At 45.0% G+C, this 144179-nt stretch overlaps 3 protein-coding genes across 9 annotated transcripts; 1 reads left to right on the top strand and 2 right to left on the bottom strand.

The window, feature by feature from the left end:
* The first annotated feature begins 1948 nt into the window (after positions 1-1948).
* On the top strand, positions 1949-5060 carry B3GNT9 (UDP-GlcNAc:betaGal beta-1,3-N-acetylglucosaminyltransferase 9). 4 transcript variants are annotated; one of them, XM_030924679.1, is made up of 2 exons: positions 1949-2029; positions 2507-5060. In XM_030924679.1, the coding sequence occupies exon 2, from the start codon at positions 2692-2694 to the stop codon at positions 3895-3897; it is 1206 nt and encodes a 401-aa protein (XP_030780539.1). In that variant the 5' UTR covers positions 1949-2029; positions 2507-2691; the 3' UTR covers positions 3898-5060. The 4 variants fall into 4 exon arrangements, with proteins under 4 accessions (XP_030780539.1, XP_030780537.1, XP_010353449.2 ...); XM_030924677.1 differs by lacking the exon at positions 1949-2029 and adding an exon at positions 2044-2312; XM_010355147.2 differs by lacking the exon at positions 1949-2029 and adding an exon at positions 2044-2332.
* On the bottom strand, positions 4628-41620 carry C20H16orf70 (chromosome 20 C16orf70 homolog). 2 transcript variants are annotated; one of them, XM_030924681.1, is made up of 17 exons: positions 41525-41620; positions 41275-41395; positions 32245-32327; positions 27154-27237; positions 22076-22119; positions 20846-20925; positions 20464-20558; positions 19087-19184; positions 18885-18997; positions 13489-13622; positions 13002-13085; positions 9089-9171; positions 8586-8629; positions 8047-8090; positions 7838-7896; positions 6816-6888; positions 4628-6123 (listed from the first exon to the last, which is right to left on the bottom strand). In XM_030924681.1, the coding sequence occupies exons 2-17, from the start codon at positions 41336-41338 to the stop codon at positions 6037-6039; spliced, it is 1269 nt and encodes a 422-aa protein (XP_030780541.1). In that variant the 5' UTR covers positions 41339-41395; positions 41525-41620; the 3' UTR covers positions 4628-6036. The 2 variants fall into 2 exon arrangements, with proteins under 2 accessions (XP_030780541.1, XP_030780540.1); XM_030924680.1 differs by having other exon boundaries at positions 41510-41591.
* A 10499-nt stretch (positions 41621-52119) lies between these two features.
* Positions 52120-129671, bottom strand: CBFB (core-binding factor subunit beta). Of its 3 annotated transcripts, none has more exons than XM_010355149.2 (6): positions 129295-129667; positions 128971-129057; positions 121724-121840; positions 88851-88967; positions 71961-72087; positions 52120-54538 (listed from the first exon to the last, which is right to left on the bottom strand). In XM_010355149.2, the coding sequence occupies exons 1-6, from the start codon at positions 129370-129372 to the stop codon at positions 54516-54518; spliced, it is 549 nt and encodes a 182-aa protein (XP_010353451.1). In that variant the 5' UTR covers positions 129373-129667; the 3' UTR covers positions 52120-54515. The 3 variants fall into 3 exon arrangements, with proteins under 3 accessions (XP_010353451.1, XP_010353450.1, XP_030781074.1); XM_010355148.2 differs by having other exon boundaries at positions 71992-72087; XM_030925214.1 differs by lacking the exon at positions 121724-121840 and having other exon boundaries at positions 71992-72087; positions 129295-129671.
* Positions 129672-144179: the final 14508 nt, after the last annotated feature.

The raw sequence follows: 144179 nt of genomic DNA, 5'->3' as shown, positions 1-144179 counted from the left end.
GAAGTGAAGTGCTTGCTCTGTTTGGGACAAGTTGAGCATGATGTTCCTGCAGGGCATCCAGGGAGAGAGTATGAGGGCAGCTGGGTCTGTAGTTCTGAGTTCAGGACAAGGGTCCAATCTAAAGATTGATGAATAGACAAGTGAGAGTGGGTGGGGTGGCCCCAGGGGATGTCCTGAAGGACACCAACCAGAATGGGAACAGCCAAAGGAGGAAAACCAGGAGATTTGGAAACCAGGGGATTATCCACCCGCTATAATGGAGTGAAGACTGAGGAGCGTCTGTTGGACTCTGTTAAAAGGAGCTTACCAGGCAGGGGTCTTTCTGAGTCATGGTGGAGGCAGCCCGAAGCTTTATCACAGGAGGGAATGGGAGGTGAGGCCGCGGGGAAAGCTGGAGCAGAGGACTCCTGATTACTTCGTGACCAGAAAGAGTGAGGCTCAGGGTGGAGAGTTGGCTTTTTTTTTTTTTTTTTTTGGACAGAGTCTTACTCTGTCACCAGGCTGGAGTGCAGTGGCACGATCTTGACTCACTGCAGCCTTCCTCTCCCAGGTTCAGGTGATTTTCCTGCCTCAGCCTCCCAAGTACCTGGGATTACAAGCATGTGCCACCACACCTGGCTAATGTTTGTATTTTTAGCAGAGACAGCGTTTCTCCATGTTGGCCACGAGGCTGGTTTCAAACTCCTGGACTTAAGTGATCCACCTGCCTTGGCCTCCCAAAGTGTTGGGAATACAGGTGTAAGCCACCGTGACTGGCCTTTTGTTTTGTTTTGTTTTGAGACAGTCTCACTCTTTTCCCCAGGGTGGAGTGCAGTGGTGTGTTCTTGGCTCACTGCAACCTCCACTTTCCAGGTTCAAGCAATTCTCCTGCCTCAGCCCTCTGAGTAGCTGGGATTACAGGTGCCCACCACCACGCCTGGCTAATTTTTGTATTTTTAGTAGAGAAGGGGGTTTCACCACGTTGGCCAGGCTGGTCTCGACATCCTGACCTCAAGTGATCCACCCACCTCAGCCTCCCAAAGTGTTGAGGTCACAGGCATAAGCCATCACACCCAGCCAGAGTTGGCTTTTTAAGGTTGAACGTTGGTGGGAAGAAGCCATCAGGAGCAGATATAGCCCTTGGACAGAGGATGGGGCTGGGTTCTTAAGAGACTGGTGGAGGCTGTCTATTCCAGGCTCCACCACATGGGCTGGGACCAAGAAAGAGAGAACTGGCAGCTGAGCTGGGCAAGGACTTAGCTCTCCATTGCAGAGCACCTCTGCCCACCTGGATCCCGGAGCAATCCCTAAGCCAAGGCCTCTGCCAGGAGTCTTCCCAAGCTGTCCCCATCCCTGCCAGCCCAGTCTGACCTGCAGCAGCACAGGCTGATCATTTCTACCTGCAGAAGGCTATGCTGGAGACCAGGGGACTCAGAACTGCACCTGGCTTGGGCTCAGGTCCATTAGTCCTCGGGGAGACAGGCTGAAGTGCTTGCCTGTGAAATTAAAGCAGACTGGGTTGGCCCCCTGTTCTGTATCCCAGTGGATGGATGAGCGGGGCAAGGACAGATAAAATAATCCTGGGCGGAATTTCAGAAGACCTGGGGGCAGAGCTTTCTGGCCCTTTGATCCTGGGCAAGTCACTAAACTCCCCGAGGAGCCCCCAGTGTCCCCCATTTGGGCATGAATGAGAGCTGCTGGCAGGGTTGTCCTAAGGATTGGGTGGGCTGCCTTGTTTGTCCCATGCGTGTGTTTACTGGGGGTGGGAAGCATGACAGTACCAGGAGTAAGAAGGCAGCCGTATGTCGTATGTCTCGGGGCAGCGTATGCACCCTGCCTCATGGAATCAGGGCCGCTGAGGAGAGGCTTGCAGGACGGGCCCGGGATGGTGGCCAGGTTCATGCGCATTTGGAACCGGCCCGCTCAGGGTCTCCTAGCAGCCCAGGCTCCGCCCCACTCCGGAGAGGCGGGAGTGGGGAGTGGAGAGTTGGGGGAGCTAACTACAGGAGTTGATGCTTCTTCCCAATCCCCGGAAAGGCGAATTTGGCATGTGAGCACCCAGACCAGCCCTTCCCAGAGGGACTGACCGTAAGGAGGCTCCCTCTCAGGGATTAGTCCCCACTCGGAGGCCGAAGTGCTCCTGGCGCCGGGGCGGAGCTGAGCTCTAGATGTCCGGGCGCGCACAGCTGGAGGGTCACGTGGCACGGCACCGGTCCCCCTTCCTGCCAACGCTGCATTTGGCTCGGGCCCGGTCCATGGCGGCCCCTGGGACCCTGCGCTGAGCCCCGGAGGCCAGGGCGTCCGGGGCTGCGCCACTTCCGAGGGCCGAGCGTGTGAGTGTCGTGGACCCCAGGTCCGGACGTTGAGGGGATGGCAGGGGTGGAAAGGATTCGGCCTCAGCACAAGGGAGGCGGGCGGGGGAGGGGCCGCGGCTCCCGTCTCCCTGGCCCGGTCCTGGGTCGCAGTCCTGGGCCGGAGCGAGGCCGCCAAGGAGTTGGCTACATGGGTGAACTTCTCGTCCCTTCAGGCTGCCTGTCCTGGCGGTGCGACACGGCCGGAAGGAGGAGAACGACACGAGGGGCTCAACTGCCGGTCGCTGGAGCCCCCCCGGGGCGTGGCCTCCTGCCCCCTCATCTGGGGAGGGCGGGGCTCCCTGCCCCCTGCCGCCGACTGCGACCCTTACAGGGGAGGGAGGGCGCAGGCCGCGTGGAGATGAGGAGGCTGCGCCTACGCAGGGACGCGTCGCTCACGCTGCTCCTCTGCGCCTCCCTGGGTCTCCTACTCTACGCGCAGCGCGACGGCGCGACCCCGACGACGAGCGCGCCAAGAGCGCGAGGGAGGGCGGCACCAAGGCCCACCCCCCAGGCCCGCGCGTTCCAATTACCCGACGCGGGTGCAGCCCCACCGGCCTATGAAGGAGACACACCGGTGCCGCCCACGCCCCCAGGACCCTTTGACTTCGCCCGCTATTTGCGCGCCAAGGACCAGCGGCGGTTTCCGCTGCTCATTAACCAACGGCACAAGTGCCGCAGCGACGGAGCACCCGGTGGCCGCCCAGACCTGCTTATTGCTGTCAAGTCGGTGGCAGAGGACTTCCAGCGGCGCCAAGCCGTGCGCCAGACGTGGGGCGCCGAGGGTCGGGTGCAGGGGGCGCTGGTGCGCCGCGTGTTCTTGCTGGGCGTGCCCAGGGGCGCAGGCTCGGGCGGGGCCTACGAAGGTGGGGAGGGGGCACGAACCCACTGGCGCGCCCTGCTGCAGGCCGAGAGCCTTGCCTATGCGGACATCCTGCTCTGGGCCTTCGACGACACCTTTTTTAACCTAACGCTCAAGGAGATCCACTTTCTAGCCTGGGCCTCAGCTTTCTGCCCCGACGTGCGCTTCGTTTTTAAGGGCGACGCCGATGTGTTCGTGAACGTGGGGAATCTCCTGGAGTTCCTGGAGTCGCGGGATCCGGCGCAAGACCTGCTTGCTGGTGACGTAATTGTGCAGGCTCGGCCCATCCGCACGCGGGCTAGCAAGTACTACATCCCCGAGGGCGTGTACGGCCTGCCCGCCTATCCGCCCTACGCGGGCGGCGGTGGCTTTGTGCTTTCCGGGGCCACGCTGCACCGCCTGGCTGGCGCCTGTGCGCAGGTCGAGCTCTTCCCGATCGACGACGTCTTTCTGGGCATGTGTCTGCAGCGCCTGCGGCTCACGCCCGAGCCTCACCCTGCTTTCCGCACCTTTGGCATCCCCCAGCCTTCAGCCGCGCCGCATCTGGGCACCTTCGACCCCTGCTTTTACCGCGAGCTGGTTGTAGTGCACGGGCTCTCGGCCGCTGACATCTGGCTTATGTGGCGCCTGCTGCATGGGCCGCATGGGCCAGCCTGTGCTCATCCACAGCCTGTCGCTGCAGGCCCCTTCCAATGGGACTCCTAGCTCCCCATTACAGCCCCAAGGTCCTAACTCAGACCCAAGATGGAGCCGGTTTCCCAGGCAGATTATTGCCGTGTATGTGGTTCTTCCCCGATCACCGGGTGCCTGTCTCCACAGGATCCCAGGGGATGGGGGTTAAGCCTGGCTCCTGGTGGTCCACCCTGCTGGAACCAGTTGAAACCTGTGTAATGGTGACCTTTTGAGCGAGCCACGGCTGGGTGGTAGATGACCATCTCTTGTCCAACAAGTCCCAGAGCAATGGACATGTCTGGTCCTCCTAGTAGCACAGAGGTGTGTTCAGGTGGGGTGGCAGGGACTCATGGAATCCTACCACACTGCTGGATTTGGAACCTCTAGGCTGACGCGGACGAATGCAGAGGCTCTCAAGGCCAGGCCCCACAGAGAGGTGGAGGAGCTCCGGCTGCCACAGCCTTCATGAACCTGGCAGGCACTCTGCCACAGCTCATCTGAAAACAGACATTGTGCTTCTCACAACCTCTCCTGGGCCCAGGCGTGGCCGAGCACCAGGGATGGAGCCACACATAAGGGACAAATGAGTGCACGGTCCTACCTAGGCTTCCCCCACCTCCTGAACCCACACAAGAATGCCAGTCTCCCACTGGAGGCTGTATCCCCTCAGAGGAGCCAAGGAATGTCTTCCCCTGAGACACCACCACTATTAATTTCCCATATTCTTCACCCCCTTGCTCAAAAAACCAATACCCACACTTAGTACAAACATTCCAGCAACAGCACATGGCAGGCCGTTGCTGAGAACACAGGTGCTTTATTGGAGAGGGGATATGGGCACGGGATAAGGAAGGTTCCCACATTCCAGGAGGATGGGAACAGTCCTGGCTACCCCTGACAGTGGGGATATGCAAGGGGCTCTGGCCAGGCCACAGTCCAAATGGGAAGACACCAGTCAGTCACAAAGTCATGGGAGCGCCACACAAACCTGGCTATAAGGCCCAGGAACCATATAGGAGCCTGAGGCAGGTCCCCTGCACATTCATCATTAAGCTATACAGGATGAGGCTGTACATGAGTTAATTACAAAAGAGTCATATTTACAAAAATCTGTACACACATTTGAAAAACTCACAAAATTGTCATCTATGTATCACAAGTTGCTAGACCAAAATATTAAAAATGGGATAAAATTATACATTTCTCTTCTCAATTCTTTTCAAAAGGATTAATATTTTTAAAGCACATATATACTACTTTCCATTAGCAAGACCCATGAAGGGACTGAGCAGCCCAGCCTTCCTTGAGCCCCCAGAGGCTTTGAGCCATGAAATGGCTCAGCCAGGGGCCAGTGCCCAGGGTTGGGGCAGGGAGCCAGCCCACAGTGCAGAACAGAATGCTGAAACACAACAGAAGTAGGAAGATGTCTTTGGCTAAAACTTTGGCATTAAATAAAAGAGGCAAACAGCATGGAAACATGCAGCCCTGCCAGCCAGGTTGGGGCAGAGCAGGGGCACAGGCAATCTTGAAAGCTGACTCCAACAGGGGTGAGAACCAGGCCTGGGCACGTACCTGGATGGTAGAAAGCTGTGTTTCAACCAGTTTGGTGTGCCCAGCTAGGGAGCACGTGCAAGAAAGGAACAGGGAAGGGCGGATGGGTCACCCTGGCCACAGCCAGCTCATCAAGTAACTAAAGTGGATGTAGTGCAAATGTTGCAACCAAGTACTACGGACACGCTACCTGCTTGCCTTAAGGGTCGTGTGACAATGTGGGACCAAAGGCAGGACCTTGTCCTTATCCTGGGTGCCTATGTCCTCAGTCACAGAAAGAGCCCCAAGTCTTCCCAACGTGCATGGGACAAGGGTTGACGTGTCCTGCCTCCTTGCTTGTTTGTTGAGAGCTCCTGGGTCCAGGAATCAAGGCTCAAACTTTGTGCTTCTCTTTGCAGTCTGTGTCCCCTGCTGGCACCAGCAGGCCAAGGATGGACAGAGGAATATCTGGGCCACTCAGCCTATGGCAGAGCACGCAGCCTGAGCCCAACCTCAGAACATCACAACAGCCCTTCAACACTGGCCAGGTGTCCAAGAAAACCCACAGGGTGGTACAGAGGCCCACTGAGCAGGATGTGATGCACAGTTCCACGGGACAGAGGGGCATGGGTGGTGATGTCCCTAGGGGAGCTCCGCTGTTCTCAGGTGGCTACCAGGCCTAGGGGGACCATACAGGGTCACCGAGGCAATGTGGTTGTTCTGCATGACCTGGTGTGAGAAAAGGACAGTGGGTCAAGGGGGAGGGGTAGAGGGATGTAGGCAGATCCTGTGCATGAGGGCTGGAGGTTGTGTGACACACCTGTACCTAAGGGCTGGGCTTCCCAACTCCTCAACCTCCCCTGGTTCATGCTAAGGGCCCCCCTCTACCTGAGATCTGCCTGTTTCTCAATGGTTTACGCAGCCTTTACCAGGGCCATGTGTCCAGTCCTTCTGGAACTGTTGGTGTCTGCTGGAGATACCGCATCCACAGGGAAAACAAGGGCAGCTCACTGTTCTCCCAAGTCAGTGGGGCCTCCAGAGCCACTCACTCCCCTACAGTGCATTCGTTCACATGCCACTGGAGGGCCCCCAACACCCTCAGGTGGGCCCCACTTGCCATGTGGCTCCCTCCCCTGCTATACTCACGTTTTCAGATAGAAACTTGGGATTCATTACCTCCCATCTTGTTGGATACAGACCACTGCTTTGGCCTCTGTGACCCCAGATTTCTCAACATCATTTTTGAACCTTCACTGGTAAGTGTGGGGAGGCCAGGTATGCAGCAGACAGGGTTGCTGGAGAAGGATGAATCTGCCCACTATGGCAGTTAGGCCCTCCCCAGTTTCACTCCATCATTCACCTGGCTCTGCCATGACCAGCAACCCCCCAGGCAGTTTATTTCTAGGGCTTCCACAGCTTACCTCAAAGATCATTCGCTGAAGACCAAAACAGAATGTGGAACCAAATGGGTTGGTGTTGTTTGGGGAGGAAGACCTGAGGCCAGAGAATTCAGAATTAGAGGGGCAGACAGAGGCCACAGCCTTGAAACAAGGGATCCAGTGTTTTCTGGGGTGTGGGATACTGGCCAGTAGTCTCATGGCTGTGAGTGTATGTCTGTTTCCCACACAGGCCTGCAAGGTCCTAGGGGTAGGGATGGCCTCACTCAACTCAGAATCGTACATACAGAACCCTACAGGGCACAAAAAGTTACTGTGGAACTAGACTAGGGTGGTGAGGAGTCAAGAGGGCTCTCTCGAGTGAGAGAAATCTCAGGCAGCATGGCAACCAGGAATGGGGCTGTGTCAGCAGGCAGCAGCTTTGATGGGAAAAAGACAGCCCAGGCCAGCCAGCCAAGCCCTCCTTCCTTATGAATTCATAACTAAAGGTGAGAAGGCCCCCATACCTGGAGGTAGGGTTGGGAGATGGGAGCTACCCCTGGGGACAGCCTCTCTATCACAGGTGAACACAGAGAACAGTTGACTTACTCCTAATGTGGAGTGGGGCAGGAATTAAGCTTGTGGCAACACCAGAAACTTCTGTACTTTTTTTTTTTTTTTGAGATGGAGTCTCGCTCTTTTGCCTAGGCTGGACTGCAGTGGTGCTATTTTGGCTCACTGCAAGCTCCGCCTCCCAGGTTCATGCCATTCTCCTGCCTCAGCTTCCTGAGTAGCTGGGACTACAGGTGCCCACCACCACGCCCGGCTAATTTTTTGTATTTTGAGTAGAGACGGGGTTTCACCGTGTTAGCCAGGATGGTCTCGATCTCCTGACCTCGTGATCCGCCCGCCTCGGCCTCCCAAAGTACTGGGATTACAGGCGTGAGCCACCGCACCTGGGCAACTTCTGTAATTTTTAAGCAACATCCACTATGCCAGGCTTCCCTGGGCTTTCTGGGCTCTGAGGAGTCAGGTGGGGTGGCCGGGGACATCAAACTCCCGCTCACCTGTGCAGGACAACAGGCTTCTCCACAGGGTGGCCCAGGAGCTCCTGGATGTTGTCCCACTGCAAGAGGGACAGGGGGGAGCAGGGGTTAGTAGGGACATAAACATGCCTGTGACCAATGGCTGGCCTAGAGGACACAGCCCCATGCTGCCTGCAGGTTCATGTCCACCTCATGCTCAGGCTGTGCCAGGTAGGAAGATAGGTGCTCACCTTGCTGTAGGTCGTGCATGTTTCTGTCTGACCATCTGCATTTTCTGAAAGAAGACAGCAGGGCAGATTGGTAGCTGGCCCAGCCTACCTGTGGCCCCAGCCCTAGGCAGGATCCAGACCTGGTGTCCCTTTGCACTGGGGTTGGAGTACATGGGGAGGCCTAACAGGCTGTTTTGGAGTTCCAGGGTGGAAGAGGATGGAGGGGTGAAGGGAGATCAGTCAGGTGTGAGCTACACCAACTGGCAGTGGGTGGCAGGCAACAAGGATAGGCTGGGGGCCCCTGGATGATCATCTGTAGATAAGAAACTCCCCCCTCCACAGGCCAGCAATCCCACAGTCAAAGGAAAAGGCCTCAAGGGCCTCTAGGAGACTCAGACCAAGAACACTGCAGCCCCCAGAACAATGAGTGCACCCCAGAGGAACTGAGGCCATGGGCAGAGGCTCTACACATCCAACCACTGCTTCGATCTTTCTCCCTTCTCATAGTGGAAAACAGACTCTAAAACCCCTCCTTTACCCTGAGAGCTTTCACTACTCACCTTTCTTTATGGCTAGTGGGATCTTGAACTCACAGCGATGATAACTGGAGAGAAGGCAGATGGGTAAAGGCTAGGCCTCCTAGAAGGCCTGGCCACTCCCATATTCCAACCCCATACCCCAGGAGAAACAGAACCAAACACACCTGTCCAAAGCCCTGGCTCTGAGCCCCTGATAGTATTCATTGAGAGAGGCCAGATTTAGGCACGGAAGTCAAACAGAAAAGATCTTGGCTCTGGGGTCTGGAGAGCCTATGACCTTGGATAAGACATCAAGCTTTCTGAACCGATTTCCCTATTTATAAAATGGGTTCAAACAGAGAGATGTAAGGCACTGGACCCTGTGCCAGGGAACACAGCAAGCACTCAGGAAATTCGCTTCCCATGAAACAGCAAGAATTCAGATGTAGATAAATTAGTGAACACCCAAAGCCACAAGCTCTTTCCTGGGGTTTTCAGTCCAAAACTCACTTTACAGAGGGGAAGGTACAGACAGGTGTACTCACATGTTGAAATTATAATGCCCAGGGTAATTGGTGTGTAGAACAAACTTCTTCACTTTGTGTGTATTCGCATCAAAGAGGATGTCCTGGAATAGAAAACAAGGGTACTCAAGGAGGGAATGTTACTGAGGCAGGGCAGAGGCCTTTCCAAGGGCATGCCCAACTTGGGACATCCACTCTACTCCACAGCGAGAATGCCTGCAGGCATCACCTTTCTTCCAGACAACAGTCCAGGGGACAGGCCAACCAGCTTTTAGACATTTTCTTTTCTTTTTTTTTTTTTTTAGACAGAGTCTCACTGTATCACCGAGGCTGGAGTGCAGTGGCACCATGTCAACTCACTGCAACCTCTGTCTCCTGGGTTCAAGCAATTCTCCTGCCTCAGCCTCCCGAGTAGCTGGGATTACAGGTGCCCACCACCACACCTAGCTAGTTTTTTATTTTTTATTTTTAGTAGAGACGGGGTTTCACCATGTTGACCAAGCTAATGAAGCGGGGACCCAACCATCTACAGACCTGACAGGCACAGGGTCTGCAGCTACCAGTTCTTAGGAACAAAAACATAAGGGAGATCCTTCCTGCCAATGGCACCTGATAAAAAAAATCTAACTGAGAGCAGATTTTGGCTCTAAGGCTACCAAGAAGATTGAGAGTCACTTTTTTTTTTTTTTTAGAGACAGAGTCTCACTTCTGTCGCCCAGGCTGGAGTGCAGTGGCATGATGTCGGCTCACTGAAACCTCTGCCTCCTGGGTTCAAGCGATTCTCCTGCCTCAGCCTCCCCAGTAGCTGAGAATACAGGCGCACACTACCACGCCCGGCTAGTTTTTGTAATTTTAGTGGAGATGGGGGTTTCACCATATTGGTCAGGCTGGTCTCGAACTCCTGACCTCAGGTGATCCACCCACCTCGGCCTCACAAAGTGCTGGGATTACAGGCGTGAGCCACCATGCCGGCCAAGTCACCTGGTTCTTGGCTCAAGGCCACCTGACTATTCTGAATTCCACGATCCATCAGACCCTCCTGGCTTCCACTACACACTCTGTAGGAGTCAGCAACTCCAGGAACTGAAGTTAGAGCCCGACCTCTCTCCAGGACTTGGACCTGGATTTGATGCCACCCAATGAATACTTCCCTCCTATCCCCTACCCTTCCCAGCTTCATATTCATCTAACTGCTTGGGTCTGTGACCTCAGGGTCACCTCTGACTCTACCCCCGTACCCACAGCCAACTAAGTCCTACTGTGGCCAGTCCATTCTCTCCATCTTCCCTGTCACCTATTGATGGCAGCAATGGCCCACCTGGAGCGGCCGCTGCGAGGATGCCGACTGCAGCAGGGGAAGCGTGGCCAGGACCTCTGTTTTCCCATAGAACTGTGCAGAGCCGGCTGGGCGCGGTGACTCAAGCCTGTAATCCCAGCACTTTGGGAGGCTGAGACGGGCGGATCACGAGGTCAGGAGATTGAGACCATCCTGGCTAACATGGTGAAACCCCGTCTCTACTAAAAAATACAAAAAAAAAAACTAGCCGGGCGAGGTGGTGGGCGCCTGTAGTCCCAGCTACTCAGGAGGCTGAGGCAGGAGAATGGCGTAAACCCGGGAGGCGGAGCTTGCAGTGAGCTGAGATCTGGCCACTGCACTCCAGCCCAGGCGACAGAGCGAGACTCCGTCTCAAAAAAAAAAAAACAAAAGAACTGTGCAGAGCCTGTGGGAACTGGGAACAGGTGAGAGTCCTGCCCTCTACTGAGTTGGCAGGGCAGGAGCCCATGCTCCTCGGTGTAGCTGCAGCCTCCCAGCTGCAGCTCCAGACCCTGGCATCCCTACACTCTCAGGGCCCCAGAAGGCGCCTTGCCCTGGCAGGCTTGAAAGTGCCTGCTTCCACTCCCTAGCCTCTCCCCACTCCCGGTGCCTGCTCTGGGGAGGAGCAAAGTGGTGGCTGAGCCCAGGCGCTGTCGCAACCTGGCTGGGAGTACACACGCTCAGGGGGGCACTGACACACTAGCCCCCTGCTGCCTCGGCATGCACAGCATGGGCACCATGGATGGCATGTTGATGGTGGTAGGAAGCAGAAGGGCTCCTGGGCGGAAAGGGGTGGGTCCCAGGTGAAACCCCACCTTCAAGCCAGGGATGGCCTAAGGCCTGGGGGCCAGGCTGCCAGCTCTGGGTAGACTCTGGGTGGAGTGAGAATTTATGGTGCTTTTTGCGGGCCTGCTCATGGACTAATCAGTATGCACTTCCTCCCTTCTGAGCCCATAAAAACCCCGGATTCAGCCAGACTTGGACAGACGTCAAGACTACCAGCTGTGGGAAGGAGCTACCCACTTCAGGTCTCCTTGACTCCTCAGGACAACCTGCCTACAGAAAGAAGCTACCCACCATGGGTATTTTCTCTGCTGAGAGCTGGACACTCGTCAGGACGACCTGCCTGTGGAAAGGAGCTGCCCACTATAGGTCTCCTCAGAACTGTTCTGTTGCTCAATAAAGCTCCTCTCCTTTTTGCTTACCCTCCAGCTGTTTGCATACCTCAGTCTTCCTGGACGCAGGACAAGAACTTGGGACCCATTGAATGGTGGGACCGAAAGAGGTGTAACATAAATAGGGCTGAAATGCTCTGCCCCGCTTTCCCCGTTACGAGCAACAAGAAGAGCTGCAGCCCTTCAGGAAGCCCAGACCTAGGAGCTCCCCAAGCCAGAGCTGTGACACCCTGTTTGGGGCTCTGTGGTTCCTGATGTCTCCAAGCTTCTGGGCGTCACTGCGTTCTCCCTGTCCAGACACGGGTGCCAGCAATGGAAGCTGCTTGCAGTACATGTGATCTAGCTTTACCCTTACATGGAGCCGGCGCCTATGCTGGTGCCTGGAGCCGCCCGCCCCACCACAGCAGTCAGCGTGCCTGGCTGGGCGCAGTGGCCGGACGCCACATTCACTTGCTCACACACCCCTTGCCATTCCATGCCTGGCTTGCCCTTGGCAGGCATGGGATCCAGGCTGGTAGCGTGAGCCAAGCGCAGCCTGCCAGGCTGAGTGAGCAGAATGAGACCAGTGGGACCAAGCAAAAACTGGGGCAAAGGCACCACCAGCCACAGAGGTTTCCAGCTAGAAAAGCAACACCCTAAAGTTCTTGAGATACTATCATCACTGGCCTTTGAACCAGAGGTCCAGCTGCAACAGCACTGTTCCCTCCTGCCGCCATCCTACTCTCAGGAGTTCATGACCCAACAGGAGCTACACTACTACTCTTGGCTCCTGTGTTTGGTCTTTCCCACTTGGACAGACTCAGTCTCTCCTCACTCCCTCTCTGGAATCTACTCTTTGCTGCCTCAGGACCTCAGACCCTAGAAAACTCAAAGGTTACAAGACCCATGGTCCAGGCCAGCCCTGCCCTCTGAGATGTTTCCTGCTGAAACACTGTTTACACAATCATTTCTCATGTCTGCATCTTACCCACCAGCTGCACTATCCACACTGACCAGCTACCAAATACATCCAGCTCCCTGGGTCCAGAGTACAGGGATACAGCAATGCCTCTGGGGTGGTCCTCTAAAAATATACAAGCACACCTCACTGTCTCCAAGCCTTTTCAGTCTCCATTTTGTGACTCAAGAAGAGGGTCCTATGCTTTATAAAAGGGCAGTTCCCCAAACAGCTTAATCTGAATGATTTCCAAGGCCTCCATCTGTGGAACATATTTCCCTCAGAAAAGAAGTCAATCAGGGAAGCTAGTGTTCCTGAGCAATCCTGGTCGCAGGAAAGGTCTACTTTGGAGTACCAGAGCCTGTGCAGAACCACCCTGGGCAGAGCCAGCTGGCACTAGGTTCTCCAATGCCCATGGTTCCAGCTGCATGTGGACACACAAATCTGCAAAAGTGCACTGTCCACCCCAATAGAAATGAAGGGCTTCTCTGAGGAATCACAACTTACCACTCCAAGAGTGAAGTAGTTAAAAAAGTAGTCATTGCACTTCGATGGAACTTGTTTATGAGGGGAAGGAGAATGAATTTTCATCTGTAGGGAAAAAATAACCATAAATTAAAATCCATCCCTCTAATATAGTTCTGGATTAACTTAAAGTCTACAAATTGTGTTCCGTGAGTAACATTAAGCTGCAGTACAAGCACGAGTGTCGGGAGTCTCAGCTCCTGGTGCTGACCAATCTAGGAGGAGAGGGGGCCAGTTGTCATTGATTATGGACTGCCTTGGTCTCCAAGGAAAGGTAGGCACTATGGAGAGGGACAGAGTCAGGGTAATTGGACTACAGGGGTTAGAAAACAGTTTTCAATTTACTTTACCATTAGCTTTAATTAGAACAACTTCTATGGGAAAATAGCAAACAGTTTACATTTACTCAATATTAAATTGGTGTTGATTTAAAAAAAGAGGGAGAGAGACTGCAACATAATTCCCTTACCTTGTCTTCTGATTTATAGAAGACTTTGTGTGGAGAGCCAAGCATGCTAAGAACATCTTGGCAGGAATCACCAAAATACACTGAACGTTCAAATACCCGCATCTTGGCATCTGCTAATAGGCCAGGTCCACAACCTGCAAAAAACAAGAGAGAGAGGTTGTCAGGTTATGGTTAGAACCAGAGACCCTCTCTGGAGGCCCCAGAGAAGCTACTGGCTCCATGCTACATTATTAGGTCTGGCAAGGGGCAAGACTGCATGCAAGCAGAAACATCAGGTCACCAGGGCTTAAGACTGTACAAGAGACCACTATCTATTCAAAATAATGCCAGGGACTTATTCAATCCCCCACATGTGACATGAAGCTCTGAAGACTTCATTCACTTATTCATTCACTAACTATTTTATTGCCTACCATGTGCTAGGACATTGTGCTAGATGCTGAAGAAACAAAAGCGAACAAAAGCAGTGCAGTTTCTGACCAGACATGGTGGCTCACTCCTGTAATCCCAACACTTTGGGAGGCCAAGGTGGATGGATTGTTTGAGCTCAGAGTTCGACACCAGCCTGGGCAACATGGTGATACCCTGTCTCTACAAAAACATACAAAAATTAGCTGGGCATGGTGTTGGGTGTCTGTAAGTCCCAGCTACTTGGGAGGCTGAGGTGGGAGGACCACTTGAGCCTGGGATGCAGAGGTTGCAGTGAGCCAAGATCACACCACTGCACTCTAGCCTGGGTGATAGAGACAGTCTCAAAAAAAAAAAAAAAAAAAAAAAAAAAAAAAAGGGCAGTGCTGTTTCTTTCCCATAAGCTCCATCACTGAAGCTTATGTGTGCTGGAGAAGCTCCATCACTGGAGCTTATGTGTGCTGGAGAAGACCTTAATCAGATCATCACACAACGATGGTAAGATGCAAAGATTTATGTTCAGAGGTACTTCTTGGCCGGGTGCGGTGGCTCCTGCCTATAATCCCAGCACTTTGGGAGGTCAAGCGGGGTGGATTGCTTGAGCTCAGGCATTCAAGACCAGCCTGGGCAACATGGTGAAACCCCGGCTCTGCAAAATATAATACAAAAATTAGCTAGGCGTGATGGCACATTCCTGCAGTCCTAGCTACTTGGGAGGCTAAGGTGGGAGGATCACTTGAGCACCGGAGGCAGAGACTGCAGTGAGCTAAGATCACACCACTGCATTCCAGCCTGGGTGACAGAGTGAGACACTGTCTTTAAAAAAAAAAAAAAACACAAAAGAAAAGAAAAGAAAAAGAAAAAAAAGATATAAAAGTACTCTCAATGGTAACCCCTAACAGAGACACTGAACCTGTAAGACCGCTCTATCAACAAGTAGAGTGAAGCATACATTACTTGACTCCCTAATTCTACAAAAACACCTGACAGAGCCCTCCAACCCAGACAAGAGCCATTATCACTCAAAAGGGACAAACCAGCTAAGTGGAGGAATAAAAGACCTTCTGATTTGCCAAAAGTTTATTCTTTGGGAAGAATCTTTAAGCTCTGACTTTTTCTAATACAACATTTCAGAAATGATTACAGTTAATGACACACACACAAACACACAGATGTGGAAGTGGTTGTAGCACACTAATAGACACACCAACAGTAACCATTTCCCCATTTTGTGGAGGGGGAGACAAGGTGTTTTGCTCCCACCCCCCAGCAAAAAAAAAAAGGAAGCAAAAAATCTGAGAAGGATTGTAATTCCTGGTGCCATGATAATCACTGACACCATCTTACTCAACACAAGGCTTTACAGTTGTCAAAGTTCTCTCATGTGTAACAATCCATTTGCTATATACAGAAGCTTTAGAGAACCCAAATCTTAAATAACTAGGTACTGAGTTCAACTAACCCAAGAATCTCTATTCTCAGCAAGTATACACTGAGGGGCAAATAAAGGCTTAGGCAAGCCTGGGTGACCTATAGAACCCACCAAAAGTGCTGTCAAGCTGGATTGTGGGCCCAAAGTATCCAGTGGCCTAACACATTTCTTCAGGTGCCAGATACGTGTGGATGACAGATGGGGGCTGCAGGGAAGAAACCCTTTATAGGTGAGTCTTCTTTTTTGTCTCCCTCTGCTTGAAGTATATCCAGGTAGAATTACCCCCAGTTTCAGGCTACTTTTTAGATTGTGATTCTCCAGAGTGTATCTTTCTACAAATTATTTGGAGACCCAGATGGCTGAACTGACTCCCTGCATTAAAACCATCACTGCAGCCATATTCCATAAGGAAGGATATGAGAAATGAGTGGGTCAAGAAACTTGTGCTTGCCACAGGAAACTCTCAGTGAAGACGATAACCCTCTGAGGCCCTGACTTAACAAATCGTTTGCCCTGCTGACAGTGTAAGCAGTGAGCAGTGTGACTGCTGGGAATGTGCTGTACAAGGTGGCAGACATAATCGGCTGGGAGTCCACCCTTAACAGGCTCCTCCTGCTGTCATCTGGGATGATTAATGACCCTGGTCCTTGACCACCCTGCTGTTTCAAGCAGTGATCCTCTTGGGAAAAAACATACTAAATCACTTGACCTTGCTGTCACATCTCAATTCTCTCAAAAACCATGGCTCACGCTGGGCACGGTGGCTCACACCTGTAATCCCAGCACTTTGGGAGGCTGAGGCGGACAGATCACTTGACGTCAGGAGTTTGAAACCAGCCTGGTCAATATGGTGAAACCCCATCTCTACTAAAAATACAGAAATTAGCCTGGCGTGGTGGTACACGTCTGTAATCCCAGATACTTGGGAGCCTGAGGCATGAGAATTGCTTGAACCCAGAAGGCAGAGGTTGCAGTGAGCTGAGATCGTGCCACTGCACTCTAGCCTCAAAAAATAACAACGACAATAACAACAAAAAACCCCAAAACCACAGCTCAAGTGTGATACTCCTTTAAGTGGCTGTTCTGTCTTGGCTAGAAAATCACATTTTAAGAAATTCTTAACCTGGAGGTTGTGAACTGTCTAATCATTCACAGAAGTGGGCTCAGAGTTTATAGAGCAGATTCTTAATAACTAAGAACCATTTGCGAGGCTGAGGTGGGAGCACCGCTTAAGGCTCGGAGTTTGAGACCAGCCTGGGCAACACAGGGAGATCACATATCTACAGAAAAATAGAATTAACTGAGTGTGGTGGTGGTGTGCACCTGTAGTCCCAGTTTCTTTGGAGGCTGAGGCAGGAGGATTCCTTGTGCCCAGGAGTTAAAGGCTGCACTTAGCTATGATGGTGCCACCACATTCCAGCTTGGGTGACAGCGGGAGACCATGTCTCAAATAAAGAAAAAAGCAGCAAAAACCGCCCCCCAAAAAAACAAAAAAAACAATGCCTCAGAGACTGATGCAGGAAAACAAATGCTGGTTGGTTAGGCTATGAGCTCCACGAAGGTTCTCAGCTATCTTTATGGGAACAAACTCCACGCTGAAGCTCCCAGTCCCGTTAAGCACAATTCACAACCCAAAGCAGCTGACATTGGCCAGGTATGGGAAAGTCACAAAATGAGGCATGGATCCTGGAGGGACCAGCTACTGAAGGTGGCAACTCTTTTTTTTTTTTTTTTGTGAGACGGGATTTCGCTCTTGTTGCCCAGGCTGGAGTGCAATGGCGCTATCTCGGCTCACTGCAACCTCCGCCTCCCAGGTTCAAGCGATTCTCCCATCTCAGCCTTCTGAGTAGCTGGGATTACAGGCACGCATTACTACACCTGGTTAATTTTTGTATTTTTAGTAGGGATGGGGTTTCATCATATTGGTCAGGCTGGTCTTGAACTCCTGACCTCAGGTAATCCGCCTGCTTTGGCCACCCAAAGTGCTGGGATTACAGGCATGAGTCACCGCGCCTGGACAACTCTGTCTTTTCGTTGTTGTTGTTGTTGCTCCTGGTTGGCAAAACTCTTGCGAAGGTGTGGCCAAACCACAATTCAACAAGTCCCGTCTGCTTGCCTACGTTGAGAACTTGGCATTAAGGGTAGAAAAAGGGAGCCAGGCATGGTGGTGCGTGCCTGTAGCCTACTCAGGAGGTTAAGGCAGGATTGCTTGAGCCCAGGAGTTCAAGGCCACAGTATTCCACTGCAGCACACAGGCCTGGGCAATACAGGGAGAAAAGCTGGGTGTAGCGGCTTGCACCTGTAATCCCAGCACTTTGGAAAGCCGAGGGAGGATCGATTGAGCCCGGGAGTTCAAGACCATTCTGGGTAACACAGCAAGACCCATCTCTACATACACAAAAATTAACTGGGCATGGTAGCACATGCCTATGGTCCTAGCTACTTGGGAGGCTTAGGTGAGATCACTTGAGCCCAGGAGTTTTGAGGCTGCAGTGAGCTATGATCACACCACTGCACTACAGCCTGGATGACAGAATGAGACCATCTCTTTTAAAACAAAACAAAACAAAACAAAAAAAGGTAGAAAAAATGGGAGAGCTGGCCAGGTGCGGTGGCTCATGCCTGTAATCCAGCACTTTGGGAAGCCGAGGCGGGCAGATCATGAGGTCAGGAGTTCGAGACCAGACCAACATGGTGAAACCCTGTCTCTACTAAAAATACAAAAATTAGCTGGGTGTGGTAATGCACGCCTGTAATCCCAGCTACTTGGAAGGCTGAGGCAGGAGAATCGCTTGAAACTGGGAGGCAGAGGTTGCAGCGAGCTGAGATCGCACCACTGCACTCCAGCCTCAGTGACAGAGCAAGACATTGTTTCAAAAAAAAGAAAAAAAGGAAAAAGGGGAGAGTAGTAGCACTGCAACCCACAGGATGCATCTTCAGGAAACACTTGGGAACTGTCACAAAGCTATATAAGCACACAGCAGGCCTATGTGCATGCTGAGAGAAGCAGTGCTGTTGCTTATTAAGATTTGCTAATTAAAGACTATGTCCAGTCCCTTGATAAAACTAAACAAAAGCTTTAACCATAAACATCTGCATAATTTGTCTTCTACCAACTATGTGGCAATGGACTGAATGCTTTTGTTCCCCTAAAATTCATATGTTGAAATTCTAACCCCCAAAGTGATGGTATTAGGAGGTGAGGGCTTTGGGAGGTGATTACATTATGGAAGCAGAGACCTCAGGATTGAGATCAGTGCCATTACAAAACAGACTCCACGGAGTTAGCTAGCCCCTTGCACCATATGAGGAAGTCTCTTCTATGAACTAGACTGCAGGCGCATCCAGATACTGAATCTGCCAGTGCTTTGATCTTGGACTTCCCAGCCTCCAGAACTGTAAGAAATACATTTCTGTTGTTTACCAGCCACTCAGTTTATGGCATTTTGTTACAGCAGCCTGAATGGACTAAGACACATCCTAAGCACATGGGATTTTAGACTGTCTCAACATAGGTATAATGGGGAATGTACCAACCTCAAAGCCAGTCACTGACCTGCAGCAAGCAGCCGAAGTCGTAAACCTGCAGGTCCAGTTCCATCTCGAAGAACATCTACACTCTCAGCATACACATTGCCCAGGAAACAGCTCAGAGGCATTATGGGAGCCCTGGGGACAGGCACAGAATGAGCAGAGGCTTGGTTCTTTCTCCTAGGCAGCCCAGGCCTTAGCATGAAACTCATGCTCCTTACACTTACTTGGTATCCTGTAGGCTGTTGCCACTGTAGATATACATTCGTTTTACAGTTGCTCCATGGGGTATCTGGAGAGAAGCCAGGCCATGGGCAAAATTGGGCTGCAAACAAAGGTCAAGAGTTTTACTTAGGGCACTACAGGTCATGGGACTCAGGCTCTGGTCTTCCCTGTCACTCACGGTCTTCAAGAGCTGCTCAGGTCAAAGGGTCAAAGCACATCCTCAAACCTGGCTCTCTGGCTCTGGGTCAGTAAACTCCCCAAAACCATGCAAGTCCACCTTTAATTCTGCTTGGTTTTCCTTTCCTTTTCTTTTTTTTTTTTTTGAGACAGAGTCTCACTCTGTTGCCCAGGCTGGAGTACAGTGGCATGATCTCAGCTCACTGCAACCTCCACCTCCCGAGTTCAAGTGATTGTCCTGCCTCAGCTTCCCGAATAGCTAGGACTATAAGCATGCACCACCACAACCGGCTAATTTTTTGAGACAGAGTCTTGCTCTGTCGCCTAGGCTAGAGTGCAGTGGCACAATCTCAGCTCACTGCAAGCTCCGCCTCCCAGGTTCGTGCCATTCTCCTGCCTCAGCCTCCTGAGTAGCTGGGACTACAGGCGCCCGCTACCATGCCCAGCTAATTTTTTTGTATTTTTAGTAGAGACAGAGTTTCACCATGTTAGCCAGGATGGTCTCGATCTCCTGACCTCATGATCCGCCCACCTTGGCCTCCCAAAGTGCTGGGATTATAGGCGTGAGCCACTGCGCCCGGCTTTTTTTTTTTTTTTTTTTTAATATTTTTGGTAGAGACAGGGTTTCACCATGTTGGCCAAGCTGGTCTCCAACTCCTGACCTCAAATGATCCGCCCGCCTTGGCCTCCCAAAGTGCTGGGAATTACAAGCGTGAGCCACCACACCCGGTCAGTTTTCCTTTTCTTCATAGGGGAAAATGCAGAAATGCTTCCTTAATTAAAATAAGCATTACGAAAGCTTATCATTTTCACAGCCCTAAGAATGAATGAAATGTTTGCAAAAATAAAGGTAATTGAAAATCCAGAGGATGAAACCTCCAAATTCTAGGTAACCAGGAAAACTGCTGATTAGGAGTTTGAAAATAAGGAATGAATGAACTTATCTCTGAAAAGTGAGCCTGACCTCACTCCATGGTGGCAAATATCCTCTTCCTGGGAATGCCAGCCTGAGCATTGTTCTTCCTCTGTCAGTCCCACCCACTCTGCCCCTTCCTTGTCCCGTAAAGAGCTCAAATACATGGAAACCAAAGAAAGTCTGCCTATCTAATACCCACTCCTCTATCCCCATCCCATGACACCGTCTGCTGAGCCATACCACACAGACACTGGGCAACAAACACCAGGGGACAGGAAGGGCTAACCTCATACTTTGGAGCCTCGGTCCATGAGTCTAACTGAAAAGAGAAAGACAGTCCTCTGAAGTTGAGATGGAAGAGCTGCTCAGCAGAGTTGTACACTGTTGGGGGTGGGGGAGAAGAAAATAACATGGTTGACTGGCATCTGAAATGGCTAACATAAACCAGCCTGGCAGGGAGTAATGACTGACAACACCTTCCTTGTGGCTTGTTTCTGAACTGGCCTACTAAGTTGAAAACAAGGGGGAGGATCCTTCCTTCACACCCAAGTACCAATCCCACAATCCTAAGGGAGCCTGACTCCAGTGGGGTGGGATGGCACTACCAGGCAGGTTTATTGCTGTGAACTGCCACTGATGACCAGAGGAATCAGATGGACTTGGCTTACCTCCAGGGTGGGTTGCGCCAAAAGACTGGTCAATCTGTTCAATGGTAGGAGCTATGGCCTGAGAATTAAAATGCACGCCACTGAAAAACAAAAATATTTTTTAATACTAGGCTTCACAAGATGGGCTCACAGATCGTGTGAGATGATAGTAGCTGCGAGAGTTATTTTTAAGATGCAGGCAGGTGAGTCTCTAATTATATCAAAATACAAAGTTTAATTAGAGAACTTTTAAATAAGAGAATGAGGTCAGGAGAAGGTCAATTCTCATGAGGCTGATATACAGAGTTGATCCTCTGGGGCTTTAAGACACCAGTGACTCTTAAGAAGAGGGTAGAGAAGAGAAGCCACCAGACCCTGAGGTATGAAGGCCCCAGTAAAACTAAAAGACAACTAGAACCTGCAGGGGCCAGTGGTACCACACATTTGCTTGTCTACTCCTCTATCAGCAAAACTGCCTGAGCCTCCCCCAGGAATCAGGTCCTCTTCACATCCTCAAAAAGGGAAAGGGAAGCCAGTTAAGGAAAGTTACTGAAAGGAGTATTCTATCGCTTGAACCCAGGAGGCAGAGGTTGCAGTGAGCCGAGATGGCGCCACTGCACTCCAGCCTGGGCGACAGAGAGAGACTCCGTTTCAAAAAAAAAAAAAAAGAAAGAAAGAAAGAAAGAAAGGAGTATTCTAGATTTTTAGATGGGGCATGCTGCCTTGCCATAATGGGGGATCAACAACTTTGGATTGTGCATGTCATTCCTGCTGTAATTCTAAAAAGTACATTAGAATTGGTCTCTTTGGCATTAGAAGTGGTCTCTTTGGCATTAGAAGTGGTCTCTTTGGCATTCTCTTCAGCATAGGATTTGGAGTCAGACCTATCTGGTTTGTACCACCTCTGTTACGCATGAAAACATGAAAAGAGGTGACAAGAGAGGCTGTCAGGGGGAGGGCAGCTATGACCCAGGAGACTGTCACATTACCTCTGAGCTGAGGTCTGGCTTTGTTGAGAGGATTAAGTTAGACGACATATACGTGAAGTGTTAAACACATCATGTATTCTTAATGAGGTTTACTTCTCTTCTCCAGGAAACTGAGCAGGCTTGAAGGTTGCCTCAGGAAATCATGGCACCAGGCTATAATTCACATCTGTGACAGATGTGAATCTTTACTAACTTAACGAAGGTAGTATATATGGACTGTCTATACCAAGTGTGACATATACCAGCAGGGGAGAAAACTTACCAATATTTTAACTTTACTTTAGTCAAATCATACACTTCGATCACCTAAAAAAAAGTTTAAGAGTTGTCAATGCTCTGAAGGTGATGACAGACTAAAAACAATTAAAAATACATTTATAGAATAAATAGTAAAAAAAAAAAATCTATTACTAATAGAAATTTTATGGAAGCACTGCATGTTGTCTTTTGTTCTCATTTAAAATTTTTTTTTTTTTTTTTTGAGACGGAGTCTTGCTCTGTCGCCCAGGCTGGAGTGCAGTGGCCGGATCTCAGCTCACGGCAAGCTCCGCCTCCCGGGTTTATGCCATTCTCCTGCCTCAGCCTCCCGAGTAGCTGGGACTACAGGCACCCGCCACCTCGCCCGGCTAGTTTTTTGTATTTTTTTAGTAGAGACAGGGTTTCACCGTGTTAGCCAGGATGGTCTTGATCCGCCCGCCTCGGCCTCCCAAAGTGCTGGGATTACAGGCTTGAGCCACCGCGCCCGGCCTCATTTAAAATTTTTTTAAGAACTTTTTGTAGAGATAGAATCCTAGCAAAACTAAAAGACTATGTTGCCCAGGCTGGTCTCAAACTCCTGGGCTCATATGATTCTCCTGTCTTAGCCTTCCAAAGTGCTGGGATTACAAGCATGAGCCACCAGGACAGTCCTTTGTTCTCATTTTGAAACTGAGGAGAAAACACACAGCATAACCTCCTCGCCCTCTCCTAGTGGACTGCTCAACAGATGTCCATGGATGCTCTGGATCAAGGCTCTTACATGCAATCCACTTCTGGGTCAGGCTGGAGCACACACCACCCTATAGGACAACGATCTCTTCCACAGACATGAAGCTTGTTAAGGCTCTGCTTTGGACACTAAGCTCCCTTCCTCCCATCTCATACTTTGCTGCATTTTAAAACCCAGGTCGGGTTGCTTTTGAAAATAGCTTATTTTAACTGGGCACGGTGGCTCACGCCTGTAATCCCAGCATTTTGGGAGGCCCAGGTGGGTGGATCACATGAGGTCAGGAGTTCCAGATCAGCCTGACTAACATGGTGAAACCCTGTCTCTACTAAAAATACAAAAATGAGCTGGGTGTGGTGGCACATGCCTGTAATCCCAGCTACTCAGGAGGCTGAGGCAGGAGAACTGCTTGAACCTGAGAGTTGGAGCTTGCAGTGAGCCAAGATCACGCCACTTGCCCTCCAGTCTGTGCGACAGAGCAAGATGGATGGATGGAAGGATGGGTGGGAGGGAGGGAGGAAGGGAGGAAGGGAGGAAGGGAGGAAGGAAGGAAGGAAGGAAGGAAGGAAGGAAGGAAGGAAGGAAGGAAGGAAGGAAGGAAGGAAGGAAGGAAGGAAGGAGGCAAGCAAGCTAGCTTATTTTGAAGTTGATTTTGTTTACAAAACAAAAAGATGGAGGGGGAGGCCTATCCCATTAGAAAGCAAGCCATAATATTTGTCACACAAGTGTGACAGTATTCAGTTATGTCCCTGATGAAGAGGATCTGGTTGAAACAAGAAAGCCTCAGGACCTTTGTGAAGCTTGCTCTTTAATGGCTTCAGCCTCAGATGAAATTCAAAGAACTCACGGCAGGGCAGAGATAAAGGAAAAGGCATCACCTAACACTCTGCCATCAGTGGTGCCAAGTAATAAGCACTATGAAGTCCTCCATGCAATGGTGTCAAGGGTTTGGCAGCCAGCAGCACAAGTAGGGGCTCAGAGCACCATCTACCATCCTCCAGCTGGGAGGTTTGGCTCTCATTGTGGAGACACAAGCAGAGCTGGCTCAATATCTGTTTGTCCTGCCAATCTGACCCTGATTGTGGAAGAGGCTGTGGGGCATTGTATGCAGGAATATCTGGCACTGCCACAGAAACTGAGACATAATAGATAGTAGGTTCACTTTTGGCCAGAGACCCTATCCCTAACTTTATTTAGAGACCACAACACTGAACCAAATTGGAAACTTCTTGACTACAATGTAGCTCTTTTGATCCTATCTGCTAGAAAGAACTGCTCCCTCTGCTAGGCCATCACAGCACTGGAATGAACCCTTTCCTCCCTACTTGTGTATTCTGTTAACTGGTCCACTAAGTTAAGCCCCTTGAGGGACTCATTAATTTGCATAGGGAAGGTGTTCAATTCATGTTAGGCAATTCTGCCTGGTGTGAAGCTTGAAAGCATGAAAAGAAGTGCCAGGAGAGGATGTGAAAGGAAGGGCAGGGGAACAGCTAAGATTCAGAAGATAGCCAGTGTCCCCTTCAGAATATCTGGGCATGGGAGTATACCATGCCAAACTGGCATGCCATTTCACTGAGGCTTGTCTAGCAGAGGGCCTCTACCTTCAGCCAGAAGCCCTCCTTCTCATAGCAGGTGCAGGCACTCACCTCCCTCACTTCTATCCCTACAGCTGGCCAATCATCCCCCAAAGCTTCCCACCACCCGCCCTGTGCAAGTGAGCCTGTGCAATGTTCCTCCTGTATCACTGGCACCCCACCTGCCAACAGCCATATGGATCCAACACATATAGGTGCTTCGACCCTGCCTGATCAACAGGAAAACAGTGGACCAGAGCTAATCACAGGGCATGAAGCAGTACTTGTGACAATGGACCCAGAATGCTGGCCATCTTGGAGTCCTTCATGTCACCAGGAGCATCAATAAGCAGATTTCATCTCTTGGAGCTTGCTGCACTACAGGGACAAGCCCCTGGGAAGGTTAAAGCCCATAATTTTCCACCTCTGGGCTACAGAAGCTCCTGATTTCCCCAGAGGGGATGAGATGTGGCAGCAGCCAAGATAAAAATGGAAAAGACAGGTGGCTGTAAAGGTTGTGACATATAAAGCCTCATTCCACAGGGCTGTCTCTCTTAGGCTTGAGGCAGGGGGTGGGGAGCAACTGTAGGAGGCAGCATCAGAAGAGGCGGATTCTGAAGGTGTTGGATGGAAGGGCAGGAAGACAGGTCAGGTCACGCTGGTGCCAACCAAAAACATCTGGATGATTACTTGCTCAGTTTCCAGAAGACTCAGGCAGGACCCCAGTCTCTCCTTCATGGGGATCCCACAGAAAGCAGAAGAGGATTGCCGGTTCGATTTTATCTCCTTTCCTATCCAAAGGTATTTCCCATTCCTCACACTTCTGTACATTTCTTCAGCTTTTCTCATTTATTTCCCAGACCCATCAACAGAGCCTAAGTGGTCAGCTACCACATATTGTCAATATCGAGTTAAAAGCCTGGCATCAGGTAGCCTACTTATCCTCTCTGTCCCTCAGTTGTCTTGCTAGTAAACAGTTCCTACTCACAGGCATGTTAGGATTAAATTAGAAAATGCGTGTGAAACACCCAGCCATGTGCCTAGTATATACTAAGCACTCACTAAACATATGACATTGTCTTCACCATGCTGTGATTCTATGGGCTGCTGGCCATCCCTTTTGTTGCCCATTTAGGTTACTTCCAGCTTCTCATTACCATGAAATGCCATTACCTTCCCCCAGTGTTTCTGGGTTACATTTTCTAAAGTGGACTTTTACCAAGTCAAAGGGAAATGACTGCTTGTAAAGGCATTTCCATGTTACTAGATTAATTTCCCCCTAATTTGTGATTATGCCATATTGATGATCATCCTCTGCCCTTTCCTAGTGTGGAACTTCTGGCCATGAAGACAGGATAGAATGAGGAATTCTAATTCCACATACTGATTTTCTTTCCACGTTCTGTTTTCTCTCCTTAGCAGTTCACTTGTGACATGGATGATGAGAACTGAGAAGTACCCAAGTCTTTTGGAAAGGCTACTCCATAACCCAAGGACAACAACTCTGGCATGCCACTGCCCAGGGCCCATTCAACCTCATGACTTTGAGGCATGACTCTGGTGTCACATGACTAACCTGTGAGGCCCAGGCATTTATAAACAGAGTATATTATAAACAGACTGGGCTGGGCACGGTGGCTCACGCCTGTAATCCCAGCACTTTGGGAGGCCATGGCGGGCAGATCATGAGGTCAAGAGATCGAGACCAGCCTGGCCAACATGGTGAAACCCTGTCTCTACGAAAAACACAAAAAATTAGCCGAGCGTGGTGGCATGCGCCTGTAGTCCCAGCTACTCAGGAGGCTGAGGCAGGAGAATTGCTTAAACCTGGGAGGCAGAGGTTGTAGTAAGCCAAGATTGCCCCACTGCATGCCAGCCTGGGCAACAGAGTGAGACTCTGTCTCAAAAAAAAAAAAAAAAAAAAAAAAAAGGACTGGGCTGGGCGCGGGGGCTCATGCCTGTAATCCCAGCACTTTGGGAGGCTGAGGCGGGCAGATCACAAGGTCAAGAGTTCGAGACCAGCCTGGTCAACATGGTGAAACTCCGTCTCTACTAAAAATACAAAAAATTAGCCGGGTGTGGTGGTGTGCACCTGTAGTCCCAGTTACTCAGGAGGCTGAGACAGAAGACTGCTTGAACCCAGGAGGTGGAGGTTGCAGTGAGCCAAGATCGAGCCACTGCACTCCAGCCTGGGCGACAGAGCTAGACCTCATCTCAAACAAAACAAAACAAAACAAAACAAAACAAAAAAATAGACTGGACTGAAACAGGTGTTAGCAAATTGCACTCAAATGCCAATTAAGATAGCCCCACATATTAGTAAGTTGTTTTTTTTTACATTTCCTCCTCAGGGTTAAAGAATCAACTCATTGCTGGTGTTGTTAACCCAAGCCCCAGCATTCTAGGAAGAACAGTTTCCATTTTCTAACCAAGTTACAGTGTTTGACAAAAGAATAAAGTAAAACAATCTTGTTTTCCTGGACATGAAAGCCCCTTCCCCACAGCATGTTTCCCAAATCTTCAACACTCTTTCACCTTCCCCTCTGGAGCCTGGGAAAGCAGCTCTTCCCAGCCTCTTTCTGACCATCCCAACCACTTCCATCTTCCCTCTTTTTAGGGGAATGGGCACAGCTTCAGTTCCCTACATTGTAGTGATCTCTGAACTAAAGAAGTCCACACTTACTTATAAGTTTTTGAAACATCTCACAATAGCACATACTAATTAGCTCCAGAAAGACTGGCCCAGCTGGACATGAAACATTAGTTGTCATTTATAGTTACCTTAAGTCTCTGATTGAAAGCATCAAACAGTAGTTTGATCCCGTCCTGAGTCAGGTTAAGAATGAGGTCATGGCTTAGAGGAGACTACAAAACAAAAATAAAACACATTCTGAGTAACTGATTTATTCACTGAACACCTACTGAAAGCCTTACAATATAAATGCAACACACAGGGAATATCTAAGTGCAGGCAGTCCCTCTCTCCTCCAGCTAATGATGCTTGGAAACCAGAAAAAAACTGCTGCATGAATACATGGTGTTTTTTACTTCTAGCCTGCAGCTGCTGTTTCTTAATATCGGATGAAAAGAGCCTCTCCCTTCTGGGCTTGAGTAAAAATACCTGGGAAAAGGGACAAAGTTATATGAGCATACAGGTCATTTTCCTTTCAGGATCCAGGGTCCACATATGCAGTATGAAGTTCATTGCCATTGAACCTACAGAGCAGTTGGTGAGGAATACAGGTCATGTGAAAAGGCCTAGTTCAGGATCTAAACTCAGTAGATACTGCTTATGCCTATCAGCTGAACCTACATCCATTCACACTCGGGCTGTTCGTACCATCCACAGGCAACACATTTTTATTCTTTGATGGTTTAGATCAAATTCTAGGACAAAGAAATATACTGTGATCTGATTATGAATGACCCTCTTATCCCTCTTCTCTCTCCCACCAACCTCCCATCCCATTTCATATGTGCTTCTTCCTGAAAAGCCTAAATCTAAGATCTAAAGAGTCACATTTCTGCATTTGCCCCCTCTGAATCCTGGGGGAGGGGAGTAGCAGAACAAAGCAGTGAACAGAACCCTGGTGACCTTAGGTAACTCTCAAAACTTCTCTAAGCTCTGGTTTCTTCATAGGAATACCTTCATCCCTTCCCTCCAGGGTTGCTAGGAGGACAGAGACAGTAGGTCAGAAAGCACCTAGCCCAATACCCAGCACACAGCACTCTCCTCTTGTGTCTGCCCCATCTGCGTGCTTCTGGTCCAATTCAATTAATTCAAGGATTCAATGTCTGAAGATTCCCCACAGCCCTGATCGAGGCTGCCCAATAGTAGAAAGAAAAACACCATCTAAAACCCCACCCTTCTTTAACACATAGCTGCTCAAAATGTTTAGTTTCTTTCTTTTTTTTTTTTTTAGATGGAGTATTGCTCTGTTGCCCAGGCTGGAGTGCAGTGGAGCAATCTCACTCACTGCAAGTTCCGCCTCCTGGGTTCACGCCATTCTCTTGCCTCAGCCGCCTGAGTAGCTGAGACTACAGGCGCCCGCCACCACGCCCGGCTAATATTTTGTACTTTTAGTAGAGGCAGGGTTTCACTGTGTTAGCCAGGATGGTCTCGATCTCATGACCTCGTGATCCACCCGCCTTGGCCTCCCAAAGTGCTGGGATTACAGGCGTGAGTCACTGCGCCCGGCCAAAAGTTTAGTTTCTTTATAGAGCTTCTCAAGTTAGACAAAGTGAATGATGGAGATATGGCTATCAGAGACAAAGACACAGGCTGGAAGGCCACAAGTCACTGCTAGTGTTGGCCTTACTGGAGAAATTCTCTCCTAAGAGTCTTTTGGGATTAGTGCAGGTTGCTTCCTTCCATCCCAATGATCCCCACAAGGCAGCAGGCCCAGGTAGTACCATCATGCTTGACAAAAACTAAAGGAAGAATGTTATAATTTTCTAGTAGGTCTATATGAATGTCTAAACCATTAGGTCTCAAGCAAGATAATGGAACAATGAACTCTGACCTTGGATTACCAGTATCAACCCAGAACACAAAGTTCCATTTTGGAGAGAGCCATTCCATGGAAGTAAGCAGAGTGAAGCAACATTTTAGTCTCTCAGGAATCTTGCTTGGAGGAGGAATGTGCCAGGATCTGGATTTTCCTATACTTTCCCAAGATCTGATTTTTTTTTCCCCTGGCATTGTTATAATTCAGGATATAACTTAACAATTTTCAAAAGCAATCAAATTACTCTCAATGTTTTATTAAACTTTATATCTCTAAAACCAAAATACACATGTACTATGTGGTATTTAAGCAGGTTCTTCCAGTAACCTAGCTGTCCTCCATATGAAGCAGTTTAAAAAATCATCTGCTACCAGTTAATACCTTATCCTTCTAAGAAAGATGGGATGTACTTGACATTTCATTTCCAAGGTGTGATTTGCATAGAGCCAAGAAGATATTTCTGAAACGTTTAATGCAGACAAAATGTTTTCTGCATTTGGGAAACAAAGAGACAAATGGGTAACGAAGGGAAGAAAGTAGGCAGAAGAAGAGAACAGGACCCAAATTTAAGAAGCATCACATTGGTTGGGTGCGGTGGCTCATGCCAGCACTTTGGGAGGCCGCGGCAGGTAGAATGCTTAAGGCCAGGAGTTTGAGACCAGCCTGGCCAACATGGTGAAACCGCATCTCTGCTAAAAATACAAAAATTAGCTAGGCGTGGTGGCATGTGCCTATAATCGCAGGTACTCAGGAGGCTGAGGCAGGAGAATTGCTTGAGCCTGGGAGGTGGAAGTTGCAGTGAGCTGAGATCGTGACACTGCATTCCAGCCTGGGTGACAGAGCGAGACTGTCTCAAAAACAAACAAACCCAAAGATTATTCTATTATCAAGAAACTATACTGTTTTACAGAAAGATAACTAGATTACTTATTAATATGCCACAACTCTCATGAGTTACAAATGAGAAAAGCAGAGATCTAAATCAGGATTCAGACTCAAAACCCCCCCCTTTTTTTTTGGAGACAAGGTCTTGCTGTGTCACCTAGGCTGAAGTGCAGTGACACAATCATACCTCACTGCTCATAATCCTCCCACCTCAGCCTCCCGAATAGCCAGGATTATAGGCATGTGCCATCACTCCAGGTTAATTTTTAATTTTTTTTTTTTTTTTTTTTTTTTGAGACAGAGTCTCGCTGTGCCACCCAGGCTGGAGTGCAGTGGCCGGATCTCAGCTCACTGCAAGCTCCGCCTCCCGGGTTTACACCATTCTCCTGCCTCAGCCTCCCGAGTAGCTGGGATTACAGGCACCCACCACCTTGCCCGGCTAGTTTTTTTTGTATTTTTTTTAGTAGAGACGGGGTTTCACTGTGTTAGCCAGGATGGTCTCGATCTCCTGACTTCGTGATCCGCCCGCCTCGGCCTCCCAAAGTGCTGGGATTACAGGCTTGAGCCACCGCGCCCGGCCTAATGTTTAATTTTTAATTTTTTGTAGAGATGGGGAATTACTATGTTGCCCTGGCTGGTCTCGAACTCTTGGACTCAAGCAATCTTCCTGCCTCAGCCCTCCCAAAGTGTTGGGGTTAGTGGTGTGAGCCACAGTGCCTGGTCAAACCCATATTTGCTAACGTGTTAAAGTTGTTTAGAAGATATTGGGGAAAATCAGCTTAATGCTAGCACTGTTTATACCCAAATATTGGAATAACAAACAATGATGGTGGTGATATAAGAAATGATGGTGGCTCACGCCTGTAATCCCAGCACTTTGGGAGGCCGAGGTGGGAGGATCACTTGAGTTCAGGAGTTTGAGACCAGCCTGGAAAACATAGTGAGACCCCATCTCTACAAAACATAAAAACAAATTAGCCAGATATGGTGGCATGAACCTGTGGTCCCAGCTACTCAGGAGGCTGAGGTGGGAGGATCACTTGAGCCTAGGGGATTGAGGGTGCAGTGAGTTGTGATCGTGTCACTATACTCTAGTCTGGGTGACAAAGCAAGATACTATCTCAAAAAAAGTAAAATACATTTTCTTAAAAGTTAAATAGGCCAGGCGTGGTGGCTCATGCCTGTAATCCCAGTACTTTGGGAGGCCAAGGTGGGCAGATCAACTGAGGTTGGGAGTTCAAGACCAGCCTGACCAACACGGAGAAACCCTGTCTCTACTAAAAATACAAAATTAGCGGGGGCATGGTGGCACATGCCTGTAATCCCAGCTACTCGGGAGGCTGAGGCAGGAGAATCGCTTGAACTCAGGAGGTGAAGGTTGAGGTGAACTGAGATCGCGCCATTGCATTCCAGCCTGGGCAACAAGAGCAAAACTCTGTCTCAAAAAAAAAAAAAGGTAAATAAATAAAATTAAAGAGAATCCACTTTGGCACTGAGAATTCACAGTGGTTCAAGAAACCTTGCACACTCCTACAAGTCCCCTGTTCTGTCACAGGCACCACATGAATACTCAAGCACTTGCTTGGAGACTAAGCATGTCTTCTCTCAGATCCCTCACATGAGGGTCTCACTAGGCTGGTAGAGGGGTACAACATGGCAGAATGTAATCTCTGGGTATAGGTAACAGGCCCAATTCTGAATCTGCTCCAAGCCAAACTGAGAAGCCTCTCAGAAATTTTGCCCACCTATAATTTACAACATTCTTCATGTCAGAAATAAGCTGTCATTTGCTTTAGGATCTGAAACTAATTGGAACAAATAGAACTGAAATAATCAAACTAGTACTCAAAGGGTCTCAGAAAAGTCATTGAGGACATCCTTTAGCCTCTGTAGGCTCAAAACTATTCCCTGAGGCTTGTGACACATAGGACACCACAAAGGCTGTTCAACATGGCGGCACATGGTCTGTGTCACAGAACTGCAGATTTCGGAGAGTCCAGTGGTGGGAAGACTACACTTTGAGAGAGATAAAGGGGTGAATTATATCTGTTTCCTTTCAAATCTGGTATGCTGTGCTCGCTAGAGATCCGTACTACAACCATCCTGAACACAAACTAACCAACAAAGCAGAAAAGACAATTTTAAACACGGAAGTGGACGGTAAGCACCCTAAAAGACCAGCGACACCCTCTGAAGCGACCTACCACTGAAAAGTCCCTGTTTAAGGGCCTGTAGGCAAGTTGAGCACAGGCAAAACACAGGTTCAATTATTACTGCTCTTCCAAACCTAGCTGCACTAGATGATCAAGAGCAAAAGTTTCAGAATCAAAGAAAAGGTACTTGATAACTGGCTGGTGCTAGAGATTCTCCCATTCAAACACAGCTATCCTTGCCAGTTAGCCTTTCCCAAAGCATCAGCTCTGGAAGTGACTCACTGCTGAGGGATGCTGTTTCAATAAACAAATCAGCCACCACTCACCTGTTCACTGTAGAGAACCTGGACGTTTTTGATGATGCGACAGTGCTTCTGAAGAATGGCTACTGCCTGAGCCAGAGGCATTCCTGAAATAAAGCAAGAAACCTGTGTGGTTATTTTGGCTATACATTTATTGACATCTACCACTTCGCTGGGCACTGGTCCCTGTAGTAAAGCCTGGGGATGTTTGGGGGCTACTAAGGTCTACAGATACATGAGTAAATAAGAGTTCAATAAGCAGTAAGAGCTATAATAAAGTTAAGCAGCAAGCACTAAGAGAATACTTGGACTGTGCACAGGTGTCAAACTCTTTGAATGCAAGGACTCTTTTGCTTATCTGTGGTGGTGGATATCACAAAAATCATGCATGGGCCAGGCGTGGTGGCTCATGCCTGCAATCCCAGCACTTTGGGAGGCCAAGGCGGGAGGATCACTTGAGGTCAGGCGTTCAAGACCAGCCTAGCCAACATGGTGAAACCCCGACCTTTTGGCTTCCCTGGGCCACAGTGGAAGAAGAATTGTCTTGAGTCACACATAAAATAGACTAACACTAATGATAGTTAATAAGCTTTAACAAAATAAAAATGTAAAATGTAAAAAAGGTCCATGCATCTTTTTTTTTTTTTTTTTTTTTTTAAGATGGAGTTTTCCCCTGTTGCCCAGGTTGAGTGCAGTGGCATCATCTTGGCTCACTGCAACCTCCGCCTCCCAGTTTCAAGCATTTCTCCTGCCTCAGCCTCCCGGGTAGCTGGGGCTGGGACTACAAGTGCAGCCACCTCACCCAGCTAACCTTTTTTTTTTTTTTTTTTTACTTGGGGTCAGGAGTTCAAAACCAGCCTGACCAACATGGTGAAACGCTGTCTCTACTAAAAATACAAAAATTAGCTGAGCGTGGTGGTACACGCCTATAGGACCAGCTACTCAGAAGGCTGAGGCAGGAGAATCATTTGAACCTGGAAGGCAGAGGTGGCAGCGAACCAAGATCATGCCATTGCACCCCTAGCCTGGGTGACAGATCGAGACTCTGTCTCAAAAAAAAAAAAAAAAAAAAGTTGTGACAGGAGCTGGGTGCAGTGGCTCACGCGAACCTGTAATCCCAACACTTTGGGAGGCCAAGGTGGGTGGATTGCTTAAGCTCAGTAGTTCAAGAACAGCCTGGGCAACAGGATGAAACGCTGTCTCTACAAAAAATCAAAAAAATCAAAAAAATCAGTCAGGCAGCCGGGCACAGTGGCTCACGCCTGTAATCCCAGCACTTTGGGGGGCCGAGGTGGGCAGATCACGAGGTCACTCCTGGAGATCCAGACCATCCTGGCTAACATGGTGAAACCCTGTCTCTACTGAAAAAAACAAACAAACAAAAAACAAAACAAAAACAAAAAATTAGCCAGGTGTGGTGGTGGGCGCCTGTAGTCCTGTAGCTGTTTGGGAGGCTGAGACAGCAGAATGGCATGAACCTGGGAGGCGGAGCTTGCAGTGAGCCAAGATTGCGCCACTGCACTCCAGCCTGGGTTACAGAGTGAGACTCTACCTCAAAAAAAAAAAAAAAAAAAAAAATTAGCCAGGCATGATGGTGTGCCCCTGTAGTCCCAGCTACTCAAGAGGCTGAGGTGAAAGGATGTCTTAAGCTTGGGAGATGGAGGCTGTACTCTGGCCTGGGTGACAGAGCCAGGTGCTGCCTCAGGAGAAAAAAAAAAAAAAAAAAAAGCGACAGGGTGAGGCATTCCTGAATATCTAACTCTTAACACTTGGTTCTTTAACTCATGGCCCATTATAAGCAGATTTACATATGCCTCCAGTTTAAGTAATCCAAATTCCAATTACATCTCCAACATTCTAAGGACTCACGGAGACCATCAAAAAGTTTGTTTCCAGGCTGGGTGCGGTGGCTCACGCCTGTAATCCCAGCACTTTGGGAGGCTGAGGTGGGCGGATCACGAGGTCAGGAGTTTGAGACCAGCCTGGCCAGCTTGGTGAAACCCCGTTTCTACTAAAAATACAAAAAAAAAAAAAAAAAAATTCAGCTGGGCATGGTGGTGCGTGCCTGTAGTCCCAGCTACTCGGGAAGCTGAGTCAGGAGAATTGCTTAAATCTGGCAGGCAGAGGTTGCAGTGACCTGAGATCCTGCCACTGCACTCCAACCTTGGTGACAGAGTGAGACTCCATCTCAAAAAAAAAAAAAAAAAAAAAAATTGTTTCCAGAGTCCATTATAATTTAAACAAGTAGAAACACACATAGAGACAGGTCCTGGACAATCAAAAAACAAAGACTAATAGTTAAATGAATACGAAAACAGTGTGTCTGCTGTTCACCACTCTCTGGATCCCTTGTACCTTGCTCAGAGCTAACCACCCAGTGACTGGTTTTGTTTTGTTTTGTTTTGAGACAGAATCTCACTCTGTCACCCAGGCTGGAGTGCAGTAGTGCAATCTTGGCTCACTGAAACCTCTGTCTCCCAGGCTCAAGAGATCCTCCTACCTCAGTCTCCCAAGTAGCTGGGACTACAGGCATGTGCGACCACAACTGGCTAATTTTCAAATTTTTGGTAGGGAAGAGGTCTCACTGTGTTGTCCAGACTGGTCTTGAACTCCTGGGCTCATGTAATCCTCCCACCTCCGCTTTCTAAAGTGCTAGAATTACAGATGTGAGCCACCACACCTGGCCAATCCAGTGACTGTTGAATAAATATTTACTGAGTGGGACTGATGGATTGCAGGGTGGGTGACAAGAGAAAGGAAGGAAAAGGGACCATGGCTTCATCCGATGGCAGCCAGTTCACATTTAAATCAGTTGGCCTCCAGGTCAAAGAGATGAGATGTGCAAAAAAGAGCTTACAAATGAAAAATTAATTAGAAGGTAAAAAGCTCATGGCTCATCTACATTTAAACAAACAATCTGATTCTGCCCTCATCTGAGAGGCCATTCTTCATTTGAAGAAAGTTGAAGGCAATCATCGCAAGGCTGACTTACAATCTTTAAAAAAGTACTTTTCAGCCTTTCATAGCATAAAACCTGGCACATAGTAGGGACTCAATAAATGTTTGAGAATATGAACAAGCTGGATGCATCCCTCACCTTTGCCATTCCTAAATGGAGGAACATCTATGCTGTCGATCCCAGGAGGAATGGACAAACATCCATGTGCAGAAGACAGACAAGTTCAGTTAGTTAGATGTCAAGAAAGAGGAAGGCTGCATGGCTTCTCTGATCCACATGGCACATGCCAGTCTCTCTCTTTTTCTTTTTTTCAAAGAGACGGGGTCTTGCTATGCCACTAACGCTGGTCTCAAACTCCTGAGCTCAAGCTATCCTCCCGTCTCGGCTCTCAAAATGCTGGGATTATAGACCTGAGCCACCGCTCCCAGCCCATGCGTTTCTTGAGGGAGGATTCCACTTACCACATCAAAGGATGTCTCAGCATCTTAGGATCTTAGGATCCTGAGTCACCCAAGAAGAAACTCACCCAGAGGAGATGAAGCAGCTGGTCATCACACAGCTACTGGTAAAGGAGGGCTACGAAAGATCTCTAAAGGGAACTAACTGTATGAATGGCAAAGAAACAGGAGCACTATCCCAGCTCTAACAGAATGGTCAGCCTTCTAAACCGCACAAATCTTTGTCTCACAGATCTCATCACTTGCCTGCTTATAACCTCTCAATGGAAGGGCTTCTCATTGCAGGCAGATAAAACCCAAACAACATGTCATCACCAAAGGCCCTGAATATTCTGGATCTTAACCATCTATATCTTCTTTCCACCGTTCACCCTTTGTCACTTGCATACATCAAGCTCTTTCTCACCTCAGGCCTTTGAATTAGCTCTTGTTGCTGCTGGAATCTGGAATGTTCTACCCAAAGCTGGCTCTTGTTCACACTTTAGGTCTTGGTCACACTTCACTTCCCTAACCGCCTTATTCAATGAAGTCTCTCATACCATTTATTTGTTAGTCTCCCTTATATCCTCACAGAGGTAGGACCTTGTCTGTCTTATTCACCTCAATATCTCCCAGCACCCAATCACTGTACCAGGCACAACTGTAGGTGGTCATGCACATCTGTGAAACAAAGCAATTAGGTGAACACTTAGGTTCTATACCATGAATCCTGTTGACCACCCTCCTTCTCTGGAACTCCTATTGTCTCTCCACCAATGCTACTCTCCTCTAACTTTTCCAAGTGTCTCCAATGGGCTATGTTTCTTCTGCTCATCCCTGGTTCAACTAACCACCCAGTTTCTGACTTATATCTCCATCTGTCTCCTGTATACATCTAAAGGCAAATAAAAGTCAACAGATTAAAAGTGATCTTTTCATCTTCTCTGTATTCTAAGTCTCAATATGTATGTCCAACATCTAACAGAGTTTCTCAAGTCAAAAACCTTTAGATTCCTCCTCCTTCCCCACCTTTCCAAATCCAGTTCTTCCTAAACCAATGCCCACAATACACTTCACTAATACATATCCTCTTTTCCACAGATTTGCACAGATTCCAACACAAAGTATCCTTGATAGTATCCCAGGCAACTAAAACCAAACAGAATTGGGACTGTGGGAAATCCATTTTCTTCTTCTACCAGTACATCATGCTCTAATTATAATATCAAATTGCTTATAGTTCCCTGCACACATCATTTATCTTTTCTCCTGTGTTTTTCTTTTCCTCTTTCACTTGACTAGAAGATTTCCAGCTCCTGTTGGTTGGCAGGAAGCCTTCTCTGAACTCCTCCGTCAGGTTAAGTCCCTTCTTCCCCTCCACAGTACCCTATACATCTTCTACTTGATTATAATAAAATGAACTATTTCTATAATCCTTCTCTATCACTAGACTAAGTTCTTCAGGGAATAAGATCATTTTTTAAAAAATTTTATTTATTTTTTATTTAAATAGAGACAGGGTCTCACTATGTTACCCAGGCTGGTCTCAAACTCTTGGCTCAAGTGATTCCCCCACCTCAGCCTCCTAAAGTGCTGGGATTACAAGCATGAGTCACTGTGCACTGTTTATTACTTAATTTTCAATGTTTGTAAGCAATTCACAGAGGTAGATGATGCCTTTAACACACTGAGCCTTCAGTCGCTGTGGAACAAGGTAATCTCGGAGAAGGTATTTTCTCCAATGACCCTTTAAATCTACTTTTTTAGTCCCTTTCAAGACCAATTTCAAAAACAAATTCAGAGGCCGGGCGCAGTGGCTCAAGCCTGTAATCCCAGCACTTTGGGAGGCCGAGACGGGCGGATCATGAGGTCAGGAGATCAAGACCATCCTGGCTAACACGGTGAAACCCCGTCTCTACTAAAAAATACAAAAAAAAAAAAACAAAAACAAAAACAAAAACAAAAACTAGCCGGGCGAGGTGGCCAGCGCCTGTAGTCCCAGCTACTTGGGAGGCTGAGGCAGGAGAATGGCGTAAACCCGAGAGGCAGAGCTTGCAGTGAGCTGAGATCGGGCCACTGCACTCCAGCCTGGGCCACAGAGCGAGGCTCCTTCTCAAAAAAAAAAAAAAAAAAAAACAAATTCAGAGACTTGCCTCTGCATCAATACATTCTGCAACTCTCATCGAAAACATTTCAGGGCCCAGCACAAATGCTCACGCCTATAATCCCAGCACTTTGGGAGGCAGAGGCGGGAGGATCACTTGAGGTCAGGAGTTCGAGACCAGGCTGGTAAACACTGTGAAACTCCATCTCTACTAAAAGTAAACAATTAGCTAATGGCGCACATCTATAATTGCAAGAGGCAGAGGCTGCAGTGAGCCGAGATTGCGCCACTGCACTCCAGCCTGGGCAACAGAGTAAGACTTTGTCTCAAAAAAAAAGAAAAAAAAGAAAACAAAACATTTCAAATCTGCACTGCCTTTACTCCACTGCTGGTCAAACCATCAGTGACATTCACATTGACAGAGATTCTGCTTGGCTTAGGTTTTCCTGTCCCTGTGCTGCTGGCATTTCCCTAATCATCCAACATTATACCACCAGGAAGGCAGCCAAGGAGCTGCCAGGATGCAGCTTCTCATTGTGATGCCAGGCAGATAACTGCATCTGCAGTTGCACAAATTCCAATAAGAAACCTGGTGACAAAGTTGAGTCCACTCTCAGAAGAACAGAGCCGTGGGAAGCAGGAAATGCCTGTTTGGCAACTTTTATTTATCATCTCTCTCTGTGAGCCTGTCCCTCACCTGGCAAAAAGAGATAACAACACCTATCTTACAAGCTTGTGGTGGCAAGAGGTAAGTTCTTCCTGGTTCACTAGCCTAGGCATGTAATTCTAAAACAGATTCCCTTCCGAGACCAATCCCTACCTAACAGCCCCAAATGTAGTCTGGATGTGTCCCGGGGTGGGGAGGAGACTGAAAGGGGTGGAAAATGACTTTCCAGTTTTAAAGTCTGATAAAGTTAAATGACCACCATCTCTCAGGTACACACCATGTAAAAATGAATTTTAAGACCCACGGGAATCATCAAGGCTCTGGGTCAGTCTATGAGCTTTCCCTTAAAATTCAATTCTGGACCTAATATACAGAAATGCCCTTCTCCCTGTTTTTGGTTGCTATTTAGACAGTTTGAAAGAACTATGTAAATCCTTGATTCCTGGGAAACTACCAGAGCTAGGAGTCAGGGTTAAGGTGTCAAAACAACAGCTGAGAGAAGTCTTGCTCTCTCACTCAGTTTTCTGGAAATCCTGATCTCAATTAATATCCTAGTAACTATTTTTTTTTTTTTTTTTTTTTTTTGTCTCTTTGAGACAGGGTCTCCCTCTGTCACCCAGGATCATGCCCAGTGGTTTGATCATGACCCATGGCAGCCTTGACCTCCCAGCCTCAAGTGATCCTTCCATCTCAGCCTCCCGAGTAGTTGAGACTACAGGCCTGACTAACCTAAAAATTTTTTTTTTTTTTTGTAGAAACGAGGTCTCACTATGTTGCCTAGGCTGGTCTTGAACTCCTGGCTTCAAGCTATCCTCCTGTCTCAGCCTCCCAAAGTGTTGGGATTACAGCCATGAGTTACTGCACCCAGTCCCTAGCCACTACTTTTGACCAAGGGACTCTGAATGCTTGTACCACCAAGAGATCCACAACCTAGTCACACTATCAAGCACAGTTTGAAGCTATGGCTGTGGTTTTTACCCAACCCTGGGAGGATCTTGCTTGGGTAGAAGCTGTCAAGGAGAGGGGAGGAAAGGAGTTAACTAGAAGCCAAACAGCATTAGCATGGTATCACTAGCCTCCCAACTAAGCTCTTAGTGCTTCACAAAAGAATGGAGCATTTTGTACCAGCTAATATTCTGGAAAGAACTCTGCAGGAGTGGTGTTAAGTTATGAAAGAATTTGACCAAGACCCCTAAATTAAACCGGCTTTTATGGTTGGGCACGGTGGCTGACACCTGTAATCCCAGCACTTTGGGAGGCCAAAGCGGATCACTTGAGGTCAGGAGTTCGAGACCAGCCTAACCAACATGGCGAAACCTGGTCTCCACTAAAAATACAAAAATTAGCCAGGCGTGGTGGCAGACACCTGTAATCCCAGCTACTAGTCAGGAGGCTGAGGCAGGAGAATTGCTTGAACCTGGGAGGCAGAGGTTGCAGTGAGCTGATATTGTGCCACTGCACTCCAACCTGGGCAACAGTGAGACTGTCTTAAAACAGAACACCAACAAAAACTGGCTCTTACAACACACAGGATGTATGTAGCCACTAAGTATCAGCAGGGCCCTACCAGCAATCTGTACCACCTGGTTTCTCCAATACACTGTCTCCACAGACATGAGTCTTCCAGAGTCAAGGATAATTTATAATCCAATGAAGCAGCTGATTTAGTCCAGTAGCTCACACTAGAGTGATTAAAGTTCAGGCCTGCATAAACAAACAGCACCAACACCTACCCCCACCCCCTTTTCTTAGTGCTGGAACATCAAAGTAAACACACAGGGGTTACTGAATGCAAACATCCTTGTACACATAAAAGTAGTGATGTTGGGAATGGAGAGGGTGAAAGGAGAAAGCTGGGCCAGCAAACCCCAAACGACCAAACTGTATCTTTTAGAAACTAAATGTTACGTCCCCCTAACTCCTATTTCATCCAGCCTTCACCTGTCACAACTGAGGTCTGGGTTTAGGATTACAGCATCCGATACAGACCACATTTCAAAAGAGAGGGAAGCAGGGCCGGGTGCAGTGGTATACGCCTGTAATCCCAGCATTTTGGGAGGCCGAGGTGGCCGGATCACGAGGTCAGGAATTAGAAACCAGCCAGCCTGGTCAATATGGTGAAACCTCGTCTCTACTAAAAATACAAAAATTAGCCGGGTGTGGTGGCGCGTGCCTGTAATCCTAGCTACTGGGGAGGCTGAGGCAGGAGAATCGCTTGAACCCACGAGGCGTTAAGTTGCAGTGAGGCAAGATCGCGCCACTGCACTCCTGGGCGACAGAGCCAGATTTCGTCTCAAAAAAAAAAAAAAAAAGAGAGGGAAGCAAGTCAGCTGTTCCTTTAACACACACAAACTCAACTCCCTTGACCAGAGCCCCAACATCTGATCATGGGTTCCAAACCTAGGTTTCCCCTCCAAAAAAAGGGAAGGAAGCCACAGCCCAGAAAAGCAGTGGGAGACAGACCACAGGCCACAGTCGTGATCAGAGGGATCAGCCACTTCTCAGCCATTATTTAGTCTGTAAAATGGAAATGGGAATAACAATAGTACCTATCCTCAGGCGCCGGCGAAGGGTACTAGAGAAAATTACGTTCAAAAAGAGCAGGGCCGGGCATTAGGCATTTGGGGAGAGCCAGCTATTATTGTCTTTACTACTACTGTCCCACCGTCCCAGAAGAGACCCTGCTGAGACCCGAGATGAGCAACTGACAGGCAAATCGGGCCACTTGGAGCGGGTGTCTAGTGCCTGGAGCTCGGACAGCCGAGAGGACGAAAGAGGTGAGGAGCTGCAGGCGCAGGGGCGTGAGAGACTGAGAACAGAGGTGGGAAGAGCCCAGAAGAAAACAAGGATCAGCGAATGGGGTCCTGACAGAGGACCCCAAACTCACCCAGCGTGAATTCCCATTGCTCGTTCCCCAGAGAGCGTTCGGGCACCACCTCCAAGTCCAGCATTGGTTCGGCTCGCCTGGCCCGGGCGGCCTCCCTGCAGCAGCGCAGACTGGACCCGAGCTGATGAGACAAAGCAGCGGCTGACAGGCCGCCCCCGCCGGCCCGCCGCAGCCCCACTTTCCACCTCCTCCCCGGCGGCAGGGGGGGCGGCACTGGCCCAACACCACACCTCACCTCACTTCACTTCACCTGCAGCAAAAGCGGTGGTGGGGGCTACGGCGGCGGCGGGAGCGACTGCAGTAAAAGTGCCGTGCCGGGCCGTAAAGTGCGGGGAGGGCCGGCGAAGGCGGGAGTGCCGGCGCGGGGGAGGAGCCTGAGGCGGAGCCGCGCACGCGCAAACTCCGGGTTCCACCGCCGTTGCTGCGGAGGCCGAGCCGGGCAGCTGCTGTAACGTCGGCAACCGTCGGGGCTCTAGGAGCAAGGAGCCCGGTACTTCGTGAGCCCCTATATCCGTGCACCACAGCACACACACGTCACATATCTACACAAAGAAGGGTTCACCACACAACACACACGTCACACAGCTGCACAACACCCGTCTGCAGTCTACACACACATCCGACTAACATTGACTGGTCGCAGAAGGCAAGTACCGAGGGCACGCTGAGGCCCAGCTGGAGGGAGGACGCAGAGTCCCTAAGCCTTACGGGCCCCACCGTCTCCGTTGGGGCTGGAGGTGACGCTGGCCGCAGCAGCTTTTAGTTGTTCGGGAATGACGGCCCCACCCGGTCGCCCCTGGGGCAGGAGTCGAACCGAGTGAGGACTGTGGGCGTTAAGGGTTGGAATTGGTTGGGGGAGAGGACTCGGTAGAAGGGGAAGGGGCCGGGCCAGGCCTCCCTGCTGACCACATCCAAATGTGCGCAGTCCCCCGGGACCAGGATCCGAAGCCGCCCGCAGCAGCGTGGACCAAAGCTGTGGGGTCTTGACCAACCCCTATGGCACTTTCTGTGCCACAGTTTTCCTAATCTGCAAGGGAAAGGAAGGTTCCTCCAGGACGTTCAGCCTGAGGTTTTGGCCCGTGCCCCGGGACACCCTGAAACTAAAGGACGACGGAGGCCTCTGCTGATGCCAAGCCTTCACGGAGGCAGTTTCTGGGTTCTCACAACAAACCTGAAACGCGAGATTATGCCGACTTTACGCAGGCGAATACATGAGGCCCAGAGAGGGTTAAAGACCCAAGGCTCCTTAGTTCTAGGCGGCAGAACCCAAGTCCTTTCCATTACATTGCCCCGGAAGGTTTTCAGCAGGGGAGAGTGGCATACTAAATTCTCAAACTGGCTTGATACTAGTTTATCTTGGGAGGCTTTATCAAAATTTGAAATCGCTGTTTGATAAACTACATGGAGAAGGTTGTCCACTGCAGCACTGTATGCCAAAACAACAGAACTGGGTCACTGAGATGTCCAGTAGGGAAGTGGATAAATAAACCCTGAGATATATAATTAGACATGTTTTTAAAGGTGAATGCTGAGAACAGTGCTCACAGCTATAATCCCAGCACTTTGGGAGAATGAGGTGGGAGGATCGGTTGAGCCCAGGAGTTGAGACCAGCCTGGGTAACATAGCAAGACCCAGTCTCTATTTAAAAAAAAAATTAGCTGGTGTGGTGGCAGTAGGTTGGTCTTGTAGTCCTAGCTACTCAGGAGGCTGAGAGGTGGGAGCATAGCTTGAGGATAGCTGCAGTGAGCTGTGATTATTGAGCCCTGGGGCTTCAGCCTGGATGACAGAGCGAGATCCTGTCTGTAAATAAATAAATAATAAAAAGTGAAGTAGGTCTCTATATTGATGTGGAAGGACCTCCAAGAGAAAAAAGTCAGATGCGGAAGTATGCATACTATGACCCCCCCACTTTTTTTCTGTAAAAACAAAAATAAAAGAAACATTTGCTGTACCAAAAAGGAAGAACATTTCTGGAAAAATAAAACATTGTCAATCATACCTAATAGAGTGGCAGAGGACAGGAATCAGGGGGTCATTATTCCTTACCATGACAAGCATTAAAGATATGTTTAGGGCCGGGCGCGGTGGCTCAAGCCTGTAATCCCAGCACTTTGGGAGGCCGAGACGGGCGGATCACGAGGTCAGGAGATCGAGACCATCCTGGCTAACACGGTGAAACCCCGTCTCTACTAAAAAAATACAAAAAACTAGCCGGGCGTGGTGGCAGGCGCCTGTAGTCCCAGCTACTCGGGAGGCTGAGGCGAGAGAATGGCATAAACCCGGGAGGCGGAGCTTGCAGTGAGCTGAGATCCGGCCACTGCACTCCAGCCTGGGCGACAGAGCGAGACTCCGTCTCAAAAAAAAAAAAAAAAAAAATGTTTAGAAAAAGCTTAGTTGAGGCCGGGCGCGGTAGCTCACACCTGTAATCCCAGCATTTTGGGAGGCCGAGGCTGGCGGATCACGAGGTCAGGAGATCAAGACCATCCTGTCTAACACGGTGAAACCCCGTCTCTACTAAAAACACAAAAACAAAATTACCTGGGCGTGGTGGCGGCACCTGTAGTACCAGCTCTCGGGAGGCTGAGGCAGGAGAATGGCGTGAACCCGGGAGGCGGAGCTTGCAATGAGCCAAGATCTCGCCACTGTAGTCCAGCCTGGGCAACAGAGCCAGACTCCATCTCAAAAAAAAAGAAAGAAAAGAAAAGAAAAAAGAAAAAGCCTAGTTGCGCAGCTAGGCTAGATAGCTTGGGAAGGAAATCTGGGGAAAAATCTTAAGATTGGTGAGGAGCAATCTTAGTCAATTAAAAGTGTCTGGCTGGGCGTGGTGGCTCACGCCTGTAATCCCAGCACTTTGGGAGGCCGAGGCAGACAGATCACCTGAGGTCAGGAGTTTGAGACCACCCTAGCCAACATGGTGAAAACTCGTCTCTACTAAAAATAGAAAAAGTAGCTATGTGTGGTGGTGCATGCCTGTAGTCCCAGCTACTTACATACATGTGCCTCCACACCTGGCTTGTGTGTGTGTGTGTGTGAATGGGGTCTTGCTATATTGTACAGGCTGATCTCAAGCTCCTGGCCTCAAGCAATCCTCCCACGTCAGCCTCCCAAAGTCCTGAGATTATAGGCATGAGTTACCATACCCGGCTAGATAAACTTTTGTTGTTGACTGACATTGTTCACAGAAATCTATCTGCCTAGTATCCCAACAGGGAATTTCTTAGGGCTCTCCCTGACAACTTTGTTCTTCCTGTTTTGGGGGTTACCCAAATTAGAAATCATTTTCACTTTGTTATCCAGAATGATGTGGTTTCTTCTTTGTCTTGCCTCTCCCACAACCCCACTGGGCTTATCCCACCCCAATTTAGGCCCCACCCATCTTTCTCCTCCAGAAATAAGTCCCCTCCAAGTTTTGAGAGTCTTGCTTTCTTGCCCAGGCTGGCGTGCAGTGAGGTGATAATTGGCTCACTGCAACCTCTACCTCCTGGGTTCACGTCATTCTCCTGCCTCAGCCTCCCGAGTAGCTGGGACTACAGGTGCCCACCACCACGCCCAGCTAATTTTTTGTATTTTTAGTAGAGACGGGGGTTTCATCGTGTTAGCCAGGATGGTCTCGATCTCCTGACCTTGTGGTCTGCCCGCCTCAGCCTCCCAAAGTGCTGGGATTACAGGCGTGAGCCACTGTGCCCAGCCAAGCCTGGGAGATTGCGCCACTGCACTCCTGCCTGGGCAACAGAATGAGACTCTGTCTCAAAAAAAAATTAAACATAGCTGCAGTGAGCTGTTTGTGCCACTGCACTCCAGTCTGGGCAACACAATGAGATCCTATCTCTAAAAAAATAAAAAGCAAAAGTTTATCTCTGCTCATTTAATGTTGATTCACCCAGGTTTTTATCCAAGGTGGGAGTAACAGCTTTGGGATGGTGATATTAGGAGGCCTTGGCCCAGAGCCCAATACACAGAGTAGAAGCAGAAGGTGCCTCGGAGGAGCAGGCCAACTCAGGAGAATGTCAGCAACAGCCATTCCCCCAAAATGAGGGTGGGGATGTTCAGAAATATGGAATTGGCTAATGAAGAGCATATTCAGGGAGGACAAGTAGTCATGGTAGCAGTCAAAGCCAGACAAGTAAGGACAGCTTCAGGTCAGAGCATGGTGATTAAGCTCAGGGACTAAGAATTTGAATTCCAGTTCTGCTACTTAATAGCTTTGTGCCTTGACAAGTTAATTAGCCTCTCCATGTCTTAGTTTCTTCTGTAAAATCTGTAACAATCTCACAGATTTGTTAGGAGGTCTGTACTTGTGTGTCTGGCTTACAGGTAAATGCTTTATGTACAATTAAAATTTTAAAAAATCTAATAGTAACAGAATTGATGGAATCCACTGGCAGGATTTACAGATTGGATGTGGGAGATGAGAGAGACTGCGAGTCAAGAATAACGACATAGTTTTGCCAGCTTGGGTAGCTGGAAGGATGGTGATTGGTGGAACTGACATTGGTGTTTGGAAGGATGTCAGTCCTTCTGGTAAAACTGTCACATGTGATAACTTGGAAGGGAAGAAATGTAACAAGCTTGAAACCTTACATGAAGAACTTGGAAAACAATCTTAGTACCATGGTTGTTATTAACTGCATTTGCCAAGTTATTTTTTTCTTTTTTTTTCAGAGTCTCACTCTGTCACCCAGGCTGGAGTGCAGTGGCGTGATCTTGGCTCACTGCAACCTCCGCCTCCCAGGTTCAAGCGATTCTCCTGCCTCAGACTCCCCAGTAGCTAGGATTACAGGCACCTGCCACCACACCCATCTAATTTTTGTATTTTTAGTAGAGATGAGGTTTCACCATGTTGGCCAGGCTGGTCTTGAATGCCTGTCCTCAGGTGATCCACCCACCTCAGCCTCCCAAAGTGCTAGGATTACAGGTGTGAGCCACCGCGCCCAGCCAGATTTTTTAAAGCCAGTTTGAAAGCAGGAATGACAGGTAATGTGTACAGCAAATGAGGGATGGAGCTAAAAGTCGTGCAAAATGGTGGAGCAGGGAACCCATCCTAATAGGCCTTACAAATACCACTCCCCTCTGTTAGGACAGAGGGCCCTCAAATGGTCTCCAGTGTCATTTCATAATTGTTACTGACCAGTGACTTCATTTTTCCCCCTTTCTGAAGGCAAATGCTTCCTGCAATTTTTCTGTCTCTGTCCCACCACTGTGTACTGGGTGTGTAGATCCTGGTCTTCACATACAATTTTAGCTCAATGCCTGACTAGTAGGCACTTTTAGGTTTTCTCCCATGATAAGTATATGTTCTTGAAGGAAGGAGAATAAAATTATTGAAAGAGTGGACTGTTGTTATTAGAGCGATTCACAAATACTGGACAAAAAGTAGGGTTGCAGTTCCCTGCGCAACTGAAGTTGGGTGTGGCTATGAATTGCTTGGTCCATTGAAAACAGAAGTCACGTGTATCAATTTCAGGTGAGTTTTCAAAGCCAATGCCTGTTTCATTACCTGTTTTCTTTCTTGGTTCTCTCACAATGGCTGGTGATCTTCCAGTTCTGCTTTATTAGGTCAACCCCTGATGAGTATTTAGCATATAAGACGTAAATCTTTAAGCCAATAATTTTTTGGGGTGTTTTAAAGCAACACACCAGGCTGGGCATGGTGGCTCATGCCTGTAATCCCTACATTTTGGGAGGCCAATGCGGGTGGATCACCTGAGGTTAGGAGTTCGAGACCAGCCTGGTCAACATGATGAAACCCCACCTCTACTAAAAATACAAAAAGTTAGCCGGGTGTGGTGGTGGGCACCTGTCATCCCAGCTACTTGGGAGGCTGAGGCACGACAGTTGCTTGAACCCAGGAGGTGGAGGTTGCAGTGAGCTGAGATTGCGCCACTGCACTCCTGCCTGGGCAACAGAATGAGACTCTGTCTCAAAAAAAAATTAAAACAAAAAAACACAAAGCAACATAACCAGTCTATCCTGACTGATAAGAGAAATTGGGAAAACTGTCAATTATGCCTCCTGTACTGTTTTTAGCTTTGAAATGTCTCCATGCCCACAAAGCTACCCTTAATCTTCCTACTATGTTACCATATCATATGATCAGTGGGACCACATTTCTGATTCCAGTCTTATTATTCTCCCCAAACAAAACTTGAGTTTTCTCAAGCACCGATTCCATCAAGGTCATAAGCCCTCAATGGCTTCCTATTCACCCTTGGGAATGGTCCAAATTTTTTTTTTTTTTTTTTTTTTTTTTTTTTTTTTTTTTTGAGGTAGAGTCTTGCTGTCTCCCAGGCTGGAGTGCAGTGGCACAATCTCAGCTCACTGCAAGCTCCGCCTCCCGGGTTCATGCCATTCTCCTGCCTCAGCCTCCAGAGCAGCTGGGACTACAGGCGGCCGCCACTACACCCGGCTAATTTTTTTTAGTGTTTCTAGTAGAGATGGGGTTTCACCGTGTTAGCCAGGATGGTCTCGATCTGCTGACCTCGTGATCCGCCTGCCTCGGCCTCCCAAAGTGCTGGGATTACAGGCGTGAGCCGCGGCGCCCCACCCCAAATGTTTTAACACAGTTGGAAAGGCCAGTCCAGCACTGCTGGTGACTCTTACCCTGCCCTCTGCTGGGTGGAATCTGTTCTTCGGATTCATCTCACTGCTGCAGCCCCCTTTTTTCTGTTCGTCATACTCAGCTGCTTTTAGCTTCTCAAAACTTGCCAAGCTATTGGCTAGCTACCTGCAATACCTTCTCTAGCTAGTGTTAAGGTCTGCCATCCTTCAGATCTTAGCTCAAACGTCTCTTTTTATTTTTTGAGACGGAGTCTCGCTCTTTCGCCCAGGCTAGAGTGCAGTGGTGCGATCTCGGCTCACTGCAAGCTCTGCCTCCTGGGTTCATGCCATTTTCCTGCCTCAGCCTCCTGAGTAGCTGGGATTACAGGCACCCGCCACCACGCCTGGCTAATTTTTTGTATTTTTTAGTAGAGACGGGGTTTCACCGTGTTAGCCAGGATGGTCTCGATCTCCTGACCTTGTGATCCGCGCGCCTCAGCCTCCCAAAGTGCTGGGATTATAGGTGTGAACCACCGCACCCACCCTCAAACGTCTCTTTAGGGAAGCTTTTATTCCCCACCCAGACTAGATGTACTATAAGAGCCAGTACTTCCGATGTAACTTAAATGGTGTTACTGCCTTTGGTCAGCTGTTGAGCTAGACTGTACATTGTGAGCAGGGAACATGTTTACTTTGGACACTGGATATTTTCCCCCCTAAACGATAACCATACTTTTAGTCTAAAAAAAAAAAGAGCCTAAACATTTTCCATTTTTATAGGTAAGATCTTGCTCTGGTTGCCCAGAATGGAGTGCAGTAGCTCACTGAAACCTCAAAATTCTCGGCACCAAGCGATCCTCCCACTCCATGCCTGGCTAATTAAAAAAATATTTTTGTGCAGATGAAGGTCTCGCTATGTTGCCCAGGCTGGTCTTGAGCTCCTGGTCTCAAGCAATCCTCCTGCCTCAGCCCCCAAAGTGCTGGGATTAAAGATATGAGCTACCGTGCCTGGCCTTTTATTTTTGTCTACTCACATTTTTGAAATCTGAATGAAGCCAATAATGACCTTAATTCTAAGTTGCTTAAATTTTCTAACCAAAAGCTGAGAGTTGACTAAAACAGTGACTTATGTTTTAGAATATTCTATATTTAAACAAACTAAACTGCCATTTCCATCCATGATTGCACCCTGTGACTATCATTTTTTAGCTTTGGAACATTTTTGAAATGCCATATATGAATATATGATGGTGATGCAAGAAAAGGGATTGATGCTATCTAGGGGGAATTATGTGTTCAAATCTGTAAGACTGAAATCTTACCTTTAAAGAATGTTTAGGAGATTAAAACACCAAACATATACTCAGTTACATCTATTTGGTAGTATTGTGTCTGGAATTGGTGGGTTCTTGGTCTCGCTGACTTCAAGAATGAAGCCACGGACCCTGGTAGTGAGTGTTACAGTTCTTAAAGATGGTGTGTCTGGAGTTTGTTCCTTCAGATGTTCAGATGTGTCCGCAGTTTCTTCATTCTGGTAGGTTTGTGGTCTTGCTGACTTCAGGAGTTGAAGCTGCAGACCTTCACGGTGAGTGTAACGGCTCTTAAAGGCAGTGCGTCTGGAGTTGTTCATTTTTCCTGGTGGGTTTGTGGTCTGGCTAACTTCAGGAGTGAAGCTGCACTTTCCCGGCGTTACAGCTCATAAAGGCGGCATAGACCCAAAGAGTGAGCAGCTGCAAAACTTATTGTAAAGAGCAAAAGAACAAATCCTCTACCATGTGGAAGGAGACCTGAGCAGGTTGCCACTGGCTAGCTGGGGAAGCCTGCTTTTATTCTCTTATCTGACACCACCCCCCCACACACACATCCTGCTGATTGGTCCATTTTACAGAGAGCTGATTGGTCCATTTTGACAGAGTGCTGATTAGTGTGTTTACAATCCCTGAGCTAGACACAGAGTGCTGATTAGTGTGTTTACAATCTCTGAGCTAGACACCGAGTGCTGATTGGTGAGTTTACAATCCTTTAGCTAGACCGACAGCTAGACAGAAAAGTTCTCAAGTCCCCACTAGGTTAGCTAGATACAGAGTACTGATTGGTGTATTTACAAACCTTGAGCTAGACACAGAGTCCTGATTTTTGCGTTTATGATCCCTTAGCTAGACATAAAAGTTCTCTAAGCCCCCACTAGACTCAGGAGCTCAGCTGGCTTCACCTAGCGGATCCTGCACCGGGGCTGCAGGTGGAGCTGCCTGCCAGTTCTGAGCCAGGCCTGCACTCCTCAGCCCTTGGGCGGTCGATGGGACCGGGCGCCATGAGCAGGGGGCGGCGCCCATCGGGGACACATGGGCGCGCGGGAGCACGCCGCGGAGGGGAGGGCTCGGACATGGCGGGCTGCAGGTCGTGAGCCCTGCCCTGCGGGGAGGCGGCTGAAGCCCAGCGAGAATTCGACCACGGTGCACGCAGGGGCCGGCAGTGCTGGGGGACCCGGCACAACCTTTGCAGCTGCTGACCCGGGTGCTAAGTCCCTCACTGCCCCGGGCCGGCGGCGCCGGCTGGCAGCTCCGAGTGTGGGGCCCGCCAAGCTCGGGCCGCCAGAACTCGCGCTGACCTGTGAGCGCCACGCGCAGCCCCGGTTCCCGCCCGCGCCTCTCCCTCCACACCTCACCGCAAGCAGAGGGAGCAGGCTCCCGCCTCGGCGAGCCCAGAGAGGCTCCCACAGTGCTGTGGCGGGCTGAAGGGCTCCTCAAGCGCCGCCAGAGTGGACCCTGAGGTCGAGGAGGCGCTGAGAGTGAGAGCTGCTAGCACATTGTCACCCCTCAACATCACTGCGGTGGTTTAGAAAGACGTCCAAAAACGCTTTGACATCCCCGCCTTCAACAGATGAAGCTTAATATTCCTCCCCCTTTGAGTGTGGACGAGATCCAGCAACTAGATTTTAACATACAATATGGCAGCCCAAGATTCAGTTGTAAGACTGTGCTTTTGGCTGGGCATGGTGGCTCACGCCTGTAATCTCAGCACTTTGGGATGCCGAGGCGGGCATATCACTTGAGGTCAGGAGTTTGAGACCAGCCTGGCCAACATGGTGCAACCCCGTCTCTGAAAAATACGAAAATCAGCCGGGCATGTTGATGGGCACCTGTAATCCCAGCTACTCGGGAGGCTGAGGCAGGAGAATCGCTTGAACCCGGGAGGCGGAGGTTGCAGTGAACTGAGATCGTGCCACTGCACTCCAGTCTGGGCAAGAGCGAGACTCCATCTCAAAAATTGCTTTCAACTTGGGTGTGTACTCTCTTGGATCACTTGCCTTGGGGGAAGCCAGCTACCCTGCTGTGCACCGTCCTATGGAAAGACCCAAGTGGGCATGAAATGGAAGAAGGTCTCTGTCCAACACCTAGCAAGGAACATCTGCCTTTCATCTAGCAGGCTGCAAAGAACCGAGGCCAGTCAATGACCACAGTAGTGGGTTTGAAAGGGGATCTTTCATCCAGCCAATCCTTGAGATGACTGTAGCCCAGGATGACTCTAACCTTGTGAGGAACTCTGAACCAGAACCATTGATCTTAGCTACTTCCAGATTTGTGACTCAACTGTGGGATAATACGTATTCACAGTTTTAAGCTGCTAAGTTTTGGGGTAATGTCTTATGGATAATACAATGGTTTATAGCTTGAAAAGCTCCCCATTGCCAAATGAGGCATAAATCAAGATATTTTTCACCAAGCAGCCCCGAGCTAGCATATTCAATTACGTTTTTAGAAGTGATATACTTACTAAAACCACGCTGTTACTGCTCAATTTTTTGAAATTAAGGGCATGAATCCTCTTTGGAATTTCCCTTAATGGTGTCAATTCAGAATTTAAAGGCATTTTTGTCATTTGCAGTAAGTCTGGTGGTTAATGAGTAAATCTGTTATTACAGGTCAATCTTAAGGTATACTTCCAAAGAAAAGGGCTTTTCTGTTGTAGGAAAATGCCATGAGTCTTAAGAATGTTTGATATAACACTAGCACAATCAAAATGGCTGTATATTTCCAAAACAACTAGCTTGAAAGATGGAACTAATTTGGATGTGTAATTCAAAATTCTTCCTCCCAACTATCACTACTTTATGGTCATATCTCACAGGATGGGTAAATCATGCCAGATTTCTTGAAAACCGTAATATACACTGGGGGATTTGTATACCTTGTGATACCTATATTTAAAGTAGTCTTCTTTGGAATCAACAGAAATTACCACTAGATGCCACTGTTGTTGCTTTCTTAGAAATCACTGGGTTAGGTCAGTAAAGAGGCAAGACCCTGTTTTTACTACACAGAAGTTTATTGTGAAAGTAAATTAAACAAACACACAGTATGGCTAACGGAGGCAAAAGCAATCTGGTAGCTTAAGGCAAGTTTTAATGGAGATGAATTTAGAAAAGATGATGCAATGATGTAATTTTGTTTAAATACAGATTATGAAAAAATATCAAATTGCACCAATAACTTAATAGAAGTAGTTTTCAAAGCCTGTACTACTGGAGAAAAAGGGCTCATGATCTTAATGCCAGCATTAAGACAGACAGAAGCAGCACGGTGCTAAATGACAGGAAAATCCAGTATTTACAGAAGGATGGTAATAGGAACATTTAATAGCATTTGATCTTATTTACTGGTGGACTGAAAGCCCTTAGCTAGACAATAGAGGAAAATGTACCATCATCAAGTTATTTAAAAAAATTTAACTGCAGAAGTAAAAAACCAAGGAGCTCTGTAATAAAGTAACATAAAACACCACTGTAAGGATCACTTAAAAAGCAATTCCCTCAGGGCAAATTAGGGCACTGAGTGTGTAAACATGTGAGCTGTACACCACCAAAACCAACCAAATTCATAGTACTTATAGTTATGCAAGATCAGCATGGCCTTTAATGATGCATTATTGTTTATAACAATTTAAACACACTTCTTACCATGCATGACTTCAAATATATAACAAATATTTTTATTCTGATCCAGGATATCTGTTTATGAAATAAGACCTATATACAATGAAAGTAACACCTCCCTCATCAATCAAGTAGTTATATGCTTTTTAAATGCAATGACCTTATTCAGACTTCAGTTCATTTTCTGAATTGACTGTGTCAGTTTTTCACCCTTTAAAATAATGCCATTTTATGATAAAATACATTTTTCAAAAATTCAGAAATGTAGTAACATTTAATAAATGTGACCATGAAAAATATTTGTAAGGAGGTGCTAAATGACTTAGCACATTTTTCCAGTCTGTATCTAAAAAAAAAGTTGCACTCAATTTGACAGTAAGCCTATTTAAAAAATATTCTTACATTAATTTCATCTCAAAAGGTTCTATTAATAGTCCTTTTGCAAAATACCATATATATAACTGTGAATGTTTTTTCCAGAATTAATGGAAGAAAATGTATCCTCTGCAGAGATGAACATTTTCTCTCTAAAACTAATCTTTTATCATCACCCAGCATGTTTTTACAAAAGCATGCAATATAAAATACACATAAAAGCAGCTATCTTAAACATGATTTTAATATAGTATTACCTTTGTAGCTGATTCATCACTGTCTCCAGTTTAATATGCTGTTACATACATGAAGAAGCTCCAGTATCCCTTTTCTGATTGACTTTTTAAAACAATCCCTGAATAAAACAGAAGCCAGCCTGTGACTTCTTTAGGCATTTCAGTAGAAGATCATCTATGGAGAATATCTCCAACCAAACTCATGATTACAGAACAGAAGCTAAAACAATCTGGGGCAGAGTTCAGAGTTAATACCAATTTAAAACTTCTATGTGTAAAAATAAAGAGCCTGTAATCCCAGTACTCTGGGAGGCTGATGCAGGAGGATCGCTTGATGCCAGGAGTTCGAGACCTGGGCAACACTGTGAAACCCTGTCTCTTATTTAAAAAGAAAGAAAGAAAGAAAGAAAGAGAGACAGAAAGAGAGACAGAAAGACAGAAAGAAAGACAGAAAGAAAGACAGAAAGAAAGAAAGAAAGAGTGCTGATTACTAGCATTTAAAAGGATACTGCAACTTTAATAACTGTAAACTTTGTCAGAAGGCTGTGGCAGACAGCTCTATGCTACTAGGTTTTTAGCCTGTAAATAATGCAAACATCAGCAGTTTTAAAATGCTATAGACTATAAAAACACAAAAGGAATGGGGCAAACAAAACACAAAACAAGAATGCTTATCTAAAATGAAGCTGTATAACCAAAACATCTAGAAGTACAAAAAAAAAAAAAATTAGAAAAAATGATTAGAGAAAACCCTCTGATACAATTTTAATTTCTTGACCTGTTTTTAAATGACATCAACTTTTAAATTAAAGTGGAAGAAAAGGAGCTTTACAAGTAGATAGTTTTAACTCCCTAAAATAATGCCAACAAGGTAAGCTTGCATAGAAAAAAAACTTCAAATTATTACTGGCTACATGCTTAAAAAATTAGAAATGCAGGTATAATCATAGTGCAAAACCATGGCAGTTTGTGATGTCTATTACTGCCTAAGGTTGAGAAACAGACTGTAGTACCTCCAGTTATCACAGTTTCTGGTCTTTTAATCAATTATTTCTGCCAACTAGAAGCAATGTCTATGTAAAGATGGGCAGCACACATCTGCTGTGCTATCAATTAACGAAGTTTGAGGTCATCACCACCACCTAAATTGGAACCAGGACTAGGGTCTTGTTGTCTTCTTGCCTGCAATGACAAAATCATAATTTGGGGTCAAAAAGTGTTTCGACATCAAAATGCTAGATATATAAAATACAAGACAGTAGCACATAGAAAAACTTCATAACTAAAAAATTTTCAACCAATATATTCACATGTAACAGGCAAAAAATAATAATAAAATAGTCTGACATATTTTACTAAAGTTTCCTTAACAATCAAGAATAAAAACCATTTTTATTCAAAAGACAATCACCATAAATACGTACTGCATATAAAAGAACAACGAATCTAGCACTGGGCTCGGTGGCTCACGCCTGTAATCCCAGGACTTTGGGAGGCTGAGGCGGGCAGATCATTTCAGGTCAGGAGTTTGAGACCAGCCTGGCCAAAATGGTGAAACCCTGTCTCTATGAAAAATACAAAAAAATTAGCCAGACATGGTGGCAGGCATCTGTAATCCCAGCTGCTTGGGAGCTTGAGGCACGAGAATCCCTTGAACCTGGGAGGTGGAGGTTGCCGTGAGCTGAGATCACACCACTGCACTCCAGCCTGGATGACACGAGTGAGGTTCCATCTCAAAAAAACAAAAAACAAAAAAACAAAAAAACCCAACAACAAATCTATATTTGCAGTTTTGGAAAAAAGAGTAACACATTAGCCAAGTGCCTTAGAAGCAAACTCTTCCTTTTAGTAATAGCTGACATTTATTGAGTATCAGCTGTCTGCAGGCACTGTTCTAAGTACTTTCCATGAATTAAATAATTTTTTAGAGAGATGAGGTCTTGCTATGTTGCCCAGGCTGGACTGCAGTGGCTATTCACAGGTAAGAACATAGCACATTACAGCCTCAAACTCCTGGGCTCAACCAATCCTCCTGTCTCACTCAGCCTCCCAAGTAACTAGAACTACAGGCACATGCAATAGGATGTGGCTAGAACTAATTTAATCCCTCTCAATAACCTATGACATAAGTGCTATTATTTATCTCTATTTTACAAATAAAAAAACTAAGTCACAGAGAAATATATGTTCCACTAATTATATGACTGAAAAATGTAGCACTTTATTATGGATAAGGTATTGTCTCATGTTAAAAATAGAAATATAAAATTAGAGTCCTTGGTGCACTTATATTCCCAGATTTTTTTTTTTTGAGACGGAGTTTTACTCTTGTTGCCCAGGCTGGAGTGCAATGGTGCAATCTCCACTCACTGCAACCTCGCCTCCCTGGTTCCAGTGATTCTCCTGCCTCAGCCTCCTCAGTAGCTGCAATTAAAAGCATGCACCACCACACCTGGCTAATTTTGTAGTTTGAGTAGAGACGGGGTTTCTCCATGTTGGTCAGGCTGGTCTCAAACTCCCGACCTCGGGTGATCTGCCTGCCTTGGCCTCCCAAAGTGCTGGGATTACAAGCGTGAGCCACCGCGCCTGGCCCCAGATGTATTTTTTGTTTGTTGTTTTTTTGAGACAAGGTCTCACTCTATTGCCCAGGCTGGAGTGCAATGACACAATCTCTGCTGACTGCAACTTCTGCCTCCCGGGCTCAAGCAATCCTCCCACCTCAGACTCCTGAGTAGCTGGGACCACAGGCACACGCCACCACACCTGGCTAAATTTTGTATTCTTTGTAGAGACAGGGTTTCACCATGTAGACGGGGCTGGTCTTGAACTCCTGGGCTCAAGCCATCTGCCTGTCTTGGCCTCCCAAAGTGCTGGAATTACAGGCATGAGTCACCATGTACCACCCAGGTGTTTTTTTTTTTTTTTTTTTTTTGAGACGGAGTCTCGCTCTGTCTCCCAGGCTGGAGTGCAGTGGTGCAATCTTGGTTCACTGCAAGCTCTGCCTCCCAGGTTCATGCCATTCTTCTGCCTCAGTTGCCCGAGTAGCTGGGACTACAGGCGCCTACCACCACACCCGGCTAATTTTTTGTATTTTTAGTAGAGATGGGGTTTCACCATGTTAGCCAGGATGGTCTCGATCTCCTGACCTCGTGATCCTCCCACCTCGGCCTCCCAAAGTGCTGGGATTACAGGCGTGAGCCACTGCGCCTGGCCCCGATGTATTGTTATAACAATATTTAACAATTAAGAAGCTTCACTAGGTCTATGAAATAAAAATTAGAAAAAAAAAAAAAACTTCCTGTTGATCACACGCTTCTGTTTTTTAAAAAAAGAGGCTTGACAATTATAAACACCGAGATTTCAAGATTCACTTTAAACATTCCTATTTAAACCACTTAGGTAAATTACTTAATAGGGAGACTATATATATATACATAGTCTCCTTCTCAAGTTCTATTATGTGTTTATTCTATAAGTTTTCTTTACTGCCTCCAAATGTTGGCCAAGCACAAACATCTGTTTGTATCCAGAATCTGGTACTAAATACTTTCCATGAATAACAGTAATAATAATAATATTATTATTATTATTATTTTGAGACACAGTCTTCTCTGTTCCCCAGGCTGGAGTGCAGTAGTGCAATCTCAGCTCACTGCAACCTCCGCCTCCCAGGTTCAAGTCATTCTCCTGCCCAGCCTCCAGAGTAGCTGGGATTACAGGCGTGCACCACCACACCTGGCTAATTTTTAAAATATTTTTAGTACAGATGGGGTTTTGCCATGTTGGCCAGGCTGGTCTCAAACTCCTGGGCTCAAGTGATCCACCCACATCAGTCTCCCCAAAGTGCTAGGATTATAGGCATGAGCTACCATGCCCGGCTGAACTAATTTTTTTTTAAGAGATGACGTCGGCTGGGCAGTGGCTCATGCCTGTAATCCCAGCACTTTGGGAGGTCAAGGTGGGCAGATCACCTGAGGTCAGGAGTTCAAGACCAGCCTGGCCAACATGGCAAAACCCCATCTCTACTAAAATACAAAAATTAGACAGGCGTGGTCGTGGGCACCTGTAACCCCAGATACTCGGGAGGCTGAGGCAGGATAATCGCTTGAACCCGGGAGGCGGAGGTTGTGGTGAGCCGAGATTGTGCCATTACACTGCAGCCTGGCCAACAGAATTGAAACTATGTCTCAAAAAAACAAAAACAAAAACAAAAAAAAAACAAAAAAACCCCCAAAAAACAGAAAAACAAACAAACAAAAAGATGAGGTCTTGCAGTGCTGCCCAGGCTGGAGTGCAGGGGCTATTCACAGGCACAAACACAGCACCCTACAGCCTCCAACTCCTGGGCTCAAGTGATCCTCCTGCCTCACCTTCCCAAGCAGCAAGAGTTTTCCTATGTTAGATAACGGCAACTCCATTTTACCAGTTGTTTGAGCAAAAAGCTTTCCTCTGTCGCCAGGCTGGAGTGCAGTGGTGCAATCTTGGCGCACCGCAACCTCCGCCTCCTGGGTTTAAGCAATTCCCCTACCTCAGCCTCCTAAGTAGCTGGAACTACAGGCATGCACCACCACGCCTGGCTAATTTTTTGTATTTTAGTAGGGACAGGGTTTCACTATGTTGGCCACGATGGTGGTCAGCCCGCCTCAGCCTCCCAAAGTGCTGAGATTACAAGCGTGAGTCACCGCGCCCAGCCCTTTTTTTTGAGACACAATTTCGCTCTTGTTGCCCAGGCTGGAGTGCAATGGCCTGATTTCAACTCACTGTAACCTCAGCCTCCCAGGTTCAAGCAATTCTCATGCCTCAACCTCCTGAGTAGCTGGCATGTGCTACCATGCCCAATTAATTTTTTTTTTTTTTAGTAGAGACAGGGTTTCACCATGTTGGCCACGCTGATTTTGAACTCCTGACCTCAGGTGATCCGCCTGCCTTGGCTTCTCAAAGTACTGGAATTTACAGGCGTGAGCCACCAAACCCGGCCTCTTTCTTAAAATTTTGATATATTTCTCTAGCATGTTTTAACTGCTTTTGTAAGCAGAATGGACAATGACTAAATTTTAGCACATTCTTTTCAATTAAATAGGTTATAGTGCATAGTCACAGACCGAAAGAGTTGTGGAATACATATGCGTCAGAAAAGCAATTTATGTTCCATACACAATCAATGCTAAACGTAGTGTAAGGATAGATCAATTCTACAACATCAGAGATGGTGATATAAGCATCTGCTTTCAGTCAATGAAGTTTAGAAAGGGGCTGAGCAATGAAAAAACACTGAGGAAAAAATCAATCCTAATTATATATGTATAAATCACTACTAACCTACCAACAATACTTTGTGAAGAGTATTTCAGCTTTTGTGTCTTGGGGCAAAAGTAATTTTCGAATTATTTTAATAATAGGATTACTCCAAATATATGACAAAGAACAGTCATCAGCAGCTGGAGTTTTCCCTACTCGTCACAGCTGCACAGAAATAGCCAGGATTTGTTTAAAATATTACATTTTTGATAAAAGCACAGAGAACAGGAGTAAAGAAAAGTTGTTTTGCTATTATTTTTGGGTTTCGTTTCTATTTACATTGTGAAGGCACTGAGGAAGATGTAAGGAAAGACACTGTGATGAAGAGTCAAGAGTAGGAACAAAAAGGAGGGGCCTGGGGGCATGGTGCCTCATGCTAGTAAATCCCAGCACTTTGGAGGCTGAGGTGGGAGGACTGCTTGAGCCCTGGAGTTCAAGACCAGCCTGGGCAACATAGTGAGATCCCCATCTCTTAAAAAAAAAAAAAAAAAAAAAGAGGGAGGAAGTCTAACAGTACAAATGAGAGCAGAAGAGGGAAGAATGAGATATCTGGGAGGACACTTAATGCTAGAAGGGAAAATGTATTGACCGTCATATGAAGGAAACAAATACAGACACAGATTTAGGTTCAGTAAAATAGCTTCCATAGGACTAGAACTTAACAGCCGAATAAGCAGCTGCCTTAAGAAGCAGAACTTCTTACTGTGGCAGTTTTCTAATGAAGGCTGGATGTTTTTGAAGGATTTCCTCTATGGGTAAATAAACTATACTACATGATGGCAAGGAAACGCTGAATTCCATCATCCTAAAAGCATAAAGTTTGTAATTTCTAGTTTCCTTCTCCTCAGTCATAGGCCCTTGATTCTAACCTTTTAATAACAGTTATTTCAGAATTGGGGTTTTAATATAAAGCACACATCCATGAGTCTGATTTCAGAACACAAATCTGTTCTTAGTATTTATGAAGAATTAATCTCAACATTTTGTCCTACAGATCTCTTACTACCAGTTGCTCTCCTGTTTTCTCTCAGTATATCATCTCCCAGGAACAAGGCAAATAGAGTTGCTAGGAGGTAGTCATGAGATGACTCCAAATGAGATGAAAGAACAGACACTAGCAGCTTGAGTTTTCCCTACTGGCCAGAGCTATGCAGAAATAGCCACGAGGAGGGGGTATCCAGAATGAAGAAAATTTCTTGGTTGATCTCCATTCTTTTAATATTGAAATCTCAAAAAAAAAAAAAAAAAAAAAAAATTGCTGAAAACTCTTCATGGGAAAATTCCCTAACAAAAACAACTACATTTTATTGAGTGTGTACTATGTCCAGATACTGCAGTATTCACTTTATGTTTGATACTTGGCTAAAAGAACAGCTGGGCATAGTGGCTCATGCCTACAGTTTACAGCACTTTCGGAGGCTGAGGTGGAACAATTACTTGATCCCAGAAGTTCAAGACCAGCCTGAGTGACGTAGTGAGATCCTGCCCCTATAAATAATTTTTAAAAGTTAGCTGAGCATGGTAGCACATGGCTGGAATCCCAGCTACTTGGAAGGCTGAGGCACGAACTGCTTGAGCCCAGGATATTAAGGCTGCAGTGAGCTATAAGACTGCACCACTTGGCTCACGCCTGTAATCCCCACACTTTGGGAGGCCAAGGCGGGCAAATCACCTGAGGTGAGGAGTTCGAGATCAGCCTGGCCAACATGGTGAAACCCCATCTCTACTAAAAATACAACAATTACTCAGGCATGGTGGTGCGCACCTGTAATCCCAGCTACTCGGGAGGCTGAGGCAGGAGAATCACCTGAACCCGGGAGGCAGAGGTTTCAGTGAGCCGAGTTCCGGCCACTGCATTCCAGCCTGGGCAGCAGAGTGAGACTTTATCTCAAAATAAATAAAGAAATAAATGAAATTCAGGGGGAAGGAAGGGAGAAAAATAAATAAAATTCTGAACACAGAATTATAGAATTTTAGAGTGGCAAAGTACTTGAGAGATCTGATTCAACTCTCATTGTGCAGATGACAGCCTAAGATTAAGGTTAAGTGATTTCCCCTAAGTAACATAGTTGGAGGCAGAGTCAGAACACAGAATGAGACCTATGGAAAAGATGAGCCTTTAACTTACAATTGGCATTAATGTCAGCCTCCTTAGTCACTGCTAGTTCTCCCTATTGCTAAGTCTGGAGGAGACACACAGCACAGTTTTTTTTTTTTTTTGAGACGGAGTCTTGCTCTGTCACCCAGGCTGAAGTGCAGTGGCCCGATCTCGGCTCACTGCAAGCTCCGCCTCCTGGGTTCACGCCATTCTCCTGCCTCAGCCTCCCGAGTAGCTAGGACTACAGGCGCCTGCCACCACGCCCAGCTAATTTTTTGTATTTTTAGTAGAGATGGGGTTTCACCATGTTAGCCAAGATGGTCTCGATCTCCTGACCTCATGATCCGCCCACCTCGGCCTCCCAAAGTACTGCGATTACAGGCATGAGCCACCGCGCCCGGCCTCAAAGCACAAATTTTAAGTCCCAACACGAGAGAAAGGAATGCACTTTCCCCAAACTCATTAAAAAGGTTAAAAAGCAGCCATAAAAAAGAATGAGTTCATGTCCTTTGCAGGGACATGGATGAAGCTGGAAGGCATCATTTCAGCAAATTAACACAGGAACAGAAAACCAAACACTGCATGCTCACACTCATAAGTGGGAGTTGAACAATTAGAACACATGGACACAGGGAGGGGAACATCACACACACAGGGGCCTGTCGAGAGGTCGGGGGGAAGGGGAGGGAGAGCATCAGGAAAAATACCTAATGCCTGCAGGGTTTAAAACCTAGATGATCGGGAGGCTGAGGCAGGGGAATTGCTTGAACCTGGGAGGTGGAGGTTGTGGTGAGCCGAGATCGTGCCATTGCACTCTGGCCTGGGTAACAAAAGTGAAACTCTGTCTCAAAACAACAACAACAACAACAAACAACAACAACAAAAACCTAGATGATGGGTTGATAGGTGCAGCAAACCACCATGGCACAGGTATACCTATGTAAAAAACCTGCACATTCTGCACATGTATCCCAGAACTTAAATTAAAAAAAAAATTTTAAAAGGTTAAAAAAAGGTCAGCAGACAATTATAAACATCTGTCAGATAAGCAGTCTGCGAGAGCGGGTCCAACAGGCATGTCAAAAAATATAGTTCTTACAAAGTATGCAACCTAAGGAAAATTTTAAATATAAAGTAACATTTTAAAATGGAATAGTGGGAATCTACATTTCTGGGCTTGGACCACAATGGCTCTACCACTTTAGCTATGTGACCTTAGGCAAGTTTCTTATTCTCTCTTAGCCTCGGTTCCTCAAAATGAAGATGTAACTTACAAGAGCATTTAAAAAGCAAATATAAAGCCAAAATTATAATGTATTTACTGCCTGGCACATAGGATGCACTCATGATGCTGTTATTATAACAAAGTTGCTCATCACTTCGCATTTACATTTATGAACTTTTCAAATAACTACTCAAATGTTGAAAAATCCGTATCCTGCAGATAGAGTAAGTTTTAGAAACTAAAACAAGGCTGAAACAAAATAAATCTTAATAAAGTCTATAGCTCCTCTGATAGAGAACCAAGACTCTCTTCCTCTGGTAGTGGGGGAAGTCAGATTTTGTATCCTTTTCCTCATTCATTAATCCTCTTCCGATTCTCATTCTCAGTCTGAGTTCATACTCCCAGTTCATTCTCATCTATTGCCATTACCCAAAATACATCCCAGGAAGGCCTAGTACAGACATGTTCTCATGTTGATTTGTCCATACACAAGAAAGAATATTGGTAGAGTTAAATGATTTGAAAACTGAAGTCTTTGCAAATTTAAAATAAATAAGAGGCTGAGATTTTTTTCTTGGACCACACAGAATTGAAGCCCCCAAAACTATGCAAAATACAAATACAAAAACCACATAAAACTTTTTGCCTGTTTTTATTTCCAAATAGTTTCCACATAAAATTCTCCTATGATTTGAATTGTATTAAAATTGCTTATAGTAGGATAAACAATAATTTACCCATTCTCTGACATTAAAGACAACCATTTATTTGCTGCCACTTTATAATCTAACCAAATGTAGGCATTTTTAAGATAATAGAGAAAATATCTTTAAGCACCCTGTCACCTTGGAGCTGAGTTAAGAGCCAAGAGTGCTATATTACAGGTTTAGGTCAAGAGGCCAATAAAGCTGAAGGCAGTCTCTAGAAACAGAGAGTAGTGTATAAGTTGCTATCTTTCCAACTTAACTATGATCAGAGCATGAAATCTGTCCTTTATTAACCTCAATCTTCCTTCACAAAAGACATCTGAATTAGTTATAGACATATATACCCCAAAAAGAAAGGCCATGGGAAACAAGTCAACATTTTCAGATCAAGGAAGGATTCTCAGAAAAGGCACTAGGATGCTTCTATATGGCAACAGATGCCAATGGACAGCATTTCACAAAAGTAACGTCTGTGATTATTTTTTCTTTTTAAAAGCCTTCTTTTTATACAAGTACAGAATAGTGCCCAAATTGTTAAGTATGTAATGATGAATTTTCACAAAGCGAACACACCCACCTAACTAGCATCCAGGTCAAGAACTAACATTACCAGAATGTGGAAAGTTCTTTTCATACCCACTTCTAGTCACTACTCAACCCCCAGAGTAACTGGTAGCCTCCAACAAAGCCAAGAAAAGTCCAAAATCCTTTACTGGTTGTTTCAAAAACCAAACCAACCAATCCACCAAACAAAAAACACCAGAATCTAAAATAGCTTGGCAAAATAGTATCTTTGACTTTCGAAATCTAAAGTTAGGATATGACTACTTTTACTGCTTTCCTGCCACTCCAGATATGTTGTGAGCCAAGTGCACAGAAAGGAGGGGTAAAGAAACTGGCTTCCACTGAGTCCCCATTCTAAGCCTCAGATACTGAGCTCTGCGACAACCTGGGAGGGAGGTTTTAGTGATGAGGCTCAATGAGAATAGGCAATCTTCTCAAAGCTATGTGGCAACAAGTAGTGGAGCCCTGATGCAAAACCTCGTGCTCATTCCACTACATCCAGAGTCCTCGTTATGTTCTGCCACCCACTGGGTGCCGTAAAAACACCCCCAGGGACACCGGAGGGAGACCAGAACAATCCCTACCCTGGCTTTGCCCAGAGCAGTGCCTTTAAAAAAAACTATTTTATACAGTGGGGCTCTGTATACAATTTCAAATGAAGGAAGGGTTTCACATAAAAAACAGCCTATATGCTAGAGAATAGAGATAGCAAGGTCTAGAATCTTCTGTTTTCATTATTCTGTGTAATACTAAAAGCAAATTCTATTTTTTTCTAAATAGGTAATTAATGATACAAAATTCATAAGGTATAGAAGATAATATAGTGAAAAATAATAATTTGCTTATTTTGCCCCCCAGATATCTGGTTCTCCCCCATAGTTTCTAGTTCCAGTTTCTTACATATCCTACTAGAGAATGACTATGCACATTCAAACAAAAATCACCCACGGAGTAAGAAAAATACCCAGAGAGTAAGATATTATACACAGTATTCTGTACCTTATGTATATCATTTTAATGTATATCAGTGATTTAAGAGTATTTGGTAAAGGTTACTAACATAAACAATGCTTCTGCATTTCACTATAGTTTCTCACTTCAAGTTAATGATAATCTGCCATTACCTCTGAAAGGTAACAAAAATATTGTACTACTGAAATAGGCTTTTCCAGAAAAATGAGAAAAAGAAAACACTAAATCCTATCATGAAGGACTGAAAACTTTCTAAATTTTACACATGGTGAAATGGAAGTAGGCTCAAGGAATTTCAGAATTAGTTTCAGGTTAAAAGACATTGGTGAAAATCAAAACCCCTAGGGCCACCAACCACTTGGAGTTCTGCTTCCCCCTCTTAGTAATCTTAACCTTACACACAGATTAAATACTCAGGAGCACCACTGTTACAAGTTTAGAATGGCAGGGCTGGAGGCCTCAGAGGTTATCCAAACAGTGGAGGACATCCCTAAGCCTCTGTGCTGCCAGGATCTCAAGCTTCCACAGGCCGTTTACTGAGTTGCTGCCACCCACGAGTTACCACTGTTCTCTGGCCCTCCTCTCCAGCCAGGCATCAGGACCACCCACTAGAACCATTATTATTCTTTTCTGCCTCAGCCTTTTCTATTCCAGGCAAAACGGTTCTTAATCCCTCCTGGCAGATTTTATTTTTCGGCTTAAGCGTCTTTATGGGTGGTGTGGAAATTAATTTGCCAGCACTAAGCTGTATTTGTGCAGGCCTCCTGGTTAGGAAACTGGTTTAAATACTCACTTTTTCTGCCATTAACCAAATATTTGAGGGAGAGCAAGTCAATTTTTTGGAGATTCTCAGTTTCATCAACTGTAATAATGTTAGATTAGATAATGTTTGAATCTCTAAAGATATCTGAATTACAGAGGGGAAATAACATTTTTCTCTGATATTCTTTTTAGGAAAAAGAAGGTAAACTGTAAGAAAATAAGCTGACATTAGGAATTTTTTATGGATGGAAAAAAAAGAGAAGCAAAATACATACACACAAAGTGCCAAAAGACACACAAACCCCAAACTCCACTATGTGATTGCCAGTGTATGCGCTGGAGTCAGATTCCAGCCCAATTTTCTAGATGACAGTTCTCTACAAGAACTGATGTTTTAAATTACTGCCATAAGGGACTACAGGATCTTAAATCATTGATGAAAATATAACTGTTTTCTCTATGCTCTAGGTCATAATGCAGGGAAAGTGCTCTGAAACACTTCAGAGAACTAAAAGGATGTTCTTGTTAGCCAAATAATTCAATTAACTGGAACCAGCATTATGGTGGAGCTTTTAGTGCTAAAGAAGTACTTTAGAGCTATTATTTACTGTAGGTATACACATACCAACCATCATATTAAGTGCTTTACAAGCATTTTCCCATTTAATACTCAATTTCTGTGAGAAAATTAGGGCTCTTGAGGCAAGTGATGGAGCAGGAATCTCAACTACGCCTGACTACAAAGACCATGCTTTCAATCACTGACAAAAAAACAAGTAGAAACAATCTATCTGAGCAAGAAATTATGTGACATTTCTATCAACAGACTATATTTCTGTTCATATATACATATAAACTCACATACCAAAATAGACTTCCAACATTTTAAATTAGAAAAATCAAATTAACAATGTATTTATTTAATTTTTTTTTGTGGGGTCGGGGAGACAGGGTCTTGACCTGTTGCCCAGGCTGGAGTGCAGTGTCACAATCATAGTTCACTACAGCCTTGACCTCCTGGGCTCAAGTGATCCTCCCACCTAGCCTCCCAAGTAGCTGGGAAAACAGGCACACGCTACCATGCTCAGCTAGTTTTTAAATTTTTTGTAGAGACAAAGTCTTGCTATGTTGCCCAGGCTGGTCTTGAACTCCTGGGCTCAAGCAATCCTCCCTCAGCCTCCCAAGGTGCTGAGATTAAAGGTGTGAGCCACTGCAATTTAGAACAGACAATTCTTAGTCAATCAATCTAGAGTTTTACGTAAAGCAAAATACATACAAAAGCTTTCAATAGTTGTTCCATTAATTGTCAAATAGTTAATCTCCAAATATAATGCAGCTGAAGAGCACTTTTTAGAAAATGATTCCTATATTCATTTAAGGCCATGTTAGCTTGCTCCAGAAATACTGACCAATCACACTCTCTGACTTGGCAGGCTCTCTTACTCCTCCATGCCTTTGCATACACTGTTTGTCCTGCCCAGAATGCTTTCCCCAACTTGTCCAGCTGGCAAAACACATTATTCCTTCAAATCCCTCGAAATGTACTATTCTGTGAATCTCCCAAGCAGAGGCAGACTTAAGCTTCCTCTACACTGCCACTGTCCCCTTTTTGAACCTCCATTGTGTATGGTGGTTGCAAAAGTACACTGCAATGATCTGTTTATCCATCCTTTTCCCTCAAGACTGAGAGTTGATCAAAGACAGAAACAACGCATTTTAATCTATATATTTTTCAGTCCCTAATGCAGAATACAGCCCAACACACTTGGGGTTTATTACTTTACTTAACTAGTTAATATAAACCAACAGATTATATTTAGAATCTTTCCCGACACCATCAATATGTATTATCTACTTGAACTATCCTAGCAGGCTCTCCTATAATTCTAGTTTTCAGACAGTCAGGATAGGGGCTGTTTTTTGTAGATATCCAATGAACAACTAAGCAGTGTACAAAGCATTGTGGTAGGTAATGTGGAAGACACAAAAATCAGCGGTTCCATCTCATGGGACTGCCATAAAGTGGAGGGCACTAATGTTTATAATTGTTTCAACATGTTGTTCAATAAGAACACTAGTAGAAATAAAAAGTGCTACAGAGTGGAAGGGCTTTATGATTATGATTAAGAAGACTAAGGAAAGGTCTGATATTTAACAACAACATTCAGGTTGGGCCTTGGCGGACAGAAAAGAACATTCTACATCAGGGAACAAATGGCATGAGCAAAAAGGTTCAGAATTATAAAAAATGTATATTACACATTTTAAAGATCCTAAATTTTACAGATATAGAATGAAAGGGCATGGTGTGGAAGTCTTGTATTCACATATGAAAATCACAAGAATTATAACAGCATCAAAGAAAACAAATACATCACATATATCCCTCCATTTTCTTCCCTTAGCTAACAAGTATGCTTGGGGATATCCTCAGCTGCTATCAGCCCATTAGATTAATTAACTCACTGACAAAGAGATCTAGCAATCACTGAAAGACACTAAATTTTAGGCTGTGTGCAGTGGTTCACACATGTATTCCCAGCACTTTGGGAGGTCAAGGAGGGAGAACTGCTTGAGCCCAGGAGGTTGAGGCTACAATGAGTCGTGTTCGCACCACTGCACTCCAGCCTGGGCAACAGAGTGAGACCCTATCTGCCCCCCAAAACAAGATACTAAATTTTATTTCAAGGCTGGGCACGGCAGCTCATTCCTGTAATTCCAGCACTTTGGGAGGCTGAGGCAGGTAGATCACCTGAGGTCAGGAGTTTGAGACCAGCCTGGCCAACATGGTGAAACCGCGTCTCTACTAAAAATACAAAAATTAGCCAGGTGTGGTGGCGGGAACCTGTAATCCCAGCTACTCAGGAGACTGAGGCAGGATAATCACTCGAACCCGGGAGGCAGAGGTTGCGGTGAGCCAACATTGTGCCACTGCACTCCAGCCTGGGTGACAGAGTGAGACTCCATCACACATACACACACACACACACACAAAATTTACTTCATACACTAAACACTAAATAGGCTTGATTTTTAAATGTATTCTAAGTAAATATATTTTAACACACAACCAGAAATTTTATGTAGTACTTTAAATAATATTAATAATAGGCCGGGCGCGGTGGCTCAAGCCTGTAATCCCAGCACTTTGGGAGGCCGAGACGGGTGGATCACGAGGTCAGGAGATCAAGACCACCCTGGCTAACACGGTCAGACCCCGTCTCTACTAAAAATACAAAAAACTAGCCGGGCGAGGTGGCGGGCGCCTGTAGTCCCAGCTACTCGGGAGGCTGAGGCAGGAGAATGGCATAAACCCGGGAGGCGGAGCTTGCAGTGAGCTGAGATCCGGCCACTGCACTCCAGCCTGGGCGACAGAGTGAGACACTGCCTCCAAAAAAAAAAAAAAATTAACAATAATAATAGCATGACACCTAGTCAATGGCACATACTCAAAGTGGTTTCACATGTATCTACTCATGTAAAATCCTCACAATGACCATATGACAGGCAGGATTATTACACCTATTCTGTAGATGAGGAACTTCAGTCATAGAAAAGTGAAGTAAGCTGTCCAAGCTGAAAAGTAAATGACAGAGCCAGATTCAGACTTCTGTCTGGCTGTAGAGTCTGGGCTGTTAGCCACTGTATGTCCACACACACACACCTTAATTTAAATAATAGTGTTCATATAATTTTGTGCTTGGAAAAAACCCAAATTTTCTTCATTATGTAACACTGACTTTAAAACTTAAAAAAAGTGATAAAATATACATATCATAAAACTTACCATCTTAGCCATTTTTAAAGCATACATTCAGTAGTGTTAAGTACATTCACACTGTTGTGCAACCAACTAGAACTCTCATCTTGCAAAACTGAAACTCTATATCCTTTAAATAACTAACCCCCATTTCCCCTGGCAACCACTATTCTACTATCTGTAGATTCCAAAAGTATGTAGGACATGAATTTAACAATCTTAGGTACATAATATTGATTTTTAACACCTGGAAATGGTTCTATTAGTTGACATACTGTAATTATATTTTAATGTGTTTTGATTACCAAAGATGAATGTGTGCTTTTTCTATTTCTTCTTGTATGAAGTGTTCATGTTGATACGAAGTTTATAAACTTGAAGCATAATATACAGTAACATTTGACATTCTTCTTCAAACACATTAGTTCTTATCTTGATTATTTTTGCTAGAATATACTTTTTTTTTTTTTTGAGAGGGAGTCTCGGAGTCTCGGAGTCTCGCTCTGTCACCCAGGCTGGAGTGCAGTGGCCAGATCTCAGCTCACTGCAAGCTCCGCCTCCCGGGTTTACGCCTATTCTCCTGCCTCAGCCTCCCCAGTAGCTGGGACTACAGGCGCCCGCCACCTCAGCCCGGCTAGTTTTTTGTATTTTTTAGTAGAGACGGGGTTTCACCGTGTTAGCCAGGATGGTCTCGATCTCCTGACCTCGTGATCCACCCGTCTCGGCCTCCCAAAGTGCTTGGATTACAGGCTTGAGCCACCGCGCCCAGCCTTTTTTTCTTTTTTTTTGAGGTAGGGTCCTGCTCTGTCATCCAGACTGGAGTACAGTGGCATGATCACAGCTCCTGCAGCCTTAAGCTCCTAGGTTCAAGCTATCCTCCTGCCTCAGCCTCCTGAGTAGCTAGGACGAAAGGCATGTGCCACTATGCTGGCCAATTTTTTATATTTTGCAGAGATGGGAGCTTGCTATTTTGCCCAAGATGGTCTCAAACTCCCAGCCTCAAGCAATCCTCCCGCCTCAGCCTCCCAAAGTGCTGGGATTACAGGTGTGAGCCATCGCACCTGGCCCTAGAATATACTTTTAAAAAAAAATCGGTATTTCTGAACAATTTGTATATACTTTGAATATTAATTTTTGTAATTGAGGTCTGCTTAAAGCAGGGTACAATTTTGTGTAAAAAAGGTTAAAATTCTATTGTCAATTAAAAGACACATCAAAATTCAGAAACCAACATGGTAGATTTGAAAAAGCGGGGGAAAAAAGATCAAATTTTAAAACTGGGCAAGACTAAACTTCAATGGGTACTAAAACCAAAGAAACACAAGAAATTAACTAAAGGCCGGGCGCGGTGGCTCAAGCCTGTAATGCCAGCACTTTGGGAGGTCGAGACGGGCGGATCACGCAGTCAGGAGATCAAGACCATCCTGGCTAACACGGTGAAACCCCGTCTCTACTAAAAAATACAAAAAACTAGCCTGGGCGAGGTGGCGGGCACCTGTAGTCCCAGCTACTGGGGAGGCTGAGGCAGGAGAATAGGCATAAACCCAGGAGGCGGAGCTTGCAGTCAGCTGAGATCCGGACACTGCACTCCAGCCTGGGCGACAGAGCGAGACTCCGTCTCAAAAAAACAAAAAAAAAAATGGAAATAATGGGCCGGACGCAGTGGCTCACGCTTGTAATCTCCACACTTTGGGAGGCCCAGGCAGGTGGATCATGAGGTCAGGGGTCCGAGACCAGCCTGACCAACATGGTGAAACCCTGCCTCTACTAAAAATACACAAATTAGCTGGGCATGGTGGTGTGCACCTGTAATCCCAGCTACTCAGGATGCTGAGGCAGGAGAATCACTTGAACATGGGAGGTAGAGGCTGCAGTGAGCCGAGATCACGCCACTATACTCCAGCCTGGGCAACAAAGGAAGATTCTATCTCAAAAAAAAAAAAAAGGCCGGGCGCGGTGGCTTAAGCCTGTAATCCCAGCACTTTGGGAGGCCGAGACGGGCGGATCACGAGGTCAGGAGATCGAGACCATCCTGGCTAACACGGTGAAACCCCGTCTCTACTAAAAATACAAAAAACTAGCCGGGCGTGGTGGCGGGCGCCTGTAGTCCCAGCTACTCGGGAGGCTGAGGCAGGAGAATGGCGGGAACCCGGGAGATGGAGCTTGCAGTGAGCCGAGATTGCGCCACTGCACTCCAGCCTGGGCAACAGAGCCAGACTCCGTCTCAAAAAAAAAAAAAAAAAAAAAAAAAAAAAAATCGAAATAATGATTACTTTTGAGCAGAAATCATGAGAAAGTCATGATTAGATGTATATACGGAAGCAACTGCTGGGATAGCTGTCAAAGTTTTATTTATGTTTTATTTATTTATTTTCTAGAGGCAGGATCTCACTCTGTCATCCAGGCCGGAATTCAGGGGCACAATTACTGCTCACTGTAACCTCAAACTCCATGGCTCAAGTGATTCTCCTACCTTGGCCTACCAAGTGACTAAAGCTACAGGCATGTGCCACCACACCCAGCTAATTTTCTTACTTTTTGTAGAGACAGAGTTGCTCAGGCTGGAAGTTTTATTTTTTGACCAAACTGCGGTTGTAAGGATGTTAGCCTTACAATAATTCATTCAGCTATAGATTTATTATTATTTTTTTAAAAAATTTATCCTAAGTAAACCAGCAAAGGAAGCTACAGATTTGTTAATGTTGATTTCTGTTTCTGTATTTTCCAATTGAAAGGTTAAAAGAAAGTTTGTTAATTCCGTTCTTTGAATAGTTTGAAAATATTAAATTTTCCTTTAAAAATCACACAAATGACCGACAATTATAGCTACAAAATCAAGATAAATATTCATAGGAAAATGGAAAGTAATATTACTCCAAAGAGTTTTAATAACGTTCTAAAAATATGCAGTCTATGTTAACATAAGCTAGTTTTTACAAATAATTTGAAAAATAAGAAAAAAAATAGGTGAGATTTTGAGTAAATGAATTAAGAGAAAATATACCTTATTATAGTAAATGATTTTTATGAAAATCAATGAATGAGGAATTGATGTACAACCTTAAAATTAGAATAAATTTCTTTACAGCAATTACATTTAATAAATACAAAGTCAGAGAATACAACTTTTTAAAAATGAAAGACAAAATTAAACCATTAAAAAGCATTATGCACAAACATCACAAACACAGCCTGAGAGTTTGGGGGAAAGTACTAACCAGTTACTGCCAGCAGCTGTGAAACTCTCACCTCCATTTCCTCCCGATGAGACCTGTCTCTATCTTCAAATTCGCGTGTCCTTCTCCGAGCCTCTTCAAAGGCCTGTTGTGCTAATGCATCCTCCTGCTGTCAGAATACATGAAATACCTATTTTAATTTTGATTTATAAAAAAATACAAGATCTGGGGGTCTTTTTGTTTTTTTTTCCTGAAACAGCAGCTGGGCACGATGGCTCACGCCTGTAATCCCAGCACTTTGGGAGGCTGAGGTGGGCAGATCACTTGAAGTAAGGAGTTCGCGACCAGCCTGACCAACATGGTGAAACCCCATCTCTACTAAAAATACAGTAATTAACTGGACGTTGTGGCGCATGCTTGTAAACCCAGCTACTTGGGAGGCTGAGGCAGGAGAATAGCTTAAAACCCGGGAGGCGGAGGTTGCAGTGTGCCAATATTGCGCCATTGAACTCCAGCCTAGGCAACAAGAGCGAAACCCCGTCTCAAAAAAAAGGAAAAGAAAATAAAAACAAACAAACAAAAAACAGCGTACCCCTCTGTTACTCAGGCTGGAGAACAAGTGCGGTGGTGGAATCACGGCTCACCACAACCTGAAAATCCAAGGCTTAACCCCATTACAGTAATTCTCCTGCCTCAGCCTCCCAAGCAGCTGGGAATACAGGCACGCACCACTGCACCTGGTTAATTTTTTTTTTTAGTTTTTGTAGAGACTGGGTCTTGCTATGTTGACCAGGCTGGTGTCAAAATCCTGGCCTCAAGAGATCCTCCCGTCTCGGCCTCCCTAAGTGTTGGGATTACAGGTGCAAGCCACCTTGTCCAGCCTTTTTAATTCTGACAGAAACAAACAGCAGAGTATTTCTGAAACATCAACAGCATTAAAACAAAAATGTCAGAGGTACTTTTAAAAGAAAAATTCAGTATTTCATATTTTATACTACACCTTGGAAACGAAGTCATGTTAATCATATTCTAACAACCGAAAATGCTCTTCTGTTTTCTTTACTTACTTAATCCTACTCATCAAAATAAAATCCTGATCAATACAACATTTAAGGCAGAGAAGAACAAGAAAAAAATGTGGTAAATACTTCTATCATTTGTGGAAAAGAAAGGCTCTCTCTATGAACTAAAGCCAGAAATATAAATGAAGATGAACAGCACTGACTACACAAATGTTGGAAACTTCTGGACAACAAAAAGCAAATAAAATCTCAAGGGAAATTATTAAGGAAAATATATTTGTTAACATATAACAAATCTGTCTTTTCCCAGTTAGTGGCTAAAGATTTGCACATGAAAGAAACCCATATACCTCAGGACTCGTTGTGTCTAAAAAGGTAACCAACTTAAACTTTCTCCTCTCCTCTTTTATGGTCTCTGTTGGTGGCACCATTTTTTTTTTCTGCTAGAAACCTGAGCCATCATCTTTGACTCTTCTTCATTCTCTCCTTGTCTCCACAGTCAACCAACCACTGAGTCCTACCCACTTGATGTCCTACATATTTTTGGAATCTTCAGTTTCCTCTTCATTCCTATAAAAAGTTTCCTAGTTCAGGCCCCTAAAAATCTCACTTCCATTGCAAAAGTCTCCTCGACAGTCTCTCCTTGCTTCCATTTGGTCACCCCTCAACCCAATCTACCACACAGCCATCAGAATATGCCTTTAAAGCACAATCTGACCACAATGCCCCCAACTTAAAAGAGCTCCCTTACTGTGTACAACCTAGGATGCTTGGCCTTTGCCGTCACACACTTCTGAAAACTATATTTTTTTTTTCTGAGACACAGTCTCACTCTGTTGCCCAGGCTGGAGTGCAGTAGTGTGTTCTCTGCTCACTGCAACCACCCAAGTTCAAGCAATTCTCTTGCCTCAGCCTCCCGAGTAGCTGGGACTAACTCCTGACCTCAGTGATTTGCCTGTCTTGACCTCCCAAAATCCTGGGCTTACAGGCGTGAGCCACTGCGCCTGGTCAGAATACTAGGATTTTTGATGGTACACTTGAAGAAACTAAAAGATCCAAAACAATACCAGAAAAGTCATCAATACTACTCACTTTCCTAGATTCACCGCAGCAAGGGGTGGCCACGTAACTCAGTTGTAGCCAATGAGACAGAAATACAAGTCACCTAATGGGGCTTCCAAGAAAGTTTGAGACATTTCACCATTCTCCCTTCTTAGGAACTGATGCAGTGCTCAGAGATGCAGCAGCCATCTTGCAAACATACTAATGAGGACATAGTCACGCAGTGAGCATGCTACGGCAGCAAGACTAAAAGATCTTATATCATGTCAGGGTCAAAAAAAAAAAAAAAAAAAAAGGCCCCGGGCCACTGATAACATAATTAAGTGCTATACCAGGCCTGGACTGTGTACTGCTGGATATCTTGTTCTGTATGATAAATCCTTTATTTGTCACTGTCAGTGGGGTTTTCTGATACTCCAATTTTTCAGTGACAATGTCTATAACGTAAACAGAATGGAAAGATGCACTTCAAACATTTGACTGAACATCATGACATGGAACTACTATATTCTCATAACATACCATATAAGCCAGAGGTATCCACAAAATAATGCTGTTTCCAATTCCCAGGGCTTTCTATACACTTAGGGATCAACTGGGACACATTTGCTCATGACAGGAAAAAACTGTGGGCCTGGCGTGGTGGCTCACACCTTGTAAGCTCAAGCACTTTGGAAGGCCAAGGCCGGTGGATCACCTGAGGTTGGGAGTTCAAGAAACCAGCCTGGCCAACATGGTGAACCCCGTCTCTACTAAAAACCAAATACAAAAAATTAGCCAGGCATGGTGGCAGGCCCCTGTAATCCCAACTACTCGGGAGGCTGAGGCAGAAGAATCACTTGAACCCAGGAGGCGGAGGTTGCAGTGAGCTGAGATCACACCATTGCACTGCAGCCTGGGCAACAAGAGCGAAACTCCATTTCAAAAAAAGAATAAAAAGTATTATTATTAATATTTGCAGCAAAATAAGCCAGGAGATATCTGGTAGCCCTCACTTTCTTGTTCCATCTTCTGTTTTGATCTTTTCTTTCCTCTTTTTTTTAGAGAAGAGGTCTCGCTCTCAAGCCCACGCTGGAGTGCAGTGGCATGATCACAGCTCATCGCAGCCTCAACCTCCGAGGCTCAAGTGATCCTCCTGCCTCAGGCTCCCAAGTAGCAGGGACTATAGGTGTGTGCCACCAGAGCTAATTTTTAGAATTTTTTATATAGAGATGGGGTCTCGCTGTGTTGCCCAGGCTGGTCTTGAACTCCTGGTATCAAGTGATTCTCCTGCCTCCATCTCCCAAAGTGCTGGGATCACAGGCATAAGCCACCGTGACCAGCTTGTCTTGGTATTTTCTTTTTTTTTTTTTTTTTTTTTTTGAGACGGAGTCTCGCTCTGTCGCCCAGGCTGGAGTGCAGTGGCCGGATCTCAGCTCACTGCAAGCTCCGCCTCCCGGGTTCACGCCATTCTCCTGCCTCAGCCTCCCGAGTAGCTGGGACTACAGGCGCCCGCCAAGGCGCCCGGCTAGTTTTTTGTATTTTTAGTAGAGACGGGGTTTCACCATGTTAGCCAGGATGGTCTCGATCTCCTGACCTCGTGATCCACCCGTCTCGGCCTCCCAAAGTGCTGGGATTACAGGCTTGAGCCACCGCGCCCGGCCTGTCTTGGTATTTTCTAATAACATGTGAGATGTATGTGCAGTGAACAGAATTCACACTTTAACAAATGGTAAAATGGAAAGACAATTAGCAATTATCAGTATTATCCTGATCCTTTCCTGCTGCAATCTAACACCTCCCTTTCAAGGACAGCATAAAGGGCACCTGCTAATAAAAACCACGTGCTCACCCACAAAGCAGGCTCAAATGGCTAGGAACAACTAACTCCATTCAGGTTCGGGTGGGATAAGGTTTTCAATTCTCCTGTCCCCACCAGCCACTTGTTATACTACTAGTCTGTTACTCCAAAGTCTATACCACAACCTGCATAATGTAGCCAGGTGGGGTCATCATAAAACATGGTTGGGTGTAAATGAAATCCACGTGGAAAATAAAGGCTTAGCAGTTCTGTCATAGAGCATACACAGAATATTCTGACCACTCTTGTACTAATTCTCTCTTCACTGTATTCAAATTGTGTCTTTATTTATTGTCTAAATCTACAACTATATATATTTTACAGTTTGGTAACACTTACCTTTCTGCAGCAGAGGTTAAAAACTAGAAGTTCATGCTTAATTAAAAAATTAAGAATCAAATTTGTTTCCAAGAAAGTTGACGATGAACATCTCATTTGCACAAAATATCGACCTTTACTATTCTCTTTGGGGACCAGAATGGTATCACTGATCACATGAAAACCAAAAGAAATAAATCTGCTGAAGAAGCATCAGTATTTACATAAAAGACAATCAGTATGTGCAGCTGCAAATGGTACATTTCATGTATCAATCTGTAGAGCGTAACTTTTCACTTAAATGACTCTTCCAAATTAATTTCACCCAGATATTTTTGCATATGTAAAAAGTAAAGCTGTTTATATGTTGCATCATGAACAGAAAAACCTTGCAAACAAAAAGACACTAATTTTACAGCAGTGTCATCAGGTACTTCAAATAGAAAATTCACCAATTCCAATAATGGTTCAATTTTTCTAATCCAATCATGGAATCAAATAAAACTTTGCGGCCGGGCGCGGTGGCTCAAGCCTGTAATCCCAGCACTTTGGGAGGCCGAGACGGGCGGATCATGAGGTCAGGAGATCGAGACCATCCTGGCTAACACGGTGAAACCCCGTCTCTACCAAAAAATACAAAAAACTAGCCGGGCGAGGTGGCGGTGCCTGTAGTCCCAGCTACTCGGGAGGCTGAGGCAGGAGAATGGCGTGAACCCGGGAGGCGGAGCTTGCAGTGAGCTGAGATCCGGCCACTGCACTCCAGCCTGGGCGACAGAGCGAGACTCCGTCTCAAAAAAAAAAAAAAAAAAAAAAAAAACTTTGCAGGGTCATTATACTGAAGGTGAACTACTGTTTTGTGATTGCCAAAACAAAGTCATTTAAAAAGTACAACAATGAAGATAAAATTATTGGCTTATATTGATAATACAAATGTTGGTGGAACACACTGTATAAAAAATAACATTCTCATTGAATTAGAAATTTACTAGGAACTAGTCAGTGGTACACATGTAATTTATAACTGTATCCAAAGAAATGAAGCATTCTATCATTTAGAAGTTATAGTTTATATAGGCCAGGCATGGTGGCTCACACCTGTAATCCCAGCACTTTGGGAGGCTGAGGCAGGTGAATCATGAGGTCAGGAGATCGAGACCATCCTGACTAACACAGTGAAACCCCATCTCTACCAAAAATACAAAAAATTAGCTGGGCGTGGTGGCGGCGCTTGTAGTCCCAGCTACTGGGGAGGCTGAGGCAGGAGAATGGCGTGAACCCGGGAGGTGGAGCTTGCAGTGAGCCGAGATCACGCCACTGCACTCCACAGCCTGGGCGACAGAGCAAGACTCCGTCTCAAAAAAAAAAAAAAAAAAAAAAGGTTATAGTTTACATAACTTACAAATATCTTTATATATCCATAAAGTAACTGAACTGTAGAACTGTGACAAAGCTAATGATGAATTAAAAAAATAATCTCATGACAGTACACACTGGATTTTAAAAAAACTTGAGTCTCTGAAGAACTATGCTAAAACCAACCTAGTTCCTACAATAATATTGACCTTCTTTTGGTAAATGAGTCTTTGTAGTAACATTTTATTTAAATTAGTTGGAAATCTGATTATTCAATGGTGAAGTACCAAAATTTTCATGTTTTTCAAGTTTTTAGAGAATTATATTAAAAAACCAAGTGTGTGGCCGGGCGCGGTGGCTCAAGCCTGTAATCCCAGCACTTTGGGAGGCCGAGACGGGCGGATCACAAGGTCAGGAGATCGAGACCATCCTGGCTAACACGGTGAAACCCCGTCTCTACTAAAAAATACAAAAAACTAGCCGGGCGAGGTGGTGGGCACTTGTAGTCCCAGCTATTCGGGAGGCTGAGGCAGGAGAATGGCGTAAACCCGGGAGGCGGAGCTTGCAGTGAGCTGAGATGCGGCCACTGCATTCCAGCCTGGGCGACAGAGCGAGACTCCGTCTCAAAAAAAAAAAAAACAAAAAAACAAAAAACAACCAAGTGTGGCGGATCACCTGAGGTCAGGAGTTCGAGACCAGTGTGGCCAACACGGTGAAACCCTGTCTCTACTAAAAATACAAAAATTAGCTGGGCATGATGAAGGGTGGCTGTAATCTCAGTTATTCGGGAGGCTGAGGCAGGAGAATGGCTTGAACCCAGGAACCGGAGGTTGCAGTGAGCTGAGATTGTGCCACTGCACTCCAGTCTAGGAAATGGAAAAAGACTCCATCTCAAAAACAAACAAAAAACAACCAAGTGTGTAAAGAACACATTCAAACTTAAAGACACTAAAAGATGAAAATACAATTTAAATTTGAATCTTTATAACTGTACTCAGAAATATCTTCATCTATAGAAACACCTTTGAAATATTTTATTTCAGTATTTTATACATATAAAAAAGTACATGTATCTTAAGGCTATGCTGTCCAATATGACAGCCACATACCACAGATAACTACTGCACACTTGAAATATGAATAGTCTATTGGGTACAGTGGCACACACCTGTAGTACCAGGCTGAGGTGGGATGATCAGTTGAGCCCAGGAGTTTGTGGTATAGCGAGACCTTGTCTCAAAAAAGAAAAAAAGATTAATCTGAGTTGAGAAGCGACGTAAGCAGACTATACCCCCTGAATTTCAAATACTCATTACTAAAATAATATATCTCAATAAATTTTTATATTGGTTATATGTTCAAATAATACTTTTGGGTATACTGGGTTAAACAAAATGTAAAAAATCACACTTGTTTCTTTTTCTAACTTTTAAAATGGGCTTCTAGAAAATTTTACTTTATTTTTTCCTAGAAAAATTTAAATTACAGTATATGGTTTGTATATTAATTCTACAGGACCACACTGTCCTAAACCCAGCTTGATGAATTTTCACAAATTGAACTCACCCACATAACTAGAACCATATGAAGAAACAAAACAGTATCAGCATCCTGGAAGTCTCCTGCTCCATTCCAGTAATTAGCCCCCTCCACCCAAGAGGGCACCATAACCCTTACTTCTAAAGCATGTGTTAACGATGAATAGACCTTGGGCATTTCAGTTTCTGTGCTGCTCTACCCTGTTTCCCTCTTGTTCCTAGAGGTGACCACTATCCATAATTTTGTGAATCTACTTATGGCTTTCCTATTATTTATTACCAAGAGGTGTTTTGCTTAATTTTGCCTCGTTTACTTTCTATAGAAATAAACAAATGGGGGGTAAAAAAGCATGTATTGGTTTTACCCAACTTTGTACTTTTACATAAATCTATTCATATAACGTGCTATTTTTAAAATTATTTATTTTTTTGAGACAGTCTGTTGCCCAGGCTGAAGTGCAATGGCGCAATCATGGCTCACTGCAGCCTTGACCACCCGGGCTCAAGTGATCCTACCTACCTTAACCTCCCAAGTAACTAGGACTACAAATGTGTGCCACCATGCCTGGCTAATTTAAAAAAAATTTTTTTTTTTTTTTTTTTGAGATGGAGTCTAGCTCTGTCACCCAGGGTGGAGTACAGTGGCGCGATCTCAGCTCACTGCAACCTCTGCCTGCCGTGTTCAAGCAATTCTCCTGCCTCAGCCTCCCAAGTAGCTTGGACTACAGAAACCCACCACCATACCCAACTAATTTTTGTATTTTTAGTTGAGATGGGGTTTCACCATACTGGCCAAGCTGGTCTCAAACTCCTGACCTTGTGATCTGCCTGCCTCAGCTTCCCAAAGCGCTGAGATTACAGGCATGAGCCACTGTGCCCAGTCAATTTTTTAAAATTTTTGAGATTTTTAAATTTCAGGCTCTTGAACTCCTGAAACAACCCTCCTTCCTGTCTTGGCCTCCCAAAGTGCTGGGATTACAAGAGTAAGGCACAATAACTGGCCTGTTCTGTACCCTCAATATTTTTGAGGAACTCACACATACTGGTGTTAGTTGTAGCTTTTCATTCTCATTGTATTTGTGTGACCAAGCACTTTATAAATTTCACTGTTAATGGCCATTTGCGGTTTACAATTTCTAGCTATTAATAATAATACTGTTATAAATGTCCTAGTACATATTTTGTGATGAATATACATATTCACTCCTGTTGCCATCATGCCTTGGAGTAGAACTGCTAGATCACAGTTTATATTATATACATACATATGCATATATATGTGTGTGTGTGCATGTGCAGCTTGCGTATTTACAGCCAGTTTTCCAAATGTTGTGCCAATCTTTTTTTTTTTTTTTTTTTTTTGAGACGGAGTCTCGCTCTGTCACCCAGGCTGGAGTGCAGTGGCCGGATCTCAGCTCACTGCAAGCTCCGCCTCCCGGGTTCACGCCATTCTCCTGCCTCAGCCTCCCAAGTAGCTGGGACTACAGGCGCCCGCCAACGCGCCCCGCTAGTTTTTTGTATTTTTTAGTAGAGACGAGGTTTCACCATGCTAGCCAAGATGGTCTCGATCTCCTGACCTCGTGATCCACCCACCTCGGCCTCCCAAAGTGCTGGGATTACAGGCTTGAGCCACCGCGCCCGGCCTGTTGTGCCAATCTTACACAACCAACACACCAACTGCTGCTCTACATTCTTGTCAATATTTGGTATTGTCTTTTTCATTTTAACCGTTCTGATGACTGTGTGGTAGTACTGTAGTTTTAATAATTATTTTTCTGATGACCCAATAAAGTTGAATCCTTTTCATTTGCATAGCCTGCTTGTGAACTGCCTGTTAAATGTCTTTTGCCAATTTATTTTAGGTTGTACTGCTGTTTCTTTTCAATGAAAATACTTTCTCACTGAAATGTAAGAGTTCTTTATATATACACACACGCACGCACACACACAAACACATTTTTTTTGAGATGGAGTTTCGCTCTGTTACCCAGGCTGGGGTGCAGTGACGTGATCTCGGCTCACTGAAACCTCTGCCTCCCAGGTTCAAGCGATTCTCCTGCCTCAGCCTCCTGAGTAGCTGGGATTACAGGTATGTGCCACCATACGTGGCTAATTTTTGTGTTTTTTTGTAGAGATGGGGTTTTGCCATATTGGCCAGGCTGGTCTCGAACTCCTGGACTCAAGTGATCTGCCTCCCTTGGCCTCCCAAAGTGTTGGGATTACAGGCGTGAGCCACTGCGCCTGGCCTCTACATATTTTATGTTAAGTCCTTTGCCAGAAAACATTTTCCACCACTGTTCAGGTTGCCTTCATATTCTGTTAATACTGTCTTTTGATAAACAGTTCTCGGTTTTGCCATAATTCATTATTTATCCATTTACTTACAGTTTAGCATCTTTTGTGTCCTGTTCAAGTTTTTGCCTACTCCAAGGTCACAAAATGATCTTCTCATTTTCCTTTAAAAAGTTTTACTGTTTCGGCTGGGCGCAGTGGCTCATGCCTATAATCCTAGCACTTTTGGGAGGCCAAGGTGGGTGGATCATGAGGTCAAGAGATCGAGACCATCCTGGCCAACATGGTGAAACCCCGTCTCTACTAAAAACACACAAATTAGCAGGGCATGATGGTGCGCACCTGTAATCCCAGCTACTAGAGAGGTTGAGGCAGGAGAATCGCTTGAACCCGGGAGGCAGAGGTTACAATGAGCCGAGATCATGCCACTGTACTCCAGCCTGGTGAGAGCTAGACTCCGTCTCAAAATAAAAAAAAAACTTTACTGTTTCACATTTTATAAACTGCTATCCATCTGAAATTGATTTCTGTGAATGGTATAAGGGGCTCTGAAATATTTTCCCATCACAGAAATGTTTTATTGTCCCAGCATCATTTACTGAAGAGACCTACCCCCTGCCACCCCGCCTTTGTCTGCATTGCAGTGTTACCTTTGTCTTTGTTTATTGCTGGTATATAGAAATGTGACTGATGGTGCACTGACCCTGTATTACATCTAATACACATGAAATTCATGTGTTAGTTTTCTCTTTTTTGAGACTGAGTCTCGCTTTGTCGCCCAGGCCGGAGTACACTGGCGCCATCTCGGCTCACTGCAAGCTCCGCCTCTAGGGTTCACGCCATTCTCCTGCCTCAGCCTCCAAGTAGCTGGGACTACAGGCGTGCACCACCACGCCCGGCTAATTTTTTGTATTTTTAGTAGAGACGGGGTTTCACCGTGTTAGCCAGGATGGTCTCCATCTCCTGACCTCGTGATCCGCCCGCCTCGGCCTCCCAAAGTGCTGGGATTACAGGTGTGAGCCACTGCGCCCGGCTAGTTTTCTTAATAGTTTGCAAATTATCTTAGATTTTCTAAGTACATGCATTTTCTGCAAATAACAGTTTGGTGTTTTGTTTTGTTTTGTTTTTACGACGGAGTCTCGCTGTCGCCCAGGCTTGGAGTACAGTGGCAGGATCTCAGCTCACTGCAAGCTCCGCTTCCTGGGTTCACGCCATTCTCCTGCCTCAGCCGCCCAAGTAACTGGGACTACAGGTGTCCTCCATCATGCTCGGCTGATTTTTGTAGTTTTGGTTGAGACAAGTTTCACCATGTTGGCCAGGCTGGTCTCGAACTCCTTACCTCAGGTGATTTGACCGCCTCAGCTTTCCAAAGTGCTGGGATTACAGGCATGAACCACTGCGCCCAGCCTCATGTTGAGATGGAGTCACACTCTGCTACCCAGGCTGGAGTGCAGTGGCACGATCTTGGCTCACTGCAACCTCCACCTCCTGGGTTTAAGTAATTCTCCCGCTTCAGCCTCCTGAGTAGCTGGAACCACAGACACACGCCACTATGGCTAATTTTTGAATTTTCAGTAGAGACAGGGTTTCACCATGTTGGCCATGTTGGTCCCGAACTCCTGACCTCAAGTGATCCACCTGCCTCAGCCTCTCAAGAGTGCAGGGATTACAGGCGTGACCCACCACACCTGGTCACATGTCTTCTGTTTCTTTTTGGGAAAAGAATCTTGGATGGAATTCCTATTTTTAACTGGAAATGATTTGATTCTGAAGTAACTGAACTTGGCAAAAATTTCAGAAGAATCATAAATAGAGACAGAATAATAAAAAGAGACAGCTTCGACAGGTTTTTTTCTTATATCAAACTTGTCAAAGAAAGGTACTCTGGACAAAAGCAGAGACAATACCTGTGAAAATATTTCAGCTGAAATATATATACAATTTAATCTTTCAAAAATGGAATTGACTGTCTTCCATTTAGCTTAGTTTACCAGATACTTCAGCATTTGTAGAGTATTTTGTCAATTTTTTACATGTTTACAGACACTCAATTGAAGATGTCAACAGTTCCAAATTTACTAATTATAACATGCAATTCTGAAGCATATTGCAAGCACTTTTATGAAGAAAATAAAAGAGGCTAGATGCAGTGGCTCATGCCTATAATACCAGTGCTTTGGGAGGCTGAGGCAGGAGGATCATTTGAAGCCAGCAATTCAAGACCAGCCTGGCCAACATGGTAAGACCTTGTCTTTGCAAAAAATAAAAAAAACTTAGCCAAGCATGGCAGGAGCTTGAAGCTGTAGTGAGCTGTCATTGTACCACTGCACTCCGGCCTGAGCAACAGAGCAAGATTCTGTCACTAAAAAAAAAGAAAATAGGGGCTGGGCATGGTGGCTCACATCTGTAATCCCAGCATTTTGGGATGCCGAGATGGGTGGATCACCTGACGTCAGAAGTTGAAGACCAGCCTGACCAACATGGAGAAACCCATCCCTACTAAAAATACAAAATTAGCTGGGCATGGTGGCACATGTCTGTAATCCCAGCTACTCAGGAGGCTGAGGCAGGAGAATCACTTGAACCCAGGAGGCGGAGGTTGCGGTGAGCCCAGATTACGCCATTGCACTCCAGCCTGGGTGACAAAGCAAGACTCCATCTGAAAAAAAGGAAAAAGAAAAAAGAGAAGAAAAACAAGACCATATGGAAAAATCCATATATTCTTCAGAAAAATATTGGATACAGATATGAGACTAATAAAGTGCAAAAGTATGAAGACGAAGTATTCTGCTTATTAATCTTAATGTTCAGAAGATTAACATAAAGATGTAATTTTTATTTTGCTTTAATGTGTACATATTTTATTTAAAAACATTTTTGAAAGTGTTTTTTGAATGAAACAATTTTTCTAGGGCTAGCAATATAATAAAATCAATTTGTGGGTCAAAATGTTACATAATTTCAGTTATTTTAAACAAGACCTTCTTCTTTTAGGAGTAATACGGTGACAATAAGTAATATGGTCACTCTCATCCTATATCAAATTATATTAAATATGAATGATAAAACATTAACCATGAACTTAAGTAACTTCAAAAAACTGTTTTCTGGTTAATTTAGAAGAGTTATTTCTGCCTGTGTGATCAGCAGGGAGAAACAAAGCTGTGTTGGGACACGGAAGTGAGGCTGCCACCGGGCTCACTTGCTAGAGATGGGGCCTATTCCAGCCCAATGAGAGAGGGCTGAAATCCATGCTTTGTGATTTTACACTCTACTACACAAGACAGACATCTGCAGAAGAGTGGAAACCCTAAGTATAAAATGCTGAAGTACAAGCAGTAACAAACAAGAGTCTTTGTTTCGGAACTGTACTGCATGCCAGATATTGTGCTAGGAATGGCCCTTTACATATGCTATCCCATTCAACAGCCCACAATTTTGTGGGCAGCATTATCCCATCTTAGGAAGGAGAAATCTGAGGCCTGGAGAGATTAAATAACTTGCCAGCATCACAAAGCTGGTGTTTTAGTCATCTCAGGATGCCATACTAAAATACCATAAATGGAGTGGCTTAAACAACAGAAATTTATTTTCTCACATTTCTGGAGACCAGCACTCCCAAATCAAGGTGCCAGCCAATTTGGTTCCCCATGAGGAACCTCCTTTTGGCTTGCAGACATCCATCTTCTCACTGTGTCCTCATATGGCAGAGGGAGGGGGGAGGGGGAGAGGGAGAGGGGAGAGGGGAGAGGGGAGAGGGGAGAGGGGAGAGGGGAGAGGGGAGAGGGGAGAGGGGAGAGGGGAGACGGGAGAGGGGAGAGGGGAGAGGGGAGAGGGGAGAGAGAGAGCTCCCTCCTGTCTGTTCTCATAAGGACACTAACCCTACTGGATAAGAGCCCCACTCTTATGCCTTTATCCAACCTTAATTACTTCCATAAATGCCCTATCTTCAAGTACAGTAACGACAGAATAGGGCTTCAACATATCAATTTGGGGATGGGATACATAAACATTCAGTCCGTAAGAGCTAGTAAGTGGTGGGGCCAGGATTCACATTATACGACTATGAACTTCTGTCCCCTAGTGTCTACATTTCATTGCCTCTTATATTATCTTGCAGATGACCTGGGGACAAGGAGAGCTACAGGGAAGTACTGATTGCTACCTAAATAGTTGGAGTCACCTGCTTTCAATTTTTTTATTATATACTGTATAACTCCCATTATCATAAGAGTTACGTAACTCCGTTGTGATAGCAGTAAACTATCATAACAGATGGCACTCAATGTGTAATGATATAGTTCAATTTGGGGACTATGAAAATAAGGCTTGGAAAACTCCAAGTATAAAAAATGTTAAAAATTTTAATCTATCATCTTAATAAAATACTTTAGTTTTTGTTGTTTATTTTTGAGACAAGGTCTTGCTCTGTCACCCAGGCTGGAGTGCAGTGGTGCAATCTCGGTTCATTGCAATCTCTGCCTCCTGGGTTCAAGCAACTATCCCACCTCAGCTTCCTGAGTAGCTGGGACTACAGGTGCACACCACCACAGCGGGCTAATTTTTTTCTTTTTTGGTAGAGACAGGGTTTTGCCACATTGCCCAGGTTGGTCTCAAACTCCTGGGACCAAGCAATGCTCCCGCCTCTGCCTTCTCAAGTGTTGGAATTACAGTGTGATTCACTGCACCTTGTCAAAACAATTCAGTTTTAAAAGTCAATCCAATCTGAATTTTCCTTATATAAATAAAGTCTGTTTATCACTTCTTAATAGAAAATAGTCTTCTAGATTGCTGGTTATTATTTTTCTGAAAGAACTGGGAACTGATTAGCATTGTGGAAATCAGGGTAGAGCATGGATTCTTTATTTTTGTTAGAGATGAAGGTCTCATTATGTTGCCTAGGCTGGGCTGGAACTCCTGGGATCAAGGGATCCTCCTGCCTCAGTCTCCCAAGTAGCTAGGACTACGGACATGTGCCATTGGGATGACCCAGGCCAGACTAAGGATTCTTTCTTAAGAATTTTCACTTTGAATCTTAACTTTTCACTAGGAAGTTTTCATTTTTTGATCCCCTTTAAAGAAAATTCTTACATTTCCATATATAAAGAACTATGTGGGAAGAGACAACAAAGAAACAACAGTTTCTTTATATTCCTGTTACTATTTTAACTTTGTTAAGAAGGTTAATATCAGGGAAACAATTAAAAGACATTAATATCTGCTAACAATCAGGTGCTTTTACATTTTCGTTGTTTTTAAAGAGACAATGACTCACTTTGTCACCCAGGCTTGAGTGCAGTGGTACGATCATAGCTCACTGCAGCCTCAAACTCCTGGGCTCAAGTGATCCTCCCACCTCAGTCTCCCAAAGTGCTGGGATTACAGGTGTGAGCCACAGCACCCGATCTGCTTTTACATTTTCTTTCAGTGTTTGTAATATGTCATCCCACAACTTTCTGGCCTCCATGATTTCAAAAGAAGTCAGCTGTTAATCTTACTGTGGTTCCTTTGCATGTGAAGAAACCTCTTTCTTGCTGCTTTCATGATTCCGTCTTTCAACAGTTTATAATGTGACTAGGTATGGATTTCTGTTTATCCTACTTTGTCCATTGAGCTTCTTGGACAATGTAAATTAACATTTTTCATCAAATGTGAGAGTTTCTGGCTATTATTTCTTTCTTTTTTTTTTTTTTTTTTTTTTTTTTGAGACGGAGTCTGGCTCTGTCTCCCAGGCTGGAGTGCAGTGGCCGGATCTCAGCTCACTGCAAGCTCCGCCTCCCGGGTTTACACCATTCTCCTGCCTCAGCCTCCCCAGTAGCTGGGACTACAGGTGCCCGCCACCTCGCCTGGCTAGTTTTTTGTATTTTTAGTAGAGATGGGGTTTCACCGTGTTAGCCAAGATGGTCTCGATCTCCTGACCTCGCGATCCACCTGTCTCGGCCTCCCAAAGTGCTGGGATTACAGGCTTAAGCCACCGCGCCCTGCCCTGGTTAATTTTTAAAACTGTGGAGATGGGGTCTCACCATGTTGCCCAGGCTGGTCTTTAACTCTCGGGCTCATGTGATCCTGCCATCTTGGCCTCCCCAAATGCTGGGATTATAAGTGTGAGTCACTGCGCACAGTTGTCTTTTTAAGTCTTGCTTTCTGGGGGGTTGTCCCTGGATCAGCATAGTTCAGCTGTCAGCCAATGATTGGCCAGAGGTTTTACGCAAACACCTTGAGCCAGCAGACTTCCACCTTTTGCCACTGGACTTGTGCGTGGCTTGGAGAAATGCTTTCAAAGTTCAGGGAGTTTGTCAGTCTGTCTTGTGTTCACCCAGGGAAAAGTAGCATGCAAGGGCCTTCTGTGTTCTCTTCAGAGCAGATGTAGCCTTGTACATGCATACAGCTTTCTGGATGACATGAGTGTAATCTTAGTAGGGTCTACTTTACCTATCTCTTTCCCTGAATCTCCCTGATAAATTTCTGGCTGGTCTGCCATTTCATTGCTTTCTGCAACATCAGCTTTGCCAGATTGTTTGCAAATGAGACCTCTATCATTTTAAACAACATGCCTGCATATGGATTTCTTTTCCCAAGCCCTACTTTTAATAAAGTCAGCTGTCTTTGACAGGACAACAGATCTACCAGTGTTCATGGCTTACCCTGCCTGCCCAGGAAGAACTTGAGGGACCACACAGCTGGGGAATGGGAGCAGCTCCTGACTAAAATGCCACAGTCACTGATCTTACTGAGATTCAATAGCTTCCATGAGGCCTTAAATGGGTGTGGTTTGTTGTTGTTGTTTTTGAGACAGACTTTTGTTCTGTTGCCCAGCCTGGAGTGCAGTGGCACCATCTTGGCTCACTGCAATCTCTGCCTCCTGGGTTCGAGCGATTCTTATGCCTCAACCTCCCGAGTAGCTGGGATTACAGGTGTGCACCACCACACCTGGCAAATTTTTGTATTTTTAGTAGAGACGGGGTTTCACCATGTTGGCCAGGCTGGTCTTGAAATCCTGACCTCAAGTCTCAGGTGATCCGTCTGCCTTGGCCTCCCAAAGTGCTGGGATTATAGGTGTGAGCACCACGTCCAGCTCTTTTTTTTTTTTTTTAAACAATTTTTGTCAAGTTTTATCATTGCTTTCTGGGGAAAGGACTTGTTGAGCTCCTCACTCGAGCATTCCAAAAGCATGGCTCCTACATTTTATTTTGAACTGTTTTTTCTTTTTTCCCTATTCATAATATTGTAGAGATCAAGAACAAATATTTTAAAGAACTACTTACTGGACTTTGAAGCCCCCACTGAGCAGATACGAATAACCCATGAAATTTAGAACTGCTGAAGAAAAAACTTTCCCAAAATCAGGATCAGAATTTGAGTCTCAACATTTTCAGGATTCCTCAATATTGCTTCAACATAATACTTTCTATACTTAAAGACTGGGTAAAATAGGTCCCCAGACAAAGGCAAGATTAGGGACTACAAATAAAGGGACCATGCTCAATAAAGCCTGACGTTACCCTACCTGGGCTCGCTCCTCATCAAACTCCAGACAGCCCATACCATCCAGTCTCTGGAGATCAATCCAGCCCTTCCAGATAACACAGACTCCATTCAGAATCATGGGAGCCTTCAAATACACCTAAGACACAGAAAAGGACAAAAATCATTGAAAAGCATCAGGCATATGAAAATAAAAAGATTAAACTTACTTATATAAACTCTGTAGAAAAGATGAATAAAATTACGATTCATTGATTGATTGATTGAGATGGAGTTTCGCTGTGCTCCCCAGGCTGGAATGCAGTGGCACGATCTCAATTCACTGCAACCTCTGCCTCCCAGGTCCAAGCAACTCTCCCGCCTCAGACTCCCCAGTAGCTGGGGTTACAGGCGCTCAAGCACCATGCCTGGCTAATTTTTTTTTTTTTTTTGTATTTTTAGTAGAGATGGGGTTTCACCATGTTGCCCAGGCTGGTCTCGAACTCCTGAGCTAGACAATCCGCCCGCCTTGGCCTCCGAAAGTGCTAGGATTACAGGCATGAGCTACCATGCCTGGCCAGCCACTTTGATTTTTGAATGTTGGGTAGAAAGATGGAAAACAATTGGAAGCCACCACCCTCTGAAGAGAGCATGCACTGCTTCCCTCAACGTGGGTTCCTGGAGCCATGCAGGATCAGGCTCTTGATATTCCCTTCAGTTTTATAAGCTATCTCATAGATTCCTGATAATTAATCTTTTTTTCTTTTTATTTTTTTGTCTTGTTAGCCAGAGTTGATTTCTACTGCTTTTAACCAAAGAACTTGAACTGGTATAATATTTGCTATTATATCACATTAAGTAGTATGTGGTTATCTTTAGGTGTCCATAAATAATTCGGAACAAAACACTGCTATCCTTTATATGGGATTATGAAATTTAATTCAAGTTATTTCACAGTCTTTTATTTATTATTTTTTACTTTTCCCAATATGCAACAGTAAGCTGAATCAGTCTTTTAAATACAGTAGAAAAGTTATAAGGTCACAGGGTTTGACTACATGTAGTATGAATCACTGATCTCGAAACTGGTAAGTTAACCCAAAATCTACTTCTTTCAATTCCCTGTTGAAATTCTTTTTTTTTTTTTTTTTTTTTTTTGAGGCGGAGTCTCGCTCTGTCGCCCGGACTGGAATGCAGTGGCCGCATCTCAGCTCACTGCAAGCTCCGCCTCCCATGTTTACGCCATTCTCCTGCCTCAGCCTCCCGAATAGCTGGGACTACAGGCGCCCGCCACCTCGCCCGGTTAGTTTTTGTATTTTTAGTAGAGACGGGGTTTCACCGTGTTAGCCAGGATGGTCTCGATCTCCTGACCTCGTGATCCGCCCGTCTCGGCCTCCCAAAGTGCTGGGATTACAGGCTTGAGCCACCGCGCCTGGCCGTGAAATTCTTAAATACTATAACAAAATCAACGAAGACAATAAGGCTAGGCACCAGTGGCTAATGCCTGTTATCCCAATGCTTTGGGAGGCCAAGGTGTGAGGATCACTTGAGGCCAGGAGTTCAAGACCTGCCTGGGCAACATAGAGAGACCTCACCTCTAAAAAGTTAAAAAATAAAAATAAAAAAATGAATAAACTTAACCAAGCATCTTGAATTATTATTTTTTTTTTTTTTGAGATGGAGTCTTGCTCTGTCGCCCGGGCTGGAGTGCAGTGGCCGGATCTCAGCTCACTGCAAGCTCCGCCTCCTGGGTTTTACGCCATTCTCTTGCCTCAGCCTCCAGAGTAGCTGGGACTACAGGCGCCTGCCACCTCGCCCGGCTAGTTTTTTTTTTTTTTTTTTCATTTTTAGTAGAGATGGGGTTTCACTGTGTTAGCCAGGATGGTCTCGATCTCCTGACCTTGTGATCCGCCCGTCTTGGCCTCCCAAGTTGTGGGATTACAGGCTTGAGCCACCGCGCTCGGCCGCATCTTGAATTCTTAATGGAAATGTGTTTATTCCTTACACATAATACCTTTAGATAAGAAAATTAGTCAGACTTCCTATTGTATCACATCCAACGAGTATATCTGCTTATACATTAGAGAAATATCAAAAATGAGTATCCTAGGATATGGTAACATCTCAAGTCACTGACAAATTAAATATGTTCACTATACTTTATGCACTGAGGTTTAAAAATGTACCAACAAATTTTAAAAAGATCTTTAAGATTGCTAAAACCAAAAATATCTCCCATCTGGTGAACCTTCAGCTTTATGACAAAACTCCTATATCCTGGCTAGGTGCGGTGGCTCACGCCTGTAATCCCAACACTTTGGGAGGCTAAGGCGGGCAAATCACCTGAAGTCAGGAGTTTGAGACCAGCCTGGCCAACATGGCAAAACCCAATCTCCACTGAAAATACAAAAATTAGCCAGGCATGGTTGCAACCACAGCTATAATCCCAGCTACTCAGGAGGCTGAGGCAAGAGAACCACTTGAACTCGGGAGGCGGAGATTGCAGTGAGCTGAGATAGTGCCACTGCACTCCAGTCTGGGTGACAGTGGAGACAAAAAAAAAAAAAAGAGAGGAAAAAAAAAAGAAAGAAAACTTCTGTTTCACATTTTCATTAACTTTTCTTCTGGAAAAACAAAAAACAAACAAAAAAAAACATAGTTTCTTCATCATTCTTTTTCAAGTAAATAAATAACTCTAGAATAAAAATTGCTTTAGGTATACATCATACCCAAATTTAGATCATTTTGATCACCAAATTAATTCTCATATTGGCTCAAAATACAATTGTTCCCAAGAGTATCCACCCAGAAAGGATGGTGCTAACTCTATTATCCTGAGGTGAATATTTTATTGTGATAAACAATATAAGAGAAATTTATTACAGGTTCTACACTCTTTCCACTCCTAATACCACACCATTCTAATAGTTCCTTTTAAAAACATAATTTTAGGGCTGTGTGCAGTGGCTCATGCTTGTAATCGCAACACTTTGGGAGGCCAAGGCAGGTGGATCACAAGGTCAGGAGTTCGAGACCAGCCTGGCCAACAAAGTGAAACCCCATCTATACTAAAAATACAAAAATTAGCTGGGCGTGGTGGCAGGCACCTGTAATCCCAGGTACTTGGGAGGCTGAGGCAGGAGAATCGCTTGAACCCAGGAGGCAGAGGTTGCAGTAAGCTGAGATGGCGCGACTGCACTCCAGCCTGGGTGAAAAGGCTAGACTCTATCTCAAAAACAAACAAACAAATAAACAAAACACATAATTTTAGGTGTTCTCTACCTCGTTTAACATGAGTTTCTGAATAAACCAGCATAGGTTAGGTTAATATTTACTGCACTGGTTAATATTTACTGCATTGAACAAGATATTTTTAATGCAGAGGAAGCAGGAATTCTTCAGTGAGTTTTCAAAACTGCAGATTATCAAATATATCTTTATTAACGAGGCTTTTCATTTACCTGCACCAAATGTATTTCCTTTGGGAAATCCAGTGCTCTGTGAGCTCAAATCTGGCATTATTTATTACCTGTTTAATTATATAAAAATTTGTAAAACAGTTTCTCATTTTGAGGAAAAGCTGGAAGCATCTTTTTTAAAAACTCCTTTCAGTAGTCTCTTCAGTCTCTTGGATTCTTTTTGTTTTAGAGATGTCTAATAAGAATAACTGACTGCCAATAATTATAAACACAATAAAAAATTACCTCTGAGATACCTTTAAAATAGTACTTATAGAATTTATGCCCTCTGGCTGGGCGCAGGGGCTTATGCCAGTAATCCTAGCCCTTTAGGAGGCCGAGGCAGGAGGTCAGGAGTTCAAGATCAGCCTGGCTAACATGGTGAAAGCCTGTCTCTACTAAAAACAAAAAAATCAGCTGGGCGTAGGTGTGCGTGCCTGTAGTCTTAGCTACTAGGGAGGCTGATGCAGAAGAATCGCTTGAACCTGGGAGGCAGAGGTTGCAGTGAACTGAGGTCGCACCACTGCACTCTAGTCTGGGAGACAGAGTAAGACTCTGTCTCAAAATTAAATAAATAAATAAATAAATAAATAAATAAAAATTTATGCTTTCCTGGTATATATTTGTGTCATTCCCCTTCACTACTGAACCCAATCATTTCTGCTAAGGGCTGCAATGAACCACACTGAACCAATTTCTACTTACATTGGAAAATAACCAAAATACAAAAGGTTCCATTTCTCCTCCTATTTGGACCAAGGGAAATAGTCTTCCGTTACAACTGAAACCGTTTAACCACACATTTCCTTCTGTTCTGATAAGTGCTCATTCCCTTCCACACTGTGCATTTAAAACTCCACCAATGTGCACCAAATCAAACAAGTGACTATGCCGACCTCTGCTCAACCCCTCACAAAACCTAAAAACAATATCCCTTATTTCATCTCAGTGAAACGTGATTTACCATCTCTCATGAATATTTCCATCCAGAAATCTTCATTAATCTTAAATCCTGTTAGAAGGCTAACGGTGGACAGGGTAGCATACACTGGGGACTGTTGTTTCACCTATTAGCACACCTCATTATAAATTCTAATCATGAAGACATCTTTTCTAATAGCAAAGTCAACTTTACACCACTTTAATTGGATTTTATATTAGTCATCAATGATTTACATTCTTTAGAATTGAAGATTCCACAATCTCTTAGCTTATTCTTTTTTAAAAAATTATTATTATTTTTGAGACAGAGTCTCACTCTGTCTCCCAGGCCGAAGTGCAATGGCATGATCTTGGCTCACTGCAATCTCCACCTCCCAGGTTCAAGCGACTCTCCCTGCTCAGCCTCCACTAACTTCTCTATTTTTAGTAGAGACAGGGTTTCACCATGTTGGTTGGGCTGGTCTCTAACTCCTGACCCAGCCAGCTTATTCATATTAATGTCCATAGTCAAAAACATTTTCCTGGCTGGGCGTGGTGGCTCACACCTGTAATCCCAGTACTTTGGGAGGCTGAGGCAGGGCAGATCACCTGAGGTCAGGAGTTCGAAACCAGCACGGCCAACATGGCGAGACCCCGTCTCTACTAAAAATAAAAAAAATTAGCCAGGTGTGGCGGTGGGCGCCTGTAATCCCAGCTACTCAGGAGGCTGAGGCAGGAGAATTGCTTGAACCCGGGAGACAGAGGCTGCAGTGAGCCAAGAAAAAAAAATTTCCTTATAAAATTACTAAACTTTTTAAAAGCCAATTTATTATTTATTTATAAATGTTCTTTCACAACAAAGAAAACCAATGATCTATTTTGGGAAAATTCTAAATGGTTTCAGAAAACGTGTAAAATTCTTTGTTTTATGAGATGGAGTTTTGCTTTTAACGCCCAGGCTGGAGTGCAGTGGTGCAATCTTGGCTCACTGCAACCTCCACCTCCCAGGTTCAAGAGATTCTCTTGCCTCAGCCTCCTAAGTATCTGGGATTACACGCGCCCACCACCACGCACCGCTAATTTGTGTATTTTCAGTAGAGATGGGATTTCATCATGTTTGTCAGGCTAGTCTTGAACTCCTCACCTCAGGTGATCCGCCTGCCTCAGCCTCCCAAAGTGTTGGGATTACAAGTGTGAGTCACCGCGCCCAGCCAGAAAATGACAACAATTTTTAATCAAGACTAATGTCTGCAATTATAATTAAAAATAATATTTAGATGATCCTAGTGATTTATTTAGATGTTCTCATTCAAATAAATACAGTTTTATGTGTACATCTTCAAAGTAAATGCTTGGTGCTTTCATGTATTCATGAATACCAAACTTCAAAGTATAAAGAAAATAAAATTCTGTCTCTTAACAGTTTGGCATTTTATAATGTAATTCAATAATGTCATTTAATACACAGTGAAATGCTTCTGTCAAAAAAAAGTCATTTAAGCACAAAGACAGTTTTTCACTGAAAATGATTCCTTATTTAAAGTTATTATTCCTTATTTAAAGTTATTATTCCTTATTATTCCTTATTAAATTAGTTCCTTATTTAAAGTTATTCCTTATTTGAAGTTATTATTCTAATAACTTTAAAAAGAAAAGTTATTAGAATATGAATTAGGGATTAAACCCATTGTCCTAGGACAATGAAATATTTTATACAAAATGAATTTAAAATGGGTAAACAGATGCAGCTAACCATACATGAGAAAAACAAGAAAACAGTTTATCTTTTCAAAAGTAAAATATCACAAATATGTTTGAGACTTCACAGAAGGTTAAAAAGTGACTACAGTTTCATATCTTGTGTTCTTCTGGAAAAGGGGAAAGCTAGTTCAACACAATTTTTAATCATCTCAAGCTCTAAATATAAGTATGTGTGATGTTATATTCAATCTAAATTACACATGATATCACCTAATTTTCACATTCTGTAGCTTTAAATTTCCCACCACTAATCCAGTAGAGCTTCAGCAAAGTATGTTTGTACCATCAACTGTGGTATCACCTATACAATGGAATATTACTTGATCATAAAAAGGAATGAAATGTTTATACACACAAAAACACAGAATGAACCTTGAAAACACAATACTAAGTGAATGAAGCTAGAAAAAGGCTACATATTATTTGAAATGTCCAGAAAGTTGGCCGGCGTGGTGGCTCATGCCTGTAATCCCAGCACTGTGGGAGGCCAAAGTGGGCAGATCATCTGAGGTTGGGAGTTCGAGATCAGCCTGACCAACATGGAGAAACCCCGTATCTACTAAAAATACAAAATTAGCTGGGCGTGGTGGTGCATGCCTGTAACCCCAGCTACTTGGGAGGCTGAGGCAGGAGAATCGTTTGAATCCAGGAGGCGGAGGTTGTGGTGAGCCAAGACCGCGCCATTGCACTCCAGCCTGGGCAACAAGAATGAAACTCCGTCTCAAAAAACAAATAAACAAAAACAAACAAACAAACAAAACCCCAGAAACATCCACAAAGCTGAATCTAGAGCGACAGAGCGACAGAAAGTAGGTAAGTAGTTGCCAGGGGCACAGGGGAGTAGCAAATGAGGAGTAATTGCTACTACGTATGGGATTTCTTTACAGTGTGATGAAAATGTTTTGAAATTAAATAGTAATGATGGTTGCAGAACTCTCAATGTATTAAAAACCAATGAAATGTACACTCTAAAAGAGTGAATTTTATGGTATGTGAATTATATCCCAATGAGCTGTCATTTTTAAGTTTGCTGCCAAGCATGGTGGCTCACACCTGTAATCTTGGCATACTTTGGGAGGCCACGGTGGGGGGACTGCTTGAGTTCAGGAGTTCAAGACCAGTCAGGGCAACATACTGAGACCTCATCTCTACAAAAAATTAGCCAGGTGTGGTGTTACACACCTGCAGTCCCCGAAACTCTCTGCAGGCTGAGCGGGGAGGATCACCTAAGCCCAGGAGGTTGAGGCTGCAGTGAGCCATGATCGTGCCACTGCACTCCAGATTGGGCAACAGAGCAAAACCCTGTCAAAAAAAAAAAAAAAGAAAAGAAAAGAAAAATGAAAAGTTTGCAACAATTTTTATCTGCCACATGTAAGTGACATCTATGAGATACCCAAATCAAGATTTTGAGGAGGCAGTTACATATGGGATTCCAGCATTCTGAGAATAGATCTGGGCTGTTACGAATCTGGCAGCCATCAACAATAGCATGGTATTTAAATACAGAGGAAACAAAGAGACCAACTTTTAGATGGTTGAGTAGAAGAAAAAAATCCCAGCAGAGCAGGCTATGAACAGCCTGTGAAGAAACCTGTAAGGAGCGCAGGTTAAAGGTTGTTACAGGTCCCCATTTAAAATTTCCCCTTTGTTGGCTGCATTAGATGGAGTTCAGAAAACCTGCAGGGGTTTGGGCTTACAGATATGTTTCAAGAAGACCGGAAACTTCTCTGTGCAAAAATGTGTTTGAGACCATGTGCATTCTTCTAATGAAGTCCACTGCTTTCATTACATGCTCCAAAGGGGTGTGCAAGGCAAAAAGGATTCAATTATGATAGAAAAACTCCATTTTTCCCTTTCCCTCATAGACACAAAGATCTTTCTAATACAGAGCCTGAGATGGTAAATGTTCTTTATTTAGTAAATGAACCAAACTTAAGTAGCTCAATATTACTAATCCTGTGTTTTGAAATTTAAGTATCAAAGGAATAACCTAAGTCAACTTCTCATGTATTAACCTGTACAAACAGTTCTTTGAGGGTCTGGAAGGTACTTATTCTATGAATATCTAAATTTGGAATAAGCAGTGACATCCTTACCTGTCTTTTCCTCTACAATACTATGTAACTTACAGAAAAGATCATGGTTTCTAGGTAGCCGAGATGAGAGAGAGAAATTGAAGGTACAAAGGGATGGCAAAGTTCCCTTTTTTGAGTGATTCTAAAGAAAAGAATTTCAAGGCAATTAAAACAGAGTAACTATAGATTTGCAAACAAGACCCCCATGCACATCAGTACTGAGTCATAAAATCAATACACACAGAAACCAGGTGTCAAAGCTACTGAGAAAAGCAAGAAGCTGAAACTTCACTGTCAAAAAATTCCTTTTGACTGGAAAGGATATCTCACTTCTCTGTAATAAGCTGTTAGAGCTTAAACACTTGTGGCTCTAGTCTATAAACTGATGTCTTAAGAAAACGTAAGAAGGTGTGATCATTCATTACTCCTTAGATTCTCAGTAAATATTTAAATACTGATTAATAGAAGAACAGAAAACAGCTAGAATTTGGATTTTTTTTCTTGTGAGTTTCCAATAATAATTTCCATTTGAAAAGATCCACCTGTTCAACAAATGTTTATTACATAGGTTGGGCGTGGTTCACGCCTGTGATCCCAGCACTTTGGGAGGCTGAGGCGGGTGGATCACTTACTAGGAGTTCAAGACCCAACCTGGCCACATGGTGAAATCCCATCAACACTAAAAATACAAAAATTAGTTGGACATGTTGTCATGCACCTGTAATCCCAGCTACTCAGGAGGCTGAGGCAGGAGAATCACTTGAACCCAGGAGACAGAGGTTGCAGTGAGTCAAGATGGTGCCATTGCACTCCAGCCTGGGCAACAGAGCAAGACTCCATCTCAAAAAAAAAAAAAAAAAAGATTTGAGTAACTAGTGTGACATCATATTCATGAATGGAAAGACTACAAATGACAATTTATCCCAAAGTAATCTTAAACGAAATTCCAATGAAATATCTGAAATATCAAAATAATGTTTTTTAGAATTTAGGAAGTCTACAGTTCACATAAAAGAATCAGGCCATCCATGAAAAATTAGAGAAAGAATAATTTTTTGTTCTTTCAGATATTAAAACATAACACAATCAGTAAATATATAGGAGTGCTGTGGCAGTCAGCTATAACTTAATGGAACAGAACCAAAAAATTCAAAAATGAAACCAAGTATATATAAATACTTAATATAGGCCGGGTGCGGTGGCTCATGCCTGTAATCCCAGCACTTTGGGAGGCCAAGGCGGGCGGATCACAAGGTCAGGAGATTGAGACCATCCTGGCCAACACGGTGAAACCCTGTCTCTACTAAAAATACAAAAATTAGCCGGGTGTGGTGGCACGCGCCTGTAGTCCCAGCTACTTAGGAGGCTGAGGCAGGAGAGTTGCTTGAACCTGGGAGGCAAGGTTGGAGTGAGCTGAGATCATGCCACTGCACTCCAACCTGGCGACAGAGCGAGACTCTGTCCAAAAAAAAAAAAAAAGGCCTGCTAGAATCCAGGCAGGTCTGCTGACCGTTGACCACCAAAAACAAGCATCCCTCACCACCAAAAACAAGCATGTTACATGGGATGTTTATACTACGCTGTTAATGGAAAAAGACACAATACAATACTAGGTAAAGAAAATGATTAAGCCTATGCGCGCGTGCGCACACACAGACTTGCCATTGTTATACTCTATCAAGTCTATACAAACACTGAATTAGTGAACACTAAACCACTGTTCCTAAGGAAAATGCAGAGGTAGGTTCCTTCTAGCCTAACATCTTCCTCAACTGATCAATACATAATCTTGTTTTATGTATGCTTCTGTTCAGACACTGTCTTCAATATATATTGCTGATTCACTAACACTGAACTTACGGCTGACAGCACTGTAACTCATGACTGAAGGGAACTTAGCTAACATACACATTTTCTCCATAAGGCACATTATGACCTTCTTGCGTTTAAGGAATGACAGCACTTTAACATTATCCTTGTGGGCCATTTTAAACAGTGAAATCACCAACAAAAATCACAAAATGAAAAATGTGAATAGACCTTGAAAAAGACATGTATTTACAGCATAAAAGCTGAGACAAGAAGGCAGCACACCACTTTTGTTCTACCTCAACTGGGAACATGCTCTGAATGTGACTCATTTTTTTGCCACTCTGTACAAGTTTGCGCTTGGCCACCAACAATCCTCGTTCTTTGTGGATTCTGTATCTGCAAATTCATCCACCACAATTTCTTTGTAAGCTCAAACTCAATACTCACAGCGCTTTCACAGTGATTCACAAATATGCCCACGTGCATTGTGTTGTGTTGTATTGTATTTCACTCTGTCACCCAAGCTGGAATGCCGTGGTGCAATCACGGCTTACTGCAACCTCAACTTGCTGCCTCTCAAGTAGTTGGGACTACAGGTGTGTGCTACCATGCCCAGTTAATTTTTACATTTTTTGTAGAGATGGTGGTCTCACTATGTTGTCCAGGCTGGTCTTCAACTCCTGGACTCAAGCAATCCTCCCACCTTGGCCTCCCAAAGTACAGAGATTATAGGCGTGAGCCACTATGCCTAGCCATATATGCTTTGTTTTGTTTTTTTTTGTTTTTTTTTTTTTTTTGAGACGGAGTCTTGCTCTGTCGTCCAGGCTGGAGTGCAGTGGCGCAATCTTGGCTCGCTGGAACCTCTGCCTCTCCAGTTCAAGTGATTCTCCTGGCTCATCCTCCTGAGCAGCTGGGACTACAGGCACCCACCACCATACCTGGCTAATTTTTGTATTTTTGGTAGAGATAGGATTTCACCATGTTGGCCAGGCTGGTCTCAAACTCCTGACCTCAGGTGATCCACCTGCCTCGGCCTCTCAAAGTGCTGGGATTACAGGCGTGAGTGAGCCACTGTGCCTGGCCATGTATTCATTTTTAAAAGAAAGAAAATATTATCCACTATGCTTACCTCAAAACAGCATGGGAAGAGTGAAAACAAAATGTGCTTTGGAATTTAAAAAAAAAAATGTGAGTTCAAATTCTAGCTCTATTAAATGTGTCTGGGGCAAAGATTTCTTACATATAAAAAAATCGGGTTAAATAATACTCCTTCATAGGTGACAATAAAAATCAGACAGCTCAATGTACATAAAAGTTGTGAAACATAGAGAACATTACAATAACACTGACAGTAAATTCTTTCCAAAGGAGAGACACTGTTTTTTCCCTGACAATGAAGAGTTGTTCCTACCCACAGACCAATGAATGAATCAGCCAACAGTAATACTGGGATGGCCATAGGCACCCAAGAAAACAAGATATTCCACTGAAGAAGTATGTACTCTGTCGTTTGCTGTAATCATTTCTGTAGTCTATTCAACAGATTCCTTTAGAAGATACTTGGTTCTGACTCATCCTCCTTTAGCCACACGCACCTCCCTGTTCATAAATGCACAGTCAGCTGCTCAACTCCCAGATAATCTCTACAGTCACTCAATCTTGTTTGCCTCTGAATCATAACTGGGTTGCATGTATGGGTAAAAATGGCTTCTTCTATAGTGAATTAATGTAATTTACCAATCTTCTTATAGCTCAAAAGAGAAATCATAAAATGAAAAACTAAAGAAAGTGTCTGGAGTGTGGTGGCTCACGCCTGTAATCCCAGCACTTTGGGAGGCCAAGGCAGACGGATCACAAGGTCAGGAGATGGAAACCATCCTGGCTAACACGGTGAAACCCTGTCTCTACTAAAAAAAAATACAAAAAACCAGCCAGGCATGGTGGTGGGTGCCTGTAGTCCCAGCTACTATGGAGGCTGAGGCAGGAGAATGGCGTGAACCTGTGAGGCGGAGCTTGCAGTGAGCCGAGATGTGCCACTGCACATCCAGCCTGGGTGACAGAGCAAGACTCCGACTCAAAAAAAAACAAAAAAAAATTAGATTTAATTTTAATAGATTTAATAAACTGTGTGTATATACAAATATAAATACATATTCAATAAATGGATACTAAGACTTTTGTCAAGAATAAATTAGACCTTCCGAAAAGTCCTAAAAATGTATTAACATGCCACCAATATGCTTCTCCACATAATTATTTTAATTTGGTTTCACTGTATTTTTCTTTCCTTAAATGAAAAGCTGAGCCAAGATAAATTCTGACTTTCACACTTCACTTGCAGTCCCCATTTCCTCTGAAGCGATGTAAAGTGGTAAATATCTACCAGCTAGATTCTCAGATAAAATGCGCCCAATAAACAAGAAGGGGATACTAACAAAAAAGGAACATTTGTAGCACACACGGAAAAAACAGCTCAGTGAAACCCCGTCTCTACTAAAAAAAAATACAAAAAATTAGCCGGGCATGGTGGGGGGTGCCTGCAGTCCCAGCTACAGCAGGAGGCTGAGGCAGGAGAATGGTGTGAACCCAGGAGGCGGAGTTTGCAGTGAGTCGAGATCGCGCCACTGCACTCCAGCCTGGGCAACAGAGTGAGACTCTGTCTCACGAAAAAAAAGAAAGCTCTATTTGAAATATAAATGTGGGCCGGGCGCGGTGGCTCACGCCTGTAATCCCAGCACTTTGGGAGGCCGAGACGGGCGGATCACGAGGTCAGGAGATCGAGACCATCCTGGCTAACACTGGTGAAACCCCGTCTCTACTAAAAATACAAAAACTAGCCGGGCGAAGTGGCGGGCGCCTGTAGTCCCAGCTACTCGGGAGGCTGAGGCAGGAGAATGGCGTAAACCCGGGAGGCGGAGCTTGCAGTGAGCTGAGATGCGGCCACTGCACTCCAGCCTGGGCGACAGAGCGAGACTCCGTCTCATAAAAAAAAAAAATATATATATATATATATATATAAATATGATAGTAGAAATTAAGACCCAATAAAATACTTTGAAGATAAAGTAGAGGAAATCTTCTGGAAGGTAAACCAAAAAGACAAAAGAGAAAATAAGAAAATAAGATTAACAGTATCATTCCTGTGGGTCTAACATCCAAATAGTAGATGTTCCAGAAAAGAATAGAAAAAATATAAGAAAGGAAGTCATCAAATAATATAAGAAAATCTCCTTATGAAGGACACAGCTGCCATGCTGTAAAGGGCTGGCAAGTACCCTGCACAAGGAATGACTGTAGACTGACACTAGGTTACATCATAGATAAATACCAAAACATGGAGACAGGAGATTTTACAAACTTCCAAAGATGAGGGAAATTGGTCACAAACAAATCAGGAAACAGAATGACTTCAGAGATTTTCAACTGCAACATTTAAACCAAGACAATGAAACAAGGCCTTCTTAATGAAAATAATCTCTAACCTCAAACTCTAGAATAAGACAAACTTACAATAAAGTATGGTAGAATAAAGACACTTCAAACATGCAAGGACTCTGTTATCCACAAAGAGACTGTAAACCAAGAAACAGGAAGACAGAAAAATTGAAAAAGAAACAAAAACAAAAAAAGAAGCCCCTCACAGCAGAAGATGAACACAGAAGCCAGTATGAAAGCAGTGCACTGGATATAGAGGATCAACAGTCTAGATTCAAGAGACGGACATTCTTTTCTTTTTTTTATGAGACGGAGTCTTGCTCTGTCGCCCAGGCTGGAATGCAGTGGCCGCATCTCAGCTCACTGCAAGCTCCGCCTCCCAGGTTTACGCCATTCTCCTGCCTCAGCCTCCCGAATAGCTGGGACTACAGGCACCCGCCACCTCGCCCGGCTAGTTTTTGTATTTTTTTTTTTTTTTTTTAGTAGAGACGGGGTTTCACCGTGTGAGCCAGGATGGTCTCGATCTCCTGACCTTGTGATCCGCCCGTCTCGGCCTCCCAAAGTGCTGGGATTACAGGTTTGAGCCACCGCGCCCAGCCGAGACAGACATTCTTAAGGATGGTCATCACCAAGATCCTGAGGGCAAAATGCTCATATATAAGCCTTCCCCACTGCTGGGACCAGCTAAGGACACTTATTTGAGCTGACAGAGGCGATGTGCTTTGACTTACTCCTGTGAAAAGAAGGTCGGTCTGGAATGAGACATCAATTTTGACACAAGAATTTAAAAAAAAAAAAAAAAAAAAAAAGGATAAAAGGTGGTAAAGGTCATGGTAGTTTGTAAGCAATGGTTTTACAGTGTGCCAGATGCCCTAACTCCAGTGTGAGCCCTAGGTTTCCCATAATCCACTCATGACTCTGCTCACGAGCTTCCCCAGGGAGGCTCTAAAAATTCACAGGGAAGCTGAATCCAGACTTGACCCTAAGATTCTGTTCAGCTCATTTTCTAGGAGCTGCATCTGAAAGTGACATTAGAAGGCGAGGCGCGGTGGCTCATGCCTGTAATCCCAACACTTTGGTAGGCTGAGGAGGGTGGATCACAAGGTCAGGAGATTGAGACCATCCTGACTAACATGGTAAAACCCCGTTTCTACTAAAAATACAAAAAATTAGCCGGGTGTGGTGGTGGCGGGTGCCTGTAGTCCCAGCTACTCAGGAGGCTGAGGCAGGAGAACTGTGTGAACCCAGGAGGCGGAACTTCCAATGAGCCAAGATCATGCTACTGCACTCCAGCCTAGGTGACAGAGCAAGAGTCCTCTCACAAAAAAAAAAAGGGACATTAGAGTCCTTTGTTTACACCGCCCTGAAGTGTGTGCTTCCTATTTTCATGTTTTTAAAAACGAAACAATGCATTATTCAGCGATATATGCACAGGAAATAAAATGACAAAGAAAAGTAAGGGAATAAATACATTAATCAGGATAATGATTATTTTGTGGGGGCAGACGAGTTGAGGAAAAGAACTCTAAAGTTTTCTTTTCCTTTTTTTTTTTTTGGAGAATAGCATCGTGCTCTGTGGTATGAACACAGCTCACTGCAGCCTTGATTTCCAGGACGCAAGAGATCCTCCTGCCTCAGCCTCTCAAGTAGCTGGGCCTACAGGCCTGTGTCACCACACCTGGCTAATTATTTTATTTTTTTGTAGAGATGGGGTCTCACTTTGTTCCCCAGGCTGGTCTGTAACTTCTGGGCTCAAGCAATCCTCCCTCCTTGGCCTCCAAAAGTGCTGCAATTATAGGTGTGAGCCACCATACCCAGCCAACTGTGGAGGCAGTGCTATTCAATAGAAATATATAATGTGAATCACAAATGCAAGCCACATTTGTAACTGTAAATTGTCTAGCAGGCATTTTTTTTTTTTTTTTTTTTTTAAAGAGACAGGGTCTCCCTCCTTCACCCAGATTGGACTGCAGTGGCACCATCACAGCTCATTACAGCCTTGAACTCCTGGGCTCAAGCAAACCTCCCACTTCAGCCTCACCAGGAGCTAGGACTACAGGCACATTCCACTATGTCAGTCACTTAAAAAATGTTTTTATTTTCTAAGGACGAGGTCTCACTATGCTGATCAGGCTGGTCTCAGACTCCTGGCTTCATGCAATCTTCACACCTTGGCCTCCCAAACTGCTAGGATTACAGGCATGAGCAACTGCACCCAGCCTAGTAGGCATTTTTTAAAAAGTAAAAAGAGGTGAAATTAATTTTAACGATGTTACTTAACTCAAAACATCTAAAACTTTCAACATGGTATCAAGTAAGCAATATCTTGGGTCAGGCACAGTGGCTCACACTTGCAATCCCAGCACTTTGGGAGGCTGAGGCAGGTGGATCGCTTGAGCTCACAAGTTCGAGACCGGCCTGGGCAACATGGGAGGATGGCTTGAGCCTCGGAGGCAGAGGTTGTGGAGAGCTGAGATCGTGTCACAGAACTCCAGCTTGGGTGATAGAGCCAGAACTCATCTCAAAATACATTATCTATTCCTATTGCTATATGTATATATATATATTTCTATTGCTATATGTATATATATTCCTACTGCTATATATACATATATTCCTATTGCTATATATATTTCTATTGCTATAGATATATAAACACACACACACACACACATATATGCCTGTAGCTATTGCTACAGGAATATATATACACACACACACATACACATATATACATGCCTGTAATCCCAGCTACTCAGGAGGCTGAGGCAGGAGAATAGCTTAAAACCCAGGAGGCGGAGGTTGCAGTGAGCCAAGATCATGCCACTGCACTCCAGTCTGGGCAACAGAGCAAGACTCTATTTCAAAAAAAAAAAAAAACCCACCAAAATCATATAATACATTTAACGTAGACTTGAAATAAGGCTCTCAGCTTAAATGTTTTACCTATATATGTTGGTCATTTAGACATTTCTCATGTTTTACATAAAAGTGGCAGGTTATGCTATTCATGACACTTAGAAAACTAATTCAGTAAGTTGACAGAAACAGGTACAAAAACACACTGCGAAACAAACCCAGAAAAAATAATAAGTATAAAACTGGATCCATATATATATATATATAACAATATATTACATTATTTTGGATATATATTTTGGATCCATATATATAGCAATACATTGTATTATTTTTGTTTTTCATACCAAGTTTCAAAATCTGGTTTGTGCTTTTTCACACACATCACATGTGAATTCACACTAGCCACATTACAAGTGTTCAACAGTCACATGTGGATTGTATAACAGCTACCACACTGAACATGAGTCCTAATATACATATGTTCCTTTTATTATTATTCCTAAAATGTACATGTTTTTATCTATTCTAAGACATATCTAACAAATGAAAAATGATTTAGAATTCCTAAAAGGAAAAATGCATCAAGTACAGTAGTCCCCGCCTAGCCACAGTTTTGTTCTTCATGGTTTCAGTTACTCCCACGGTTACTAATCACGGTCCAAAAATATTATATGAAAAATTCCAGAAATAAACAATTCGTAAGTTTTAAATTACACTCCTCTCCAGAGAAATGAATCATCTCTTTGTCCAGCACATCCACGCTATATAAGGAATGTGTCCATTACTTAGTAGCCATCCTGCTGCAGTATGGCAGTGCTTATGTTCAAATAACCTTCATTTTACATTTATTACAGCATACTGTTATTAGTGTTCCACTTCGTTTTTTTAAACTTTTAATTTTTTTGGAGACAGGGTTTTGCTCTATTGCTCAGGCTAGAGTGTCATCACTCAATCATAGTTCACTGTAGCCTCAAACTCCTAGGTTCATACAATTCTCACATCTCAGCCTCCCAAACAGCTAGGACTACAGGTGCATGCCACCATACCCGGCTAATTTTTAAACTTTTTTGTATGGACAGGGTCTCATATTGCCCAGGCTGGTCTCAAACTCCTGGACTCAAGCAATCCTACTGCCTTGGTCTCCCAAAACACTGGGATTATAGGTGTGAGCAGCCTTGCCTGGCCATATTCTACTTTATTATTAGTTATGGTTGTTAATCTCTTACTGTGCCTAATTTATACATTAAACTTTATCATAGGTATATATGTATCTGTATAGGAAAAAACAGCACATATATAGGATTTGGTACTATCAACAGTACAGGAATCCCTGAGAGTCTTAGACTATATTCTATATATATAAAAAAAGTCTTAGAACATAATGCTATATGTATATAGAGGACATATATTTTATATATTAGATGTATGATATATATTATATAATGTATATATAATTCATAATAGATTATATAAATATATACAAATTATATGTAATTTATATGCCATAAATTATATAAATTACATATTAGACATATAATTATATATTAGATATTAGATATATTTTTATATATACATATATAAAAAATATAATCTAATACGTATAATTTATATACATATATCAGTAGAGTACCTTGGTGGGCCAAAATAACTCTAAATAAGGCTTCGGAAAGTGGTATGTGGAGTTTGCATCAACTTACCTAATGATTACTTATTAGCAGTAGTGTAGTATACAAAGAACAGACTTGGTGGTAAAAAAAAGAAGTAGGTCAGGGTCCTGGCTCTACCAGGAAACAGGTAACATGACTTTTGAAGGTTTACTTAGCCTCTCTGGCCTCAGTTTCCACAGCTGTAAAATCAAGCTATCACCAGATATGTTCTAAAATTAAACACTTCTATATAGTGCAGTATTAAGATAATTAGTGATGATGTAAACCATCTACCACAGTGTCTGGTGGTGGCAATCACCATAAAAACTGCTTTGCAGTTTTCAAAAAGCATTTAAAATGGTTCATGGGAGGCCAAAGTGGGAGGATCATTTGAACCCAGCCAGGAGTTTGAGACCACCCTAAGCAACATAGTGAGACCCCTTCTCTACAGAAAGTAAAACAAAACAAAACAAACAGCTGGTGCAGTGCATGTGCCTACAGTCCCAGTGAGGTGGAAGAATCGCTTGAGCCTGGGAGGTTGAAGCTGCAGTGAGCCATGGTTGTGCCACCGCATTCCAGCTTGGGCAACAGAGCGGAGACTGTCTCAAAAATAGCATGGGGCAAGGCACGGTGGCTCACGCCTGTAATCCCAGCACTTTGGGAGGCCAAAGTGGGCAGATCACCTGAGGTCAGGAGTTCGAGACCATCCTGGCCAACATGGCGAAACCGTCTCTATTAAAAATACAAAAATCAGCTGGGCATGGTGGCGGGCTCCTGTAATCCCAGCTACTCAGGAGGCTGAGGCAGGAGAATAGCTTGAACCTGGGAGGCAGAGGTTGCAGTGTGCCGAGATTGCGCCACTGCACTCCAGCCCGGCAGACAAGAGACTCCGTCTCTAAATAAATAAATAAAAAATAAATAAAATGGCCCAGAGCTCTGAAATATTCACAAATTAGATAACGGCGATGGTTGTGACTATATTAAAAACCACTCAGTGGCCAGGCGTGGTGGCTTACACTTGTAATCCCAGCACTTTAGGAAGCCAAGGTGGGCAGATCACCTGAGGTCAGGAGCTCGAGACTAGCCTGACCAACATGGAGAAAACCCGTCTCTACTAAAAATACAAAACATTAGCCAAGGATGGTGGCACATGCCTGTAATCCCAGTTACTCTGGAGGCTGAGGTAGGGAACTGCATGAACCCGGGAGGTGGAGGTCGCCGTGAGCTGAGATCGCGCCATTGCACTCCAGTCTAGACAACAAGAGTGAAACTCCATCTCAAAAAAAAAAAACAAAAAACAAAAAACAAAAAAAAAGGCTGGGTGTGGTGGCTCACACCTGTAATCTCAGCACTTTGAGAGGCCGAGGCGGGCAGATCACAAGGTCAGGAGATCGAGATTATCCTGGCTAACATGGTGAAACCCCGTCTCTACTAAAAAAAATACAAAAAAATTAGCCAGGCATGGTGGCAGGCGCCTGTAGTCCTAGCTACTTGGGAGGCTGAGGCGGGAGAATGGCGTGAACCCGGGATATGGAGCTTGCAGTGAGCCAAGATCATGCCACTGCACTCCACCCTGGGCAACAGAGCGAGACTCTGTCTCAAAAAAAACAAACAAAAAACACCATTCAGTTGTGCAACTGGTGAATTAAGATGCTGACTTTTGTTTCAATTTTTAACTTTATGTAATACCTTATTTTAATATTTTATAAATAGCTTTTTAAAAAGTGAGTATAGTCTCACTGAGAAGAAGTGTTAGGAAGAACCAAAAACCTTGATTCTCTCCCCTGGTCAACTGCCCGAATTTTCTTTTTTTCTTCATATCCAATGTTTTCATACAGAATATTCAGGATGAATATTTTAACCTTGGCCAATACACTTAAGGAAAATAAGAAATCTTTTAGGGTTTTTTTTTGTTGTTGTTGTTATTTGTTTGGAGATTGGGCCTCGCTTTGCCACAGGCTGGAGTGCCATGGTGCGACCTCTGCTCACTGCAACCTCTGCCTCCCAGGCCCAAGCAAATCTCCCGCCCCAGCCTCCCGAGTAACTGGAACCAGAGACATGCGACACCATGCCTGACCAATTTCTGCCTTTTTATTTTTATTATTATTTTTTGAGATGGAATTTTGTTCATTTCCCAGGCTGAGTGCAGTGGCGCAATCTTGGCTCACTGCACCCTCTGCCTCCCAGGTTCAAGCGATTCTCCTGCCTTAGCCTCCAGAGCAGCTGGGACCACAGGCACCTGCCACCACGCCCAGCCAATTCTGGCATTCTTAGTAGAGACTTCACCATGCTGGCCATGGTAGTCTTGAACTCCTAACCCTAGGTGATCCACCCGCCCTAGCCTCCCAAAGCACTGGGACCAGAGGCGCGAGCCACGGCACCTGGCCCAGTAAAAAATGGCCCAGAAATGCTCTGGATAGCAAAGGGATGGAAACTCAGGACTAAAAAGCTGGTGTGAATAACTAAAAAAACAATGAGGGGTTCTCCAAAGGGCAAAAAGTGTCTGAAACGGGCCAACAATATTAAAATTGAGGGGCGGGCGCGGTGGCTCAGCTGTCCCAGCACTTTGGAGGGAGCGGGGGATCACGAGGTCGGAGATCGGCATCCTGCTACACGTGAAACCCGTCTCTATAACAAAAATACAAGAAAATGCCGGGCGAGATGGCGGGCCCTGTGTCCCAGCTGGGGCTGAGGCGAAGAAAGGCGTAGGGGGCGGAGCTTGCAGTGAGCGAGTCCGGCCATGCATCAGCCTGGCGCAGAAAACTCGTCCATGATTGTTGTTATACAGAACAAACTTTGAACATCTATGTTATGGGCAGAAGATTTGTTTATTTGAAAACATCTAAATTCTTCTAATATAAATGTCGAAGTCACAAGTTTCTATGCCATCCTTTTGTTTTAATCTGAAGGTTAACCTGCCTTTACATCTGAAGTTTTAAAACACAAGAAGGCTCAGTACTGGCTACATACATGGGTAAAAGGTTTTTCATCCCCAAAAACAACCTGCCAACCATTCCCAGACTCAGCCCTTTCCTTCTTAGGTACAGTCTGTATTAGAGTCCTGAAAGCACAGCAATACTGCCAAGAGGCAAGTTTTATTTTTTTAAATACAGTTTCTACACATGTCATTAAAGCACATTTCAAATGCTATTTATTTATTTATTTTTGAGACAGAGTCTTGCTGTGTCTCCCAGATTGGAGTGCAGTGGCTCAATCTCTGCTCACTGCAACCTCCGCCCCCCGGGTTCAAGCGATTCTCCTGCCTCAGCCTCCCAAGTAGCTGGAACTACAGGCGCCCACCAACACGCTCGGCTAATTTTTTTTTTTTTTTTTTTTTTTTTGTATTTTTAGTAGAGATGGGGTTTCACTATGTTAGCCAGGCTGTTCTTGAACTCCTGACCTTGTGATCTGCCTGCACTGGTCTCCCAAAGTGCTGGGATTACAGGCGTGAGCTACTGCGCCCGGCCCTTCCAATGTTATTTAAAATTCTTAGTTCCTAAATACACATCAATTTGAGCAGGCCCACCTTAAACTGAAAAGCTTATAACAGATAATACTTTCCAACTGTTTACATTGTATACTTTCATAAAAATAGGTAAAAATTAAAGTCTACCATATCACTATTATACTTTAGCTTGTCTGTAGCTTCCAATCCTCTGTAGAAAACTATCAAAGAATAATACTGAAGAAACAAAGTCTCTGCACCTGAAGGTAAACAACATTTTTATGCTGTTAAAAAGAAATTACAAACGTTTTCTTCCCTGTAAGATGAGGATCACGAAAGTATCAGTGCATGCATGTCTTCATCAATTAGAACACTACCTGCAAGGGAGCATGAGGGAACTTTTTGAAGCAATGGAAATATTCTGTATCTTAACTTTGGTGGTGGTTATACTACTGAATACACAGTTGTCACGGACTTGTACACTTAAAATAGGTGAAGCGTACTGTATGTAAATTATACCTCAATAATGCTGATTGAAAAATTACAAGTGAAAATGGGAAACAGTAAAGCCAGGGCATAGCAGTGCTACAAAGAAATTAACATCTTCAGTGGACAACATTTCAATAGTCTATCCTGGCAGTATTTGAATTAACCATTAAAAAAAAAAGATGAGTACACGCTTGTAATCCCAGCACTTTGAAAGGCCAAGGCGAGTGGATTACTTGAGTCCAGGAGTTTGAGACCAGCCTGGGCAACACGGTGAGACCCCGTTATCTACAAAAAAAATTACCTGGGCATGGTGGCGCATGCCTGTGGTTCCAGCTACTTGGGAGGCTGAGGTGGGAGGATCACTTGAGCCCAGGAGGCAGAGGTTGCAGTAAGCCAAGATCACACCACTGCACTCCAGCCTGGGTGACAGAGAGAGATCCAGTTTCAAAAAAAAAAGAAAAAGGCCAGGCACAGTGGCTCATGCCTGTAATCCCAGCACTTTGGGAGGCCACGGTGGGCGGATCACCTGAGGTCAGGAGTTCGAGACCAGTCTGGCCAAAATGGTGAAACCCCATCTCCAATAAAAACACAAAAATTAGCCAGGCGTGGTGGCAGATGCTTGTAATCCCAGCTACTCGGAGGCTGAGGCAGGAGAATCCCTTGAACCTAGGAGGTGGAGGTTGCAGTGAGCCAAGATTACACCACTGCATTCCAGCCTAGGTGACAGAGCAAGACATCATCTCAAAAGAAAATAAAAGGCCAGGCACAGTGGCTCACGCCTGTAATCTCAGCACTTTGGAAGGCTGAGGAAGGCGGATCACGAAGTCAGGAGATTGAGACCATCCTGGCTAACACGGTGAAACGCCGTCTCTACTAAAAATACAAAACATTAGCCGGGTGCGGTGGCGGGCGCCTATAGTCCTAGCTACTCGGGAGGCTGAGGCAGGAGAATGGCGTGAACCCGGGAGGCGGAGTTTACAGTGAGCTGAGATCGCGTTACTGCACTCCAGCCTAGGCGATAGAGCGAGACTCCGTCTCAAAAAAAGGGTAGAAAGTAGAAGCAAGATGGGGAAGAGTGAAGGATGGTCTTCTCAGACATATTATTTCTGACTTCTCTCACTTGGACTATGTAATTCAGGAAAGGTCATGAATGAGAATTTCACCTTTACACTAAAATGGAAATAATGCAATCCAAAAGAAGGGAAAAAGGGAATACACAATCCTCAAGTGCTTCAGAGGTGCATTTACCATATATGCAGATTCATGTACTCTTTAACTGGAAGGTACTACGACATACTAATTTTAAAACATTTAAAATTTTTTTTTTTTTTCAGACAGAGTCTTGCTCTGTTGCCCAGGCTGGAGTATAGTGGTGCAATCTCGGCCCACTGCAACCTCTGCCTCCCGGGTTCAAGCAATTCTCCTGCCTCAGCCTCCTGAGTAGCTGGGATTACAGGCACATGCCACCATACCTGGCTAATTTTTTGTATTTTTAGTAGAGGTGGGATTTCATCACATTGACCAGGCTGGTCTTGAACTTCTGACCTCAGGTGATCCACCTGCCTCAGCCTCCCAAATTGCTGGGATTACAGGCATGAGCCACCACACCCAGCCAAAACATTTTAATTTTTTCAGAAAGTCGACTTCCTCTCTTAGATTGAAAAATAACTAAAATAAAAAATTTTCTTTAAAAATACAAACGTTTTTCTAGATACAAAGGTGTCTTTTATATATATATAAGCTCACAGCTACCAGTTCTAAATTGTATGATTCAGTTATTATTAGAATATTATAGTATACCTAAAACATTTTTTAAAACCAGATTTCAATACACCTAAACTGTCAGTAACTAAGTGCTGTCAATTCATATTTTAGTTGAACTGAAATACTTAAAATCCAGATGTGACAAGGTATTTGTAAAGCTGCCTCAATTTCTCTCAAAGAAAATCACACTCCAAAGCTTTGCCACAGAGATCTTTTATTTGGAACGACTGGGCTATCTACAGAGAAGGAACTTCTTGAGTTTAAATAGGGATTTCTCAAAGCTAACATCAAGAAGTCCTGTAAACTGTGCCAAATTGTGGATGGTATATAAACAAACACAATATTTATTTTGGGACAAAGATCCTGCAGGCAAGTGCATAAAAGGTTCCAGAAGAAGCAGAGTCATAGACCTTTATTAGAAAAGGCCATTTAAAATAAAATTCTGTCCTCACTCATTAAATCCAATGTTGTTAGATTTTGCTTCATTTCACGCTCACAAAAATAAATTAAAAGACTTTTAAGTATAAAAGTCCACAAAGAAAAAAAATACAACTTCTCAAAAATTTTAAAAGTAGCTACTCTAATGACATATACTTTATAAATACTTCTGGATGTCTGATATTAATGTATTTGACTATCAATTAAAATCACAAGCTATAAACAGGAATGTAAACCATAAAAAAGTTTAACCTCTCTTTTTCTGAGGTCCATGTGGTAAAAACTAGATAGCATATTCAATTTCCACACAAAAAAAAGAACAGTACCACTGTAAAGTTCATTTTCTTCCTTTTGTGAAATGATTTTCATACCCCTTATCTTTAAAGTCATTAACTGGTATTGCAAAGTCAGTACATCCAATCATTACTTCAAAATACCAATGAAGCTTTATGAGATACAGAATACATGTAAAAACCATTCATCTGACCACTCAAGACTAACAATTTATGGTCAACCATAATCACTTGCATTTATTTGAAATAAAAGTAAATGGAAATAAGTCCTAAGAGGAAAGATAGGCCGGGCGCGGTGGCTCAAGCCTGTAATCCCGGCACTTTGGGAGGCCGAGACAGGCGGATCACGAGGTCAGGAGATCGAGACCATCCTGGCTAACACGGTGAAACCCCATCTCTACTAAAAAATACAAAAATCAGCCGGGCACGGTGGTGGGCACCTGTAGTCCCAACTACACGGAAGGCTGAAGCAGGAGAATAGCGTGAACCAGGGAGGCGGAGCTTGCAGTGAGCTGAGATCCGGCCACTGCACTCCAGCCTGGGCGACAGAGCGAGACTCCATCTCAAAAAAAAAAAAAAAAAAAGAGGAAAGATAAAAGGAATTGGAGTTGTTTGGTCTATACAATTTTAAAAAGAATGATTTAAATTCTGATTAGTTGCTTTTCCCTTGTCTTTTGACAGCTAAATTAATGTAAAGAAGGATTAAGAACATTTTGGCTGCCAGTGTTTGTAACACACCAGGATGGAACACTTGGGAAAGATGTAGTGTTCCAACATTTTTCTTTTTTCTTTTTTTTTTGAGACGGAGTCTTGCTCTGTTGCCCAGGCTGGAGTGCAGTGGCCGGATCTCAGCTCACTGCAAGCTCTGCCTCCCGGGTTTACACCATTCTCCTGCCTCAGCCTCCCGAGTAGCTGGGACTACAGGCGCCCGCCACCTTGCCTAGCTAGTTTTTTTTGTATTTTTTAGTAGAGACGGGGTTTCACCATGTTAGCCAGGATGGTCTCGATCTCTTGACCTCGTGATCCGCCCGTCTCGGCCTCCCAAAGTGCTGAGATTACAGGCTTGAGCCACCGCGCCCGGCCCCAACATTTTTCAACTACCTGACATGAAGCTTACCTAAGGCACACTATAGCACAAACACTCTATCAATCAGTTAGCTATAATCTCACCCTACAGAACCATCAAATAGTCTAACTGTGGATAGGTGTTTATAATTTAAAAGGCATTTTCACATATTCCGGTACTACATTTAATTCTCACATGACGCACATGAATAGGGCAAACATTCTGATCCTCACTTACATGTTAAGGAAAACAGTTACGATTGTCTTGACTCAAATCTAGAGCTCTTTCTACTATATTGTATTAGTTTAAACCATTTCTGAGAAAGATCCTTATTAAGAGCCAATGTAGGCAGCTCACCAGGTACCTGGGTATAATAGTTTCAAATATATCTGAAGGATAGATTATAAAATTCTGTGCTCTGACTTGGTCATATGTAAGGTATGTACTTATAATCAGACACCCGTTAACAGACCTTTCTTATGGAAGTCCTTGATTTGAAAATATTCTACAGCCACAATAGCAACAGAACGAATAAAAGGACTAATTTCTTGGAGCCCATTTTCTTAAATCATAAAACTGTATTTCAAATAATAGAGAATATAGAGCTTTTTGTTTCCGCTCTATTAGGATTCAATTTTTTCTGAGTTCACTAAATTTAAGTGAGTATTATAGTAGCCGGCCTCTAAGATGGCCTCAATGATCCCAGCCTCCTGGTATTCACACCCCTGTGTGTGTGAACACCTCTCTCCCTGTTGAATGTGGGTTAGACTTAGTGACCAGCTTCTAATGAACAGACTAAGCAATAAGTGACTCAAATAATAGATCATAAAAGGTATGAAAGTGACTTAAAGAATAGATCATAAAAGGCACGGTGGGCTGGGCGCACTGGCTCACACCTATAATCCCAGCACACTGGGAGGCTGAGGCAGGCAGATCACCTGAGGTTAGGAGTTTGAGACCAGCCTGGCCAACATGGTGAAACCCCATCTCTACTAAAAATACAAAAATTAGCCACATGTGGTGGCGTATGCCTATAATCCCAGCTACTTGGGAGGCTGAGGAAGGACAATTGCTTGAACCCGGGAGGCAGAGGTTGTAGTGAGCTGAGATTACTCCACTGCACTCCAGCCTGGGTGACAGAGCAAGACTCTGTCTCAAAAAATAAATAAATAAATAAATAAATAAATAAATAAATAAATAAATAAAAGGCATAGTGGCTTCACTCTTTTTCTCTCTATGGAGAAGCATGGCTAGGAAGTGAAGCCACCTACCAACAGGCAGATCCTTCAGTTCTAGTCAAGTCTTCAGAGACTGCATAGTCCCAGGCAAAAGCTTGACTGCAACCTCATCAGAGACACTGAGGCAGAACCACCCAGTCCAGCCGGTCCCAGATTCCTGCAAAGGGGCACAAGGAAACCTTTGCGGGGGGGAACTGAAATATATCTTGACTGTGGTAGCATCTACATGGGTGCATACATTTGTTAAAACTCAGGCTGGACGCAGTGTCCCACGCCTGTAATCCTAGTACTTTGGGAGGTCAAGGTGGAAGGATTGCTTAAGGCCAGGAGTTAGAGGCCAGCCTGAGCATAATTATTTTCTCTACAAAAAAATTTAAAAATTAGCCAGATGTGGTGGCAAATACCTGTCGTCCTAGTGAGTCAAGAGACTGAGGCAGAAAAAATAATGAAACACTTAGAAACAAATGTTTTTTTTTTTTTAAAGCCTGTAATCCCAGCACTTTGGGAGGCCAAGGCAGGAGGATCACTTGAGGCCAGAGTTCGAGACCAACCTAGGCAATATAACAGAACGTCATCTCCACAAAAAATACAAAAGTAACTTCAGGCATGGTGGTGATGGGGTTACAGGTGAGATGCTGTGGTCCCAGCTACTTGGGAGGCTGAGGTGGGAGGATCACCTGAGCCTGGGAGATTGAGGCTGCAGTGAGCCATGATGGCGCCACTGTACTCCAGCCTGGCAAGAGAATGAGACCTTGTTTTGTGGGGGTAAAAAAAAGGCAGGAGGATCTCTTGAGCCTAGGAGTTTGAGGTTTGAGGTTTGAGGTTATAGTGAGCTATAATCGCACCACTGCACTCCAGCCTGGATGACAGAGCGAGACCCTCTCTCTTGAAGAAAAAAAAAAAAGTAAGGAAACAAGCTGCAATAACAAGCTCCCACCACAAGCTCACATGCCCTAAACAGACCTAACCTGCTGCTCAAAATTGTTTCAGCCAGTTTTCCCAGCCCGGATGACAGTAACCCCATATTCCCAGTTTCTCTAGCCAAAAAGTGGGAGTCATTCTTTTTTTTTTTTTTTTGAGATGGAGTTTCACTCTTGTTGCCCAGGCTGGAGTGCAGCAGCACGATCTCAGCTCACTGCAACCTCCCCTTCCCAGGTTCAAGTAATTCTCCTGCCTCAGCCTAAGTTAGAGTCATTCTTAATTCTTCTCTTTCTCACATGCCATATCCAATCCATAAGCAAATCTTGTTGTCTCTATCTCAAAATACATCCAGGATATGACCATTTCTCACTACCTCTACTGCTACTACCCTGGCCTCTCACCAAGATTACTGCAATAGCCTGCTTCACTTTTGCCCTCTATAATCTATTATTAACCTAGCAGCTAGCATTAGTCTGTCAAAACCTAACGTAGGTCGTATCATTCATCTGCTCAAAAGCCAGCTGCAGGAGCATGCCTTTACTCTCAGCTACTTCGGAAGGTGACCAAGAGGATAACTTGAGTCCAGGAGTTTGAGTCACCCTGGGCAACATACCAAGACCCTGTACCTAAAACATAAGCAAACTAGGCCGGGCGCAGTGGCTCAAGCCTGTAATCCCAGCACTTTGGGAGGCCGAGACGGGCGGATCACGAGGTCAGGAGATCGAGACCATCCTGGCTAACACGGTGAAACCCCATCTCTACCAAAAATACAAAAACTAGCCGGGCGAGGTGGCGGGCGCCTGTAGTCCCAGCTACTGGGGAGGCTGAGGCAGGAGAATGGTGTAAACCCGGGAGGCGGAGCTTGCAGTGAGCTGAGATCCTGGCCACTGCACTCCAGCCTGGGTGACAGAGCAAGACTCCGCCTCAAAAAAAAATAAAAATAAAAATAAGCAAACTAAACACTCAAAACTATTCCCCATCTCACTCAGAATAAAAATCCCATGTGGTTATAATGGCCTACCATGGTCACATGCACTGGCTCATTATTATTTCTGATTTCATCTACTACAACTTCTTTCACAGTCTAGTCTAGCCACAATGGCCTGCTTGCTGTTGATCCAACACAGGGTGCCACTCTGGGGCCCTTTATAATGGCTGTTTCCTCTGTCTGGAACATCTCTCCCCCACCCCCAACTCCTGCACGGCTCACCATTCCCTAACCTCCTTTGTGTCTTGGTTCAGGTATGATCTTCCTTACCCAGACCACCTAATTTAAAACTGCAAACGTTCCTGCTCATTGATCACCCTTATCCTATAATACCTTTCCTTTTTCCCAAAGCTATTGTCACTTTGTAAGCTATTACATAACTTATTATGTATATTGTCCATTAAGGATCTCTGCTTTGTTCACTGATGTATCTCAAATACCTGGGACGATGCTCAGTACACGTAACATGTGTTCAACAAAGACCTTCTGAATGAATAAATTTTTGGATAACTGTGACAGGTACAGCAGTGGTTAAAGACTTTATATACACTATTTCAGTTACTCTCAACAGCAACCCTGGGAAGTATCCATTAATCTCATTTTACAACTGAGGATTATAATAATTAAACATGCCCAAAGTTACATCATAGTAAATGCAGAAGCCAGAACTTAACTCAATTTTGCCTAACTCTAAAGCCTTAACAACTATAGTTCCTCAAAGCTGCATATGAACGGGACGAGAACTAAGCTGCTTCAGGAGGTAACTCAGATGAAAGAATATGAAAGAAGACACTGATATGGAATCCAAAATAAGGAACAGAGGCAGATAATTAACATTTGGAGAAGTTCCTTCAATTTTCTTTGCTTCCAGTCCTAGTCCTGTGGGGACAGAAACAAAACCTAATGGTTATAAGAAACAGACCATAAAAAGAGAAAAGAAATTCGAGACCCCACAGTCTGAGCTCTATGGATGAGAAAACACAGGGCAATGCCTTTTCTCCAAATTCACTGGAGAACTTTATTACAGTGGCATGGAACAGTGCAGCAGGAGTTTTTGCCTTAAAATGCTTTTTATCCTAGAAAAAAAGTACAGAAGTAGTACAGATGTTGGCAAAATTTTATTTGAGAAATACAGGATCTATGCATAACATTTACAGATTTATATCTGAGGGAAAGATACTGATTTCTACCAGTGTCATCATTTATGGAACACAGCCACACTCAATTGTTTGCATATTGTCTAGGGCCCTTTCACACCACAACAGCAGAATTAAGTAGTTACAGAGATGAGTAGTTGTGACAGAGACTGAAAGCCTGCAAAACTGAAAACATTCACATTTGTCCCTTCACAGAAAAAAACTTCTAAAAACCAGTATTTTAAAAATGTACATTTCCTAATAGCTTGTATCAGTTCTACCATTCTTCCTAATAGAATTAAAACAGATCTTTTTAATACATTCATGCATTGCTTTAACAATGTTTCAGCCTACAATGGATCATACATGACAGTAGTCCTGTAAGATTATAATGAATCTGAAAAATTCCTATTGCCTAGTGACATCATAGCTATTTTAACATTGTAGTGCAATTGCTTAATTTTTATAAGCAATTTGGTGTGTCCTAAGCATACTGTGTTTATAAAACCTACAGAATCACATTCATTCACCACTTACTCAAGTGACTGACCCACAGCAACTTCCAGTCCTGCAAGCTCCATTCAAAGCCATTTTTTTAATATTGTATTTTTACCATGTCTTTTCTATGTTTAGATACATTAAGATACACAAATACTTACCATTGTGTTACAGTTGACTACAGTATTCAGTACGGTAACATGCTGTACAGTACAGGTTTGTAGCCTAGGAGCAACAGACTATACTATGTAGCCTAAGTGTGTAGCAGGCTATACCATCTAGGTCTGTGTAAGTATGCTCTATATATACACAATGATAAAAATCACCTAGCAACACATTTCCCAGAACATATCCCTGCCATTAAGCGACACATGACTGTACTATAACAAACAATCTCACATTTTTGTTATTTTTGGTCATATAACTAAAAACATCTCAATGGCTTAAGTCCAAGGATAATGTGGTGTTCACACTAGTGAAGCAGTATCATTAAATTAATTCAAGCAAATTTAACTTTTGGTAGCGTTAACAACCCATTTATTTGTTACTAAATACTGGAAGACCTCAGTAACACTGAGATGATGCTCTTGAAGCATTAAAATAGTTTTGGGCTAAAGCTGACAAAAAAAAAAATTTTTTTTTTTGGTTTATGTCTTTAGAATCTGAGCTACCACATTAAACAAACTTTAAGGAAGTATTCAAACAAGAAAAAATAATAATTTCAATGGTCACACATACGTGCATCAGAAGGACCAAAAAAACAACAATCCTACAAGGACTTCTCAAATTCTTCCTTATATACTGTGTAATAATTACCAAATAGTAAAATCTGGAACAGTTCACTTTTAGTTTTTCAAGCAAACAAACTAATACACAGGAAAGCAAACTACTTATTACTCATTTTTTAAAATCTTATAATCTATTTTCCCTTTTCCAATTCAAAGATTGTTTTGTCATGCACAAAAGATCAAATCTAATTCCATAAAACTGGAGAAAACAAAAAATTCTTAATTTTATGTATACATATATACACATATATACACACTATACACATATACATATACACGTATATATATGTATACATACACATATATACACACACAAGATTAAAAATCTTTTTCCTAATACAAAAACCTTTTAATTTTCTCAAAGGAATAGTTAGACATTTCTCACATGTTACATAAATGTGGCAGGTTATGCCATTCATGATGACACTTAGAAAACTAACTTAGTAAGTTGATAAAAACAAGTACGAAAACACACTGCGAAACAAACCCAGAAAAAATAATGAGTATAAAACTGGATCCAAAAGGGTGTTTTGAGTATAAAACTAGATTTAAAAGAGTGTTTCTTCTTTAAAAATTTTATTTCAAGAAGTCAACTCCTTGACTTCTCAATCAGGGATCAACCAATCCAAGATGCTATTCATTAAAATTTCACCAGGCCAGGTGCAGTGGCTCACTCCTGTAATCCCAGCACTTTGGGAGGCAGAGGCGGGCAGATCACATGGTCAGGAGTTCAATACTAGCCTGCCTAATATGGTGAAACCCCTGTCTCTACTAAAAATACAAAAAATTAGCCGGGCGTGGTGGCACACGCCTGTAATCCCAGCTACTCAGGAGGCTGAGGCAGGAGAACAGCTTAAAACCCAGGAGGTGGAGGTTGCTGTGAGCCAAGATCACGCCACTATACTCCAGCCTGGGCAACAGAGAGAGACTCCATCTCAAAAAAACAAACAAAAAAAATCACCCAAATCAAAATCATAATACATTTAATGCAGACTTGAAATAAGGCTCTCAGCTTAAACATTTTACCTATATTTTTGTATCTTTAATCTAAACTTCTAACATCAAAACTGTAAGACATGTTCCCGGAAACTTTTTTTCAAAACAAAAAATACGTATTTCCAAGTTAAAATTTTCACATTGTTTTTTCTCAAATGTAAATTTGCTCTGTTAATGGAATTAAAAAGTTACCTATGAGCTATTTCTAAATACTATTAATTTTTAAACCTAGAGAGCTTTTCTTTCCATTCACCTCTTAATTTTATTTTTATAGCACTATACTTACATATATTTTTGTAAACAAAATATATATTGTCAAACTTTTAAAGAAATTGTTCTGTTACTTTTCTTAAGGGTTAGAATGTTCTATGACAAATATCATGTACATAAAATTAGGAATGGAGTGATATAAAAGTTTAACAGTGGTTTTAAAAAATTATATTGACCGGGCACAGTGGCTCACGCCTGTAATCCCAACACTTTGGGAGGCAGAGGAGGGCACATGATGGGGTCAGGAGTTCGAGACCAGCCTTGCCAACACAGTGAAACCCCATCTCTACTAAAAATACAAAAATTAGCCAGGTGTGGTGGTGGGTGCCTGTAATCCCAGCTACTCAGGAGGCTGAGGCACGAGAATCGCTTAAAACTGCAAGGCGGAGGTTGCAGTGAACCGAGATCACGCCATTGCACTCCAGCCCGGGCAACAAGAGCGTAACACCGTCAAAAAAAAAAAAATTTATATTACATCCTTATAACATGGAATGAAAGCAAATCTGAGCATATGCTGATGTAATCAGATCTGTGATCTTCATTAAAATGTAAATTACCAAATAATCTCTAACAAAACAACTCACAGTATTTTAAATTGCAAAGAAACGTTTCCTACCTTGCCTGCTTCTCTTTCTAAGTCGACATACTCTCGGCTAGGTGTTTGTCGCTGTTCTCCCTGCCAGCTGGCCGGAAAAAACTGGAGAGACAGATTGGTTCCTGTGGCCACAAAAGCCTTTTAGAAAAATCAATACAAACAGGATCAGGAGCAGGACATTACATAAATTATGCAGGCAGTCATTTATTTTTACATCAGTTTATGTCTTAAGTCAGGCAGCACAGAGAATACTTAAAAGTAAAAAAACATGCACTCATCATTTTTCTTAAGTATTAAGTTACAAACATCTGATTCCATTTTGAGGACATTTGCCATTGGCTGCTTAATATAAAATCAGACATGGAATCAATACTTTCTTTCAGGTCATTTTTTGCTGACGTTAGGATCTCACACTGCTAATGTCTAACCAGAAGCCACCATCCATCCTTGCATTTAAAAACTTCTATTTTTAAATGTAAAAATCACTGAAAATCTAAAGATTTTGAATTTTAAAGAAAACCTCAATTTAAAGTTGTATAAATGAGACACTTTAATTTTCCTTGATTTCTCTTGCTGAAAGAAACACTGCATGGCAGGTAGTACATAAAAAATGCACTTGGAATTTCCGTCTCTCCTCTGATAAACCATACATCGGCATGGGATATCTAAAACCCTAGATACTCTCTAAAACCCTAGATGATTTTTTAAAGTATGTCTTTTCTAATATTTGACTTTAGGAGAACTTGATCCGACTACAACGGAGAGAAAAGTATTCATCTAATATTTATAAAAGATTTGGATGTTAGAGCTCAACAGATGGAACGATCTAAAACCATTTCAATGAAGTGTCATTTTATGTAGCCCTTGAGCAAGTTACCTCTATATTTCCCTCATGCAAAAAACAAAGACATTACCCCTTTCCCAAAGGAAATTAAGAAAAAAAGTAAAAGCATTTTTGAAAAAATACATTTTTCATCATCTAAATGTAAACTCTTCCTTGTTGAAACCAGAAAGTGTTTTTTGTGGCCAGGCGGGGTGGCTCACACCTGTAATCCCAGCACTTTGGGAGTCCGAGACAGGCGGATCACAGGGTCAGGAGATTGAGACCATCCTGACTAATAAGGCGAAACCCCTCTCTACTAAAAATACAAAAAATTAGCCAGGCGTGGTGGTGGGCACCTGTAGTCCCAGCTACTTGGGAGGCTGAGGCAGGAGAATGACGTGAACCCGGGAGGCGGAGCTTGTAGTGAGCCAAGATCGCACTACTGCACTACAGCCTTGGTGACAGAGCAAGACTTTGTCTCAAAAAAAAGTTTTTTGTTTGGTTTATTCTACTAATTGAGTTCGGAAGCATAATTTGTTTCCATGCACACAGTCTTCATCTCAAATCAAGAGGTTCCCATTTGGGGCAATTTGTTTAAAGCCATCAACCAATTTGGCTATCCAATAGTTTCCCGATGGTTAACAGCTTAGATTCTTTAGAGGTAAAAATTATCCTTCCTATTTCTATTACTGGCACTGTCGGTACACTTGTCAACCCTAAATGCTAAATCTCTAAACCTCTTTGATGGCATTTCCCTAATCAACTGGGGTACCATTTTCATGTGGTAAATGTTTTATATGCATAAAAACTGAACTAACATCAATATTACAACATCATTTTTAAAAATCTTTCAGGCCAAGAGTGGTGGTTCACGCTTGTAATCCCAGCACGTTGGGAGGTGAGACAGGTGGACCACCTGAGGTCAGGAGTACAAGACCAGCCTGGCCAACATGGTGAAACCCTGTCTCTACTAAAAATACAAAAAATTAGCTGGGCGTGGTGGCAGACACTGTAATCCCAGCTACTTGGGAGGCTGAGGCAGGAGAATCACTTGAACCCAGGAGGCAGAGGTTGCATGCAGTGAGCCAAGATCGCACCACTGTGGTCCAGCCTGGACAACCAGGTGAGACCCATTTCAAAAACAAGAAAAAACAAAAAAAAACAAAAAAAAAACTTCCCATGCACTATGAGCATAAGTCTTAAAATCCCCCAACACTAGTTTAAACAAAAAAGGAGTTTCTGGGAGGGAAACTGCCCAGGCTGTATGACCTGAAGCATACCTCAGTTTCCTCACAAATTAATTATTTGTAAAGTGCTTAAAACAGTACCAAGTAAATGTTACGAAAATGTTTGCTGAATGATATGAGAAATAACTTTAAGTTCAACAAGAAAGTCAACTTTTTCAGCTTCAGATGATGAAATTCTTAGAGCAGAGTGGTGGCAGAAAAAACTCAGCACATGAATGAATGCCCTGTGTCAAAATCCCTGTGGTGTGCTTCTTCAGTATTCACCTAGTAGCAAATCCTTCCACCTCCAGTGTACCCCAAATCAGCTCTGTGCCAAGACACTCTGCAGATCGTATTACCTCATCTCCTGTCTTGATGCCAACCTCAGAAGAGATTTCCTGCTTCATCACTATATGTCCATTACCTCATAAAGATTGCTCTCTGAGACAGAAGTGGTAAACACAGATCATTCTAGAAAAGCATTTTCCAAACTTATCTGACCATGGAACTCTTTTAATGAGATACCTACATATACGTAAGAGTTGGAAAAAGTCTGTTCCAAAATATTAATATGGTGTCAACATTGTCATAGGAAAATAAAGAAAAAAAGAAACAAAATGAAAACATTAAAATGCTACACTGGTATGACGCCTATATTTAAGATTTCCAGGTTGTCTTATGTTTTATAGGTTTCACAAATTATAAAATAGCACACCTTGTGCCAATCCAACATACTTTTTACCATTCAATCTTCAGAATTAGAAATATGTATTAGTTTTTACTCTTCTCACCATAGAGTAACCACACTTCTCATAAATATTTTTTCTTCAATTGATTATTAGTGTTGAAGACATCTCCAACACTCTTACTACATAAGAATTGGTAAGCATAGGCCAGGTGCGGTGGATCAAGCCTGTAATCCCAGCACTTTGGGAGGCCAAGGCAGGCAGATCACGAGATCAGAAGTTCGACACCAGTCTGGCCAACATAGTGAAACCCCATCTCTACTAAATATACAAAAAATTAGCTGGGTGTGGTGGTGTGGGCCTGTAATTCCAGCTACTCGTGAGGCTGAGGCAGGAGAATCGTGTGAACCCAGGAGGCGGAGGTTGCAGTGAGCCAAGATCTTGCCATTGCACTGCAGCCTAGCAGACAGTATGAGACACTGTCTCAAAAAAAAAAAAAAAAAAAAAAAACAAAAAAAAAAAACAGTGAAACCCTGTCTCTACTAAAAATACAAAAACAAAATTAGCCAGGCATGGTGGCAGGTGCCTGTAGTCCCAGCTACTTGGGAGGCTGAGGCGGGAGAATGATGTGAACTCAGGAGGCGGAGCTTGCAGTGAGCTGAGATCGGGCCACTGCACACCAGCCTGGGCAACAGAACGAGACTCCATCTCAAAAAAAAAAAAATTCATAAGAATAAATCAAGGCTGGGTGCAGTGGCTCACCGAAGCAGGCAGATCACTTGAGGCCAGGAGTTGGAGACCAGCCTGGCCAACACAGTGAAACCCATCTCTACTAAAAATTCAAAAACACCAGACAGGCATGGTGGCAGGCGCCTATAATCCCAGCTAGTCGGGAGGCGGAAGCAGGAGGCGGAGGTTGCAGCCAACGGAAATGGCACCACTGCACTCCAGCCTGGGTGACAGAGTGAGATCCAGTCTCAAAAAAAGAATAAATCAGATTCTACCATAGATTCTTCTACTCGTGTTCACTTTTATTTAATGCTGATTAGGTTTTAGAGTTAAAAACTCAATGGGCATAAAATAAGGGGGCTGACTGAGTTTTATAGTTAAAGAGAGATGATCAACACATCCTTAAATTATTTCACATCTAAATGCAAAATGAGGCTGGGAGTGGTGGCTCACGCCTGTAATCCCAGCACTTTGGGAGGCCGAGGTGAGTGGATCACCTGAGGTCAGGAGTTCGAGACCAGCCTGGCAAACATGGTGAAACTCCATCTTTACTAAAAATACAATTAATTAGCCGGGTGTGGTGGTGTATGCCTGTAATCCCAGCTACTCCGGAGGCTGGGTCAAGAGAATCACCTGAACCTGGGGGACGGAGGTTGCAGTAAGCCGAGATCGTGCCACTGCACTCCAACCTAGGCAAAAGCAGAACAAATTCTTCATTTACCTCACTGATACATTAAGGAGACATTCAAAATAAGAAGAGGACAACTGGGGCAGGAGAAAGGTTGGAAATAGTTTTGAGAACTGTGGATATTCTTGCCATTTATGGCTGCTGTCAAAACAGGCAAAATAATGCCTTTTTCCACAGCCAAATAGAAAGAAACCATGGCCTGTTCGTAAGTCATAAGATAAATTTCAGGCATTAAATTAAGTAGCCTCTAAATTCAAATAATCAAGTACCTATGGTATTGTGCAAAATACCTGTATCCAGAGGAGTTTATACAGAATTAATGAGGTCTCCACCCTCTCGGAGCTAAGGATCCTGTAATTAAATGTGGGTTAACACTGAATTAAAGGAGGGAAACTAGAAAGAGAAAAAACTAGGAAATGTGAAATTCCTCTCCAAATACCAAGAGTTACATTACTTAACAAAATAAGACCTGTGTCGTCTTAAGTGCAAACCTCACACAGCATTCAATCTACCTTCTTTAACCTTTAATACTTTTCAGAAATTTAAAACTTATAAAATGTGTCGGATCAGATATTTGTTTTATTTTTGGAGACAGGGTCTCACTCTGTCACCTAGGCTGGAGTGCAGTGGTGCGACTATGGCTCACTGCAGCCTCGATCTCCCGGGCTCAGGTGAGGATCAGATATTTGGAAGCGGGAAAGGTCTAGAATGTCTAATTCATCCTGGAAAGAAATTTATGACAAACACTAACCACCTATAACACTACTACAATATTATGGCATTTCAGATATCCCATGGGTTGAATTCATAATTCCATTCAGCAAAGTCTGAGATGACAGAAAACACCCTACTAGCTATGATTCACCATTCCAAAAAACTTCAGCTTTCAAAAATAGTGGTAATAATATAATACATGGGGCGGCGTATGGTGACGCCGAGCCTGGTAGTCCCAGCTATTGGGAGGCTGAGACAAGAGGATCGCTTGAGCCCAGAAGTTTGAGGCTGTAGTGCCTTATGATTATGTCTGTGAACAGCCACTGCACCCCAGCCTAGGCCACACAGCAAGACCATTCTCTTAAAAAAAAAAAAAACAAGGCCGGGCGCAGTGGCTCACACTTGTAATCTCAGCACTTTGGAAGGCCCGAAGTGGGAGGATCACTTAAGGTCAGGAGTTCAAAACCAGCCTGGCCAACATGGTGAAACCCCGTCTCTACTAAAAATACAAAAAGATTAGCTGGGCGTGGTGGTGTGTGCCTGTAATCCCAGCTACTCAGGAGGTTGAGGCAGGAGAATCGCTTGAACCTGGGAGGCAAAGGTTCTAGCAAGCCAAGACTACATCATGCTGCTGCACTCCAGCCTGGGTAATAGAGCGGGACTCCCGTCTCAAGACAAACAAAAAAGCAAACATTGACAATACAAGTACTTTGTATCTTATCTTTTATACTTGCATCCTTTACCTCCAGGAAATTCTATCCTCAAGTGTACCACCTTCCTTTTGCAAAAGGTAACCTAGGCAAAGGATGACACGATCATCGCACTAGCTAATGAATTATTTTCTTATACCACTCAGCGCTAAAATCTAAAAGCATGTCTTACGCACTTCAATCATATAAATAATACAATTACTCAAGAAACTTGCAAGTGGGCTAAAAGCTTGAGACTATCTTTCATAACATGCACTAATGACCAAATATTCAGGAGCTCCTGATAAATTTAACCAGTATCTTCTCACTACTACAATTCTAAAAAGCCTTCACTTAAAAGATCAAAATATTCTTTAAAATTAAATTTGAGTTCAGTGATGAAAAGGGAGAGTTCTATGGCATATGAATTATACCTGAATAAAAATAAACTGGTTTTATAAAGGGGGTGGGAGGAGTAAATTTCCAATATGTCTTCCTACTGTTAACCCAAATTCAAATCGCACCTAACTTCAAGCCTCTGACAATGCAATAGGTCCAAGTCACCCAGCAGATAGTAACAGCATTCCATTAGACAGCGCTTTAACTTTAAAAAAAAATAATCAGGCCGGACGCAGTGGCTCACGCCTGTAATCCTTGCATTCTGGAAGGTCGAGGAGGGCGTATCACTTGAGGTCAGGAGGCCAGCCTGGCCAACATAGTGAAACCCCGTCTTTACTAAAAATACAAAAATTAGCCGGGCGTGGTGGCAGGCACCTGTAATCCTAGCTACTCAGGAGGCTGAGGCAGGAAAATCGCTTGAACCTAGGAGGCGGAGGTTGCAGTGAGCGGAGATCGAGCCACTGTACTCCAGCCCGGGCAACAGAGCAAGACTCTACCTCAAAAAAATAATAATCAACCTCTTTTCTTGGTTTCTTCCTACCATTCTCTCCTCATCAGCACCTCCAACAAGGCAAACCAAAAGGAGATGAGAGGAACTAGGACCCTTGAAATTTTTTCTTCAACCCAAGGTCTGGTGAAGACACACCAAATCTGCCTCCTAAAACGAGGACCTAGAGATCAACCGTGAGTTTCGCCCATCTGCGCATTTTAGGTACGGCAGCCCTACTAGAGACATGGGGATAATGGTTTATTTCTGATTCTCCTGAAGCTTAACATTCTAAGAAAATGACACTTTTAGGGCCTTTTCCCCCCGTTTCCTATTAGGACAATAAATAACTGGAGAAAAGATTTCTTCTCGGCGATCTGGGAGTGAGACCGCTTGACATAGCGAATCACCGAGAGCTCACCTTCTAAGAAACAAACTATCGCCGACCTTGAATGAAGCTCCGGTTGTTTTTCCGAATGGCGGTTTGCTTGCTTGCTACAAATACCCTGAACCCTTCCTCGGTGTCGCCGCCTAAACAATGCCCTTCACTTGTTTAGTCTGGCTCGGGTTCGAGCGCCACTCGCGGTGCTCCATTGGCCGACACGCGCCACCGCGGCGGGGCCCAGGGAGAGCGTCTCCTCGCGAGCACCGGCCCGCGGCGTCTGGTTTCGCATTTTGAAACCCGAGTAGGAAGTGAGACGGCGCCCGCTCAGTTCCGGGAGCCGCGGCAGCCGCGCCGCCGTCCGGAACCGGCCTGGGCCGCGGCCGCTCGGCTCAACAAGTGACCCGCGCGCGCCCCTATCTGCGCCCCGGGCCCGCCGACTTACGATTTCCGAGCGGCCGTCGCGGCAGGCGTTCTGGAAGCGCGCCTGGCGCTCCTCGTGGGGCCGGTCCCTGAAGCCCGTATACTTAATCTGCAAGGCAAGACGGCCCGAAATCAGAAGCCAAATCCGCGGCGCCGCCCGCGCGCCCGCCCTCCCAGCGCGGCGCCGATAAAGGCAAGCAGAGGCTGCGGGCGACGGCCGCCGCGGCGAGATTGACCCTCCGCAGGCGCGCCGACCGGGACTCCCGGGGACCGCACCGCCCAAACTTTTCTCCGCCCGGGCCCACTCGGGGCGCGCTGCGGCCTCCTAGCTGCCCGCCCGCCTCACCTCACACTCGCGGCTCAGCTTCCTAAAGAACTCCTCGTTCTCGAACTTGCTTCTCTGGTCGGGCACGACGCGCGGCATCTTCCCGCCCTGAGGCCGCGCCGGCCAGCCGCACTCGGGGCTTGCGCGGGCACCCGCTGGCTGGCTCCGCGCTGACCGACTGACCGCCCACCCGCGGCGCCCGGACGCCCGCTTCCCTTTGTTTCAGGCGCCCGCCCGCGTGGGTTGCCGTTCGAGGGGTCTGAAGCGCCGCCGCCCTCTCGAACCCAACCTACGCCGCCGCTGCCGCCGCTTCAGCCGTTGCCTACCGCCCGCGCAGCCCCAGCTCTCGCCGCCCCCGGCCGCCGCCGCCGCCGCCGCCGCCGCCGCCGCCACTTCCTCTCACCGCCCACCCCGCCCCCGGCAGCCCCACCCCTCCTCCTCGCTAGCCCGCCCGCCTCCAACTCCAGCAAACAAGACGCACCATTCACAACTCCGCGGCCCGCGCCGCGCATGCGCCATCCGGCTGCTGGCTAAGCGGCGGGGCTGTGGCGCCCCGAGGCTCCTTCCGCAGCGCTGCCCTTTTCCCGCTGCTCGCCCGCGGCCACTCGGCGTGGAGCTGCCGTGGGGGGATCCTCCTGCCCTTTAGCAGACGGGAGTAGCCAACGCAGGCCTTTTCTTCCGCCCTTCCTCGGCCATCTGGAACTTCTGGGTTCCCCAGGTGCGCGGAGTAACCCCAGATTGTCACTTGAACGCGAGGAAACCTAAGTCCTTGGGGACTTTTCGTCCCTAAACCGACCGGTAGGGGTGTAGGCTGTGCACGTTGAAGACTGAGGTGGAAACGGACCAAAGAATTCAACCGAGGCATGGTGGAAAGGTCGTGGCTGTTGGAGTCAGATGGGTCTTAAAGATGGGATCCCACTCAGCTACACTACCTGCTGGCTGGGGCCTTAGACAAGAACTGGACCACTAAACCTCAGTTTCCTTATTTCCAAAATGCAGACACTCCTAAGTTTGCAGTGTTAGCGTGAGAACTGTTATGTGGGTCTAGCACACAGTGGGAGCCCAATAAATTTAAGTTTCTAAAGAAGAGCAAGCTGCGTTAAGAATGTAACCGATTGCCAGTCTTAGTGTGCAATCAGCTGCAAAAAAATAAGATCCATAAGTTCTAGGGAAGTCGTTTAGCCCAAACTGAAGAAAGTCTGACATGGAATTTACGGCAGAGTTTCATTCAAAGTTAGTCCTGTGGCCGGGCGCGGTGGCTCATACCAGTAATCCCAGCCCTTTTTTTTTTTTTTTTTTTTTTTTTTAAACAGAGTCTTGCTCTGTCGCCCAGGCTGGAGTGAGTGCGATGGCGTGATCTCGGCTCACTGCAACCTCCGCCTCCTGGGTTCAAGTGATTCTCCTGCCTCTGCCTCCCAAGTGGTTGGAATTACAGGCGCCCACCACCATGCCCGGATAAATTTTTTTGCATTTTTAGTAGAGAAGGGGTTTCGTCATGTTGGTCAGACTGGTCTCGAACTACTGACCTCAAGTGATCTGCCCGCCTCGTCCTCCCAAAGTGCTGGGATTACAGGCGTGAGCCTCTGCGCCTGGCCTAATCCTAGCACTTTGGGAGGCTGAGGCGGGCTGATCACCTGAGATCAGGCACTTGAGGCCAGCCTGGTCAACACGGCAAAACCCCATCTCTACTAAAAGTACAAAAATTATCCATGCATGGTGGCACACACGCCCGTAGTCTCAGCTACTCGGGAGGCTGAGGCAGGAGAATCGCCTGACCCCGGGAGGTGGAGGTTGTAGTGAGCCGAGATGGTGCCACTGCACTCCAGCCTGGGCCACAGAGCAAGACTCCATCTCAAACAGCTACTCGGGAAGCTGAGGCAGGAGAATGGGTTGAACCTGGGAGGCAGAGGTTGCAGTGAGACAAGATCGTGCCATTGCACTCCAGCCTGGCTGACAAGAGCATAACCCTGTCTTGAGGGGCGGGGGGGCAGGGAAAAACTCCATGAGGAAGCACTCTTGTTCCACAATGGGTCCAAGGAGGGCTCACAGACCTCCAAGTTGCTCTTGGCCAAAGACTCCAGCAATAATTGTTTCTGCCATGGGAAATGTGGAATAAATAAAAGTCGAAAGATCTCTAGAATGGCCTTGATGGCCAGACAGACACCATGAGCTTAGACAAGGTCAGGGTCAAGGGAGCTGGACCTGGAGGGGTGGGAGTGCAGAGCAGGGCAGGGCGCTCTCATTGTCAGCCTCATGGAGGGGAGGAATGATGTCCTAAGGAAAGGGACAGCAAAGCCTGCCAAGCAGACCCAGAACAGCAGCCCCACAGACACCCTTGGGCAACTGCAGGCCACAGGGTAACCCACACTCGGTGTAGTCTGGCATTCAACAGCCAGGATGACTGGGAAATAAGCCACATACTGAAGAAGGCCATCTCCTCAGCTGACCTCTATATGCCTTTTTGGTTGTTTAAATTTTTTTTCACTTATTTTAAAAAATTGAATGAAAGGAAATTTATAAAGGAAACTTTCACCCATGTAAGGTACACTTAAGTCTGTGCTTCTAACAGCTTTGGCAGCTGTTGAGTTGAGTATGGGTTGGCCCAGACACTATGCTATGGGTGTTTGCTAAGGGAAAGTTTGCTAAGATCCAGCCCTACTGAGGCCCACACATAGAAGCTTGCAGGTGTCTCTTCTGTGCCAAGAAACATCTGCCCCCACCGTCCCAAAACCTGACTGAATTATCTGAAGTCCGGTCATCTGGAATCTTCCTTTTGTAAGGATTCAAGCCAACCAAGGGTCTTCTCTGAGTACCTCCCTAACTTCCTACGTGGGTGCCTGCTCCTGCAGACTCCTAAAGCTGATCTTGGGTGGGTAAATAGATAATACACAATGAAGCTGAGCAGAGTGCAGGAACCCTCACTTGCCTAGTGCAACTGTGAAGCTCTGTTCAGGGTGCCTTCATGCACCTTATCTTAGTTAATTCACATAACCACCTCCTTTTTTTTTTTTTTTTTTTGAGACGGAGTCTTACTCTGTTGCCCAGGCTGGAGTGCAATGGTGCGATCTTGGCTCACTGCAACTTCCGCCTCCCAGGTTCAACCGATTCTCCTGCCTCAGCTTCCTGAGTCGCTGGGATTACAGGCGCCTGCCACCACGCCCAGCTAATTTTTGTATTTTTAGTAGAGAAGGACAGGCTAGTCCCGAACTCCCAACTTCAGGCGATCTGCCTGCCTCAGCCTCCCAAAGTGCTGGGATTATAGGCGTGAGTCACTGCACCCGGCCCACACAACCATCTTCTAAGTCAGGTCTTCTGTCTCCATCTGAGAGATGAGGAAACAGACTTTGAAAAAGTAAATAAGGCCAGGAGTGCTGGTTCACATCTGTAATCCTAGCACTTTGGGAGGCTGAGGCAGGTGGATTGCCCGAGCTCAGGAGTTCGAGACCAGCCTGGGCAACACAGTGAAACCCCGTCTCCACTAAAATACAAAAAATTAGCTGTGCATGGCACAGCTAATTACGCCTGTAATCCCAGCTACTCTGGAGGCTGAGACAAGAGAATCACTTGAACCCGGGAGGCAGAGGTTGCAATGAGCCGAGATCACACCACTGCACTCCAGCCTGGGTGACAGAGCAAGACTCTATCTCAAAAAAAAAAAAAAAAAGAAAAAAGAAAAGAGAAAGTACAAAAGGACAGTGACGAGACCCTGATCCATTTGAAATAACAAAATGGGGGCTGGGCATGGTGGTGCACACCTGTAATCTCAGCACTTTGGGAAGCAGAAGTGGGAGGATCACTTGAGGCCAGGAGTTCAAGACCATCCTAGACAACAGAGTGAGACCCCCCCCCAACTCTAAAGAAACTAGCTAAGCATTGGGATACATCATCTTCATTCCTTCCTATAAGTTTAGTATTATTGATCCTATTCTACAGATGGGCCAACTGAGATTCACAGGTGCTAAGTGACCCCAGGGTGGTGATTTTAATCATTCTACTCTGAGACCTAGTGGAGATACCAAAAGTCCTGCCTGCCACCCTCACTGAACTGCACACTCGTAGAAGGCTATGTCTGGGGTTATTCCTCTGGGAGCACCCCAACATGTTCTAGAAGGGTCCCCACAGGTTGAAGAAAGGGGTTCTACTGTGGGCCTTGTGGCAAGATGTGGGCCTGCCCTTGAGGGCTGTGCATTCCTACCTCTGAGCCTGTTTGTCCCTTCTTGGCTTGGAAGGTCAAAATCTAGATGTCCTGCCTCCACAGGCCCAGCAGGAAGGATGGTTTTATCCAGTTCTGGTGTCAGCAGCCACCCACCTTTGCCTCTCCTGACAGAGGAGGTCTCTGAGCCTCTGATGCATTTTTTTCTAAGGAAATAGTTTCCCTTCAGTTACTGAGAAAATATTGTACCATCTTGAAGTTGAAATAGGATCTGGAGCCACAAATGAGACTTGAGAGGAGTGAGAGACAAGGAAAATTAGTGGCTGGCACATTGCCTAAAACCCTGGCTCCACTCAGCTTCTAGTTTTTAGAAGGCAATGGGCCTTAATCCAGGATGAGGGTGTCATCTGCCCAAGTGTGGCAGTTTCCTGGGCCCTAAAGAATTTCTTTTTGAGATATAATTTATATACTGTAAAATCCACCCTTGGGCCCAAAGAATCTCCCCTCCCTCCCAGGGGCATCTCCCTCTTCTGAGCCCCCCAGCCACCCTCCCCCAGCTCAGCCATCCATAGGGAAAGGAAAGCAGAGAGGAGTAAGTTTCCCCAGAATAGCATTTCTTTAGTGTTGGGATCAATAAACTCGTTTGCTTAAAAGGAACCAGATGATTTCATCCTTGTAATTATAAGTTTGACGTTTGCAAATCTTGCCCGGGCTCCAAATAAGCCTCTTTGTCATCGGGGTTGGGGGTAGAGGAGTTTGTCTGGGTGCCTGGGGATGGCAGGACTGAGCCTACTGTGGTGGGAAGAGTGCCAAGCTGGGGTCGGGAAGCCTGGCTGCTGATCTTAGAGGGCTGCCTTGGACTGCTCCCCTTCCCCTCCCATGCTCTCCTAGTTTCTGACAAGTGATGGGAAACAGACTAGACTAGGGGGCTAGAAAATAATAATAATGGAAATAATGATGATAATGGTAGTAATAATAATATAATGTGGTGAGAGCTGGGGTAAGCTCTAACCACACCACCCTCCTGCTTAAGACCCCTCCCCCAAGACTGAAGAAACTTGGGGCAGAAAGACAAAGGCCCTCAGCCTAGCATTCATGACCCCCCGACAATCCCTACTTTCCAAAACTATCTCCTATCGTTTCTCCCCATGGCACCCTGCAATCCAGCCATACTAGCCTGTTTCCATTCCCCACATGCCCATACCATGACTTCCTTCTGTTTCTCTACTGGGAAAACTCACCGTTCTTCTTTCTTTCTTTCTCTTTTGGGGGAGGGTCTTCATGTTTCACCCAGGCTGGAGTGCAGTGGTGCAATCACGGCTTACTGCAGCCTTGACCTCCTGGGGTCAAGCAATCCTCCCACCTCAGCCTCCTGAGTAGCAGGTAGCTGGGACTACAGGTGCCACCATGCCTGGGTAATTAATAAAAAAAAATTTTTTTAGAGATGTGGTCTCACTACGTTGTCCAGGCTATACTTCTTCTTTAAATATATTCATGGGCCTCTGATTGTCCTCCATGGAATGACTGCCCCACAGCATCCAGTTTACTCATTTGGCTCCATGCTATGTGCCAAGGAGATGGTCAGCTCGCCTGGGACATAGCAGCCCCCTGGATTCTGGGAGGATTTAGTTTTACACTAATTTGTTTACTTTACTATGAAGCCTTCATATGAGGGTATCTCCCCTAACCCTTGAGAATTTTTAAAGTTATTTAAAACTTGTACTTTTTTTGTAGAAAATTTAGGACATACAGGCCGGGCACGGTGGCTCACACCTGTAATCCTAGCACTTTGGGAGGCTGAGGTGGGCAGATCACGAGGTCAGGAGATCGAGACCATCCTGGCTAACATGGCGAAACCCCGTCTCTACTAAAAAATACAAAAAATTAGCCGGCCGTGGTGGCGGGTGCCTGTAGTCCCAGCTACTCGGGAGGCTGAGGCAGGAGAATGGTGTGAACCCAGGAGGCAGAGCTTGCAGTGAGCCGAGATCGCGCCACTGCACTACAGCCTGGGCAACAGAGCGAGACTCGGTCTCAAAAAAAAAAAAAAAAAAATTTAGGACATACAGAAAAAGAATAAAGGAATCCTAACATCTCAAAGTAGTCATTGCCAACATTTTACTGTGTTTCGTTTGGGCTTATTTCATCCGCATTTTTTTCACTTAGTTATGACATTCTGTACGTGCAACTTTGGATGCTCTGTTACCACCTAACCCTATGGTATAAATATTTCCCCATGTCATATTAAAATTCCTAATGATAGCTGGGAGTGGTGGCATGTGCCTACAGCTACTTGGGAGGTGAAGGTGGGAGCATTACTCGTGTCTGAGAGTTTGAAACCAGATTGGGCAACATAGGGAGACCATGTCTCAAGGACAGACAAACAAGCAAACCAACAAACAACGCAATACAATTCCTGATGGCATCTACTTTTTTTTTCTTTCTTCTTTTCTTTCTTTTTTCTTTTTTTTTTTGAGACGGAGTCTCACTCTGTCGCCTAGGCTGGAGTGCAGTGGCCGGATCTCGGCTCACTGCAAGCTCCGCCTCCCGGGTTTATGCCATTCTCCTGCCTCAGCCTCCCAAGTAGCTGGGACTACAGGCGCCTGCCACCTCGCCCGGCTAGTTTTTTGTATTTTTTTAGTAGAGACGGGGTTTCACTGTGTTAGCCAGGATGGTCTCGATCTCCTGACCCCATGATCTGCCAGTCTCGGCCTCCCAAAGTGCTGGGACTACAGGCTTGAGCCACCGCGCCCGGCCCTCTTCTTTTCTTTTTTTTGAGATGGAGTCTTGCTTTTGTCGCCCAGGCTGGAGTACAGTGGTGCGATCTCAGCTCACTGCCACCTCCGTCTCCTGGGTTCAAACAATTCTCCTGTCTCGGCTTCCTGAGTAGCTGGGACTACAGGTGCCTGCCACCATGCCCGCCTAATTTCTGTATTTTTAGTAGAGACAGGGTTTCACCATATTGATCAGGCTGGTCTCAAACTCCTGACCTCAGGTGATCCACCTGCCTCAGCCTCCCAAAGTGCTGGAATTACAGGTGTAAGCCACAGTGCCCGGCCCCTGCCTTTTTTTTTTTTTTTTTTTTTTTTTTTTTTAGACAGAGTCTCACTCTGTCACTCAAGCTTGAGTGCAGCAGTGCAATGTCAGCTCACTGCAACCTGGGGCTTTCGGGTTCCAGCGATTCTCCTGCCTCAGCCTCCCAAGTAGCTGGGATTGCAGGCATGCACCACCATGCCTGTCTAATTTTTTTTCTTCTTTGTTTTTGTATTTTCAGTACAGACAGGGTTTCTCCATGTTGACCAGGCTGGTCTTGAACTCTTGGCTTCAAGTGATCCACCCACCTCGGCCTCCCAAAGTGCTGGGATTACAGGCGTGAGCCACCGCAACCGGCCCCTAATGGCATCTTGTAGCTCTACTGTTACTTGGCAGATCCCCTATTGTTGGGCATTTGTTTCCTGTTATTCACAAATTACTAATTAGGCTGCTGTGAATGTCATAGTCCTTAAGGCTTTTTCTTAAAAGTTCTGAGCCAGGCGCAGTGGCTCCCGCCTGTAATCCCAGCACTTTGGGAGGTTAAGGTGGGTGGATCACTTGAGGCCAGGTGTTCAAGACCAGCCTGGCCAATATGGCTGAAACCCTGACTCTACTAAAAATACAAAAATTAGCTGGGTGTGGTGGCATGCCCCTGTAGTCCCAGCTGCCTGGGAGGCTGAGGCACAAGAATCGCTTGAACCTGGAAAGAGGAGGTTGCAGTGAGCCCAGATCACACCACTGCACTCCAGCCTGGGCAATAGAGCAAGATTCTGCCAAAGAAAAAGAAAAAAAAAATTCTGGATAGTGTTTTTAGGATCAATTTCGAAAAGCAGAACCACTAGGTCAAAAGATATGGACATTTTAAGGTTCCTGATGTATGTTGCCAAATTTCTCTTTGACATCACCTCTTCTCTCTTCTTGAGTCTTAAGAATCTGTTCCTCCTCCTCCTCCTCCCATTTCTCTTATCAGTGTCTGAGACACAGGAAATGCCAACCAAGAATAAACCAAGAGCTGCAGATAGAGATCAATGAATCAATACAGGAGGTTGAATAATTCAACACTCACTTCTGGCTCATTATTGACTCTGGAATCCAAATGCCTCTTTTACCTTCTCTCCTTTTGTGTCCCAGCTGATAACGCCTTGATAACCTGCCACGTTCTTGGATTCTCTCCCAAACTTTCCAAGCTCGGAACCATCAAGACAGGCAGGGTTTCCCATCATGCTGTAATATTACCTTGTAAATAAGCAGAAATAATTACTAGCCCACAGATACCTCACCAGCCTGCCTCCCCTCCAGGAACACAAAAAGGGCAATTTAGAAAGCAGACAATTGTTCTTTTCCTCCAGATGACACTACTGAGTAAATGGGCAAGGAATTCAGCTTTGGTCTGCTCCAGCCCTGGCTAACTTCCCTCTGTCTAACTTGTCTTTCTCCCTTTCCTTAGCCAGACCAATTCACACTCTTCATTAAGTGTCATTTAGAGAGGCCAGGCACAGTGGCTCATGCCTGTAAGCCCAGCACTTTGGAAGGCCAAGACAGGTGGTTGGCTTGAGCCTAGGAGCTGGAAGCCAGTTTGGGCAACATGATGAAAGCCCATTATCTACAAAAAAAATACAAAAAATTAGCTGCATATGGTGGTGCAAGCCTGTAGTCCCAGCTACCCAGGAGGCTGAGGTGGGAGGATCATCTGAGGTGGGGAGGTCGAGGCTGCAGTGAGCTGAGATTGTGCCACTGCAGCTCTTCAGCCTGGGCAACAGTCAGACCCTGTCTAAAAAAAAAAAAAAAAAAAAAAAAATTCAGATGTGGTGGCACACACCTGTAATCCTAGCACTTTGGGAGGCCAAGGCAGATCACCTGAGGTCGGGAGCTTGAGACCAGCCTGACCAACACAGAGACACCCTGTCTCTACTAACAATACAAAATTAGCCGGGCATGGTGGCGCATGCCTGTAATCCCAGAACCCGGGAGGTGGAGGTTGCAGTGAGCCGAGATCGCGCCATTGCACTCCAGCCTGGGCAACAAGAGTGAAGCGCCTTAAAAAAAAAAGAAAAAAAAAGTGTAGTTGGAGCCAGGCATGGTGGCTCACACCTGTAATCCCAGTACTTTGGGAGGCCGAGGCGGGCAGATCACCTGAAGTCGGGAGTTTGAGACCAGCCTGGCCAGCATGGTGAAACCCCATCTCTACTAAAAATACAAAAATTAGCTAGGGGTGGTGGTGCGTGCCTGTAATCCCAGCTACTTGGGAGGCTAAGTCAGGAGAATCGCTTGAACCTGGGAGGTGAAGGTTGCAGTGAGCTGAGATCGCATCACTGCACTTCAGGCTGGCCAATGGAGTAAGACGCTGTCTCAGAAAAAAAAAAAAAAAAAAAAAAAAAAAAAAAAACAGTGTAATTCAGAGGCCTCTGACAAGGCTTTCTAAACGATGCTGGGCAGAATGACTGCCCCACAGCATTCCCTCACCAATGCCTATGAGACAAGACTGGACTCAACCACCTCAAAGGTATCCCACGGTCTTGATAGCTTCCCTAGTCCCACCTTACGCTAACTTCATCTTGCTCCCTCCTACCCAGGGGGAGCTCCCAGCATGCTTTGCAGTTTAGGTAGTGTTGGTGACAGAGATGGACACAAAGATGAACAACCCAGGTTTCCCTTCAGTGAATAACTTTTCTTTTCTCTTCTTTTCTTTTCTTTCTCTCTTCTCTTTCTTCTTTTCTTTTTTTTTGACAGGGTCTTGCTTGGTCAAGTGCGGTGGCATGATCCTAGCTGACTGCAGTTTCCAACTCCTGGGCTGAGGTGATCCTCCTGTCTCAGCCTCCTGAGTAGTTGGGACTACAAGTGCACACCACCACGCCTGGCTAATTTTTACTTTTGTTTTTGAGACAGAGTCTTGCTCTGTCACCCAGGCTGGAGTGCAGTGGCACCAATCTCGGCTCACTGCAAGCTCCACCTCCCAGGTTCACTCCATTCTCCTGCCTCAGCCTCCCCAGTAGCTGGGACTACAGGCGCCCACCACCACACCCAGCTAATTTTTTGTATTTTTAGTAGAGACGGGGTTTCACCATGTTAGCCAGGCTGGTCTCAATCTCCTGACCTCGTGATCCACCCGCCTCGGCCTCCCAAAGTGCTGGGATTACAGGCATGAGCCACTGCGCCCGGCCAGTTTTTTTCAATATAGGGTCACATTCTGTTAGACAGGCTGGTGTGCAGTGGTGGCATCATTGCTCACTGCAGCCTCAAACTCCTTGGCTCAAGTGATCCTCCTGCCTCAGTCTCACAATAGCTGGGACCACAGGCACATTCCACTCCACTTGACTAATCCTTCCCTCCTCGTCTCCTCCCCTCCCTCCCTCCTTCCCTTCCTTCTTTCCTTTCTTCCTTACTTCCAGAGACGGCGTCTTGTTACGTTGCTCAGGCTGGTCTCGAACTTCTGGGCACAAGTAACTTTCCCACCTTGGCCTCCCAAAATGCTGGGATTACAGGCACAAGCCACTGCATAAAGCAATTTTCCAAACACTTTCTCGCTGGCCTCTCTTTAATTTCTTCAAGATAAAGAGGGAAGGCCGGGTGCAGTGGCTCATGCCTTTAATCCCAACACTTTGGGAGGCCGAGGTGGGTGGATCACGAGGTCAGGAGACCAAAACCATTCTGGCTAACATGGTGAAACCCTGTCTCTACTAAAAATACAAAAAAATTAGCCGGGTGTGGCACACGCCTGTAGTCCCAGCTACTCGGGAGGCCGAGGCAGGAGAATCGCTTGAACCCAGGAGTCAGAGATTGCAGTGAGCCAAGCTCGCACCACTGCACTCCAGCCTGGGCGACACAGTGAGACTCCGTCTCAAAAATAAATAAATAAATAAATAAATAATAAAAGGATAAAGAGGGAAAGAGTTACCTGTTCTATTTTGTAGCTCTTGAAATTGAGACTCAGAACAGGTGACTGACTCATTCAAGGGCATATGGCCAGGTAGACTCAGAGAGAGAGAGAGATCCCAGAGAAGTCCTGGAGTTGAAGAAATGCAGTCACTTAACTCTTTAATTTTTTTTTAAGAGGTTTGGTGGGGGGTCTTGCTATGTTGCTGCTCAGGTTGGTCTTGGAACTCCTGGCCTCAAGTGATCCGCCTTCCTCGACCTCCCAAAAGTGCTGGGATTACAGGTGTGAGCCATAAGCGCCTGGCCTATTTTATTTTATTTTATTTTTTCAAGGCTATTTCTCAGTGTGAACTATTTCATTTCACTATTCTTTTTTTTGTTGTTTGTTTTTTCAGGAGATGAGGTCTTGCTATATTGCCCAGGCTGGAGTGCAGCAGCTACTCACAGGCACGATCCCACTACTGATTAACACAGGAGTTTTGACCTGCTCCATTTTCGACCTGGGCTGGTTCACCCCTCCTTAGGGTACCTGGTGGTCCCTCGTTCCTGGGAGATCACCATATCGATGCCAACTTAGTGCAGACACCTAATCAGCATAGTGAATTACAGCCCAGATCTCCTGGGCTCAAGCAATCCTCCCGTCTCAGTCTCCCTGAGTAGCTGGGACTGCATGCACTTGCCACTGCAACTGGCTAGTTTTCTGTTTTAGCTTCCTTCACATGCTGACTCACCCTCAAGTGGTAGCCATTCTCTTTCCTGATGTTTCTACAAAAATCTTGAGATTGAGTTTCATAGTCCAAGTCTGGGTTATCTGGTCATCCCTGAGCTGTGGTGTGGACACTGTGAATTGCTGAGGACAGGGTGGTGTCATGGGAAAAGGAATGGCTGTACTGTGCAGGCAAAAACATCAGAAGGTACCTGAGTTAGTGTCTAGCACAAAGTTGCAAGCTCTCAAAGAATGGTGGCTATGACACTCTTTATGGTCTCTTCTAGCTCTGAAATGCTATGATTTGTACAACGCTCTGGTTGATACAAATCCATCTGTAAACATTGGCAGTAAGGGAAGCACTGGATAACAATTTGAGTTCATATAAGGTCTAGCAAAAATGCCATACAATGAGCTGAAAGGGTGCCTGAAGCCAGCACAGTGGCTCACACCTGTAAGCCCAGCACTTTGGGAGGCCAAGGCGGGTGGATCACCTGAGGTCAGGAGTTCCAGACCAACCTGGCCAACACGGCGAGACCCCATCTCTACTAAAAATACAAAACTCAGCTGGGTGTGGTGGCTCATGCCTGTAATCCCAGCTACTTGGGAGGCTGAGGCACGAGAATAACTTGAACCTGGGAGGTGGAGGCTGCAGTGAGCCAAGATCGTTCCACCGCACTCCAGCCTGGGCGACAGAGCAAGATTCCATCTAAAAAAAAAAAGGGTAGCTGCCTGTGGCCTGCCTCCTTTTCTTTTCTTTTCTTTTTTTTTTTTTATTTATTCTTTCTTTCTTTCTTTTTTTTTTGAGATGGAGTCTTACTCTGTCACCCAGGCTGGAGTGCAGTGGCGCAATCTCGCTCACTGCAACCTCTGCCTCCCGGTTTCAAGTGATTCTTCTGTCTCAGCCCCCTGAGTAGATGGGATTACAGGCGAGCACCACCATGCCTGGCTAATTTTTTTGTATTTTTAGTAGAGACGGGGTTTCACCATGTTGACCAGGCTGGTCTTGAACTCCTGACCTCAGGGGATCCGCCCACCTCGGCCTCCCAAAGTGCTGCGATTACAGGTGTGAGCCATCATGCATGGCCTGGCCTGCCTCCTTTGGTAGTGGAGCAGGGGCAGCGGCAGTGCCAGAACCAGGGCATGGCCTGGAAAGGACTTCCTGAGCCTCTGGGGCCTGCTACATCCATAGCTCTTTCAAAGGATCCTGCTTCTATCAGCATTAAATGATCCGGCTGGACTGAGACTCGACCTGCTCTGGGAGCTGAAGGGAGCCATGCATAGCTAGAGCAGAAGTGCAGGCTCCAAAGCCTGACCAAAGTGGATGCTTTAGGTTAGGTGGTGATCGTGATCAACCAATCAGAGCCTTCTCTGAGGCAAGTGTGTGGTGTGAGTGTGCATGTGGGTACCAAGCCCAGAGGAGGCAGTCATGAAGCTCAGGTTACATCCAGGCCTCATTCAGACTGTAAACCATGGAAATGGTGCCCCCTAGGAGGTGTGTGCTGCAACAGCTATTCTGTCGGCCATACCTGGATGCTGGCAGGTGGGGCTGCTACCAGAATAATGGGTTCCACATTCAGGCTGCCTCCTTGCGTCTCACATGAGACCTCCCACTACCAATGATTGTTTGGGTATAGTTGCATCCTCACTCTTCAGAAAAATATTCTTGTCTCAGATACACTGAGTATTGTGGATGTATTGGTCGCCTAGAGGCCAGGAAGGTTAGGATTTCTCCTGGCAGGGAGTATCAGAGAAGTCAATTGAGTGTCTGAGATCACACAGCAGAGGGAAGAGTTATATTAAAACCCAAGACCCTTGGCCGGGCGCGGTGGCTCAAGCCTGTAATCCCAGCACTTTGGGAGGCCGAGACGGGCAGATCACGAGGTCAAGACATCGAGACCATCCTGGCTAACATGGTGAAACCCCGTCTCTACTAAAAATGCAAAAAAAAATTAGCCGGGCGTGGCGGCGAGCACTTGTAGTCCCAGCTACTTAGGAGGCTGAGGCAGGAGAATGGCGTGAACCCGGGAGGCGGAGCTTGCAGCGAGCCCAGATCGCACCACTGCATTCCAGCCTGGGCGACTGAGCGAGACTCCGTCTCAAAAAAAAAAAAAAAAAAAACCCAAGACCCCCTACTCATTAGCAGTCTTTCCTAGCACTGCAGAATCCTGTGATGTAGGAGCAGCAAATCCATGGTGGCACCTCTGCCAGGTGCTGAGAGGCCCAGCAACAGAGTCAGGGATCTGGGGTCTCTGGAAGGCCCTGGAAGCTGCCAGCCCTTCCCCCAGGCCAGAGGAGCTGCCTCTTTGGCAAGAGACGTGAATCAGCCACAGGCGCCTCCACCAGCTTTTGATGAATTTTCCTGCCACTGGTGCTAATTTCCTGAAAGGCTTTTTCTTTCACCTTCAGGCTCCCCCTCAAAAGGGTTCTTGCTTTTTATCGGTGGGGGATCCATAATGATCACCCAGCAGCTCCTTGGTGAGGTCACCAACATGCTCCACCAGCAGCTCCTGTGGCTGAAAGGGCTGGGAGTGGACAGGGGTCCTGGACCACGGCTAGAGGGAGCTGAGGCCAGAGTCCGGTCCTACCACAGGGACTGTTCCCAAAGAAAGTCTGGCCCAGAGAGGCAAATGGTCTGCCTGAGGACACACGGAAGAACAGGCCCAGACAGGAACACACAGCTCCCTAAATTCTGCCTAAGAGAGGCGTGGTGAACCCTGTTCTGTGGGCCATGTGATCTCAGCCTCTGAGTTCTTTCTGGGCTCAGCTGGGCTCTCCTCCCCTACCTACTGGCTCCCCAAATAGACCCAAGTCTAACCCCTCATGGCAGTGGAGTCATCATTGCACAGAGGGCTTGGTGGTGGGAGGTGAGAGTGCTGTCTTAACAAGCTTTCTGTGGGGTGGGAGGTCTGTTTGTGTCTCTACCCTGGACTGGACACCCTCTTGGGGCTTTTCCTGGGCCCAGTGGGTAGGTGCCAAGGTCTCCCAGGCCTGGGGAGGGACCATGTGAATTCTCAGACTTGGCTGGGTGGGAGTGCACTAGGCCAGAGTACCCCAGGGGCCACTCTGTGAGTGGGGGAGGTGAGTAATCAGAGCTGACCTCCTGCCTTGGCCTAAAGTTCCTTGGAGAAACAGGATACCTGC

The sequence above is a fragment of the Rhinopithecus roxellana genome, chromosome 20 (genome assembly GCF_007565055.1).
Source record: "Rhinopithecus roxellana isolate Shanxi Qingling chromosome 20, ASM756505v1, whole genome shotgun sequence".
Taxonomy (NCBI): Eukaryota; Metazoa; Chordata; class Mammalia; order Primates; family Cercopithecidae; genus Rhinopithecus; species Rhinopithecus roxellana.
The sequence above is the reverse complement of the archived record's forward strand: the minus strand, read 5'-3'. Positions and strand labels throughout refer to the sequence as shown.

What these genes read in the sequence shown, in the direction of transcription:
- B3GNT9 (XM_030924676.1), top strand. Translation starts at nt 2,482, where the DNA reads ATGGGTGAACTTCTCGTCCCTTCAGGCTGCCTGTCCTGGCGGTGCGAC.
- C20H16orf70 (XM_030924681.1), bottom strand. Translation starts at nt 41,338, where the DNA reads ATGCTGGACTTGGAGGTGGTGCCCGAACGCTCTCTGGGGAACGAGCAA. An exon ending in CCGAGGCTCCAAAGTATGAG is followed by an intron (nt 19,185 to 20,463) that starts GTTAGCCCTTCC and finishes CTTTGTTTGCAG; the next exon opens with CCCAATTTTGCCCATGGCCT. An exon ending in ACTTCGGCTGCTTGCTGCAG is followed by an intron (nt 13,623 to 18,884) that starts GTCAGTGACTGG and finishes TGTTTTTTGCAG; the next exon opens with GTTGTGGACCTGGCCTATTA.
- CBFB (XM_010355148.2), bottom strand. Translation starts at nt 129,372, where the DNA reads ATGCCGCGCGTCGTGCCCGACCAGAGAAGCAAGTTCGAGAACGAGGAG. An exon ending in GCGACGGCCGCTCGGAAATC is followed by an intron (nt 121,841 to 128,970) that starts GTAAGTCGGCGG and finishes TTTTTCTAAAAG; the next exon opens with GCTTTTGTGGCCACAGGAAC. An exon ending in CTCATCGGGAGGAAATGGAG is followed by an intron (nt 54,539 to 71,991) that starts GTGAGAGTTTCA and finishes TTGTCATTGCAG; the next exon opens with GCAAGAAGACAACAAGACCC.